Genomic DNA, 144,179 nt, shown 5'->3' with positions numbered 1-144,179 from the left:
AGGAACACAGGCAGAAGACCTCTGGCATGTTTATAGCGCTTCAACTAAGGAAGCTATGACACCCAGGGCAATACGCCACTGTAAGAGTCAGAGCAAAGTACTGCTACGACTTTCAAGCAAACAGAAGGGAGGATGGGAGGACAAGTGAGATATAAGCAAGGAAGACACACTACTACCAATATCTTAACCCAGGGATATGCTCAGCTGATCCGTATGCAAAGGAGACACTCACAGAATTTTAGAGAAGGTGGTGTATCTAGTCCAACAGTCCAGTTTATAAAAGTGGAAGCTTTTATAAATTAGGAATTAAGTGGCAGGAGCAGAACTGGGCCTACACGCCATTTCCAAAGACATGATGACCTGAAGTCACTAAGGTGATCATCTTGATCACATTATGATATGCAGATAAAAATTTTTTTTAACTTTTAATTGTTTTATATGCAGATAAAATTTTCTCTGATACTAGGTTGACTCCAGTTGTGAAATATTTGGCATCAAATGAAGAGCAGGGATATTTCAGTGAATGACGATAATTCAGTCATATTGTCATGTAGAAAGAAAGGAGTTTTAATTCAGTATTTTCTCTCATCTGTGAATGATAAGCTATTTCTGAGACTGAAAATAAAAGTCCAATATAGCAGTAAGCTAACTATAGGTGCTTTTTGGTGTCACAAAGTAGTAACTGTAGTCATATTGACAGAGAAGAGATTCCGCTGAGGGTGGAATGCAGAGTGGGGGGGGCGGGTTGGGGAAAAAGATTGAAGCTGCCCTCTCCCGATTGGCACTATCAGGCTCCAGAAATTTTCAAAAGCCCATCTAGAATGAGCGCTGCTTAAAATGGCAGGCAGGCCAAACCACACAGACCGAGGGATGAGTTGGCATGAACTTCTGGCCACGATGAAGGCCAGGTCAGGCGGCCGAGTTCAACAATCCCGCTGCCTCCATAAAGATAAAAAGAGGAATTAACAGTGAGCTTTCTCTAGAATCAGCAGCTCAGCCTAAAACACTCACTGCCCGTTATCCTGAGTCTAGAGATCTGTATAAATGACTTTTTATTTACAAAGGCAAGTATTCATTTACATGGTAGTGGATGTGAGGTGTGACTACATAGTGATTTATATTTAATGATAAAAAGTATTTTGCACTTCACATTTGAATACATTTATTAACTGTTTTCACTTTCATTTTATAAAGAGGATGCTAGAACTCAGAGATGTGAACTGGTTATGTAACACGTAAAGCCTCCGCAACAAATGAGTCTCTCTAAGGCAAGAGTCAGACATGACTGAGCGACTGAACTGAACTGAACTAAGGCATAACCAGAAACGGTGGGGTCAAAGGTTACAGTCAGGGCTGCTGCACGCAGGGGTACAAACAGGCCTTACAGCAGGTCCCCCAAGGCACAGCTTCAGACCATCAGCTGCTCTATCCTGAAGAGCCCTTTGACAACTCTAATGAAACATGTCTCAGAAACTTCCATGGAGGGACTTGCCTGGTGGTCCAGCGGCTAAGACTCTGGGCTCCCAATGTGGGGGGTCCGGGTTCCCAGAAAAGGGAATAGATCCTGCATGGTTGCAGCTAAAGATCTTACAGGTCCCAACTAAGAGTGTGCATGTTGCATGCTACAACTACGATCCAGTGTAGCCGAATAAATAAATGTATATAAATATGTGTGTATACATATATATAAAGAAAAGACACTTCCACGGGGGCTTGTGGAGACAGCAGAGCATTTGTTCATTGACCGCTGGCCCCACGGGTCAAGGGCTGCCTCGTGGAGCATTATTCTCCTTGCCCTTCATCCCCTCTGTTACTCCTCCCCACCTCCAGCCTTGCACACTGTGAGTGCCAAGAAAGCTCCTACGGACACCCCCAAGAAGAGAATCATAAAACCCCCCAAACAAGAAATGAGAGGCCAGGTTGCAAAGGAGGCAGTATCCAGGGGAGCCTGCTCAGAACTGGTCCCTGGACCTGTGGCTAGAATCAGAGGAGAGGTCAGGAGGATTTGAAGTGAAACACCTGTCCACTACCCAAGAATATTCGATCAGGGGGTGGGAGGGAAGCCCAAATCCTTACATGTAGGACCAAATAATTTGCAACAAGATTACCCAATAAGGAAAGGATAGTCTCTTCAATAACTGATGCTGGAAAACCTGGATATCCACATGCAAAATGATGATGTTGAGGGCTTCCCTACATCAAATGCAAAAATTAATTTAAAATGGATTAAAGACTTTTTTGAGAACTAAAACTATAAAAGTTGTAAAAGAAAATATAGGGGGAAAGCTTCAGGACCTTGGATTTGGCAATGATTTCTTGGGCATGACATCAAAAGCACAGGCAAGAAAAGCAAAAATAGACAAATGGGATGATATTAAACTTAAAAACTGTGCATCAAAGGAAACAGTCACTAGAATGAAAAGTCAACCTATAAAATGGGAGAAAATATTTTCAAATCATGTATCTGACATATACAAGTTGATATCCAGAAAATGTAAAAAACAACAACAAAAACAAATAGCCTAAGTAAAAAATGGGGAAAGGACTTGAATAGGCAATTTTCCAAAGAAGACAAGAGTGGTGAACAAGCATATGAAAAGATGCTCAACATCATTAGTCATAAGACAAATCCAGATAGGTAGCTGGGTATGAGTAGATAGGGCCAGTAGGAGGGCCTCTGTAAAAAGAACAGAAATAATGTGTTGATGAGGATGGAAAGAAATTGGAACCCTTGTGCACTGTTGGTAGGAATGTAAAATGGTGCAGCCATTATGAAAAATTAAAAGAGACCTACCATATGACCTAGCAATTTCACTCTTAGGCACATATCCAGAGAAAACCGTAATTCAAAAAGATACATCCCTATGTTGATGGCAGCACTATTCACAATAGTCAAGAGGTGGTAGCAACCTTAATGTCCAATAACGGATGAATGGATAAAGAAAATATGGTCTGAACATACAATGGAAGATTCAGTTCAGTTGCTCAGTCGTGTCCGACTCTTTGTGACCCCATGAATCGCAGCACGCCAGGCCTCCCTGTCCATCACCAACTCCCGGAGTTCACTCAAACTCATGTCCTTCAAGTCAGTGATGCCATCCAGCCATCTCATTCTCTGTCATCCCCTTCTTCTCCTGCCCCCAATCCCTCCCAGCATCAGGGTCTTTTCCAATGAGTCAACTCTTGGCATGAGGTGGCCAAAGCATTGGAGTTTAAGCTTTAGCATCAGTCCTTCCAAAGAACATCCAGGACTGATCTCCTTTAGGATGGACTGGTTGGATCTCCTTGCAGTCCAAGGGACTCTCAAGAGTCTTCTCCAACACCACACTTCGAAAGCATCAATTCTTCAGTGCTCAGCTTTCTTCACAGTCCAACTCTCACAACCATACACGACCACCAGAAAAACCATAGCCTTGACTAGGCAGGCCTTTGTTGGCAAAGTAATATCTCTGCTTTTTAATATGCTATCTAGGTTAGTTATAACTTTCCTTCCAAGGAGTAAACGTCTTTTAATTTCATGGCTGCAATCATCATTTGCAGTGATTTGGGAGCCCCCAAAAATAAAGTCTGACACTGTTTCCACTGTTTCCCCATCTATTTCCCATGAAGTGATGGGACCAGATGCCATGATCTTCATTTTCTGAATGTTGAGCTTTAAGCCAACTTTTTCACTCTCCTCTTTCACTTTCATCAAGAGGCTTTTTAGTTCCTCTTCACTTTCTGCCATAAGGGTGGTGTCATCTGCATATCTGAGGTTATTGATATTGTGCAGCCTTAAAAAGAGTGAGCCCCTGCTAAAGGGTCCCATGCTAAACCATGGATGAACCTTGAGACATTATGCTAAGAGAAAGAAGCCAGTCACAGGAGGGCAAATACTGTGTGTTTCCACTCACATAAGGTGTCCAAAGAAGTCAAAACTATAGAAACAAAAAGTAGAAAGGTGGTTGCCAAGGACTGAGAGGAAGGAACTGGTGTTTCCTGGGTATAGAATTTCAGTGTTGCAAGATGAAAAAGTTCTAGGAGCCGGTTGCACAACAATGTGAATATACTTAACACTACCGAGCTGTATACTCAAAAACAGGTAAGATGAAACATTGAATGTTATATGGTTTTTTTAACCACAATTTAAAAAAAAAAAAAGACCAAAAAATGAAATGAAAATAACCCCCCAACAATTAACTCAGAATTTTCAAAGAAAGAAAACAATTGGTGAGTGTTAAAGTAATGACACCCAATCCTGAGATTTTTTAAATATTTTTTTTAATATGGGCCATTTTTTTAACGGTTCATTTGTTACAATACTGCTTGTTTTAGGATTTGGTTTTTTTGCCAGGAGGCATGTGGGATCCTAGCTCCTGGAACAGAAGTCAAACCTGTAACCTGTGTGTTGGAAGGTAAAATCCCAACAACTGGACCACCAGGGAAGTCCCCTCATCCTGAGGTTTATGCACAGTTCATTCTCCATAAACATGTACAACAAATTTCAAAGGACACAGAGTCTGTTTTGATAGCCTCCTTAGCTCCTTCTTCCAAAAATTCTTAGTGAAGGGACTAGTTAGGGTTCAGTCTGGTTTCACCATATAACACACAATACGCTTATGCCACTCAGTCACTGGGATGTCTGTTTCTTGCTTTGGGATCTTTAGGAGTGATTTCTGTGAGTTAGCTTTACTTCTTGGCTTATTCACAGGAATTCTTTGGAGACTGAATTAGTGTCAGCTGGCTGTGAGGAAAAGCTTTGTCCATCCCTGGCTGTGAATCGCTGAGCTCTGACCCTTCCTCTGTGGCATCTGGAGGCACAGGGTACTTTCAGCAGAGCATCATATTGCAGCCAGGACTAAGTGGGTGGAGGGTTTCAAGCCAACTTTGGTTATTAGAATCACTTCCTACTTGAAGTGAAAGCTAGGAATAAATTCCATCTTGACTGTGTTACTACTAAAACATTTTTTTCTCCCTCTTTTTTTCTTCCCTCTGCCAACAGGTGCTAGGAGTTGGAACAAGCCTATTTCCTTATCCAATGTTGTGTGAGTCACCACAGATCTTCCAGAGTGAAGCAGACAGTCATTTCGTGGTTGTTTAGTCACTAAGTCATCAGTGGGACCAGAACTAGACTAGGTTTTTCTGACTACACATAGGACATTCAGCTATGTGCTGTGCCCTGTGTCTCAGTCGTGTCTGACTCTGCAACCCCATGGACTTCAGCCCGCCAAGCTCCTCTGTCCAAGGGAATTCTCCAGTCAAGAATACAGGAGTAGGTTGCCACGCCCTCCTCCAGGGAATTTTTCCCAACCCAGGATCAAACCCAGGTCTCCCATATCGCAGGCTGATTCTTTACCAAGTGAGCCACCAGGGAAGCCCAAGAATACTGGAGTGGGTAGCCTATCCCTTCACCAAGGGAACTTCCCCACCCAGGAATGGAACCAGCGTCTCCTGCATTGGAGGTGGATTCTTTACCAGCTAAGCTACCAGAGATGCCCCCATATTGGCTATACTTCTTAGCTGTAGTCATCGGTCATTGGTTAGTATTAATTTTAATTTTGAAGAGTTTTAAGTTTAAAAGATTATTTTCTTTAAATTATTTTTCGAACCTAGTAGTAAAAACGACAAAAAAAGGTAAACAAAATAATGACATTCATTATCACAATTTTGTAAGTGTAGGAACAGAGAGGAGAATTAACATTTATTGAGTATCTACTATTTGACAGACCTGTACCCACTTTATCTTATTTAATCCTCACCACACTGCAGGATATTTATTATTATGTAAATACTTTTCCCTTTACTTGAGGGAGCAGGAGAGTAAGGATGAAAAAGTCAAATAAAGTACATTTATTCGCACCATACCATGGCTTCCATCCCTCTGTGGTCAAAAACAGCCCATGGAGTGTCATGCTTCTAGAGCTCAGCTGTGCCTCTGTCACCAGGGAGTTCCTGGAAACCTCCCCAACAGCAAGAACAGAGAGGCCACAGGCCAGCCAGAGACTCAAAGGACAGCTGAGTCCAGGTACTGCCAGGCCACTGCACCTCTGGCTGCAGATGCCAGATGGGGCCCAAGAGGTGCCCCATATACCCACCGAGAGCAAGCATCTATCCTGACATGCCAAGCATCTTAATCAGCCCTCATTCAGCTGTCAATTTGCACTGTCACCTTCTACAGGCCTATCAACACACTGTACCCAATTGTTGCTGTTGTTCAGTTGCTAAGCCATGTCTGACTCTTTACAGCCCCATGGACTGCAGCATGCCAGGCCTCCCTGTCCCTCCCTATCTCCCAGAGTTTGCCCAAGTTCATGTCCATTAAATTGATGAAGCTATCCAACCATCTCATCCTCTGTCATCCTCTGCTCCTTTTGCCTTCAATCTTTCCCAGCATCAGGGTCTTTTGCAGTGAGTTGCCTGAACAGTATGAAAAGGCAAAATGGTACCCACTACATGGTTTAAAATGTATGAAAACAAGAAGAATCATCAAGATATTCCCACAACTCATCATTTAACTCAGTCCAAAATATTAGTGAATCTACATACAGAAAGTTTCAAAAGAGGTCCTCTGGATTTTAATTTATCCTTTTGAGCAAGAAAAAAAAAAGGAAATTGTAAAAATAAATGAGCACTTTTCAGAGTTTAAAAAAAAAACTACAAGTAATGAGAAGTCATCGAACAGCTGAATGATTGATCTTGATTTTACTTACAGAATCATGAATCTGCAGTGTCCACTAGACAGCTTGGAGGTAAAAAAAATGCCAAGCAAATATAGGGATGAAAAAATTTCAGCAGACTGGAAGAAACAACTTTCAAGAATGTGAGAAATTAAGAAACAAACATTTGAGCTTCAACATAGGCAATTAAAAGCTAAAATCATGAAGGGAAAAAAAAGCAATCTAAGCTATGAACTATAGCTATCCCATAGCATACTACTACATATTAATAGTAAGTTAATAGTATACTACCCATAGTATTAGTAGTATACTATTAGCTGCTAAGTAGAATATGATTGGACTTCCTGGGTGGCTCAGCTGGTAAAGAGTCTACCTGCGATGCAGGAGACCCCTGTTCAATTTCTGAGTGGGGAAGTTCCCCTGAAGAAGGGATAGGCTACCCACTCCAGTATTTTTGGGCTTCCCTCGGGGCTCAGTCAGTAAAGAATCTGCCTGCAATGCAGGAGACCTGGGTTCGATCCTTGCGTTGGGAAGATCCCCTGGAGGAGTGCATGGCAACCCACTCCTGTATCCTTGCCTGGAGAATCCCCATGGACAGAGGAGCCTGGTGGACTGCAGCCCATGGGGTCGCAAAGAGTTGGACATGACTGAGCAACTAAGCACAGCACAGAATATGATTACTATTAGCTATAAAGTAGATATGAAGGTCTAGAAAATAAAAGAAGGAAGTTAGAAGCTCTAGAAATTACTATAGATGCAGCTGGATCAAATTGTTAAGCAAATAAGGTTTCACATACATACATGCGCATTTCCAAGCCCTCTGGCCTTTTCAGACTAAGTCAACCAGCGCGCTTTTCATTGCAGCTTCAAGGCAGGTACTACCTGGCAAAATGAAAAGGACAATGGACTCAGGTGTCTGGCATTCCGGGACTTGGCTGGCATAGAGACAGGTGATTTGGGAGCATACGTTCTCTGAACTGGAGAGGGAGAAAGCTAAAGAGAACTGAATTTATTTAAGAGCTATTGAGAGAGAGGAATTGACAGAATTAGTCTATTAATTTAGGACTGTGGTAGAGGCAAGGGAGAAGTCAAGGATGGTTCCTGGGTTTCTCTTCTCAGTAATCAGAAGGATGGAAGTGTCGTTCACTGCAGTTTGGTCCATAGAAGGAGCTGATGAATTGGGGGGGTGGGGGGCAAAAGGAAACTGCCTGTGGCCAGGGGAGGGCAGAAGGAGTCGGCCTTCAGGCTGGGACAGGCTGAGATGGAGCCATCGGAGAGAAGCTGTTCAGTGAATGGCTTGACTTCAGATGCTCAGAAGAGGTTTCAGATAGAGATAATAATTTAGAAGAGAGTCACATAGAAGACAAGAACCTGTGTAAGCGATGAGATTGCCAGGGGAAGAGTGTGTATAATAAAAATAGAAGGTGACCCAGGACATACCCTGAAGTGAAGTGAAGTGAAGTCGCTCAGTCGTGTCCAACTCTTTGCGACCCCATGGACTGTAGCCTACCAGGCTCCTCCGTCCATGGGATTTTCCAGGCAAGAGTACTGGAGTGGGTTTCCATTACCTACCCAGGGATCAAATGCTGGTCTCCCGCATTGTAGGCAGACGCTTTTACCATCTGAGCTACAAGGGAAGCCCCATATACCCTGAAGGAACATCAATATTTAAAGGATGAAGGGACGCTCGCTTCGGCAGCACATATACTAAAATTGGAACGATACAAAGAAGATTAGCATGGCCCCTGCACAAGGATGACATGCAAATTCGTGAAGCGTTCCATATTTTTACAATTGCTAAAGGATATTCTCTAGACAGGAAACACAAAAAGGGTGTATAAACCCGAACCCAAAACAATAAAGTAAATGGCAACGGGATCATACTTATCAATAATTACCTTAAACGTAAATGGGTTGAATGCCCCCATCAAAAGACAGAGACTGGCTGAATGGATACAAAAACAAGACCCTTATATATGTTGTCTACAAGAGACGCACCTCAAAACAAGGGACACATACAGACTGAAAGTGAGGGGCTGGAAAAAGGTATTCCATGCAAATAGAGACCAAAAGAAAGCAGGAGTAGCAATACTCATATCAGATAACATAGACTTTGAAACAAAGGCTGTAACAAAGGCTGTGAAAAGAGACAAAGAAAGACACTACATAATGATCAAAGGATCAATCGAAGAAGAAGATATATCAATTATAAACATATATGCACCCAACATAGGAGCACCACAATATGTAAGACAAATGCTAACAAGTATGAAAAGGGAAATTAACAATAACACAATAATAGTGGGAGACTTTAATACCCCACTCACACCTATGGACAGATCAACTAAACAGAAAATTAACAAAGAAACACAAACTTTAAATGATACAATAGACCAGTTGGACCTAATTCATGTCTTAAAACAATGAATTTCACCTTTTTCTCAAGTGCTCAAGGAACCTTCTCCAGGATAGATCACGTCCAGGGCCATAAATCTAGCCTTGATAAATTCAAAAAAATTGAAATCATTCCAAGCATCTTTTCTGACCATAATGCATTAAGATTAGATCTCAATTACAGGAGAAAAACTATTAAAAATTCCAACATATGGAGGCTGAACAACACGCTTTTGAATAATCAACAAATCACTGAAGAAATCAAAAAAGAAATCAAAATATGCATAGAAACTAATAAAAATGAAAACACAACAACCCAAAACCTGGCGAAAGTTCATAGCAATACAGACATACCTCAAGAAACAAGAAAAAAGTCAAATAAATAACCTAACTCTACACCTAAAGCAACTAGAAAAGGAAGAAATGGGGAATCCCAGGGTTGGTAGAAGGAAAGAAATCTTAAGAATTAGGGCAGAAATAAATGCAAAAGAAACAACAGAGACCATAGCAAAAATCAACAAAACAAAAAGCTGGTTCTTTGAAAGGATAAATAAAACTGACAAACCATTAGCCAGACTCATCAAGAAACAAAGGGAGAAAAATCAAATCAATAAAATTAGAAATGAAAATGGAGAGATCACAACAGACAACACAGAAATACAAAGGATCATAAGAGACTACTGTCAGCAATTATATGCCAATAAAATGGACAACGTGGAAGAAATGGACAAATTCTTAGAAAAGTACAACTTTCCAAAACTGAACCAGGAAGAAATAGAAAATCTTAACAGACACAACACAAGCACAGAAATTGAAACTGTAATTAGAAATCTTCCAGCAAACAAAAGCCCATGTCCAGACGGCTTCACAACTGAATTCTACCAACAATTTCGAAAAGAGCTAACACCTATCCTACTCAAACTCTTCCAGAAAATTGCAGAGGAAGGTAAACTTCCAAACTCATTCTTTGAGGCCACCATCACCCTAATACCAAAACCTGACAGAGATGCCACAAATAAAGAAAACTACAGGCCAATATCACTGATGAACATAGATGCAAAAATCCTTAACAAAATTCTAGCAATCAGAATCCAACAACACATTAAAAAGATCATACACCATGACCAAGTGGGCTTTATCCCAGGGATGCAAGGATTCTTCAATATCTGCAAATCAATCAATGTAATTCACCACATTAACAAATTGAAAAATAAAAGCCATATGATTATCTCAATAGATGCAGAGAAGGCCTTTGACCAAATTCAACATCCATTTATGATAAAAACTCTCCAGAAAGCAGGAATAGAAGGAACATAGCTCAACATAATGAAAGCTATGTATGACAAACCCACAGCAAACATTATCCTCAATGGTGAAAAATTGAAAACATTTCCCCCAAAGTCAGGAACAAGACAAGGGTGTCCACTTTCACCACTACTATTCAACATAGTTTTGGAAGTTTTGGCCGCAGCAATCAGAGCAGAAAAAGAAATAAAAGGAATCCAAATTGGAAAAGAAGAAGTAAAACTCTCACTCTTTGCAGATGACATGATCCTCTACATAGAAAACCCTAAAGACTCCACCAGAAAATTACTAGAGCTAATCAATGAATATAGTAAAGTTGCAGGATATAAAATCAACACACAGAAATCCCTTGCATTCCTATACACTAATAATGAGAAAGTATAAGAAGAAATTAAGGAAACAATTCCATTCACCATTGCAATGAAAAGAATAAAATACTTGAGAATATATCTACCTAAAGAAACTAAAGACCTATATATAGAAAACTATAAAACACTGATGAAAGAAATCAAAGAGGACACTAATAGATGGAGAAATATACCATGTTCATGGATCAGAAGAATCAATATAGTGAAAATGAGTGTATGACCCAAAGCAATTTACAAATTCAATGCGATCCCTATCAAGCTACCAGCGATATTTTTCACAGAACTAGAACAAATAATTTCAAGATTTGTATGGAAATACAAAAAACCTCGAATAGCCAAAGCAATCTTGAGAAAGAAGAGTGGAACTGGAGGAATCAACTTGCCTGACTTCAGGCTCTACTACAAAGCCACAGTCATCAAGACAGTATGGTACTGGCACAAAGACAGACATATAGATCAATGGAACAAAATAGAAAGTCCAGAGATAAATCCACACACATATGGACACCTCATCTTTGACAAAGGAGACAAGAATATACAATGGAGTAAAGACAATCTCTTTAACAAGTGGTGCTAGGAAAACTGGTCAACCACTTGTAAAAGAATGAAACTAGATCACTTTCTAACACCGCACACAAAAATAAACTCAAAATGGATTAAAGATCTAAATGTACGACCAGAAACTATAAAACTCCTAGAGGAGAACATAGGCAAAACACTCTCCGACATAAATCACAGCAGGATCCTCTATGATCCACCTCCCAGAATTCTGGAAATAAAAGCAAAAATAAACAAATGGGATCTAATTAAAATTAAAAGCTTCTGCACAACAAAGGAAACTATAAGCAAGGTGAAAAGACAGCCTTCTGAATGGGAGAAAATAATAGCAAATGAAACAACTGACAAAGAACTAATCTCAAAAATATACAAGCAACTTATGCAGCTCAATTCCAGAAAAATAAACAACCCAATCAAAAAGTGGGCCAAGAACTAAATAGACATTTCTCCAAAGAAGACATATGGATGGCTAACAAACACATGAAAAGATGCTCAACATCACTCATTATCAGAGAAATGCAAATGAAGACCACAATGAGGTACCATTTCACGCCAGTCAGAATGGCTGCTATGCAAAAGTCTATAAGCAATAAATGCTGGAGAGGGTGGGGAGAAAAGGGAACCCTCTTACACTGTTGGTGGGAATGCAAACTAGTACAGCCCCTATGGAGAACAGTGTGGAGATTCCTTAAAAAACTGGAAATAGAACTGCCTTATGACCCAGCCATCCCACTACTGGGTATACGCACCAAGGAAAATAGAATCGAAAGAGACATGTGTACCCCAATGTTCATCGCAGCACTGTTTATAATAGCCAGGACATGGAAGCAACCTAGATGTCCATCAGCAGACGAATGGATAAGAAAGCTGTGGTACATATACACAATGGAGTACTACTCAGCCATTAAAAAGAATACATTTGAGTCAGTGCTAATGAGGTGGATGAAACTGGAGCCTATTATACAGCGTGAAGTAAGCCAGAAAGAAAAACACCAATATAGTATACTAACACATATATATGGAATTTAGAAAGATGGTAATGATAACCCTGTATGTGAGACAGCAAAAGAGACACAGATGTATAGAATGGACTTTTGGACTCTGTGGGAGAGGGAGAGGGTGGGATGATTTGGGAGAATGGCATTGAAACATGTATACTATCATGTAAGAAATGAATTGCTAGTCTAGGTTCGATACAGGATACAGGATGCTTGTGGCTGGTGCACTGGGATGACCCAGAGAGATGATATGGGGAGGGTAGTGGGAGGGGGGTTCAGGGTTGGGAGCTCATGTACACCTGTGGCGGATTCATGTTGATGTATGACAAAACCAATGCAGTATTGTAAAGTAAAAAAAAATAAAATAAAAAAATAAGAATGAAAATATACAAATGAGCCCTCAAAGGAGACCACAGCATATTCAGGGAAGTAGGAAGAAAACCAGAAGATGATGGTGTGATGGAAGCTATAAGAACATACTTCAAGAAGGAATTGGTCATCAGGGTCACTTGTGGCTAAGAGGTGAAAACAGAAGTTGCAAAGTGTCCACTGGACTTAGCAATACAGAGCTGCGACCTTGAGCAGAAGCACTCCGTTGCCGTAGTAGAGCAAAACCAGATTCCAGGGGCTGGAGGAGTAGCAGGCAGCAAAGCAGATGCAACTGCTGCATCCACTGGGCTTATATCCAAGGATGCTAACTACCACAGCCTGGAACGCATCCCTGGCTGCCAACACATAGAGGGAGTGAGCGACAGAGAGACAGTGGGTACCACTCATCACAGTAATTTCCATATTAACAACGTGGCTTGGTTTTTAATTGAAAAGCACTAAATACCACTCATGAAGTAAACATTGACTTGCAGTATATTAGGCAGAGCCAGAGTAAAAGCTGGCACAATAAGCTGTGATTCTATTTCTCTATTAACTGGAAATCTTACCATGGGGTCACACAGAGTCAGACACGACTGAAGCGACTTAGTAGCAGCAACCAGTTTCAATTTTGGACCTACACTACAAACAATAATAATAATAAACAATAAAGATCTCTGCCAACCCCCAAATACATCAAATTGTATATCTTAAACATCTCCAGCTTTTTGTATATCAACCACACCCCTATAAAGCATCCTTTGTTTTCTTTTTAGGATTGCTCCTAATTGTTTAAATCCTCAGGCAAAAATGTCAATACAATTGACAGGCAGTCTTAAGAAATTTTACAGTATAGACTACTTAAACTTTTGCTTTCTGAACTCATCCTAACCCTGTAGTTAGGATCAGTTCAGTTCAGTTCAGTCACTCAGTCATGTCCGACTCTTTGCAACCCCATGACCTGCAGTACGCCAGGCCTCCCTGTCCATCACCAACTCTCAGAGTCTACCCAAACCCATGTCCACTGAGTCGGTGATGCCATCCAACCATCTCATCCTCTGTCATCCCCCTCTCCTCCTGCCCTCAATCTTTCCCAGCATCAGAGTCTTTGCAAATGAGTCAGCTCTTCACATCAGGTAGCCAAAGTATCTGAGTTTCAGCTTCATCATCAGTCCTACCAATGAACACCCAGGACTGATCTCCTTTAGGATGGACTGGTTGGATCTCTTTGCAGTCCAAGGGACTTGCAAGAGCCTTCTCCAACACCACAGTTCAAAAGCATCAATTCTTCGGCGCTCAGCTTTCTTTATGGTCCAACTCTCACATCCATACATGACCGCTGGAAAAACTATAGCCTTGACTAGACAGACCTTTGTTGACAAAATAATGTCTCTGCTTTTTAATATGCTGTCTAGGTTGGTCATAACTTTCCTCCCAATAAGTAAGCGTCTTTTAATTTCATGGCTGCAATCACCATCTGCAGTGATTTTGGAGCCCAGAAAAATAAGTCTGACACTGTTTCCACTGTTTCCCCATCTACTTCCCATGAAGTGATGGGAACGGATGCCATGATCTTAGTTTTCTGAATGTTGAGCTTTAAGCCAACTTTTTCACTCTCCTCTTTCACTTTCATCAAGAGGCTTTTGAGTTCCTCTTCACTTTCTGGCATAAGGGTGGTGTCATCTGCATATCTGAGGTTATTGATATTTCTCCCAGCAGTCTTGATTCCAGCTTGTGCTTCCTCTAGCCCAGCTAGATGTACTCCGCATATAAGTTAAATAAGCAAGGTGACACTATACAGCCTTGACGTACTCCTTTTCCTATTTGGAACCAGTCTGTTGTTCTATGTCCAGTTCTAACTGTGGCTTCCTGACTCGCCTACAGGTTTCTCAAGAGGCAGGTCAGGTGGTCTGGTATTTCCATCTCTTTCAGAATTTTCCACAGTTTGCTGTGATCCACACAGTCAAAGGCTTTGGCATAGTCAATAAAGCAGAAATAGATGTTTTTCTGGAACTCTCTTGCTTTTTCAATGATCCAGCAGATGTTGGCAATTTGATCTCTGGTTCCTCTGCCTTTTCTAAAACCAGCTTGAACAACTGGAATTCACAGTTCACATACTGCTGAAGCCTGGCTTGGAGAAATTTGAGCATCACTTTACTAGCATGTGAGATGAGTGCAATTGTGCGGTAGTTTGAGCATTCTTTGGCATTGCCTTTCTTTGGGATTGGAATGAAAACTGACCTTTTCCAGTCCTGTGGCCACTGCTGAGTTTTCCAAATTTGCTGGCATATTGAGTGCAGCACTTTCACAGCATCATCCTTCAGGATTTGAAACAGCTCCACTGGAATTCCATCACCTCCATTAGCTTTGTTCATAGTGATGCTTCCTAAGGCCCACTTGACTTCACATTCCAGAATGTCTGGCTCTAGGTGAGTGATCACACCATCGTGATTATCTGGATTGTGAAGATCTTTTTTGTACAGTTCTTCTGTGTATTCTTGCCACCTCTTCTTAATATCTTCTGCTTCTGTTAGGTCCACACCATTTCTGTTCTTTGTTGAGCCCATCTTTGCACAAAATGTTCCCTTGGTTTCTCCAATTTTCTTGAAGAGATCTCTAGTCTTTCCCATTCTGTTATTTTCCTCTATTTCTTTGCACTGATCACTGAGGAAGGCTTTCTTATCTCTCCTTGTTATTCTTTGGAACTCTGCATTCAAATGGGTATATCTTTCCTTTTCTCCTTTGCTTTTCACTTCTCTTCCTTTCACAGCTATTTGTAAGGCCTCCCCAGACAGCCATTTTGCTTTTTTGCATTTCTTTTTCTTGGGGATGGTGCTGATCACTGCCTCCTATACAATGTCACAAACCTCCATCCATAGTTCATCAGGCATTCTATCAGATCTAGTCCCTTAAATCTATTTCTCACTTCCACTGTATAATCATAAGGGATTTGATTTAGGTCATACCTGAATGGTCTAGTGGTTTTCCCTACTTTCTTCAATTTCAGTCTGACTTTGGCAATAAGGAGTTCATGATCTGAGCCACAGTCAGCTCCTGGTCTTGTTTATACTGATTGTATAGAGCTTCTCCATCTTTGGCTGCAAAGAATATAATCAATCTTATTTTGGTGTTGGCCATCTGGTGATATCCATGTGTAGAGTCTTCTCTTGTATTGTTGGAAGAGGGTGTTGCTATGACCAGTGCGTTCTCTTGGCAAAACTCTTTTAGCCTTTGCCCTGCTTTATTCCATATTCCAAGGCCAAATTTGCCTGTTACTCCAGGTGTTTCTTGACTTCCTACTTTTGCATTCCAGTCCGCTATAATGAAAAGGACATCTTTTTTTGGGTGTTAGTTCTAGAAGGTCTTGTAGGTCTTCATAGAACTATTCAACTTCAGCTTCTTCAGCATTACTGGTCGGGGCATTACTGGTAGTTAGGATGGGTTAAATTAAATATTTTTGTGCTAAGAGATTAAAAAACTGGATTGTATCAATTGCTTTTACTGCAAAACAGCACCCCAAAATGTGACTTAAAACAATAAATATTTATTATTTTGCACAATACTGTTGGTTAGAAAGAATTCAACACAAGCTTGCCAGTGGGGATCTCCAAGCTGAGTCTGCCCAGCTGGGGTGTGCCAGCTTGCTCAGGCATCTAATGGGAGTTGGTGGGGCAGCTGGGGCTGTATGGCCTAGGGTGGCTTCCTTCACAGCTCCTGTGGGTGGCATATGTTAGCTGGAGTGATGTGTCCATGGCTCTGGGTCTCTCTCCATCCAGCAGGGGAGCTCAGGCTCGTCCATGTTGTTCCACGTGCAGCAGGACAGCAAGCCTAATGCACAAGCATTTTTCAAGTCTCTCCTTATAGTACATTTGTTCCTTTCCTGTTGGCCAAGCAGGTCACATGTCCAAGCCCAGATTTACTGGGTGGGGAAACAGAATTAACTTCTTGAGGGGAAGACCATAAATCCACATTGCAAAAGGGAATGCGTGTGGGGATGAAATAATTTGTGGCTATTTTTGCAATCCATCACAACTACCTTTAGCTTAATCTGCATGATACCCTAGGAACTTCCTCTAAATTCATTTAAAGAGTCATAAATACAATGAGTCATGTACATGCCATATATTCAAAAGAGGAGTATTCTGCTGCTTCTTTGTTTCAGAGGTGGTGTTAAAGCACAATGAAGGAAGGGTGTTCTGGGGCTTTGAATTCCTAAAAGGCCAGGTCCGTATCTGCCTCTATTCTGTATGCCCAACGGTATGGTAACTTCATCTGAATGAATGAACGGTTTGTTTCCTAAATCTACTAAGACCAAAACAACAAGAAGGGACTTCCTTGGTGGTCCAATGGTTAAGAATCACAGGTTCAATCCCTGGTTGGGGTACTCAGATTCCACACGGAGCACCCACGTGTCCCATTCCACAACAAAGACTCGACACCGTGCAATAACAGTCATGTCCGACTCTTTGCGACCTCATGGACTGTAGCCTACCAGGCTCCTCCATCCATGGGATTTCCATACAAGAATACTGGGGTGGGTTGCCATTTCCTTCTCCAGGAGATCTTCCCAACCCAGGGATTGAACCCAGATCTCCTGCATTGTAGGCAGACGCTTTACCGTCTGAGCCACCAGGAAAGTCTCTAAATAAATAAACACTTTTTTTAATTTTAAAAAGTTGATTCAACTAAAAACAACAACAACAAGAAAAAAAGCATAAGGACTGCTGACTCTCACAGCTCTTGGATTTCATGACTTTCTAAGAATAAAAAGGGGGGGAATCACATAAAATTAGGCTGTACAGTAATATACTGAGGCATACTTTTCAGCTTAATTTTATTGGTTTCTGGACTCTGGAGTTTTTGTGTGTATTGCTGATAAACATAACAGATAAAAGGACTAAAGGAAAAATATCTACTACATTTTCTTTCAAGATTGTGCATATTAGAAAGACATTTACTTGCCAGGCACATCATTCATTATATGCTGATTTTTGATAGCCCTTGACGGAAGGAGGTAAAGGAAATTGACCTTGGGAAAGGCAGAAACCTGACCTTTCCAGAAGGCATTCCACGCAGGGGTAGTCAGATTCTGTCCCTGAGTCAGAATCCTCTTTCATGACGGCAGTTCTTCCTTTGTATCACCTGCTGGGCACTGAGAAACAATATACTTGTAAATGATCCGTATTTATCATGTTTCTGTGGTTTAATACAATCTCTCGCGAGGGAAGGGACAAGGCAGAGAATGAAATAAACCTAACTTTGTTGAAATATTGATTTGTTTCTGGTGACTTTTGACGACTGTGTTTTATCACAAGAAACAATCCCTACGAGGGGAGAGAAGAAAAAAAAAACATTGAAAGGGAACTCTTTCCAAAGAGAAAGAAATTGTACTTCCCCAAAACATGTGGGCTGAGGTAGGTTCATGTACTCGTCAATGAGCCATAGAATTGTTCTTCTCAGGTGACAGCAATAACAGGCCTTGGGGGAAATCAGTGAACCGAGGAGACTCAAGCCCACGGGGAGTGGCTTTCAGAGGCCAGCTGTGCCCCACGTCTTCTCCCTGGTGTCTTGTTTTGACTCTAAAGTGTGGAAGGCAATGGCAGGGAAGAGGAGAATTCCTGGTAGAGTTATGAAGGATTCAGAGCACCGTGGCAGATTGTTGACTGTGTTCAGACGTGTCTCTCCATCCTGCCTGGATCACAGTCCCTTCCACGTTAGTGCATGCCCAGCTTTCCTCTGGACACCAGCAAACAGGAGAGCCCTCCATCTAAACCTTCTGGCTTCCTTTACTTCTGACGCAGGAAGCGGGACCCCTTCCAGGACCAAGGAATGGGCTCTTGCTTAACACTCGGAAGTGAATGGTCAGAGGAGACACACGGACTGACGACACAAGAGGCTCCACTGGGAAGGGACACCTGGTCAGAGGGCAGGAGGGTGAAGGGAGCCCAGGAGAAGTCTTTCGCTATGTGGCGCACAGCATCAGGCTTCCTGGTAACTGGGTAGGTCTCTGGTTGTCTATGGCCAGTCGTCGTGACTCCGGGTCCTCCCTGCTGGTGTGCGCATCTCTCAGTCAAGACGAATTCCAGCGAGGATTCTGGTGGGTTGGTAGGGCATGCGAGCTGGCATCTCCTCTCTCCTTTCAACTTTCCCCAATTTCTTCCAGTTGGTGGTCGCCTGTTAGTTCTGTGTTCCTTACCGAGACTTCGTGTTGTTAAAATAACTCATGCAAGTGGCTACTGTCTTGCCTGTTCAAGCTTTCAGTGTTTCCCCAACACCTCTTTCCCATCACCACTGGGGTCACAGCAGTTCTTTGCCTCTAATCCTGTTCAGCTTTTCCCGGCCCAGCATGGGCACCTCTAAGGGTGGCCTCCTGAGAAGCACATCCTTCCAGCTCACCCCCACAACCTCCCAGGCTGGACGTCACTGCCGACCTCTCCTCTTTTCATGGACTGGAGTGAAGATAGAAGAAGCGGCAGCAATCACAGCCTCCTGATGGAACAGGGAGGGGTGCCCTACAGAGGACACTGAGGATATGGCCTCTGGGTGGACGCTGGTGAAGACTGGGAATTCATAAGGCATGCCACAGAGCCCGACTCTTTTGCGACCCCATGGACTGTCGCCTGCCAGGCTCCTCTGTCCATGGGATTTTCCAGACAAGAGAACTGGAGTGGGTTGCCATTTCTTCCTGCAGGTCATCCTCCCATTTCAGAGACTGAACCCGCATCTCCAGTGTATCCCACATTGTAGGTTGATTCTTCCCCACTGGGGAAGCCCCATGCAACAGAGGAGGGAAGCCAAATAACGTGCCATGGTGCCTGCCTCCCTCCGAGGGTTCTGCCAGGTCTTTTTCCTTCTGCATCCCGAACATGTAATGCTTTCAGAACAACAGTGCTCATGGGCTTCCAATGCAGAACCACACAGGATCCCGCAGAAACCATGGCATATTTTTGGTATCTGGACAGTATCAACTTGGAGTCTCCCTCTTCACATGCTCATTTGGAAATTTTGATGGGAATTTAGGAGATAGATAGGGAACCAACAATGGTGTCTTGTTGGGAGGAACCAAGAACTCCGCTTCAGAAAAAGACAGATTCCTCCATTTCCCCACGGCTTCCCTGATAGTTCAGTTGGTAAAGAATCCACCTTCAATGCAGGAGACCCCCATTCGGTTCCTGGGCTGGGAAGATCCCCTGGTGAAGGGATAGGCTACCTACTCCTGTATTCTTGGGCTTCCCTTGTGGCTCAGCTAGTAAAGAATCTGCCTGCAATGCCAGAGACCTGGGCTTGATCCCTGGGTTGGGAGGATACCCTGGAAAAGGGAAAGGCTACCCACTCCAGTATTCTGGCCTGGAGAGTTCCATGGACTGTATAGACCATGGGGTCACAAAGAGTCGGACATGACTGAGCAGCTTTCACTTTCCATTTCCCCAAATCTAGCATTTGCCAAAGTCCTTATGTGACTTCCTGTTAGCCCTGAAGGTTTTCAAACTTTTTGGTGCATTTAACCACACATGGATCGCCTAGTCTTCATTTATGCATGCTGCTAGCAAATAGTTATTGAGTGTCTGTTTCATGCCAGGTGCTGTTCTGGGTGCTGGAAGAGGAACAGCAATGAACAGTAGAGACAACCCTGTCCTCGTGAACACACTGTCAACTGCCACCTCCGAACATGCCAAACTCCAGCTCCTCTTCTGGGGTCCTGGACCATCTTTCCAAGAGGAGAAACCCAGAGTGTTCTCCTGAGTCCTGGCGTGAAGGACATGGTCGCCCTCTTACCTCCCATATCACTGCTCTTCCATCTCACTGAGGTGGTTTGTTTTCCAGGATTTACACTGAAAACTCTAAACTCATGTTTTATATCAACAGGGGCAAGGACACTTATGTTTGCTCACAGAGAGTCCAGTTTATGCTGCAAGCTTGATCAAGAAAATTATTCCATTGGATTTAACATGTACGGAGAGTCCCTTGGACTGCAAGGAGATCCAACCAGTCCATCCTAAAGGAGATCAGTCCTGGGTGTTCATTGGAAGGACTGATGTCGAAGCTGAAACTCCAATACTTTGGCCACCTGATGCGAAGAGCTGACTCATTTGAAAAGACCCTGATGTTAGGAAAGATTGTGGGAAGGAGGAGAAGGGGACAACAGAGGATGAGAGGGTTCGATGGCATCACTGACTCAATGGACATGGGTTTGGGTGGACTCCGGGAGTTGGTGATGGACAGGGAGTCCTGGCGTGCTGTGGTCTATGGGGTTGCAAAGAGTTGGATGCGACTGAACTGAACTGACAACCTAAAATGAACAAAATACTGTGTTTGCTCTGGAGACATACAGGCAAAGGGTGGATTTAGCTTAACGAGAAGGAAACTGCATAGAAATCAGTGAGGAATGAGTAAATAATTCAGCACCACTTGGAAGCAAGGCCAAAGTGTGAGCATACAACCTCCTACTGCTGGCAATATGGAAGGTTCAGGAAGTATCCAGGCAGAAGATAAGCAAGCCCAGGTTAAGAGGATGGCTTTAGAGATGATGAAAGAGGGCCAGATTTGAGAATTGCCACACAGGAAAATGGAAGGGACATATGTTCCTTAGGAGGAATATTCATATCCCTTGCCTCTCAAAAGGAGATACTGGTTGAGAATTTTTGGTTTGAAGGGTTAAAGGGACCATAAACATTATAGTTTGTGAGGGCCTTATGACCAATGACATTTCTAGAAATTGAGATATTCCAGACAATCGACATTGTCTCACGCACCATATTAAAACTTCCTGGTCTCTTTTTTTAAGTGAAATAAGAAAAATTACTCTTGGTAGACAGAGTAGAACACCTAAAGCATTCCCATATCAAGCTCGAATCTGGGTAATATTTTGAAAGACAAGAGTCTTTATTCTAAAAGAAAAGGGGCTTAGGAAATGGCTGTTCTTATTTGGATAGTATAGTATTTTATATTGTTTAAGTAGCATATTTTCAAAATCTCTAATCTTACTTCTAATCTAGTTCAGTTTAGTTCAGTTCAGTCACTCATTCGTGTCCAACTCTTTGTGACCCCATGAATTGCAGCACGCCAGGCCTCCCTGTTCATCACCAACTGTCAGAGTTTACCCAAACTCATGTGCATCAAGTCAGTGATGCCATCCAGCCATCTCATCCTCTGTCGTCCCTTTCTCCTCCTGCCCCCAATCCCTCCCAACATCAGGGTATTTTCAAATGAGTCAACTCTTTGCATAAGGTGGACAAAGTATTGGAGTTTCAGCCTCAGCATCAGTCCTTCCAATGAACACCCAGGACTGGTCTCCTTTAGGATGGACTGATTGAATCTCCTTCAAGTTCGAGGGACTCTCAAGACTCTTCTCCAACACCAGTTGATGGTATTTTTACTCATCTTCATTCAGTCATTTTAAAATTTCAAAAGCTACAGTTTGCCTTAACCATTTTTAATTTTATGATTTATCATTATTAACATGTCAACGGCACAGATTTCAGAAGTCAATTTAACTTAATATTCCCCTTGAAGCCCAGGAGAGCACGGCACCCCATCTTACAAGAATACCTTAACTTTGTCCTATTGCACTTTACTATTTTTAAAATATTTATGCATTTATTTGTTTGGCTGCCCCGGTCTTAGCCGCAGCATGCAGGATCTAGTTTCCTAAGCAGGGCCACTTGCACTGGGAGCATGGACCACCAGGGAATTTCCTATGGCACTTTACTAAAATAGACACACTGTTTCCCATTTTACAGGTAAAAAAACTGAGGCTCACACAAACTAATTAAATGGTTCACAATCACAAGCCAAGTAAGAAAAAAATTCTTACTCTGAGTTGTCTAGCCGTTTGCCCTTATCACCAGCCCACTGTGTCTCCTATCTCCCTGTGCACCCAGTTTTCTGTGCATTGGCCAGAACAGGTCTGTCTTTATCAAAGAAAGAATTATCCACCATGGCTTAGACACATCCCTGTCCCTGGTGATCCCCTCACTTCACAGAAACGCCAGCCAAACTGCACCCAGATCCTGTGCAGGCAGAAAGCGTGTGGAAACAAAACAGCGACACACAGACAGTTTTTTAAAAGGCGTATTTATGAATAAACACGTCAACATCTTTTCTCCCAACAGCCCTAGACTTGCTCCCAGTGAAAACTACAGCTCTGGGAGAACTGAATTTCAGGATCATGAGGCATTGTTCCAGGGCGAATGAAAAAAATGGGGAGACACTTTGCTTTCCACACATGAAGGAGAGAAACAGATGAGAGGGCTTCGCCCGGGTGTGCGCCTCTCCATCCTGTGCTCCCTCCGCCCACCAAAGTGTCAAAGGGTGTAAATATGTTGAAGAGTCTTGATACATGTGGCAGAATCATGCTGTCGATTATACTTCACTAGGAAGCTGATTCCTGGCATAAGGCGCATAACCTCTTCTGAAGGTATCTGAAACTTTTCCACAGTAAAACATGAATATCTGAGGAAACGTAGTAACATTGTTACCCATGCCCAGCCTAAGGATTAAAATGTTAAGGGTACAAGGAGGTATAGAGGAAAGGCAATTTAGGGGGTCTGGGTGCATAGCTTACCCATCTCAGACTTCTGTGCAAAACCCCCCAAACTGAGTCTCCTTTCATAAATGCAGCCTGTATCTGGAACAGCAGCAAGAAAAGCGCTATTGGACCTACCTGGTGGTCCAGCGGTTAAGAATCCATGATACCATTGCAGGAGGCACGAGTTTGATCCCTAGTTGGAGAACTAAGATACCCCTGCTGTGCAGTGCTGCCAAAAAATAAATAAAAAAAGAAAAGAGAAAAGCACTATGTTCAGAAACAAGCCAAGTTACAGATAAAGCAAGGAGACGAAGTTCTAAAAACGGTAGAGAGGCTGAAAGAGAAGAGATTGTTAGTAACTCTAGAGAGTTCTGAAGAACTCTAGAGGAAGCAAAAGGAAGACGAAAGAGGGATAAGAAAGTGAGGAGAAGAGACAGGAGAGACTGGACTAGAGGAGAGAAATCGTGGGCAACTATGTAAAGGCACAGAGACGATAAATACTTCATGACTTACATTTTGGTGGTGACCACAACCAACGGGCACGCCAACTTAAATAAAAAGATCTCAATAACACCTCGATGTTGAAGGCTTGACTGGACATTAACCAGCAACTCTAATAGTGTCTCTGGATAATCATGGAAATTGAGAATGGGCTGTGGTTCTCAGCCTGAAGTGCCCCCTCAGAATCTACCGAACAGCTTTCATGAAATACAGATACCCAGTCTCCCTCTTAACCATTACACCCCTGGAGTAGACATGAACGTTGATAGTCTCTGACAACAAAAGTATCTTTTTTTAAAAATTATTATGGTTTGTTTGCATCAATTTTTATTTTTGGCCATGCTCCATGGCATGTGGGATCTTAATTCTCTGACCACAAATCAAATCCATGCCCCTTGCAAGGGAAGTGCACAGTCCTAACCACTGGACCTCCAGGGAAATCCCAGTATTCTTTTTTTTTCTTTTAATAGATTTTTTTAAATTTTTAAAATCTGTTTATCATTTATCTGGCTGCATGGGTCTTAGCTGCGGCGCATGGGACCTGTCCTTACTGTGCGCAGACTCCTTAGGTGTGGCCCATGGGCTTCGTTTCTCCACGGCATGTGGGATCTTAGTTCCCCAGCCAGGGATCAAACCCACGTCCCCCAAACTGCAAGGCAGTTTCTTAACCACTGAACCACCAAGGAAGGGCCCACAGTATTCTCTTTAAGATCCCCAGGTATAGCCAGGGTCGAGGACCACTGACATGTGGCAGTGATCCTTAAAGTCAATGCTGGATGACCAGTGTCACCGTTACCTGGGAACTTGTTAGAATGCAGTCTCAGGCCTCACCCCGGACTTACTGAATCAGAGATGTGGGCATGGGGTCCAGTAATCCAAGTCTTAACAAGCTTTCTAGATGACTCTGGGATATGTTAAAGTTTGAGAAAACCACTGTCTGTGGGATGTGGTGGAGGCAGGGTTCACCTGCGACTCAGAAGCTGCCACAGCTGTATCCACAAGTATCCTTCCTGGTGAGCAGAAGTTATGTTCTCATCAGCATTTAATAAGAATTCTTACTACTAAATATTTTTACATGTAATTTTTGGCAGTTTGATAGGCAAAAGAAAAATTGTCTCATGATTGAACACTGTTCCTATGTTCATGCTTAACATAAACCTTACATGTTACGGTTCAAACTGATTTCTTTGATTTTAATCTAAAATAAACATAGTGACTAGCCAGTTACTCTAGATTGAAAGCAAACACTCTGAATAGATGCAAGGAGGTAACAGCTCTATGAAGCATAAAGATGGTGTTCTAGTTACCAACTTTCAGCCCAGTAATATCATTTGTTCATCACAACATCATTTGTTCGTAGTCCCTACTTTTTTAAAAAGAGAAATGGAACCACTCAAAAAAAAAAAATTAAGGGAAAAAAAACTAAGAGGAAATTCCTCAAATTAAACAAGCTTAAATATTGGCAGTATGTGGACTAAAACACACTCAAAATGTGATATATATTTCCTGAAACTGTTAGTTAAGTGGAAAGAATCATTTTTCTGTATTTTCTTAAATAGAATTTGCCAAAGCCTGGGTGGTCCATGAGTTTAAAATAATAACAATTTGTTCTCCAGTCTGGCCTCATTTAGCTTCCTTTTTCACTTTAACATCTTGAATTTCTCCCAGTGCTTAGTTTGCAATTCACTCAACAACAACAACAACAAAAAAGGCTAAAAGCAAACATACTTAGAAAAAAAAAAAGGCAAAATAAAACAATAGCTTCGAGTTTGGGCTCAACTAACAAGTAAATTATTTATACAGAAAAAAAATATCTTCTCATTTCAACAGGTTGTTGTTATTCCTGCTCACCTAGACTCTATTTCCTTCCTTTCTATTGTACTCTGCTGTAATAATAATTTTCTTAATGCAAAACTCAGAAGCACTCAATAACCTACCCCCGACTGCCACCCCATGCGGTGCAGACAAGATGTTTAGCAGAGACAGGCCACAGGGAATCAGTTCTCAGAAAGCTACAGGAGAGAGGAATGCGTTCATCTTCAAAACTGCGAGGGATCTCTGGGGAGACCAAAGACCAGCACCAGCTGTGGGTGGAGAGGCGTGCGGAGGCAGAGGAACAGGTGAGCGAGCGCTGTCCGTTTCTGCTCAGCCTCTCCCAGATTTCGTTTGACCGTGGCTCACCCTGTTAGGACTCAGGAGGTACACAACAAGAGCCCACATGGTGGGGGAGGCTGGGCAGCTGTGAGCACCGGCTCCTCCCAGCCGCCTGACCAGCCTGCATCAGAGATGTTAGATCACATCTGAGGGACCCGTCTTCTCCCTTTAAAAATTCAAAGGAGAACCCTCACCTGCGGAGTGCTTAGTTGGAGAGAGGGGCAACAGAGGAGCGGAGGTCTGCAGTTCCAGCATCAAGGACTGTCTCCCTGGGGCTCACCTTCTAACCTCTCCTTAAAGTCAAAAGGAAGCCGTAAACCAGAGCCTGAGCCTTGGTGTCTCGTTCTGGTCTGATAAATCTGGGGGAACATGGGTTCACAACCTAAATAACCAAGGTTAAAACCACTATAAAAGGAAACCCACAAACTGTACAACATAGATTATATCAAGCAGAAATGCTAGAACAGGCAGATTAAGAATTTAAAATAAGCAACAACCAATGTTGCCAAAAAGATACTGGTAACATGCAGCAGGAAAAAAGTAAAAAAAAAAAAAAAACAAAGAGAGAGCCAAATGGAAGGATTAACTATAAAAAAAGAAATGATACTTAAAGAAAGAATAGTAGATGGGATAAATAGCAAGCTGAATGCAGGTAAACTGCAAAACCAAAAGAGCAGACTGAGGAAATCTCCTGGGAGGCAGAAAAAATAGGATAAAGAAACAAATACGGAAATAAAAAATTAAGAAGCATGGAAGATAGAAAGCAGACAGGCTGACATACTGAAAATAGGAATCCAAAGGAGAGATAACTAAAAGGAGGGGGAGGGAATATTTAAGGAAATAATAAAAATAAACAGCCCTGAAGTAAAGAAAGATGAAAGAACTCAGATGGAAGCAACTGGGTGCCAAGTAAGAGAGATTAAGAATTCAGAAACAATATTGGGAAATTTAAGCACATAAAAGATAAAGAAAATTCTAAGTGCTTCCAGAGGGAAAGAACATCTTCTATGAAGCTACAAGAATCAGATTTCTTAACAGCAATACTAGATCCAAAGATTTGGAGATTCTCCAGATATTCTGTTGTTGACTTCTAATTTAACTCCAGTGTGGTCTGAAACACACTTTATATGATCTGAATCTTTTTAAATGGGTTGAGACTTGTCTTATGGCTCAAATTGTGGTCTATCTTGAACAGACACTTTACCCAAGAAGATATATAGATGGCAGAGAAGCACACGAAAAGATGCTCAACACAATTAGTCTTTAGGGAAATGCAAAATAAAACCATAATGAATTGCCTCCACATACTAACCGTACCAAGTGTTGCCAAGCATAGAGAGAACTGGAAATCTCAGGGACTGATGGTTGGTTCAGGAACTTTAGAAAGTAGTTCAGCAGTTTCTTAAAAAGTTCAACATACATCTTCCATCTGACCCAGCCATTCCACCCCAATGTATTATCCAAAGAAAAAGAAAGTATATATCCATACAAAGACTTGTCAGGTGTTCTCAGCAAACTTATTGGTAATAGCCCAAACCACAAACAATCCAAATATCCATTAACAAGGGAGTGGATAAACAAAGTACATTTATAGAATGGAATACTACCCAGCAATACAAAAGAATAAACTATTGATACACAAAATAACATAAATAAACCTCAAAATAAATGCTAAATGAGACAAATAGAAAAAGTTCATAGTATTAGATTTATATTAAACCCTAAAAATGCAGCTAATCTACAGTGATACAAAGCAAGCAAGTGGTTGCCTGGAGACGGTGAAGAAGGGCTGGAAGAAATGACAGCAGGATTACAAAACAGCAGGAGAAAACTTTTGGGGGAGATGAATATACTCATTATTGTGATATTATCATGATTATAGTAATGATTTCAAGACTATATACATGTGCCAAAACTTATTAAAATGTACACTTTGAATACATGCAGTTTCCTGTATGTCTTTGTTGCTGTTTTTCTGTCAGTAACGCGTGTCTGATTCTTTGCAACCCCATGGACTGCAGCACACCAGGCCTCCCTGTCCCTCACTATCCCCCAGCGTTTGCCCAAGTTCATGTCCATTGAATTGGTGATGCTATCCAATCATCTCATTCTCTGTTGCCCCCTTCTCATTTTGCCTTCAATCTTTCCCAGCATCAGGGTCTTTTCCAATGAACTGGCTCTTTGCATCAGGTGGCCAAAGGATTGGAGCTTCAGCTTCAGCATCAGTCTTTCCAATGAGTATTTAAGGTTGATTTCCTTTAGGATTGACTGGTGTGGTCTCCTTGCTGCCTAAAGGACTCTAAGAGTCTTCTCCAACACCACAGTTCAAAAGCATCAATTCTTTGGTGCTCAGCCTTCTTTATGGTCCAGCTCTAATATCCATACGTGACTACTGGAAAAACCATAACTTTGACTATACATACCGTTGCTGGCAAAGTGATGTCTTTGCTTTTTCATACGCTGTCTAGTTTTAGCTTTTTCCCCAAGAAGCAATCATCTTCTAATTTCATGGCTGTAGTCACCACCTGCAGTGATTTTGGAGCCCACGTAGAGAGAATCTGTGACTGTTTCCCCATCTATTTGCCATGAAGTGATGGAACCAGATGCCATGATCTTAGATATTTGTATGTTGAGCTTTAAGCCAGCAATTTCACTCTTCTCTTTCACCTTCATCAAGAGGCTCTGTTGTTTCTCTTCGCTTTCTGCCATTAAGTGATATCATTTGCATGTCTGACGTTGTTGATATTTCTCCCATCAATCTTGATTCCAGCTTGTGACTTATCCAGCCTGGTATTTCTCATGATGTACTCTGTATGTAAGTTAAATAAAAGGGTGACAACACATAGCCTTGTTGTACTCCTTTCTGAATACTGAACCAGTCCATTGTTCAATGTCCAATCTAACTGTTGCTTCTTGACCTGCATAGAGGTTTCTCAGGAGACAGGTAAGATGGTCTGGTATTCCCATCTCTTTAGGAATGTTTCACAGTTGGTTGTGATCCACACAGTCAAAGGCTTTAGCATAGTCAATGAAACAGAAGTAGGTGTTTTTCTGGAATTCCCTTGCTCTCTCTATGATCCAAAGAATGTTGGCAATTTGATCTCTGGTTCCTCTGCCTTTTCTAAGTCCAGCTGTACATCTGGAAGTTCTCAATTCAGGAAATACTGAAGCCTAACTTAAAGGATTTTGTGCATTACCTTACTAGCATGGGAAGGGAGTGCAACTGTCCCGTAGTTTGAACATTCTTTAGCACTGTCCTTTGGAATTGGGATGAAAATTGGCCTTTTCCAGTCCTGTGGCCACTACGGAGTTTTCCAAATTTGCTGACATGTTGAGTGCAGCACTTTCACAGCATCATCTTTTAGGATTTTTAAATACCTCAGCTGGAATTCCATCACCTCCATTAGCTTTGTTGGTAGTAATGCTTCCAACTTGAAGCAACAAGGCCCGCTTGACTTTACACTCCAGGATGTCTGGCTCTGGGTGAGTGACCACACCATCATGGTTATCTGGGTCATTAAGAGCTTTTGTGTACAGTTCTCTGTGTATTCTTGCCTCCTCTTCTTAATCTCTTCTGCCTCTGTTAGGTCCTTACCGTCCTTTATCATGCCCATCCTTGTATGATGTGCTCCTTTGATATCTCCAGTTTCCTTGAAGAGATCTCTAGTCTTTCCCATCCTATTCTTTTCCTCTATTTCTTTGCATTGTTCATTGAAGAGGGCCTTCTTATCTCTCCTTGCTATTTTCTGGAACTCTGTATTCAGTTGGGAATATCTTTCCCTTTCTCCCTAGCTTTTTGCAAGGTGTCCTGTATGTCTACTATACCTCAGTTCAGCTGTTAAAATGAAAAAAAAAAAAAAAAAGTTACCAGAAGTTAAAATTTAGTCTGGAAAAAAAAGATATATGAACACAGACCCCAATTTTTTACTTTAAAAAATGAGCTAAAAGTGGGGGGAGGTGTGAACTGGAAGACTGGTACTGACCTAAATACACTACTGATACTATGCATAAAATACATAACTAATGAGAACCTCTGTGTAGCTCAGAGAACCCTACTCAGTGCTCTGTGATGACTTAAATGGAAAGGAAATCCAAAACAGAGGGATATATGTATCCGTATAGCTGATTCACTTTGCTATACAGCATAAACCAACCCAACATTGTAAAACAACTATACTCCAATAAAAATAAATAAAAATTAAAAATGAGCAAAGAAAAGAAAGTTTAAAATAAAAATACATGTTTATAGTAATCCAGAACTAAAACCCTAGATAATATCAATCCAGTGGCGGATAGGAGAAGCCAAAAGGAGATGAGTTGACATCCATCAGGTGGAGTCCAGTCAGGATGCAGAAACGCACAGCTGTTGCTAACTGAGAGCTGAACATAATCACGGAACTGGTAGCCAGGTTGTAAAGAACTGGAAAGTCAAAAAGGGAAACATTAGCACCACCCCCAAGCCTTCTTTTCCCCAGCAGTGGAGTTGTACTAGTAGCAACAGTTGACCCTGGTTTGCAGGGCTCCCAATATCCCCTGCCCCCCTCTCCCCACTCCCCCCTAACTCCAACCTCACCTTGACTTCCCAAGAGTAACACCCCCTCCTCAGAGCTCTCAGTTCCGCTCTGCAGGGCTCTGCCTCCACATTTCTAGATTTTAATAATTTACATCTCCTCAAATATTTTCAGAAATATTGGGGAAATATAAACACCACTTGTTGAAGAAATAATTAAGAAATTTTCACTGATTTTTTAAGCAAGATAACAGCAGTGAAGTTATGTTTCCCCCTCAAAACTCTTTATCTTTTAAAGATTCATACTGAAATATTTACAGTTGAAATAATATTAATATTATGTCTGTTATTTTTCTCAAAATAATCTGACAGGAGGGATTGCTAAAGGAGATGCGGCTATAGATTAAAAAAGTAATTACTAATCAGTAATTGATTATTATTACAAATGGATAATGCATAGGAGTTTGTTGACATTTGAAATCTTCCACAATGAAGAGTATTTTAAAAAGCTGAAACACAACAGTATTTATATCATGAAAACACATACAAAAAAGTATGACTATCTGGTGCATTAGCATGGGGGCCATTGCTGGGAGTGGGGATAAAAGGAAATAAAAATGAATGAATGAAGCACAGACCAATGACCAAACTGTGCCCTAAACTAAGGATTACAGTTGGCTCAACTTTAGTACAATATAGGACAAAGCAAAGTCCCAAGTCTTTAGACAGGCATTTTAGGTCTTCTAGATTTGGATTTGACCTACTTTTAAAACATTTTTTATCATTCACCTTCAAAATCTAACATTCCGTCAAAATGGAATGTTCGCTTGGATCCCGAGCAGCCAGTTCTCTTACATGGTGTAGTTCCTAAAGCTCCTACTGCCCCCGACTCTGTGTCTGCGTCCCAATCTCTGTATAGCAATTTGTCACTGGGCCTTCAAGGTCTAGCCCGTATAACAGCTCCACTGACGCCACCCCAGTGACCCTTTCTTCCAATGGAGAAAAATCTATGTATAAAACAAAACGGAAACAAAAAACATAGCACTTTATCAGAATTTTGCTTAAATAATTATCCTTTTTTAATTTGTACTAGAGGGCTTGGGTTTTTGGTTTGTGTTTTAATTTACTGTAGCTCTAAAGATCCAGTTCTTCACAGTGTAGTATCCTAGGATACGTACCGGTTGTATTCATCTCTGTATCCCATGCTTAGCACTGTGTCTCGAATATTCCAAGTGTCTCCTGAATGATCAGTGAGAGAAGAAGGCAGAAATGGTGGAAGGGAAGAAAAGAAAGGTTGAAATGAATGAATAAACTGTGTTTCAGTTCCCTGGTTCTCTCAAGGAAGAAAACTGATTTTTTAAAAAAAGAAATCCCAAACTCACTTAAAACTGTGGGAATGATTTTTTAGGAAAAGATGTCATCAGTTTTGTAACTGTTACTTCTCAGTTGTCCAGAGCTTCCTTTTTTTAAAAGCATGTGAGCACATATATCAAATGGGATAAAAGAAAGAAAGATGTAGACAAACACTGAAAAACACATTCAGACGCCGTTTTGTTAGGACACTGTCCCCGTTTTATGCCCGAAACAAGGGCAGCAACATGGAAGGCAGACTTTAACCCGTTGCATTTTGAGGAGAGGGGTGCTTCCCTGGACTTACTCTACCTCCGGAAGCTGATAGACTTAGCAAGAGGCCAAAATGGGCAGGAGGACAAAGAAAGCTCAGTCTTCTTGTGGGTGGTGGCATAGAGAGCTCGGCAAGACTGAAGGCGGGGAGAGAAGGGACGACAGAGGATGAGGTGGTTGGACAGCATCACCGACTCGATGGACATGAGTTTGAGCAAGCTCCAGGAGTTGGTGGTGGACAGGGAAGCCTGTCGTGCTGCAGTCCATGGGACTGCAAAGAGTCGGACACAACTGAACTGAACTGATAGAGAGTCTGGAGCTATCATCCCCTGCCTTATTTTTGTAGGTCCGTGACTTTGAACAAGTCATTCAACCTCCGATCTTCTGAGCTCCCTGACTCTACAATGGGGCATCAACTATTGCAGTCCCCATTGTTCTTGCTGACTGTCTTTTCTGAATTTTCTTGTAAATGACTTGATGCCTTTGGGGGGGAAAGGAGGCTGCTGCAGCGTTTCCTTGTAAAGAAGGAACCGCCTGGACATTCTAAGGAGACTAGTTTCCGGAAGGAAGGTTGGCGAAGAGGAGGGATGCAGGCCCCAGGTGGCAATGAGGTAAGGAGGCGTGGGCAGAAGCGCCCCTAAACGGCTTGGAGACCACCTGGCTTCCAGCAGAGCTGGGCGCCGGGGATGTCTCAGCCTCCGCACTGGGATCTCACCGAGATTCCGACAACCGAATGTTGCCTGCGACAGCGTCCTGGGACTTTCCTCTCTCTGCAGACCTGGGAAGGCTCTGGAGGGCGTCCCTGATGTCGGAGGATGCAGAAGGTGGGGCCCAGACAGACCTGGAGAGAGAGCTGAGTCCATCCCGGCGACAGGAGAGGGGCGGCTTCTAAGCCTGGTGTTCGGCGCCTCTTCCAGGGCTCTCGAAACACTAGTGGAAATGTGAGGGGTGGGGCAGGGGCTGAGGTCAACCAGTCGCATTCTGGGGCGAAGAATCATGACAAATTGGATATTAAAAATTAATATCACACACTACATATAAAATTAATATTACAATTAATATTCACATGCTGCTATATAAAAAATAGGTAACTAGTAAAGACCTACTGTAGAGCACAGGAGAAACTGCTTAGCACTCTGTAGACCACACACGGGAAAAGAATCTTAAAAAAGAGTGGCTGTATGTATATGTATAACTGATTCATTTTCCTGTATACATGAAACTAACACAAATTGTAATCAATTACACTCCAATACAATATTTTAATTAATGGCATTTCATTTTATATCCCAGGTGGATGAAAGCAAGACTTGCTGCCGAAGTCACCATGTACGTCATGCCATATTTTGCCAATTCTAAGATGCCATTACATTTGACCCTTGACTAAGGATGGGATTAGAGGCATTGACCCTCTTCACAGTTTCACAGTTGAGAACCCATGTATAACTTATAGTGAACTCTCCGTACTATTTAAAAGGAGTAACTTTCAATAATAAGGTGATAATTCATACTCAAAAGGTAGGGCGAGACTACGTGTGTTTTTTAGGAAAAGCTTTCTAACTGCTTTATTTGACCATTAAAAGTTGCTAAAATTTTATCTATTTAGTCTCCATGTAAATGTAGATGTACCCTAAACCAATTATTTAACTAATATTTTATTGGAAGCAAAACACTATGGGGTTATTTAAATAAGAATTAAAAATGAGATGTAGCCCAGATATTAATATTAAAACAGACTATTAATATTAAAACAGATGTATTAGGACTTCCCTGGAGACGCAGTAGACAGGAATCTGCTTGCCAATGCAAGGGACACAGGTTCGATCCCTGGTCCAGGAAGATCCCACACGCCTGAGAGCAACTAAACCCGTGCACCACAGCTGCAGGGCCCAAGCGCTGCATCCAATGAAGCCTGAGTGCCTAGAGCCTGTGCTCGGACAGAAGAGGAGCCCCATCAGTGAGAAGCTCCCACACGGCGACAGAGAGCAGCCCCTGCTTGCTGAACCTAGAGAAAGCCTGCACAAAGCAACGGAGACCCAGCATGGCCAAAAATAAATGAATAAATGAAATAATTTTTTTTCAATCATAAAGAAGATATATGAAATGGTGAGAAGATAATTGCTATCATATGTATAGAAGGAGTCAAACTTTGGTTAATTGCAGGATAGGAGGAAAAGAGAACTCTTTTCACAAAACAATTGATATTTTATAATGGCTTACTCCAGGTAATATGAAAATAATAAAATAAGAGTTCCTAAAAATTTATGATTACAGCAGATATAGAAATATTTCCTTATAGCTGCTATTTACTCTTAAAAGCTATACTCTGCGTATGTAATAAAAATAAATGCATTTCCTACTATTACAACTTCCATTGAAGGTTAATAGTTATATTATTCTAGAATCATCAGTATACAAGTTTTTCAGAATCAGTTTACAAATATCTTGTTTTAAAGATCACTATCTCATAGGGGTTTTTGTGAAACTACCTCTCATCTTAACTGTACCCTCCTCTCCTTATTCCTTGCCATAGCACTCTTTCACTGTTATGAAGGTGTTAGTCGCTCAGTTGTGTCCAACTCTTGGTGACCCCAGGGACAACAGCGCCTCTGTTTGTGGAATACTCCAGGCATGAATACTGGAGTGGGTTGCCATTCCCTCCTTCAGGGGATCTTCCCAACCCACTGATCAAACTCGAGTCCCCCGCATTGCAGGCAGGTTCTTTACTGTCTGAGCCACCAGGGAAGCCCATTAACTCATACATCTCTTAACACCACTTTCTTTCTACCCAACCTGGCTGTAAATGGAAAGAGAACTACCCTGCCTTTTGTCTACTTCTTTGTCCCAGCACCTAGCACAGTACAGGGCACCCAGTAGGCAATTAACAACTACTCATTTGATCTCTTTATATTTCCCCAATACCCTAACCGTACTCCTTTTCCTGCCTCTTTCCCTTTAAAAAAAAAAAATTTATTGAAGTACGGTTGATTTACAACATTTTGTTTCAAATGTAGAGCAAAGTGATTCAGAATATATCCTTTTTCAGATTCTTTCCATTTTCCCATATAGATTATTACCAATTATTGAGTAGAGTTCCATGTTGGTTATCTATATTACATACAGGGGTGTTACTCCCAAATTCCTACTGTATCTCTCTTTCTCTTTTTAGCACTCAACACTTCTGAGCTCCTCCATTAACCCCGGCAAAGTGTTCACCAAACTCTGGAACTAGGAGACCATCTCTGAGAAGCAGCGGTTAGAGAGCTGCCCTTAATGATGGTGCCACCATCCCAAGACAGGAGAAGGAACATAGACACTCTCTAGAAATGCTACAGAATATAGGGATGGGATGCGGAAAAAAGACCTCAGACTCCAACACCCACAGGGCCAACAGCTGACTCTGCAGGAGAGCCCTGGGGCCCTTGTCTTTGATCCCCTTTGCCCTGGGAAAGAGCAGAGGTGTCCAGAGAGCTGAAGGCAAGAAGCAAGGCGGTAAATACCTGGATTTGAATTTGAATTCTGCCGTTTACTTGATAGGTAACTTTTGAATATGCTTAAATCCTTAAAGATTGCTTTTTCCAGCTGCCATGTGGAGTTCTTATTGCTGGGCCCCACATGATGGTGGTGAGAATTAAATGAAAGGATGCTTAAGAGTTTGAACACAGTCACACGCACAAGCTATGGCCTCAATGAATGCAGTGCAGCCACCATAGTTATTGGATCCTGGCCTTGAATTAGATGAATCAGCTTCTTTCATCTTTTCCAGTCTTACAGAATGTATCACCTACCCAGTATCTTCCCAATGAGTTACTGTATCTCAAATATGCACGGCTATAGCTTTGGTGTGTTTTTTTGTTAACAATAGACGCTAATCAAAGAGACCGTGTTCTGCTCCTCCTCTACCCTATATGCAGCCAGCGTGAGTACTGAGACACTGCAAGCTTTCTCACAAGATAAAGGATGTCCATCTTACTCTCTGTGCTTGAGATTGGCTTGGGAGGCCCCTCGAAAAACCTCAAATATAGTTTTAGAAATAAATTGGTAAATAGGCCCATATCGTTTATTAATACAGGCACTCCTCTTTTTCTTACACTTTGAAGATGCTGCATTTTTCGCAGATTGAAGGTTTGTGACAACCCCACATCAAGCAAGCCTAACAGGCCATTTCTTCAGTACCATTTGCTCACTTCATGTCTCTGCATCTCATTTTTTAAAATTCTTGCGATAGCTTACACTATTTCATTGCAATTATGTTTATTATAGTGATCCATGATCAGTGATCTTTGATGTTACTACTAAAACCTGCTTAAGACTCAGATGATGGTTACCTTTTTTTAGAAATAGAGTATTTTTTAACTTAAAACTTTACATTTTTTAAGACATAGCACTGTTGCTCTTAATAGACTACAGTATAATGTAAATGTAACTTTTATATGCAGTGGGAAACCAAAATATTCCTGTGACTCACTGTGTTGATATTTGCTTTATTGTGGTGGTCTGAACCAAACCCACTTCTAACCTCTCAGAGGTCTGCCTGTAGTACCTGCAGAGAACCTTCTTCTGTAGAGAATTTTTCTGAGGCCCTTTCATATATGTTATGCTGTTTAAACCTCACAATAACTTGGTGGCTGGAACTGTTAGCATTTGCAGTTTCTTTCCTTACTTTTTTTTAAGAAAAATTGTATTGGCGGATAATTGCTTGACAGTATCGTGCTGGTCCCCACCATCCAGCAGCATGAATGGGCCACAGGTGCACGCGTGTGCCCTGCTCGGGACCCTCCCTCCCTCCCTCCCCCCCCACCCCTCCAGGCTGTCGCAGATCGCTGGGCTGAGCTCCTGCGTCACACAGCACGTTCCCACGGGCTCTCTATTTTTCGCGTGGGGATGGCTATGTGTCCACGCTCCTCGCTCAGTGGGCCCCACCCTCTCCTTCCCACACTGCGTCCACAGGTCTGTGCACTAAGCCTGCATCGCCATCCGTATCTTCCCCGAGCTCTGTCACTAGCACGCTAGTTTCTGAGAGAATGAGCTCGTGGGTGAGGAACCCAAGACGCTGCTCCAGGCTCTCACTGGTTTTCTTTTTTTTCTTTCTTTCGTCCCTTTTTCTTTCTTTTTAATTTTCATTGGAGTATAGTTGCTTTACAATGTTGTGTCAATTTCTGCTATACAGCCAAGTGAATCTCTTCCCTTTCTTCTTTCTTTAATTTTCCCCTCAATTCTTTACTTCTCTGCCTTTTCCTGATAACTCTTCATATTATCAATGGCACCCCACTCCTGTACTCTTGCCTAGAAAATCTCATGGACAGAGGAGCCTGGTGGGCTGCAGTCCATGGGGTCGCTAGGAGTCGGGCACAACTGAGCGACTTCACTTTCACTTTTCACTTTCATGCATTGGAGAAAGGAATGGCAACCCACTCCAGTGTTCTTGCCTGGAGAATCCCAGGGACGAGGGAGCGTGGTGGCTGCTGTCTCTGGGGTCGCACAGAGTCGGACACGACTGAAGCGACTTAGCAGCAGCAGCCGCAGCTTCATATTATACACTAGTTTTTATTCCCTTCCTCTGTGACTCTGGATTGCAATACTAAGGCGATTACTAAACTACAAGCCTCAGAGGAAACAAAACATGATAGTCATTGTTTTTTTGTTGTTGTTTATTTATTTCAACAGTCTTCTTTCTAAATATGGTTAAAAGAAATTCAGCTTTCATTAATCATGCAATAACATGTTACCTGAATTAATGTTAACAGACTTTAAAAAATTGAAGTAAATATTTGAGGGCTTACGTTGGCATTTCTTTTTATCTTTTAAATAAACTACCATATAATCATCTGAATATAAAACAGCCCCACGATGATATAAACTAGTCATAACTTGAAAACAACAACTCAGAAACCTCAGAACATATTACCCTAGTTAAAATGGGGTGACCTGAATCTCCTTTTTACAACTATAAAATACAAATATGGATAAAAGAGAAAGCTCTTGCTGGGGGTTCCATCTTGAAGAAGCACAGTTTGTGTTTGTTTCTTATGAGAAAAAAACCAAACAGGATTTATAAACAAACTTGGGCATAATATAATATGGATTAAATTACTTGTTGTTTACAAATTTGACATCTTCAAATGTACCAAATATCTGGAAAATGGAACTATTTGCACTTTTCCCTCCGGTTTTACAGTTTCGATGCCTCCAACACTCAGTGAAAGGCACTTTCTTTCTTGTGCTCTCAGTGCAGGCAATGCCATTAATTCAAGGCAATGCCATTAATTCTCATTTTCAATCCAAGTAAATTTTAAAAAAAAAAAACACCTTTGACCCATGTAACGTGTTGAGTCAATTTGATGAAACTCAAATCAAATATTCTTTAACATTTTGACACTATTTTGGCATACTTAAATCTCACCATAAATCTCTCATAAATATTTTAGGTTTTAGAAACTGTTTAAATACTATGCTTCTAAGATCTAGAGATTCATAACAAACTATCAAAGGTAACTAAAGCATCTGTCTTTCAATAGCAATTACAATGATTATCTCATTTTGAAGACATTTATTAAGGAAACTATATGCCCTACCTGAAGGAAAAGGGAGGGAAAAAACTCTACTTCAACTAATAGAGTTCAGCCCTAGCAGGTATGTGCACGCTAAATTGCTTCAGGCATGTCCAACTCTTTTGTGACCCCATGGACTGTAGCCCACCCCCCCCCCCCCAGGCTCTTCTGTCCATGGGATTCTCCAGGCAAAAATACTGGAGTGGGTTGCCATGGCCTCCTCCAGGGGATCTTCCTGACCCAGGGATTGAACCCACGTCTGTAACGTCTCCTACGTTGGCAGGAGGGTTCTTTACCACTAGCGCCACCCGGGAAGCCCAGGCAGGAGCAAAGGAACATTCTCTAGAGCTGGCAGCTTTTTTGGCCTACAAAATCACAGGACTGGTAGTTAAATCACTTGTAAAACTAACCACAAGAAGGTCTAGCATACATAAATCATCACAGCAACAATTACTGTTCTCTATTGCTTTCTTCAAAATGGCACCTAGAAATCATCACATCTATTCTCCTGTTTATTGTCTGCCTTCTCCCTCTAGAAGGAAAGTTCATGAGAACAGAATTGTGGTCCTTCCCATTCATCCAAAGTCTCCAGTACCGTGAACAGGACCTGCATAGAGTGAGTACTTAATAAATATTTGTTAAATGACCAAGCACACCTTTAATCCGACTGGCAGAACATTGCCTCCATGATATAACTATGTATCATCTAAACATCCAAAAGTTCTTTGCAGCCAAGATCAACATTGGTACTCACTCATTTCAGAGCTACTTTGTGGACATATTTAATTTATGTTCTTAAATATTAAAGGATATCTGTAAAAGATTTTTTAGGTATTTGTTTTGCACAGTGAAAAGAAGACAGCAACTAAATTCAACTTCAGTGGGAATCTTATCTTCAAGGACAAATTCTCACACCCGAGGTTTTAGCTCCTGCTATCACCCCTGCAATTTTTTTAAAAAACTTTTTATTTTGTATTGGAGTATAGCCAATTAACAATGCTGTGATAGTTTCAGGTGAACAGTCATACATAAACCTACATCCATTCTCCCCTCCCCAAACGCCCCTCCCATCCAGGCTGCCACATAACATTGAGCAGAGTTCCATGCGCCATACAGCTGTTCCTTGTTGCTTATCCATTTTAAATCTAGCCGTGGGGACACAGGTTTGACCCCTGGTCTGGGAGGATCCCATGTGCTGCAAATACTGAGCCCGTTGCCTAGAGCCAGTGCCCGACAACAAGAGAGGACACCCCAATGAGAAGGCACCGCAACAAGGGAATAGCCCCCACTCACCGCAACCACCGAAAGCCCACCAGCGCAGCCAGAAATAATTATTGCCACCCTTGCATTTTACTCACGACTCAGAAAACCTACTGAATTTCCCCCAACACACACATCTGCAACTGCAGGAACGTGACCCCCCCGACCTTTCCCTGTACATGAAAATGGCTCGTGAGCTCTCACACAAGTTACATTTGGTTTTCCTCGGCAGGATAAAGGGCCTGGTTTATGTGCTTGAGAGACATCTCTGGACAGAGAAATTTATTTTCTATACCATGAGTTTTAGTGAATAGTACTGAAAAGGAGTGGCTTGTTTTACACTCATGGGTTTACTTTAAGGAGTATACTTATTGAATATTTTCCTTTAAAAAGAAATCATTTCTTGAGGGTCTTCTAGCAGTTTCCATGGTACTGTTGTCTCTCATCCAGTCTTTCTCCCTGTCTTCCTCCAGCAGCACATGACTTAAACAATTCTTCAAATACGCAAAAGACCTGGACAAAGAAATTTAAATACATAGAGAAAACAGAAATGTACAAAAACTAAAGACATCAAGTTTAAGAGTTTCTTGTGTCTGGTCTTAAGCCGGTAAAGATAATTATCTGATTCTGAAAGTCTCTACCATATGAAATGAAGGCATCACTCTTGGGGCAAGAAAGGTCCTGAATGTTCTGTCAAAAGACCCAGGTTTAAGTACAAGCTCTATCATTGAACTTTTCTCCAGCTCAGTCTCCCCATCTCTAAAAGGAAGTCATATTAAAATTCTATAAGATTATATAATCTGGTGAAAAGGGGGGCTTACATACAAAGATAGCCTATGTGTGAAATCAGCTGCAGGCGGGAGGTCAGGTGAGGGTACAGTTAGGACAGTCTTTGGGGAAAGATGGGCTGAAGCTGGGCGGTCAAGCCATCATCTGACGGAGAGAGATGATGACGTCACCACCTGCCCCAGGCCGGCGGCTTCTCTACACAGAGAAGAAAGCTATTTCCTGGGCCAGCCTTCCTTTTGTATTTGTTCTTGAAAGACAATTGCTTGAGAACATTTTGGTTGTTTTTCTTCCTCTTCTTCTATTTATTTACTTTTATTTTTTCCCCTGTTGATTGGGGATATTTTGAAAAGGGAGGATAGGAGGAAGCTATCTGCTAAACTTCAAAGCTATCTTCCTATAAATTAATTTTTATTGAGTATAGTTGATTTACAATGTTGCATCCATCTCTGCTGCACCAAATATACACAGTAGATTTTTATTAGTTATCTGTTTTGTATCTGGCAGTGTGTATTCATCAAACCCAGTCCCTCCCCGCTGAACTTCAAGTCTTGAAGCACTCGGTTAGTGCAGAAACACTCAAGAATCAATGTCCACTGCCAGGTGCTGGCAGAGCTGGAGCAGTGATTAAGTGTTCCCAGCCTGACCTCATGCTAGCGGTGCCACTTTGGGGTAAGACAGATAACCAACCTCTCAGCCTCAGTTTCCTCCTGGTAAAATTGCCCAACTCCACAGGGGGTGATTTAAGAACCAAATGAGATACCAAACATATGTGAAAGCTACCCTGTCATACACAAATGTGAGTAATTAGGAGTGCTTGTTCTTAGAGCTAGTGGGGCATAGAGAGAAAATGATGACTGAGCAACTTAAATTTGTAAAACAAAGCAAGGCCATCTACTATAAGTTCTGTGAATCAGGAATCCACACAGTTAACATTCAGTAAAATGGTTGATGGGAAGCCCTGGATGCAGGTTAGGTATATGAGACACCCTCATTCCCTCACCCCCTTAACTCCCCTCTTCTTCTGTCAAAGCGCTTGGTGGGCCATAAAGGCCTACTCAGAATTTAGATATTACTGTTTACTCAGTTTTGTTTTTAGCAGTGTGAGGAATGAACTTGGCCTTTGAAGGCAAACAGGCCTTGTATCAAACCCCGGTTTTGCTGTTTCGAGGGGTGGCCTTTGAGGATGGAATAATCTGTGAGCCTCAGCCTCCTCTTCTGTGAAATGGGCTCTTAACTACAGAAGTTGTCCCCAAACTTTTTTATGACACTGAAAATTGAAACTGTTAGTCACTCAGTTGCTTCAAACTCTTTGCAACCCCATGGACTGTAGCCCACCAGGCTCCTCTGTCCAAGGAATTCTCCAGGCAAGAACACTGGAATGGATTGCCATTCCCTTCTCCCAGGTGGGGGATGGGGGGAATATTCCTGAACCAGGGATCAAACCTGGGTCTTCTGCATTGCAGACAGATTCTTTACCATCTGAGCCACCAGGGCACCTTGAAAAGGAGAATATTCTTACTGCAAACGATGCTGCCACCCACAGTGAAATGTAAACGGACCAGGAGGCTCTGGTCACCCAGATCAGGTCCTGCTTTAAATTTGTAAAACAAAGTAAGGCTGGGCGGGGCTGCCCATCCCAAGTGATGCTTCATGACAACTCATTTTGTGAACTCACTGGCCCATGCTGCCACAAGCTGTGACCTGCCCTCCTTGACGTCCTTACAACACCCCCCACCCACCACCACGGAGGCAGCTGTTGGGTGGCAAACCAATCCCCACTTTGTCCAGGCTTCTTCTTGGGGAGAAATATGGTAGAAGCAGCCCATGGAGGTTTAACTGAATCACCCTTCCCAAAAAGACCCTAGAAGAAATCACAAAACCTTAAAAATGAAAGTGTCAGAGAGGCAACTTTCAGTGGACAGTGGAGAGCTTTGAATCCCAGTGTTTACAGCCCAGTATCTGTTGGCCTTTCCAGAAAAGAAGCATCTGTGGCTTGGAAGGTGCTTTGTGAACTCTCTGGTCCTTGAATACAATAGTGCTGGTCCTCTGGAAATCCCTCCCCTGCCCTGGCTGATGCAAAAGAAATAACCATTCCAAGAGCCTCTGCCTAACTTGTGTCACACGTTTTGCATGTTATTTCCAATCTTTACAATCAGTCAGCAAACTATCGCCCAGGGTTAAAGGTGGGCAGAGCTGGAATTCCAATTCTCAAACTGAGCTTTCTTCCAGGATGCTGTCAGGCTGCAACCAGCAGGCCTACAAGTCCTGAAGGCCAACCTCAAAACTAAAGAGCCTAGAGTCAGCAATGGAGACATCAATGGTTTAATGAATGGGGGAGCTCGAACGTGGGAAGCAAGGTCCTGGAGCAACTCCCCGCCACGTGGCAATCTTTGATGGGGGTGGGGGGTGGGAGTAGGAGGGGTTTGTGTGCTGGGGCGGGCTACTGGTTATAGAGGAATTGGTGTTAGCTTGGCTCATAGATTACCAGGGAAACAAGCAGAGAGGCACACCCCTCCACTGCCCTTTTGATAAACTATCATGATGGAGATGTTCTAATCTAAAGTTAGGACAGTCACTAGCTGGGGAGGCAAGTATGTAGGAAGTCAGTCCTGTGAGTATGGTGTAGGTGGAGTAGGCGCTGGCGGAGCAGGGGGTGGACAGGAAGCAAGAGAACAGCCATCCTGGGGACATCGTCATGCTAGAAGTGTGGTTAAGACTCCACACTTCTGCTGCAAGGGGCAAGGGTTCGATTCCTGGTCACTAAGATCCCACATGCTGCACGGTGCGACCAAAAGTTTTTTTAAAAAAAGAGTATCTTGGGTGGCCAGGTCACACATGTGCCATACTTCCTGTCTAGTAGGAACAGAGCTTTTAAGGGAGCTAATGAGTTTCCATTCTTTAAAACTGAATTTTCAAGAAATCTAGACAGGGGATTAAGAACACTGCAGTTTAATGTTAATATTGGTACAGGCATATAACTCATCTCACATGAACAGAAAATAAGACGCTGTGAAGAGTAGACCAGAGTCAGAGCAGTTAGAAGCCACGAGGAAACCAGAAACAGGATAAAAGTAAGGGCCTTCCCCTCTCCCTCCTACCGTAAGTTGCATAAGCCCATTACAGACCAAGAATGTACTAGACAGTTGTACGTATTTGTGTTCATGGTAACTGCAAATAAAGATACTAACCTTTGTATATACTCAGGTTGTCTCAACTAACCATTCTGATGAACTTAGAAACCCTTACAAAGATTTAAGGAAAAGCGCCCACGCAATACTCAGGATCAATCCTGATCCACGTAGACCAAGGTTTCTCACTGCTGACATTTTGAGCTGGATGATTGTGTGGGGCTGCCCTGTGCACTTAGAGGATAAGTTGCATTTTACTTTTTAAAAAACACTTACTTATTTATTTGGCTATACCAGGTCTTCATTGCAGCATGCGAGAACTTTACTTACAGCATGTGGGATGTAAACCCCTGACCAGGGGTTGAAATTGGTCCCCCTGCATTGGGAGCATGAAGTCTTAGCCACCGGACCATCAAGAAGTCTTGGATAAGGTACATCTTAGATGAGTTGATTCTCCCCCACCAAAGGTACCTATTACGTTTTAGCCGAAGTACTACAATGAATGGCAGGGGTATTGTGTATGGAAAAATACCTTCAGGAAGAAAAATTACATTATTCCTTTTTTTTTTTTTCCTGTTAGGCATTGATCTTATCAAAGCAAAATTGCTCAATATTTAGTACAATTGCCTTTTTCTGTCTGTGTAATTATGGTTAGCACCTTTTCACACCACATCATCCACAAATGATGGGTTGCTGTGTGACAAAGGTGAATTATTTGATGTCATTTAACCTAGAATGAAGTTTGCATTTATCCGTGTGAACCAGTGTAAGTGAAATGGGAAGAAAAGGGTGTAGACTAACATTACGGATCTTTAAAAGGGTAAATACATGCTTGAAAGACCTTACACTCCTTTTGACAATGGGCCTACTTTGACCGCAACAATTATCCATTCCAGCTATTGTGAAATAGTTTATACTACATGTGACAAGCATTGCTTTTTGGCTTTGTTTTTGGCTTTGATTTAAACTCAAGGTCCCATAATTTATAACAATAGTTAGAACATTTGGAATAAAAACCACTGGTTAACGTCAACTGTCTCCAATTTCTGAAGGAAGGAAACTGATTCCGGTAAGAGATTAGCCGACTGCTCACTCCTTCCCAGCTTCCTGGATCTCTCTCATCCCCATGTTCCTCTTTCTTTCTTAGAGGCAAGGGCTCATATAGTAGAGCTCACCACTGGAGATCATTCTCAGTAAGATCTGCTCTAATGAGGGAAATACCCCAAATAAGAGTAGCCGTGCAGCAACCCTGAAGATGGGTAATAGGTAGATGACACTATGTCTCCCTACTTTTATGCTTATTTGGAAGTGTCCATCATAAAAAGCTGTGTTTCTTTAACTGCACTCCAGTGAAAGTGAGTCTGCTGAACTGAGCTACCAAGTTGCCCATCCTAATCCCTTACACCTTTCCCAGCATCTCACAAGAAGATGATACTACTTAAAAAAAAAAAAGAAAAAAATTAACTTCTTTACATGTGTTCTGGATTTCATCAAGTCATGTCTCCTGAGAGATAATTTTTTTTCTTTTTTAAAAATGTATCTACCGCACAAGGGACCTTCGTTGTCACGTGCAAGATGCACAGGTGGGACCCAGTTCCCTGACTAGGGATCCAACTCGGACCCCCCCTGCATTAGGGGCACAGAGTGTTAACCACCTGGACCAGCAGGGAAGTCCCTCTCCTGAGACATCCTGCTTCTAAAGACATCCTTTTGTAACAGGAGGGAAAGGGGCAGGGCACAACTTTTGAAAGAATGACCTAGCCCAAGGACACAACACAAACTGATCAGAATCAAATGGGACCAAGATGCAGAGAAGACTAGACCTTGATCCTCAATCAGCAAGTGAAATGACTCACCCGGAGGCGCCATGACAGTTTCAAGGCACTGTCTAAAGACCAAGGAGGGGGCGGTGGCCCAAATCCTGGAAATCTCTGCCCTCTCCCCCAAACAGTTGAAATAGTTCTCCCACTCATTAGCATATGAAATTACCCAGCCCGTAAAAACTAACCATGCCCCATTTCACAGCCACACTCACCCTCTGAAATGGCCCACACTCTGCCTGTGGAGTGTGCTTCTTATTGAATCTGAATAAACCCATTTGTTACCTATCACTTTGTCTCTCACTGAATTCTTTCTGCAATGAGACATCAAGAACCTGAGCTTCATTAGGTCCTAAAACCAGGTACCACGGGTTTTGGCTGGGTTTGAGTCCCAGCACATGGGTTCAAGTCCCAATCAGTTTCTCACGCCCACATCTTTCACCTCACCCCTGCTGACTCCTATCCACCTCCTTTACACACCCATGCTTTCCCAGCTTAATAGAGGCCTTCCCTTTACTGAGCAGATCTTTTGTAACCCTACATGAAAAAGAACATGTTCATATATATTTTTAATCCATATAAACTAGGGGCTGGCTTTTAAAAACCAAGTTAAAAGTTTTTTTTCTTAAAATAAAAGTTGTGTATCTCAGCATCCTGTGTTAGAAATACTACACAATACGAAAAGATCTGCACTTTTTTCAACTAATTTAGTACTACTGACACCTGAGCTGGTTGGAAAGGAAACCACATTTCCTCCAGATTCTCACTGAAACAGGTGAAGAATGAGAAGGGGGGTGGTCCCTGATGACAACACAGCTTTGCTTAGATCCTCTCAGGTTACCCTCTGAGCTAGGGTGAAGCCCGGTAGCTTTTTTTGGCTACTGTTCTATCTTAAGGCTTAGGAGCCTTCTTCAACATAATCAATTCAAATGCTGAAGACCGCGCGGTTGTAGGGAAAAAATCCTTTCCACATCATTTGCATCATGTACGCTGAAGTTAACAGCCACTGTGTGTTTATTTTCTACCAATAATTAAAAAGGAAGAAAATCTTAAGCCCCTCAGCGGCAGACCAGCGGTCTTTGGGGGAGAGGTGTGTCGTGGAAGGAGGCTCTCAGCTTCACGCAGGATTCGGGGTGCAGCAGGAAGTGCACAGGCTTTGAAACACTGCAGTTCAACTCTGCATAACAACGACCTGTTCACTGGATCTCTGCAGCCTCATCCAAGAACAAGGAAACAACCAGGGCTGTTCCATAGACTTCCAGATCAAAGGGCTTGGTATAAAGCAGTCATAAAAAGTAAGGTGTTGACGGCAGAGGAAGCATCACCGACTTGATGGACATGACTTGAGCAAGCTCCGGGAGTTGGTTATGCAAAGGGAGGCCTGGCATGCTGCAGTCCGTGGGGTCGCAAACAGTCCGACACGACTGAGCGACTGGACTGAGCTGAAATGACACCACCCGAGAGACCATCTAGCGGATGCTCAGGCCAAACGGAGCAGTAAGAGCTGGACAGGTCACCTGCAAACGACTTGAGGCTTAGAGACCCCTAAGTACGGCCCTCTGCTTCCCGCATGCCTCACTCAAGGCAGGCTGCAGGTTCTCCGCGGAGCTGCTGACTCAGGGGAAACCCAGAGCGATCTTGCTCCAGGGAAACACCATATATTTTTCCTCTTTGCCCGGAGGCCGGAAAACCGAAGAGACTGCAAGGGTAGCGGCTAAACCCGCGGCCGCCGCCGCCTCAGGGGCAGGAGCGGCGGAGCGCACTCCGACCCCGCGCAGGCTCTCCCAGGTTGACCCCGGGGACCGAGCCGGCACGAAGTGCTGAGTCATGGGGAGGCGGTGCCGCGCTCGGGGGCGGGGCGCGGTCACGTGACGGGGGCCGGACCACAACAACGGCGCGGCGTGCAGCGCCCGCGCCGCCTCCCCGCGCCACCCGCTGGCCCTCGGAGCCTGCGCAGAGCGCCACCAGGCCGCGCCCCGCTCCGGCGCCCGGGTTTTCCGCGCGGCCCTGGGGGCGCGGCTTGCCGCTGGCCCCAGCGCCCGCAGGGCCGGATGCGGTGTTCGTAGAGTCACCGGGTTCTGGCCCAGTGGGTCTTTCTCTCTTCTGCAGAACTGACCCGGAATCCGCTTTTGGTGAAGGCTGATTGTGCAGGCTACAAGCGCCTTCTTTTCGTCCTAGCCATCGTTAAAGCACTGAACGTTCTGTGTGGGGCTGTCCGCTGAGAACCCACTCCCAGAAGTCGAAACCCAACCGTGGTGCGATCTTCGGAACAAACTCGAGGAGTAAACCAAAAAATGCAAAGCACTAATAGAGGAGAATGAGTGTTGTTAAATATGGCTTCCCTTGGCCCTTGCAAGGCATCCTGGAGGTCAAATAATATAACATATTGAAAATATTACTGTTGCAACATGAAATCAAAATAAAATCACTAATGAGATATTTACGTTCTTTGTGTGTGTCACCTTGAATCTGGTATGTGTCTTACCCTCACAATGCATCTCCAGTCCACTAAATTTTCTTTGGAAATATTTGCTCTGTATTTAGAGTTTACAAAATTAACAGATGAAAAAGTGGATTTCATACTCCCAATCTGTTCCAAATTTACTTAGAAGTTTTCCAGTAGCCACATGGAACATCAATTTAAAATTTTCTACTTTTAGTGAATTAAAATCAAAGTAAAATTCAGTTTCTCCAATTAGCCACATTTCAAGTGCTCAGCCACATGTGGCTAATGGCTATTGTACTGAACAATGCCAGGGGATGCATATGTGAGATGAGATTTCAAGAATTACAAAACGATCCTTTGGATGCCTGGCTTGGGTGTGAAACAGTGACCAATACTATCCCTTCCTCCCCACTCCCACACCACCTTCCTTGCATTTACACCAAGCACTTTTTTTAGAGCTAAAGATACAAGAGGCCTGAGTCAACTCTATCCCAGAGGAAGTCACTATCTAGCGTGGAAATATTTTTTAAGCGATTCTATCATGATGTAGAAACAGTGATATGTACAAATGCAACCAAAATACAGAGAAGAGTAACTGGGACCCAACGAATGTATAGGATTGTGTCAAATGCAGAATTCCAACCAGAGAAAAACAGCAGAAAGTCAGAATCACACAGGTCTTGTGATTGGTGGGGAGGGTACAAAGAAGATTGGGCTATGGACAAAGTAGAATGAGGCTTGATTTTTATCCCAGCTGTTGAAACAGATGATTGAAACATTATCTTGTGAGCTTCAAATACCCTCACATCCCCACTCACACTACACACATCTACACACACACACACACACACACACACACACACACACACACACACCTGTGGACATTACAGCCAGACCTTGGATTTCCATGTCCCCAGACCCTGAGATGGGCAAGTCCAGTATGAAGGATGGGGAGAAGAGACCCCTATGATCATTTATCCATTTGACAATCAGTAAGTGTTCAGCTGCTCAGTCGTGTCTGACTGTGACCCCATGGACTGCAGCATGCCAGGCCTCCCTGCCATCACCAACTCCCAGAGCTTACTCAAACTCATGTCCATTGAGTCTGTGATGTCATCCAACTATCTCATCCTCTGTCGTCCCCTTCTCCTCCCACCTTCAGTCTTTCACAGCCTCAGGGTCTTTTCAAATGAGTAAGTTCTTCGCATCAAGTGACCAAAGTATTGGAGTTTCAGCTTCAGCATCAGTCCTTTCAATGTATATTCAGGACTGATCTCCTTTAGGATGGAGTGGTTGGATCTCCTTGCAGTCTAAGGGACTCTCAAGAGTCTTCTCCAACACCACACTTCAAAAGCATCAGTTCTTCAGCGCTCAGCTTTCTTTGTAGTCCAACTCTTAGATCCATACATGCCTACTGGGAAAACCTTAGCTTTGACCTTTGTTCACAAAGTAATGTCTCTGCTTTTTAACATGCTGGCTAGGTTGGTCATACCTTTTCTTCCAAGGAGCAAGCATCTTTTAATTTCATGGCTGCAGTCACCATCTGCAGTGATTTTGGAGCCCCCAAAAATAGTCTCTGTTTCCATTATTTCCCCATCTATTTCCCATGAAGTGATGGGACCAGATGCCATGATCTTAGTTTTCTGAATGTTGAGTTTTAAGCCAACTTTTTCACTCTCTTGCAGTTTCATCAAGAGGCTCTAGTTCTTCTCTTTCTGCTATAAGGGTGGTGTCATCTGCCTATCTGTGGTTATTGATATTTCTCCCAGCAATCTTGATTCCAGCTAGTGCTTCATCGAGTCCAACATTTCTCATGATGTACTCAGCATATAAGTTAAATAAGCAGGGTGACAATATACAGCCTTGATGTACCCCCTTCGGGATTTGGAACCAGTCTGTTGTTTCATGTCCAGTTCTAACTGTTGCTTCTTGACCTGCATACAGGTTTCTCAGGAGGCAGGTCAGGTGGTCTGGTATTCTCATGTCTTGAGGACTTTTCCACAGTTTGTTGTGATCCACACAGTGCTCACTAAACGTTAGCTGTAAGGGAAGCTGGCACAGTAAGTACACACTTTCTGGTCTCAATACGTGTATGATCTAGCTGCTGTCACTGTCAGCCTCATCTGTCATCTCATCGCTCTGTTAACACTTTATTTTAACAGTTATTTGGGGGCGAGGTACCCTGTCCCTTCCCTTTGCCGCCAAGAGAGGGCCAACTCAAGAAGTTTCTAATATCCTCCACCTCCAACGTAAGCTCACAGGAGCGTCATTTTAATCGCTTGATGGGTGAATTGCAACCCTTTGGTTGCAATGAATGGTTCCTGTGCCATCTAAAGAACCTATGTCACCAAATAGTTAGAGACTACACAAATACTTAATATGTTCACGTCTTAAAACCTATAGACAAATTTTCTTGCCACACCATACTGCTCTCACCTGTTTTTATAAGTGTGAGGCCTTTCTCACCTAAAAAAATAATCTGGTGGATTCTTCATTAGCTCGAATAATCAACTTTCTTCCCCAACTCGGTTTCTCTTTTCGGATTACAAAAAAAGGAATTTCACAGAGATCATTTGTCTAAAGCCAGGCGGACTGCGGCCTCCGCGGATGCTCCCCCTGGACTCCGCCTTAACCACGCCTCCGCACGCCTACCCCGGGCCCCCGAGTCTCCGCGGGCGCTCGGCCCCACCCCTCACCGGACCCGCCCCTTTCCCCGCCCCTTCAGCAGCCTATAAAATCCGGAGCGGCCTCTCGCGCCCGGGAGTGGCCGGCGGGCAGACGGGAGTACTGGGCATGCTCAGCGGCGCAGGTTTTGGTCACAAGTAGGAAGGAGCTAGTGCACGACACCGGCAAAGAGAAGCGCCAGCCGCCGCCGCCTCGGAGCAGGAGCGGTGCGGGAGCCAGAGCGGGCGAGGAGTCGGGCGGAGGGCCAGCCAGCCAGCCAGCCCGGCCTCGGGGCCGCCGCCGCCGTCCGCGCGGTGCGCCCGATCCCTACCTAGGTCCCCGGGGCGGCGAGGACCCCGCGCTTGGGAGCCGGAGGGGACTGGACCCTCCCTCCGCCGGCTGGGGCCCGAGGGCGCCTCCCCCCCGCCACACCCCACCCCGGGGTTGAGCCGCCGCCGCCTTCTGCGGGCAGCTGAGCGTCTGACCCGCGCCGCGCACCCCGAGCCCGGAGCGGCCGCCGCCGGCCCCGAGGGCGGAGAGAGGGGGCGGCCATGGGGCTGCTGTCCCAGGGCTCGCCGCTGAGCTGGGAGGAGACCAAGCGCCACGCCGACCACGTGCGGCGGCACGGGATCCTCCAGTTCCTGCACATCTACCACGCAGTCAAGGACCGGCACAAGGACGTGCTCAAGTGGGGTGATGAGGTGAGCGCCCGGCCCCCCGCGCCCCTTTGTTCGGCGAGTCCCCGGCCCCCTCGGTCCGCGCCCTTCGCCGCGCTGCCCCGAGGGTCGGGCGCCCGGCGCTGTCCAAGGCCCTGGCTGCTTAGAGCCTCTGGCCAGACGTCTCTCTCCCATTCATTCATTTGGGGTTCCTCTCCATTCAGCAAACGCGGAGCAGGCGCTGGGAAGGCGTGAGCGTGCCAGAGTGTGACACCGGGTGCCTGGAGGAGTTTTCAGGCTGGGGTGTCTGCCGCCGCCGCCTATTGATCCACTGTCCCCGTCCCGTCTCAAAATGCCACTGAAGTGAAAGGGACTAGGTTGGTTTCCGAAGGCCGGTTGCTTTTCGGGATTAGGTCTAAAGGATTTCACTTCCGCCCCACCTCATCCAGTTACCTTTTAAGCCTCCAGCTTCTCATCAACCACCTCTCGACCACAACTTTATAGGTGTAAATTAAAACAAATTATGGGAACTCGGAGAGCTTCAAAATTAGGATTTGTTAGTGTCTTTCCATGGCCCAGATTTAGCCTGTAAACTTTCCGAATCCGTGCTTCCCCATGTGTGCGCTTCCAGGTGAAATGCCTCTAGAGTCTCAGTGTTGAACCATTATTTATTGGAAGGATCTGGAAAGCACTGCCTGCTGTTAAGAGTCTTCTCTGCCAAAGCTTTCTGTTTCTTCCTTGGCTTCCTGTTTTTAAGAATCACTTGTATATACAGTTCGAATCGAGTGACTTCTCAAAAGGTCCATCTGTTTTTCGTGTTTTACGGCCCATGGCTTGCTCAGGTGTAGATTATTTATCTTCTCGGCAGTGTTATCACTCCTGACCTAAGTGTCAGGGTGCTGCTACACCAGTGCCCGATCTGTCTCCTTGCAAAAAGTTTGTTTTTCTATGATGGGAAAATGCCTCTGCCTCTCATAGTAGTTGAAGGAATTGTGCTCTTGTAAGCTAGAAAAGTAACTTGACTTGTAACGCATATTGCTACTATATGGTTCGCCATACTTTATTGGACAGAAGAGGGGTACAGTATGTGTTCAGTGATAACTCTTCAGTTTTAGTCTAATCCTTGGTTTTGTTTTCAACAGCATCCGACATTTTATGTACTTGTATTTATGATCTATTCTTGTGTTCCCTCTAGATTTTTTTCTGTCCCACATCTCCCTTTTTTTCCCCACTAACAAACCAGTGTCCTTAGCAATGAGGACTGTTTAACAGAAACCACGAATTAGAAAAGTTATCTTAGATTTAAGAACTACCCACTGACCATGTATTATTACTCTAAATCATGCTCCAGTCATGTCTGGGTAGTGTAGGATTTTCACAGAGAAATTCCTGCCTGCCAGTACTGACAGTCCAGTTGGGAAATGGGCAGCCTGACCCAAGGGGAAGACTTGAGATTGTGTAGACTTCTCAGCTGATGAAAAGAAAAGCCACACTCTTCCTCCTCCTGGAATGGCACTTGACTGACACGTTAGTCTGCCCCAGGTTGTTCCTCTCTTCTCTCCTTGACCTGGGGCATTCAGATGCTGGTTCTCCACTGTGGTACTCTGCATTTCTGGGCAGAGAGATGTGACTTGAGGGTTGCCGGGTGCGGGGCGGTGGTGGGTGGTGCGGGATCTCATGCCTAAGTATTTGCTGGTGTTTGTACCTCTGGCATTATGTAAAGGTAATCACTGTTGTGTTACCAAAAATTACTTTTCAAACTGGAGATCATGATCCATTAGTAGGTTGAGAAATAAATTTAGACGATTTTAGGAATCTGATTTTTTTATAACGGATTTTTTTGTCCAAAAGGATACATGACCCGACTCGAGAGTGGTTGAATCCACAGATGCTGAATGGGAGGCTAACTACGGGCCTTGAGCATCTGTGGATTGTGGTGTCTGGTGGGTCCTGGAACCAGCCCCTCATGGATACTGAGGGATGACTGTGTATTCATTTATGTATTATGTGTATTTTATGGTCTTTCCTCCTCTGCTAGATTTTTGTCTCTCCAAGACTGTAAACAATGAAGAGTAGGATGAAGAGTATTGGTTTATCATACATAGCAAAGATATTATGTCAAACCTGAATAATTTGAATGTGTGGGGGGTGGTATGTTGGGTGCCTGTGTTGCAGTAAATTACTATGGTTGCAGCTAAGGAGTTTGGAAGTCAGGGTCCCACACTGATCGTGTGAGGTGGGGTACTGAGAGCAGGACAGACGTTAACACTGTTAGCACTGATCCTTGCACTTGGTGGGAGCTCCCTGTCACAACTACCGAGTAACGTCTGCAGGCAGGGTTAGCCCACAAGTGAGCTTGTCTGTATTCAGAAGCCTAGGCGACAACCAAGAATCAGGCCAGGCAGATAAAAGTGGGGAAGGGTGTGGTGGGGGCTGTGGCCCCGGAGATGCAGGTTGGCCCCACCAGACAGAAAGGGGTGTTTGGGACATGATACGTTGGGCTGCGTTGGTGTGATACCAAATTCTGCTCTTTCTGGAGGTTTTGGTGTTGTGCTTACAGGACCGTGGTCTTGGATTTAAAAAAAGATGAACGGAGTCTAAACCCGTGGTTGGAAGGCGAGCCTGCCGTCTTGGAAATGCCTGGCGCTAGGGCAGTGTTTGATGGTGTTCATCGGGAAGAATTTGCTCTTGGAGCTGCCCTTGTGTTGTATTCCAAGGCCTGCCAATGGCCTGTGTGGTTGTGAGCCTCAGTTTCTCCTTTGGAACAGAGTTGCTCCTCTTTGAAATCCCCCTGGGCATAGCTCGTCTTTAAACTGCTGACTGAGAGAGAGAAGGCTGGCACCAGCCGCGGGCCACAGGGGTTGCATCGCGCATATGTGTGTGCTGGCTTTTTGGAGCTCAGAAGTGTTTTCCTGTGAGAACCTTACAAACAGGCAGACTCCCAGGTCAGCTTACAGGTGCAGGTCTCGCCTTGAACGTGGAAGATCCCAACCCCAGCCACCAGGGATCCCGCTGCTTCGGGAGGGAATTGAAGTTTTAACTCCCAGGTATAGCGAAGATGCTTCGTGGAGGCCCAGGATGGGGGTCTGGGGAAGTTGAGATGGCTGTTCCTGGGGGCCCTGATGTCCGTTAAGCCTTCTTTTATGCAAAAAAAAAAAAAAAAATAAGCGCTTCTCTCTCCACAGCCCGCACACAACGTTTAGGTACAGATTTTGTTTATAACTTGGAGTATGCACCTAGGAAGTTTATAAAAGCTGCACATGTTGCAGTAAACACGACTCCAATATCCCTCTAGCGTCAGCTGCCTGCCAGCCCTTTCAGATACTTAGTGGCACAGGCGTTATCAGAATTGAAATCTGTCTGACTCCAGGGACCTTTCTTAAATACATTATACCAGGTTTTGGATTATTTACAGTGTATGAGATTTCATCAAATTTCTTCAAAGTCTCCTGGTTAGAGAGGTATCAGAAAAACATTTTAAAGGGAACATACATTTTCCTGAGTTGTTTTTTTTTTTTGACCCAATATTATAGTGGCTTTCAAAGGAAAGAAGGTCAGTTGTCCTCTAATTAGCAGATATAAGTACCTGTGAACTTTTAAGAGGAAAATACATCTTTAATATTTATGAGTGCATTGGTATCATGCCTAAAACCATGAGAAGGATTCATAAAAGGCTGGCATGTCACTCACTGAACTTCAAATTACTGTGTAGGTTGAGGATGCTTGCATGACTAATTAGAAAATGCATAGCTTGTTAATAAGCTTATGATTTTATAGCAAAAATAACATCCTGAACTATAAATCTAGAAAGGACAAAGGCATAGTCATCTGAGTCTAATCGAAGGTTCTGTGTAGCTTTGGACAAGTTGCTTAACCTGTCTTAACCTCAGTTTTGTTATCTGTAAAATGGAGAAAGTAATTGCTTCCTTATAGAGTTAGTAAGATTAAATGAGATAATATTGGTGAAATGGCTTACAGTCAGTGCCTTGCCTTTTAAGTAAGACTCATAAATGGTAGCTTAAGATATGTGCTTGGAAATGTTTAAATATCCAAGATATCATTCATTTAAATTGTCTCATTTAAATAGCCGTGGTCTTTGGGGAATGAGGCATTCCATTTTTGTGGGTTTTTAACTGAAATTTGCCGTTCACGTATAATGGTGTTCCATTAGCTTAGTCAGTCATGGTTTATTGTATTTCTGAAATGCATTTCAGAATTTAAATTGTATTCTTTTCTTTATTTGTTAAAAATCTGTTTTATTTATTTATTTACTTTACAATATTATATTGGTTTTGGCATACATTGACTTGACTCTGCCATAGGTGTACACGTGTTTCCCATCCTGAACCCCTCTCCCACCTCCCTCCCATCCCATCCCTCTGGGTCATCCCAGTGCACCAGCCCCAAACACCCTGTCTCATGCATCGAACCTGGACTGGCGATTCGTTTCACATGTGGTAATTTACATGTTTCAATGCCATTCTCCCAAATCATCCCACCCTCTCCCTCTCCCACAGAGTCCAAAAGACTGTTCTATGCATCTGTGTCCCTTTTGCTGTCTCACATACAGGGTTATCGTTACCTTCTTTCTAAGTTCCATATATATGCGATAGTATACTGTATTGGTGTTTTTCTTTCTGGCTGACACATTTGAGTCAGTTCTAATGAGGTGGATGACACTGGAGCCTGTTATACAGAGTGAAGTAAATTTTTTTTTAATGCATTATCTGACACTGACTTCTTAGAATATGGTTTTGAGCACAGATTCCTGAGAGTCGTGCAGAGTCCATCGGTCGTCGTGTGCTCTCTGCACGTGAAACACAGTCGCTGCATCTTTCCCTCTCTCCCCGTCATCATGGGCATTAACAGCCTCTACTGACATTCTAAAGCCCTGCGATGAGAGCCAGGGGAACGAGCGGACCATGATTGGCACCTTCTGGTGATTCCCGCCCCCCCCCCCCATAATTACCTTTCTCAACCAAGAGGTTCATTTTTGAACATGAGAGAACCAGATCACTGACCCTGTCTGTACAGTTGGGGTTTTGAGCTGGATTTGAGCTGCACTGGTCCACTTTATACATGGATTTTTTTTTTTTTCAATAAATACATACTACGTGATCCGGACTATGAAGTTAACATGCAGATGTCAGGCTATGGGGAGAGTCGGCATCGCTGACCCCCTCCTGGTTCGAGGGTCAATTTCGTTTATGTTAGGAGCTGAGTTTGGGTGCCTCCTCTGGTGTTCATCTCACTTTGGGAATTTCTTTCCCCTTGTTCATTTTGTGTTGTATAGTTTTATGTGGACTTTCTTTTTAAACCAGTTTCATTGAATTGTAATTTACATAAAATAATACACCCCCATTTTAAATGTAGAGCTCAGTGACTTTTAAGAAGTGTATACAGCCAGATACCTGCTACGGCAGTCAAAACTTTAAAATATGAAACGTATATATTGTATATAAAACTTTCATGCCCTCCAGAAGTTCCCCTTGTGCCCTTTGCAGACATGTGAGACTCATACCCCCTCAGGTGATTCTGGTGCTTCAGCGTGTCATTGGGAAGCTGCCCTAGAGAATCCGCGCCTTATCTAGATAAAGAAAAGGGAAGTCATTCCAGGCGAGTGAGCAGTGTAATAAAGGTGAGACGGTGAGCGGCTCTGTGCCTGGCGGTGGTGTTGGCGCAGTGAGCGGGCAGGATGAGCATGCAGAGGGCTTTGGATGCCTGGAAGCTTTGCTGAACCTTAAAGGCACGAGGAAAACAGTGCAAGGAAAGAGGCATTCCTTCCGCACACCTGGCTCCCCTCGAGGATGTTTCCAGACCTCTGAATGAGTTACTAACGCCCCATCGTAGCCTTGTTGAGTTCCTCTCCAGGAAGAGGAATGTCCAGGATACCGTTTCTAGTGGTACCACTTTCAGAAATGTCTAGAAGTGGTGTTAGCAAATGTACTTAACAAGAACTCTGGGTACCTTCATTTTGAAGGAGAAACCTCAGTAAAGTTCAGTGTAAGACCCCGTATCTTAAGATGGCAGAATATTATTTGAGCCTCTCACACAGAATTTGTGTTTCTGAATGTTTGTTTCGACGCCCATTTGAGTATGTTATACGGGGCATTACTGCTGTTGCGTTAACTGGATAGGCCATATCCTAATGAGCTTGCTTATTCATATCCTCTGTTTATACGTTTGACCAAGTTAGGTGTATTTTAACAGCACTTTTTAGATATAGTGGACATAAGCTGCACATATTTAGACTGTACAATTTACTAAGTCTTGACATAGATATAATGTGTACATATATACACATGCACCTGTGAAACCGTCACCACCGTCAGCATGATGAAGATGCATCGTCTCCAGAAATGTCCTTGTGTCCCTTCATAACTCGCTTTCCGTCCCTTGCATCTGTAGGCAACCGCTGACCTGCTTTCTGTCACCGTAGCTCAATTTGCATTTCCTAGTTTCATATTTAGGAAATCACACAGCATGTGCTCTTTGGTCTGGCTTTTGTCCTGAGACTCATTTGTGGTGTTGGATGTATCAGCGGTTCACTCCTTTTCATTCCTGAGTAGTGTTCCACTCTATGTATACACGACAGTTTGTTTATCTTTTCACCGTTTGAATTGTATCCAATGTTTAGCTGTTACAAACAAAGCTATGGAAGTAAACGTTCAAGTCTTTCTATGGACTTAGGCCTTCGTCTATCTTGTTTATTATGTAGGAGTGATGTACGTTAACTCTTGAAGGAAACTACCAAACTTTTCCAGAGTGATTGTACCATTTTGCGTACCCATCATCAGAATATGCTGGTTCCAGTTCAGCCATATTCTTGTCACCACTTAATATTCAGTTCAGTTCAGTTCAGTTGCTCAGTCGTGTCCGACTCTTTGCAACCCCATGAATCGCAGCATGCCAGGCCTCCCTGGAGTTCACTCAGACTCATGTCCATTGAGTCAGTGATGCCATCCAGCCATCTCATCCTCTGTCGTCCCCTTCTTCTCCTGCCCCCAATCCCTCCCAGCATCAGAGTCTTTTCCAATGAGTCAACTCTTCGCATGAGGTGGCCAAAGTACTTGGAGTTTCAACTTTAGCATCATTCCTTCCAAAGAAATCCCAGGGCTGATCTCCTCCAGAATGGACTGGTTGGATCTCCTTGCAGTCCAAGGGACTCTCAAGAGTCTTCTCCAACACCACAGTTCAAAAGCATCAATTCTTCAGCGCTCAGCTTTCTTCACAGTCCAAGTCTCACATCCATACGTGACCACTGGAAATACCATAGCCTTGACTAGACGGACCTTAGTCGGCAAAGTAATGTCTCTGCTTTTCAATATGCTATCTAGGTTGGTCATAACTGTAAACATCTTTTAATTTCATAGCTGCAGTCACCATCTGCAGTGATTTTGGAGCCCCCCAAAATAAAGTCTGACAATATTAGTGTCTTTAATTTTAGCCATTCTAATTGACTTGTGGTGGTATTTTATTGTATTTTTTATTTGCATTTCTCTAAGACCGCTGATTTTAAGTACCTTTCCATGTGCCTATTTGCCATCTGTATTTTTTCTCGTTTTTGGTGAAGTGTGTTGAAATAATTTGTCTATTTGAGTTGTTTTCTTATTACTGCGTTTTGAGAGTTCTTTGTATTCTGGATGCAGGTCTTATATCAGATACATGCTTTGCACATTTGTGTTCCCAGTCTATTTTCATTCTCTTAATTGTGTCTTTTAAGGAGCAGAAGTTGTTGGTTTTGATGAAATCTAATATGTCCCTTTTTTTTTTTTTTTTTAAGGATCATGTTTTTGGTAAGGAACTCTTTCCTTAGTTTTACATTTAGGCCTATGACCCCTTTGGAGTGAATTTTTGTATATGATGCTGGGTATGGATTTTGTGGTTTGGTTGCTTTTGCACAGTGCTCTGGCACGGCTTGTTGAAGAATCCTTTCTCTGTTGCTGAAGCCCTTTGCACATTCTTACACTGTCCGTTGCCTCTGCGGGTGCGGTTTCATTTCTGGACTCCACACTGTTCGTTGATCTCTTGATCTTTATGCCAATCCCACACTCTCTTTTATTGCTATAATTTATAATTATAAAGTTTTGATCCCAAGTAGTGTTAACTCTCCAACTTTGCTCTTTTTCAACTTGTTTTGATTTTTTTAGGTTCTTTGAATTTCCACATGAATTTTAGCACAGCTTGGCAGTTCCTACCCAAAGTGAACCCTGCTGGGATCTTTGTCTGTGGTTGCATCAGATTTATAGATCATTTGGGGAGAGCTGACATCTTAACAATGATGCTTCCAACCCAGGAGCATCTCTCCACTTCTTTGTTTTTCTCTCAGCGGTGTTTTGTAGTTTTTGGTGGCCATCTCTCATGTCCTTTGTTAGATTTATCACTGTTTCATATTTTTTATTGTAAATTGTGTTACTCTTTAAGTTACAATTTCTGATTGATTGTTGCTAATACATTAAAATGGATTTTATGTATTTATATTGTATCCTGCAACCTTGTTAAAACTGTGTTTTGAACATACGGCGTACAGTTCCAGTAACTGTTTTAATGTTTTTGCTAATTCTATCTTTGTCATTTAAGGTAAGATTCAATTGATTTTTTTTTTTCCTCTTTATTTTCAGTAGGTTCCTCTGCTTTGCATGACTGATAATCTTTGGATGCCAGATGTCATGAGTTTTACCTTCTTGGGTGCTTGATATTTGTATTTTCCTAAAAGCTTTGTTCTGAAAGATCACTATTTGGGGATGGTTTGATAGCTCAACCAGTAAAGAATCCACATGCAATGCAGGAGATGAGAGTTCAGTCCCTGGGTCAGGAAGATCCCCTGGAGAAGGAAATGGCAACCCAGTCCAGTATTCTTGCCTGAAAAATCCAATAGACGGAGGAGCCCGACGGGCCACAGTCCAAAGAGATGCAAAGAGTCGGACACAACTGAGTGACTAAGCACGTTTGATCCTTTCAGGTCTTTCTTTTACAATTTGTTGGATTGAGAAGTCTCAGCTTAGGGCTAGTTACGCCCTTGTGCTGAGGCAAGGCCTTCAGGAGGACTTGCCGCAGTGCCCTGAACTAGGAGTCACTCCGTTCTGGCTTGTGGGAAGGCACCCTGTCCCAGCTTTGGGTCCTTGCCTCTCAGGTGTGGTTCAGGTCAGTGCCAAGTCCTCAATACGGACCCTCTACAGATCTACGGGGTTGTTGGTGCAGCTCTCTTCGGTCCTGTGACCTCTAGTTGACTTGGTTCCTTCAGACCTTCAGCTCTCTGTCTTCAATTCAAGGAGCCCCCTTCCCCGACAGGCTCTGCTTCACCTCCCTGCCCAGGGTCTAGTGCCTCTCTGCAGGCAGGAACCTAGAGCATATGTCGGTCTCACTCACTCAAACATTTTCCTTGTATCACAGGTATACAATGGGAGGGTAAAACTGATCGCTATCACTCCATCTTGATCAGAGGTGGAAGTCTTTGCTGCACCTTTTTTGTTTTTCCTTCAGCTTTTCTCTCCTTTGTCTATAAACTTTGTCCAAAAGCTAGCCCTCGTGCTTACATCTCCAGCAACCTAGATTTAGCCAAATGTTTAAAGTCAGGATTTTCTTTGCCTTTATGCTGTAATGTTCATTACTTTGTGTCACTGTTTGTCTTTGGTTAAAACACAATTATTTTGAAGTTTGCATACATGTGTAAAAATGGGCTGACTTGAAGGTGGGAGCACAGCTCAGGTCTTCTTCCAAACAGTTGTGTGATCTTCGGTACAGAACTTCTGGACGACAATTTCCTCATCTGTAAGACTAATCAGAAAATTCTGTCATTTGGTTTTGAATTGTGTGCTTACTTGTGTATATATATGTGTGTGTCAGTTCAGTTCAGTCGCTCAGTCGTGTCCTACTCTTTGCAACCCCATGAATTGCAGCTCACCAGGCCTCCCTGTCCATCACCAGCTCCCGGAGTTCACTCAAACTCATGTGCATTGAGTCGGTGATGCCATCCAGCCATCTCATCCTCTGTCATGCCCTTCTCCTCCTGTCCCCAATCCCTCCCAGCATCAGGGTCTTTTCCAATGGGTCAACTCTTCGCGTGAGGTGGCCAAAGTATTGGAGTTTCAGCCTCAGCATCAGTCCTTCCAATGAACACCCAGGACTGGTCCCCTTTAGGATGGACTGGTTGGATCTCCTTGCAGTCCAAGGAACTCTCAAGAGTCTTCTCCAACACCACAGTTCAAAAGCATCAATTCTTCAGCACTCAGCCTTCTTCACAGTCTAAGTCTCCCATCCATACATGACCACTGGAAAAACCATAGCCTTAACTAGATGGACCTTTGTTGGCAAAGTAATATCTCTGCTTTTGAATATGCTGTCTAGGTTGGTCATAACTTTTCTTCCAAGGAGTAAGCGTGTTTTAATTTCATGGCTGCGGTCACCATCTGCAGTGATTTTGGAGACCCCCCCAAAATAAAGTCTGACACTGTTTCCACTGTTTCCCCATCTATTTCCCATGAAGTGATGGGACCGGATGCCATGATCTTCGTTTTCTGAATGTTGAGCTTTAAGCCAACTTTTTCACTCTCCTTTTTCACTTTCATCAAGAGGCTTTTGAGTTCCTCTTCACTTTCTGCCATAAGGGTGGTGTCATCTGCATATCTGAGGTTATTGATATTTCTCCCGGCAATCTTGATTCCAGCTTGTGCTTCTTACAGCCCAACGTTTCTCATGATGTACTCTGCATAGAAGTTAAATAAGCAGGGTGACAATCCTTTCCTATTTGGAACCAGTCTGTTGTTCCACGTCCAGTTCTAACTGTTGCTTCCTGACCTGTGTGTATATAGATACAATTTAAAGGAGGAGGGCATGGCAACCCACTTTAGTATCCTTGCTTGGAGAATTCCATGGACAGAGGAGCCTGGCAGGCTATGGTCCATAAGGTCACAAAGAGTCGGACATGGCTAAAGCAACTGATCACAGCACGTACAATTTAAAAAAAAAAACCTTTTTGATCTCACTGCATACTTTGTGGGTTCTTAGTTCCCTGACCGGGGATTGAACCTGTGTCCCCACATTGGAAGCAGGGGTCTTAACCACTGGGCCTCCAGAGAAGCCCCTACAATTTTTTTTTTTTAATAATTTATTGGGCTTCCCTGGTGGCTCAGTGGTAAAGAATCCGCCTGCCAGTGCAAGAGACACGAGGTCGTTCCCTGGTCTGGGACGACCCCGCATGTCTCGGAGCAGCTAAGCCCGTGAGCTACAACTCCTAAGGCTATGCTCCGGAGCACGCGCCACAGTTGCTGAAGCTGGCGGGCCAGGGAGCCTGTGCTCCGCAGCAAGAGGAGCCCCCGCAATGGCCTGTGCACCACAGCTAGCAAGGAGTCCCCGCTCTCCAAAACTGGAGCGAGGCCTCAGGCAGCTGGGCTCCTCTAGTTGACCACCACTGTGGAGGCGTCTCTTGTCGCAGAGCATGAACTCCAGGGCACAAGGGCTTGAGTAGCTGCCGCACGTGGGCCTGGTCCTTGCGGCTCCTGGGTTCCAGAGCACAGGCTCAGTAGTTGTGGTGCAGGCTTAGTTGCTCTGTGGCGTCTCCCCAGCCCAGGGATCTAACGCGTGTACCACTGAGCCACCAGGAAGCCCTACAATTTCAACTGTATCTTTTAAGCTATTTGTTTCAGAAAACAATTCCACATAACTTACGAAAATCAGGAAATGTGTGCAAGAGATGGTAGAATCCATTTCATTTCCTTATCCTGTTACCTTTTTGGGTTTTAGCATTTTTCAAAGAGAACATATTTTACTGGCTCCTGGAAAAAGTAGTCTAATTACAAACCCATTGATATTAGGTTTTAATTTCCTACATAAACCTCTGAGCCTCACAATGGTTCTATTTAAAAAGGCAAGATGATATTGCAGAATGTTTCTTTCAGAAAAGCTAAGACTTCAGCCTCCCTTAACGTGTGGCAAAACACTAATGACTTTATTTCTGTGATGGATGACTTTTATGTATTTGTCAAGTGACTGCTGTTTATTACGGACATCCCATGGTCGGTCATGGGCTTGAAGAGAGAAACTGAGGAAAGGGAGGCGTTCTCTGCCCTGGAAGAGCGCCAGTGGCATGCCGGCGGGGGGGGGGGGGTGGCGGGGGCGGTGGGGGCACAGGGAGGAGGGAGAAGTTTGCTCTCTACCTGCAAATCCTGGGAGCCTTAGAGATGGTGGCGGGATGGGGGACTTCTGGGAGGATCTCGGATGGAGGTGGCAAGGGCGCCAGGGAGGGGCGTGTCCAGACGTGCAACCGTGAAGTTCCTGAAACTGAGGGTCTCTGCCATGGCGTGGGACCAGAGCAGGGCATGGGGTGAGGGTAGAGGCCAAGGCTGTAGAAGGGCCTCTGTGATGGGCTGTGCATTGCGCCAGGGTCTGACGATAGGAGTGTCAGTCTAGGAATGGTGGTACAGAATCCTGGGTCCCTTCAGAAGTGAACTGAAAGTCGCTCAGTCCTGTTCAACTCTTTGTGACCCCATGGACTATATAGTCCATGGAATTCTCCAGGCCAGAACACTGGAGTGGGTAGCCATTCCCTTCTCCAGGGGATCTTCCCAACCCAGGGATTGAACCCAGGTCTCCCGCACTGCAGGCGGATTCTTTACCAGCTGAGTCACCAGGGAAGCCCAGGTCCCTTCGGAGAGGGTGGGAAAATTGCCTGGGAAGGTAACTGGAGGCTAGGAGCTCCTGCAGAGGATGCCTCGTTGCTGGGGAAGGGGAGAGAGTGTTGCCTGGAGTGGGGGCCAGGGGGCTGGTTCCTGCGAAACTGCTTGGGCCTTCTGGGTTGGGACCCTCCAGGTGAAGGAGCCCCGTGCTAGTGCAGCAGAGATACTGGGCAGAGGAAGCCGGAGCAACGTCTGGGCAGGCTGTGTTTGTGGTGGGACGGCCGCAGGCCTGCAGACAGGGCTAAAACTGAGGAGGGCGAGGTGCCTGACCCAGAGAGGAAGCCTGACCAGCGCCCCTGAACCCCGCTGACCCCCACGAGGGACCCAGGCATGTGTGGGACCCCAAGAAGGACCTCAGGGGCGGTGGGTCACCCTGGGGGCAGGGAGGGCGGCAGGCTTTCAAGGGATTATGGGGACGGGAACGGAAGTGAGCCCAAATTGGCCGGTTAGGCAGGGACTGGAGGCTTTGGCAGAGACCAATCCCGAACATATTAAGAACTTGGGAAAAGAGCAAGAATTGGCTTCCTGCCAAGATAAATGGCGCAAAGCCCATGCGTGTTTTCACAGCTTGTAGGGTCCTTGAAATCTTGATTATGAGTCTCAGAGAGAAACAGAATTGAGCTCGGAAAGCATACACATTTTGGTCACTGAACTTAGTAGCCAAGGGGACTGTATACTGAAACTGATCATAAAGGATTGAGTAGTTCAGAACGATGACCCTGAATCGCCACCTCTTAAAGGCTGAGTTTCTCAGATCTTGTTTGAGAAATTAAGGAATCATAAGCGTTAGACATCCAGCCAAAAGAACACATCTTCTGCATCCAGAAAGCTTGGTTACCTCTGTCGGTGTATTTTTGGAGAGTCCTACGGCCACGGCTCCACTGTTTGGAGAGCTCTCAGTGTTTTTAGATGTTTGTGTCTGCTATGGTCAGGATTTAGTAATTGAACTTATTTCCACAACAAGATTACAAAAGAACCCCCAAACCAGATGTTCGTAATTAACGTAGATTTTCACACAAACCCACTGTCCTGTCTCCCATGCCCCAGGCCTGTTTCTCAGTCCTGTGGATTCAGTTAACCTCTTTCTGAACTGTGTGCTGAAGAAGCAGGGTTTTAAAACAAACCCAGAGGCCAGAGCCTCTGCGAACGTTTACATTTTTTTTAATTTAAAAAAGATTTTTTGTTTGAAAGAATATGCTGAGCCCTGGAAGCCTCAGAGCAACCTAGAAAGGTTATTTGGGAGCACTCCCCTCATTTCCCGCTCAAGTGTTCACGTGTTTACACAAGTTGGGCGCTTGGAAGGCACAGCAGCCCAGCCTGCGGTGCTGCCTCGGCCCAGGGCCGCTCTGGCTGGGTGAGAGGGACCCAGGGGTCAGAAATTGCTGGCCTCAGAACGCAAACAGCCGCAACTAGGAAGCAAGTATGTAGCACAGAGGGCATACACTTTATTCCTGGAAGCCTGTCCCAAGCCCTCACCCAGAGATCACCCACTTCATACGCTGTTCCTGCACGCCGGTCATCTCTTTCCTCTGCTCAGGGTGAACTACATAGTGAGAAACCAGTGCCAGGAGCAGCTTGGAGAAGCAGATCTAGGTGCGGTAGCTGGTGGCTGCCTCCCAGGTCCTTGCTCTGTTACGACTCTCCTTACAGAAATGAAATTGCCCGGAGTCTGAAGCCTTCGTAAATGGAAGTGTGTTTAGTGTCTTCCTGTTGTAGCGCCAGAGGACGTAATCAGCTTTAGGAAGATTTCCACTGATGTATGCATACAGTTTAAGAGATCTTGTGGTAGAAGGGGTGAGCCTTGGGCAGCAAGACAATGGATTTGGAAAGAAACTCCCTTCCTGGCAATACAGAGTATGCAATGTCTTGCATTTGAGAGGGAACGAAAAAGAGATGGTCCTATACTGTGAGAATTTCTGGAAGAGTGTAACTACAGAAACAGTAGTTAAGAGTTGGAAGGGACACGGTGGTTCTTTTCCGTATTTTCCAGAGATTAAAACATGTCCCTAATGTCCATGATTATAATATTTGTGAGGAGAGAGGGGAAATTGCGACTGCTCTGGCCAGGGTAACCACCTTCCACAACTTCACCAGGCCCAAGTGTGGGTGGAGCCCTTGGACGTGGGGCCAAGAGGGGTCCTGGTGTTGGAAGTCAGCCAGGGGTCCTCTGAAGAGTAGGCGCTTGACCAGAGCGCCTCCGGAGCCAGCTTCCCGAAGGCCTGCGGCCAGAGCTTGCCAAGCAGATAGCAGAGGTGCCGTGCAGGCCCAGAGAAGCATCAAGGCCCGCGGTCACCTTGGTGCGGCCTGGGGGCAGGACTGGAGAGGAGGGGCTGGGCTGGAGCAGCCGGGCGGCCGCGTGGCATGGGCGCTGCCTTCCTCTGAGTTTCAGACCTTGGCAGTGGTCGGGAGGGGAGTGACTTGATCCGTGCCTGCTTTCGCAGTGCTAATGGGTGTTGTGCCAGAAGGCTTTCCTTTTACTGAGACCCCGAGTACCGGAAATAAATGCCATGAGAAGCAGCGTTAGGGTGAAATATTCATGATATTCTGCTCTATCTCAAGTCTTTTGGGTAATGTTGATTACAGGCCATCATGCCCCGCTAAGAACACTTGCAAGACACCATTCTGCCTCAATATGTGTGCCCCTGCGCTGAGACCTTAGAAGGTAATCCCCAGTAACACCAGAGGATACGTGGACTCGCTTCCGCTTTAGGCACTTGACAGGCATGATTCTTTGTAATCACTAGTGACCCCCTGAGGTAGGCCTTATCCTCTTTTTATACAAGAAAAAAATACACAGCCCTTCAGTTCAGTCGCTCAGTCTTGTCCGACTCTGTGACCCCATGAATCACAGCACGCCAGGCCTCCCTGTCCATCACCATCTCCCGGAGTTCACTCAAATTCCGTCCATCGAGTCGGTGATGCCATCCAGCCCTCTCATCCTCTGTCGTCCCCTTCTCCTCCTGCCCCCAATCCCTCCCAGCATCAGAGTCTTTTCCAATGAGTCAGCTCTTCGCATGAGGTAGCCAAAGTACTGGAGTTTCAGCTTCAGCATCATTCCTTCCAGAGAACACCCAGGACTGGTTGGATCTTCTTGCAGTCCAAGGGACTCTCAAGAGTCTGTCCAATACCACAGTTCAAAAGCATCAATTCTTTGGCGCTCAGCTTTCTTCACAGTCCAACTCTCACATCCATACATGACCACAGCAAAAACCATAGCCTTGACTAGACGGACCTTTGTTGGCAAAGTAACTTAGGTTTAAATGAGGCTCCAAGCCGAGAGGAGGCTGGAGGTAGAAAGGAAAGGAGTGTGTGTGTGTGGGGGGGCGGTGACGGGGGATTGGGCTGCTGTGATGGTCTCGAGCCACTGTGCAAGGCCAGTGTGCTTTCAGGTCTGAAATATGGAGAATGTGCAGTCACTTTCTCTGTCCGCAGGGCAGATGTTAACAGGTTTAGTGATGTGACTGCTGCCTTCTCAGCTAATCTGCTGGCAGCCCAGCCCTGGGAAAAGCGCAGACACAGATGAGCCTCTCTGGGGATCAGGCTAACCTCACCTGATAGTTGTGCCAAGGAGCGGACCTTGGACCCAGGCTGCAGGCCAGCATCAGCGCCCCAAGTCAGGAGCTCTGATTTATCTGAGATTGTAGCCTTTCCCCGTGAATTCCAGGCTTGGTGGGAAGGGGCTTGGGTTGGCGCATCTCCGTCCCCCAGACCCCGTCTTCAGCAGGTCAGAGCTGCTGGTGGGGCCTGCCGCAGCGTCCAGGGCCTCTGTGAGACGCGGTTATGAGAGACCCTCCCTGAGATGGAAGGACATTCGACTGGGCTGTGGAATCCTGAGGGCTTGGGGGGCCCTCTGAACATAGCAGTGGCTTGGGAGCTGGACATCCTGTTTTAGCACCAGCTCTCAGTCTCCTTAGAGAGCATCACCCCTTCCTTTGTCGGGTGGGTTGACCTACCACCAGTTCCTGAGAATGAAACCCCTGAATTTCTCCTATCTCCACAGTGGTCCCTGAACTGGGGCCAAGTTCTTTGCTAAGCACACTCACAGGGGCCAAGCTTGCTTTGTTCCTCTCTCACCTGGAGCCCAGAGCCCACCCTCCTGAAGCTCAGTTCTCCTGCACCTCGTGGGAGTCCTCCAGGGGTCCTCACTCCTTAAATCCAAGAAGTCACATGTGCCTACTGTCTACAGTAAGGGAGAGGGTGGTGTTTTTTTCCCCCTTGACTGCAAGGTATCATCCCCTTTAAGAGATTCATCCATTTTCCCTCCCTGCCCTCTCCCCAGCTGTGCACTGCAGAGCCGTTGGTCCATGGCACCCTCTCTTGTCAGCCACTTGGTGACCAGGACCCTGTTCTCAGGAAAGAGCCAAGGAACTTACTTATCCTCAGAATCTGGAAGGTTCTAATCTGCAGATGTTTTGAGATAAATAAGAACTACTGTGTGCTTCCCGGTGGCTCAGACCATAATCAATATGCCTGCAATGCAGGAGACCTGGGTTTGATCCCTGGGTTGGGACAGTCCCCTGAAGGAGGGCATGGCAACCCACTCTAGTATTCTTGCCTGGAGAATCCCATAGACAGAGGAGCCTGGCGGGCTGCTGTTCGTGGGGGAGTCGGACACAACTGAGCGACGAAGTCCAGCACACAATGAAGTCCAGCACACAAGAACTATTTATATTTACAATATTGTTTCTTTAGGAGGAAGTGTCTTCTGACTTAGGTTTCTGAGTTGCAGAGTACCCCTGTTGATGGCCACAGCAAACATCCCCTTTGATAACTTCACATAATCTGCTGTCTTTTCTGAGTTTAATTTGTAAGAGCAGGCCAGTTGGGTTCTGCTAGTTTGATTCAGAAATAGGGTAGGAGTACTTTAGTCTGGCCTTTATTTCTTGTTCAGTCGCTCAGTCATGTCTGACTCTTTGCAGCCCCATGGACTTGCAGCACGCCAGGCTTCCCTGTCCTTCACCATCTCCCAGAGTTTGCTCAAACTCACGTCCATTGAATCAGTGATGCCATCCAAACATCAGAAAATTAAAACCATATGCCTGACATGTAGTGGCATGGTTAAAAAAAAAAAATCGGCCAGTGTCAGTTCAGAGGCCCAGAAGGTGGAGGTCTCACAGCATTTGTAGGACGAGAAAGAGCCAGTCTGCATGCAGGGTTCCCTTTGAACCAGCAGCAGTGCCTCAGTAAGTGTGTCCAGATACAATTCCAGGAGGAGAGTTCTCCCAGTGCTGTGCAGTACCACTTGCTGCAGTAATCGAATTGTTTGCAATTCCCAGTTAGGACTTGGGAACTGAAACTTTTATTTAATTTTAAATCCAGGAAGTCACACCTGCCTAGTGTCTCCAGTAAAGGCGAGGATTCCCCCCCCCCACCCCCCCCACCCCCATTTACTGAAAAGTCTCGTCCCCTCTCTGAGATCCATCAGTTTTCCCTGCTCTCTCCTGAATCTTAAAAGTTTTTCACCAAGGCCTCTTATCTTAATCTTGGCCTGGGAAGAATTGGTTTTGGTAGTGATTCAAGGAAGTCACTTTACTTAATCATGTAAGAAATTCGTCATTTTACGCAGTGTTATCTTTGAGATTAATGTATTATAAATAAAGAGCCTCTTGCTTTGTTAGCTGAAGTCCAGGTCTAGGACACGCCAGCGGAAGACCAGGCCAAGGTCACTTTATTTTGTGTAAACTTCCCTGATGTGCACCCTGTGTCATCCCGTGGTATGAAACAGTATTTCATAGTAGGGGAAAAGTCAAAATATAACAGATATTCTAAGAGCTTGATGTAAAATTATTTATTTTTGGCCCGTGTGTTTCTTTTTTGTTTTTTTCTATTGAAGTATAGTTGATTTACAATGTCGTGTGTTGGGTGTGCACCAGAGTGGTTCCGTTATATGTACACATATATATGCACATATATGTATAGACATAAACACATACCTGCATGTATGTGTTTTTTCAGATTCTTTTCCCTTAGAGGTTATCACAAAATACTGAGTATAGTTCCCTGATGTAACTTTAGAGTGAGCTGCTGCTGCTGCTGCTAAGTTGCTTCAGTCGCGTCCGACTCTGTGCGACCCCATAGACTGCAGCCCACCAGGCTCCCCCGTCCCTGGGATTCTCCAGGCAAGAACACTGGAGTGGGTTGCCATTTCCTTCTCCAATGCATGAAAGTGAAAAGTGGAAGTGAAGTCGCTCAGTCGTGTCCGACTCTTTGCGACCCCATGGACTGCAGCCCACCAGGCTCCTCCGCCCATGGGATTTTCCAGGCAAGAGCACTGGAGTGGGGTGCCATTGCCTTCTCCGAGACTGAGCTACTAAAATGTTTCCTTTTGGGGAAAACAGGGCAGTTTTTAAAAGAACGTCTCTACAGTTACAGTCTAAAATATCACCATGTACAGGTGGTTGCTGGACTTGTGGCGGTCAGCTCAAGTCCATCCACCGTTTCAAGCGCAGCTGTTCAGATCTTGCCGCGCAGGTCTTCGCTGTTTCACTGCAGGTAATTCTGAAACCAAGTAGCATCACCGTGGTGGGCACGTCCTTGGGTGTTCCAGGCTTGGGTGTCACGCTCAGTATGGAAATGGGTGCCATCCAGCTGGATGGTCGAAAGTGCTCAAAGACACTGGTCATTAATATTTGCTGTGTGAGGGCACCGTCTTCCGGGCAGAGGACAGGGCCTCTCACTTTAAAGCAGTTTATGATCTTGAGGCGGGGCTATGTGACACGGTCCCCTGGGGGTGCGGGCTCAGTTTATCTGTATCTCTGGGCAGCCAGCCAGGTGATTACACTGCAGTCAGGGTAGTTGTCAGGTGGAGGGCTGTATTAATGAGGGCCCCCCTCCTTTGCCTGGCCAACCCCTTGCCCCAGGAAGCTTTCTGATCCCCCAGGTGGAACCAGACCCTCCTGTTAAAACAGGCCCAGCTCTGATGGTCATCCTGAGCTGCCGCCCAAACCGTTTGGCTCCCTTGGGTTATTGACTGTCATTCCAGGCCCTGCGTGAGCTTGAGAGCAGGAGTCATCTGCCTGGCTCTGCACCTGCATTGCTCCCAGCACTTGCCAAAGATAGGACCTGAGTCAAAGGACTTGGGGCAGGGGGTGCTGCAGGACGCTGCGTTTCGGCGCTCTTGGGTCATCAGCCACTTAGAGCCTGATCGCAGGACGGCTTTGGGCTTGTTCAGGAGATCAGTGTAAGGAGAAAACCAGGTTTCTTAGAAACAACATGTGGTTCCAGTAGGAATCAAGAGTACTCCCAGCCTGGGCAGGTGAACGGGAGGAGCTGGCCCTAAGTCCTGAATTGCGAATGTCAGCAATGTGGCTGCAGCCCACTCCTCCAGGGCCAAGTGCCCCCACCCTGCCCTCCTAGGCCTGACCTCCTGGGCACAGGTATATAGCGGTGGAGTCCTTCTCCCAGTGCCTGGGAAGCACTTAGGACCTCATTGTCCCCAAGGATGTGGTGATAGGTTCCCCTCTCTTGAGAGGTCAGATACACATGATCGGCTAGATACTTAGAGAGGTGGCCCAGGGACCTTTGTATAACTTTGTTTCAAAGAGATTTGAACATCCCTTTTTTCTAATGTACACAGAAATTGACAGAGGGACTTTCTCAAAGTACTGTCTCCCTAAATAGGGAAATGCCTGTGGCTGATTCTGAGTCTTAATAGATCTAGATTCCGAATCAAGCGCTGTTTTCATCTCTGGGAAGCTGAAATTTAAAACTTAATATTTTATAAAATGTCTCGGCTTTCCTCAAATTCTGAGCTTTCTGAAACCCTTACCTTCATGGTAGAGTATCAAAATGCCTTTTTAAAAAAAAAAAGGAAGAATATTTAAATTTTAAAGTAATTAGTGCTATTTAATGACTTGAATTCTAAAAATGTCAGCATTTTAATATTACGTGAACAGTACTGTTAACTTGAGCTTTAATGCCACAAGTGTCTCACTGTCTGTGTTCAGCATTGACTTACATCACCCTCCATTAAAGTTCTTTACTTTTATTGGCCTAATTGCGGGTGAACACACAGCCCCTCCTGCTTGTGCAGACCTGCGTTGGATGGCCGGAAGGCTACCGTGTCCAGGCCCTTCCTAGCAACCCTCTATCATTAGTAAACCACGTAGTAGTCTTTTGAATGTGCCTTTGTCTTTGATTCAGCAGCTCAGAAATATTAGTGACTTTTATCCTAGTGGGATGGCCTTTAGTCTTTGAGCAATAGAAAGTTAAAGGATTTTAACTTTATTTGTAGAAAAAGTAGTGCACATGTTAAGTAGAGTGTCTCAAAAACTAATTGGGCGATTCCGTTGGGCCTCTTCTCCTTGCGTTTAAAGAGACGGAGGATGGGCACCAAGTAGTAGTGTCTTAAATTATTTGCAGGGAGTTGTAATCTGTTCGGAGAACAGATGGCTGTTTTTGCTCCTTGCAAATGATATGCTAATCGTGCAGATTTGAATTAGTCACTCTGTACCCATTTATAATGCTCCTTGGGTGTCTGCCTTTAGAGCCGCGTTGTGTGCCGTGCACGTAGAGAGACACTGCACCACGCCAGCATAGATGGTATTTGAAGTTAGCAGGCAGAGGCCAGTCCTTAGAATCATGTTGTGTGCAGAAGGGCCTCGATGTCCTGTTTTGTTTTCCCTTTGCTTTTGTCTTTTCCTCTCATCCTTTGTATGTAAATAGGAAGTTTAGGATGGGGACAAAAATCCAGAAATAATTCCCTGTGGCTTTAGGTATTTTATATTGGCAACGCATTCTTCCAATGTGTCACTTTTTGTAACTGAACCAAACTTCCTTACCGTTCTAGATTGGCACCTAAAGAATGAGTTGTTTCTTTGAGGGCTTGTATGAACTAGAATTGGAGATAAACATAAATATATTGGGATGGAGGAAGGGGTAAATAAGTTAACAAAAAGCTGAGAGGCTAAAGAAGCCTTTTGAGCCCTAATGCAGAAAAATTGAGGAGGTTGTAGGGGATAATTCAGAAAGCCTTAAATTTGAGTTTATAAAATGTTCAGGGAATTCTAGGCCTTCTAAACTTAGATTTTATCCCCAAGATAAGTAAATTTTATCCAAAAGTTTCTCTTCCTCTTGTAAATATTCTGTTTTTCTGTTTCACTTGCTTAATGAGATCATGGGTGATTATTTTTTAATTAAGGAGGGTTTGGTTTGTTAGCATCTTAAATGTCACCCATTTGGCTGATATTTAAAGCTCAAACTCAGTTTGAGCTTTCTGTTCTATTGCCCTACCCAAGCTTTAAACTTCTGGGCCAAGTGTGATTCTGAAAACAGGATTTCAGTTATTTCAAAACCAGGAAACTAACAAAAATAATTGCAATATAGGTTGTATAAATTCGTGCCAACGTTCTTGCTCATTTTGATAAATAGACAGCCAGTGGGAACCCAGTCAGCAGGGGAGTATCTCTTCATCTCTGTTTCCGGAAGAAGCATGTTATCTTGTTAAGAAGATAACTTCACCCCAACAGATGGTGCAGGGCAGATGTGTTGGAACCAGTGATCGAAGGAGGAGGGCTCCTTCTACCTGGGGCGGGGCAAGGACGGTGTGGGGCTCAGAATGCAGCACAGAGCAATGACCATCTGAGCTGGGCCTAAAGAGGCAAGCCAACCCATCAGTTTAGATCTCCACCTGGAACTGTGTGAGCTCCGCTTCTATGATGGAACATCAGGCCTGCTTCATAAAGTGGAGGTATAATCCAGGCTGAGAGATTTGCAGCCAGTATTAGAACCGTTCCCTGCCTCACAGCTTACAACAGTTCTTTTAGAAAGCTTATTCCTATCCTTATCCAAGATTGAAATCCTCTGTGGTCCTAGCAACAAGTTGTGCTGGGCCTTGAGACCAGGCAGGCCAGGGTTCAGATCGCTGCTGACACTCGCTGCCCGGGGCGGTCCACTCAGCCTCTTTGTCCATCTGCAAAGTGGGTGATCGTGCCTACGGTGCGTGGTGGGTAAGACGAGGATCCAGAGGTTCCTAGCAGACCACTGCTCATTATGCTTGTTTAAAGGTAAAGTTGTTTCTCATACTTAGGATATTTTCATATATCCTCCGAGACCTAACAAAGTTTCCTGTTCGATCAGGTTTTAGCTTTTCAGGAGCCCTGAATCTGTAGGTGTTACCTGAAAACTTGTAAACGTTGGGAGCAATTCCAGATTCTGCAGCCTGCAGCTTCCTGGCATTTGAACACTGAGTGATTGTACAGGTGCACATCTCACGTTTCTGGTTCATGTACGTAAATCAAGCCATCTCACTCATTTTTTTTTTGAACTTAAAAAATTCGTAATAGAGAAGCAAGAGTAGGGACTTGAACTCAGCAGTAAGACAGCTGTCTCGACCTGCTCAGGCTGCTGGGACAGATACCGCAGACTGGGTGGCTTAAGCAGCAGACATTTATTTCCCACAGTTCTGGAGGTCAGACAGTCCGGAGTCAAAAATGCTGATAGTTTTGGTTCTGGGTGAGGGCCCTCTTCTGGCTTATAGTTGGACGCCTTCTCGCTTTGTCCTCGCCTGGGGGAGAGAACTCATCTTCCTCATCTCTTCTTGAGGGTCACAAGTCCCATCAAAGGGCCCCACTTTCCTGACCTAGGTACACTCCCACCCCCACAAGGCCTCCCTTCGAAATGCAGTCACATTGGGGTGAAGGGCTTCAACATATGGTTGGAGGTGCGGGACACCAACATTCAGTCCATACAGCAACTAATAAAAGTTTATTTTTTGTTCTCAGTTAAGCCTGTTGTCAAGCTGTTTCCCTATGGTTACTAACATTTTTTCCCTTTTGTATTTTTTAGCTGAAGGGCCAGACAGTCTCTTGGAAGTCTCTGATAGGGATGTCTGACTCAAGCACCTTGCAAGGCTGGGGAGGCGGGTCCATGTGAGTTAGGCTCAGGCCAGAGCCCCCCTCCAGGGGGAGCAGCCCACCCCCACCTCCCCCAACCCCCGCCCCAGGCCTGCTGCTGGGCTTCCTGGCTTTGGTTTGTTTTTAAGGCTGGATCTGGATTTACATGCAGAATGTCAGGTGGATAAGGCAGATAATGGGTGCATCGTTGCTTGCCTCTTTTATGGTAATTCTGGAGAGCTGGCTGCCTTGTGGCACAGGTCTGGGGCCTTGCGCAAAGGGTGCTCTCACATGTTTCCCTGAACGATCCAGCTCCGATCTTTTCACTTACATATGGATGCTGTGTGTCTTATTTTAACCGTAAATAGTGGTTCACAACCTTCAGGATTAATCCCAGCTCTCATGACTTAAAGCACACAATTTCGGGGAAAACAAAAGCAGGTTCCATTTATACTCAGCCCAGAAAAGTCTTACTTTGGTATTTCACTCTTGATTTTTATCAGAATTCCACCAGGTATTGTTATAAATGCGCTAGCGCACCTTGAATTGTAAATTCTGTGTCAGTTCAGAGTGGGGAAGTGGCCTGAAGTTACTCTTGAGAAACCAAGACAAAATTGCCAAGCGTCTTCCCTGGTGGACCAGTGGCAAAGAGTCCGTGCTCGCAAGCAGGGGGGCTAGGGTTCGATCCCTGGTCAGGGAGCTAGATCCCACATGTCCCAACTAAAGATTCCGCCTGCCACAACTAACACCCGGTGCAGCCAAATAACTAATAAAAAAAATTAAAGTAATGAAGAAACGTATACTTTTTAAAAAAGAAATTGCCACAACTCTGATGTTAACACTTCCATATCGATGTGTTTGATTATGATTTAACGGTCCACTAGCAGGGCTTATAGTGGGATGATTAAGTAACCTACCAGTGAGGAAGGGTCATCTACCTTGATGAGTACGCCCAGGTAACCCCTTTCGTAAATTTATAGTAAGCCCACTGAGGGAATACATTGTAAAACGCGACTGCTTCTTGGAGCCGCAATTTACAGAATCTTAGTTTCAAAACTTCTCTCTAGAAGTACCGTTTGTCAGAGTAGGCGTGTTGACCTTTCTAGAAGGGACTACGTAAAACAGGAGAAGACAGACGTGAGTGAGAGCTCTGGTCCTCCTGCCAGACCACTGTTGGCCGCTCTCTCCGGGTTTCGCGTCATACAAGCGCTGTCGTGTGAGCCAGGGTGACTCCTCAGCTCCCTGTGACCTTTCCCAACCTCCCTGCTTCTCTCTCTCTCCTGAAGGTCGCATCAAGCTCGAGTCTGGATGGAGGAATGTTCATCTTTCTCTCCTTTATTCTCAATAGGTGGAGTACATGTTGGTGTCTTTTGATCATGAGAAAAAAAAAGCCCAGCTGGTCCTGTCTGGAGAGGAACTTCTTGAAACTCTGCAAGAAAAGGGGGAAAGGACGAACCCAAAGTAAGCTGATGGACTGGGGCCTTGTTTTCGAGTTTCTGAAACTGTTAGGACCACCGGCGTGACATCTTTCCTCCCACGTACAGGAGACCAGGGAGCCCAGCAGTTTAGGGCTCAGGCTCTGGTTCCCAGTTGCCTGGGTTCAAATCCCGCTCCCTCTACTCAATAGCTGGGCACCCTTAGGTGAGGGGTTTCGCTTCTCTGTGCCTCAGTTTCCTCTTCTGTAAATCAGGGGTGCCTCTTAGGGTGCTCACACTCTAAATACATTAGTGAGAGCTTGGAAGAGTAAATGCCACATAAAGTCTGTTTACTATTTAAATATTTAAAAAAAAAAAAATTGGCAACGTGTTCCCAAGATCACAAACCATGGTGCCAGAGAAAACGTGCAGATGGATTTTGTTTGGCTGGAAAGATGTTCTTTTAAAAATATTTCTTTATTTCAGTAGACAGAGGTGAAGAGGGCATGTTCACTTTTCTGCCCACTAAATTTTGGGAGGCTGGGTTTGCATTTGGAGCCCAGCGTTAAACTGAAGGAGCCTTCAGCCCTCACACCCTTCCCCGCAGAGTGGACGGGCTTGTTTGTCTTGGACAGCGCGTGCCCTGCGTGCGGCTCAGTTATTTATAAATATTTTGGACCCAGCACTTGTAACCCTTACACAGGTAAAGAGCTATGGAAGATTAACAGGCTCTGGGAACCGTAAAGCATTCTTGGCTTCTTGTATACCCAGTGGTTTCTAAATTTTTGGAAGCCGCTTTTTCAAAACTGAAAAGGGAGCAGCCTGCAGCAGAAGAGTAAGAGGGACCCGAAACCTTTTCTCCTCTGTAGCCATCCGACCCTTTGGAGACCAGAATACGGGAGCTACATGATCGAGGGGACACCCGGGCAGCCGTATGGTGGGACCATGTCTGAATTCAACACGGTTGAGGACAACATGAGGAAACGGCGCAAAGAGGCCACATCTCTCCTGGGGGAAAACCAGGCCCTCTGCACCATCACGTCCTTTCCCAGGTTAGTCCCTGTGTCAACATGCGCAGCTGGCGCTCCAGAGCATCCGGTGTCCAGAGAGCAGATCACAACCTAACGCTTGACCCTGCAGCTCTCATACTGTGGATGGTTTATCCTCGTCATGCAGCATCTGACCGAATCTGTAATGTCAGAGCTGCAGGCCAAGTCACATGCTGGCCTCCGGTGGTGGTGGGGGCAGCGGTGGGGGACTGGGGGAGGACCTGAGGGCCACACACTCCCCAGGCCGAGGGGAAGGAGCGTTCTATAAGGAAGGGCACGCGTTGCCCGCAGATCAGATCAGCAGGTTGGCTTCAGTGCTCCTGGGACGGGTGGTGCACACAAAGAACACGGGAGCCGTCGGGTCATGTTCAGATCACGCTGAAACAAGTTAGGATTTCTCGTCAAATCAGCTTATGGCTACAAGTTCACAAGAGTGAATATGAAGTCAGTGGGATTCTGCCCTTGGCTTAGAATGAGGTGCATAAATATCACACGGTTTTATGTAGGACCTGTACGCAAGAATGCAGTTCTACCGAATCGTAAATCTGGTTATCTTTGCGAGAGATCTCTCAGGTCGTGGCAAAGTATGCTTACCTCCCCAAAGTTCAGAAGCTCTTTGAGGGTTGGTATCCAAAGCCTGGAACACGCTGAACTATTTTTATACCTTCTTTTCTTTTCCTGATAAATGTCCTCTGGGAACACAGGCATTCAGAAGTCATACCACCAGTCTTAGGACACTTAAAGGGAATTTTCTTTTTTAAAATCACCATGGTCACATCGAAATAATCGAGGCCTTCTTGAAGCACCTCATCAAATGTTTTAGAGAAGTATCTTTTTCTCACATCATGAAGGAAGGAAGGTTGAGCGAGGAATACGTTTTATTCTAAAAATCTAATTTTTTTTAAGTTTATCTTTTATGATGGGAGGGTATTTTTGGATTTGTAAGCAAAACAAGAGTAATAATTATTGGTTTGTAAAAGCCTAATCTTAAATGCACAGTTAAGTGATAAGGAAAGTTTTATTGGGGGATCAAGAGGGAGAAGACTGGGCTTTTTTCAGTGTAAACGGGGATTCTCTGTTCATAAACGGGTGCAACTGCAGGGTGGCCCTGTGACCCCGTGCTCACGTGACTGTTGACACGTCAATTACTCAGGCTGACGCAAACGGAAGTGCAGTTCCTCGGTCCCTGTGGCCTTGTTCGCCTGCCAGTGCTGGCCCGGCAGGGCAGGTGGAGGGTGTCCCCACCCCTGGAGGCGCCGTCGGATGGTCGGATGGGTCGTCTAGAGGGAAGGCCCTGCTGGGCGTGCAGGTCTGAGTCCCAGCCGCCCACTTCCTGCCCAGCGCGCTGGCGCTCACCTCCCCACTCCAGCCTGACCCTGGACAGCAGAGAGTCCCCGGGCCTCAGTCTGTCACTCTCTGCGAGGGCTTCGCCTAAGGCTTCCGGCTCGGGGTGGATAACGCAGGCTGCTGCAGGAACGCTCCCGAGACCCCGTCACATCTGGGACTGTTCCAGATGTGATGGGCAGGTTCACTGTTCTTCACAAGGTGGTTGCGGGCAACCGGTTTTATTAAAGGTGAGGCTGAAAATAAAGAAGGCACCAGCTAGTTTTGGCTCTGAGGCCAGAAATTCCCCACCCTGGAGCTGCACCCCCGCCCCTCCAGCAGCCACTCTTTCTCTGCTGGCGCTGCTCTGTGAGTCCCATGCCCACCCCCAGCACACTCAGCAGTGACCTTAAACTTGGGAGAGCTGGTGGCGTCACTGCCCGTGATGTGGAATTTGAGCTTTACGTTTACGGATGAAAGCGGAGCTTTGTTTCTGTGTTGGAATTAAAGTGCTTCTTAAGTCTAATGAGATAATAGGGTTGGATTTCAGCCTCCGGGGGAAACCTGGAGGCGAACGGGGTCACCTGTGGGGGACCTGCCTGATCCGGAGGGATTCGGGAGGTGCTGGGCAGAGGCAGGAAACAGGAGACCCTTCCCAGGGCACCCACACTGCCGGGAAGTGAGGGTGTGCAGGGCTGACAGCCGGTACAGGAGCATGCCTCAGACAGAAGCTCCAGGGGGAAACAGCTGAGGCGGCTGTGACATGTGCCCTGCAGACCCTGGGTGGACAGAGGCTTTTGATAAACTAGCCCAAGGCTGCAATCACAGGAGAAGAGCTTGGTGAGCAAGACGGGTTGCAGCGGGCTGGTTGCAAGGGGCCCGGGGTTGGCAGAACACCTGGGCCCCCCTGAACAAGGCAGTGTTGCACTTGCGAGTTTTTAATCCTGGAGGCACATTCTGTCTCTTTAGTTCTTCCATTTCTTGTAGATTAGGCTGCCCTGGGTTCACGCTGCCTGAGTTCCAACCCAGCCCGGTGGAAGGAGGAGCTTCCAAGTCCCTCTTCTTTCCCGATGAAGCCATCAACAAGCACCCGCGCTTCAGGTGAGTGCTGTGACTCAGCGCCCGGCCCCTGCCTTGGGGGTGGTGTCGTCCCCGCCCCGCCGGGACCCTCCTGTGCACTGCACGGCCCTTGCCGCTTGTTTCCAGGCTGGATCTGCCTGTTTTCCGAGTCATCCTAAAGTTGTTCATTAGCTGCAAAGTCATTTCAATCCCAGGTCATTTCAGTCCCTGTTTGGAGAAGCTTTCTTGTCGTTACTTTACTCTTTCACCTCCAGTGCCTCTGATCTCCTCACCCTGCTCGTGTACCTTGACTATAGGGCGACGTGTCCAGTGCCTGTGTGTGTAATAGGCACGCGCTACCCTCTGCTCTGTAGTTTTGATTCCAGGGTTTCAGGTTGCTCGAGGACCCACACCGGTCTGACCTCAGCTTTGTACCTTTGGGTCTCCCCTGTCATCCTGAACCCGGGCTCCTGACCTAGAGTTAGGGACCTGTGGCAGCTCAGTGTTCATCCCTGTAACACGTCTTCACACCCGCTGCACATGGAATCTTTGGGGAAGAGGAAGACGCAGAAGCTTAGTTTCCAACATTAGGGTTAGAGTGTGCCAAAGAGGAAAAGGTCAGCTGTAAGAAAAGGTAGGTTATGTCCAAAGATGGCAACACCCGACAGAGGAAGGTGCTTCTGACGGCGGCGGTGGGGGGGTGGGGGTGGGGTCAAAGGCAGGCCTCCCGAGAGCGCTGGCATTATGCCAGGCGGGCAGCAGCCCTGCCTGGTAAAACCATAATGCGAGCCACACGTGTCATTTTAATAGTAATTTAGTAGCCACGTTAAAAGAGTTAAAAAAAAAAATAGTGAATTACATTTATAGCTGTATCCAACTTCCCTGGTGGCTCAGCCGGTAAGGACTCTGCCTGTACAGCAGGAGACTCAGGCTTGACTCTGGGTCTGGAAGGTCCCCTGGAGGAAGGCATGGCAGCCCACTCCAGCATTCTTGCCTGGAGAATCCCATGGACAGAGGAGCCTGGTGGGCTACAGTCCATGGGGTCGCAAGAGTTGGACACGATTGAGTGACTAATGACACACACACATCCAACTTGCAATCAGTATTTTTAAATTACTAGTAAGTTTTACTTTATTTCTAAACCAAGTCTTAAAAATCTGCTGTGTGTTTGCTCTCAGAGGATGTCTTTTTTAGGACTGGCCACATGTTTGGTGCTCACAGCATGCCTGGGGGCTTCTGGATCAGGTGGTGGGCCGTGAGATGGTGTTAAGCTGGGGATTGGATGGGGGCAGTGATGAGGTACTGGGGTCCCGTGAGGCACAGGGAACGTGATGACCTCAACTTGGCTCAGGTTTTGGATTTAACATGGAAAATGTTAGAAGCATAGCGTGAGGCCAGACCACGGCAGACCTTAAACACTTGAGCTTGGTTTGGGGAGTCACCCGGAGCCGGGAAGGGGGCTTGGACAGGAGAGAGGGCGACGTCCTCAGGCAGGAGCCCGCGGGCGAGGCTGCAGGAAACCCCTCGTGATTTTTCTGTAGGGCTTCCTTAGGGGACTTGTCTGAGGGAGGAGCCGTCCCGCGTAGCGCTGTATTATCAAATTCGTCTTCCGTCTGAGGGTTTCTGGGCAGCCCGCTCAGGACGTTTGTCGTCTGTTTCAGCACACTCACCAGGAACATCCGGCACCGGAGGGGCGAGAAAGTGGTCATCAACGTGCCCAGTGAGTCCGGGGGCGGGGGGGGCAGCCCCTGCCCCGCTGTTGAGGCTGACTCTCTCTCACTCCCTGCTCTCTCCTCTCTCTCTCTCTGGTTTTATTACTGCAGTCTTTAAGGACAAGAACACCCCAGTTCCATTTATAGAGACTTTCCCTGAGGACGAGGAGGCCGCGAAGGCCTCTAAGCCCGACCACATCTACATGGACGCCATGGGCTTCGGGATGGGCAACTGCTGCCTGCAGGTACCGTGCAAAGACCCCGAGAGGTGCTTCCGCCTCCACTTCTCTTGATTACCTTCTTTTCTTGAGGTGCGCGAGTTTCGTTTTTAAAATTTTCATCAGGTTGAAATATTACTGTAACTAGTAACATCTTTCTGAAAACCACTGAAGTTATATTAGTAAATTCATTGGAAGGTACCACTGAACAGAATTCGCAAAATCTTCAGTTCACTGCAAAGACATAGGTGCTCGTGAACTTAAAGTGTGGAATGTTCCAGGGCCACTGTCTCAGTTCTTTCTGTGCCTAATTTCTGCTGCCATCTAGTGATGGTTTAGCTTTGAGACTGTAAACTGCTCAAGTCTGTTTCTGAAAATGAACCCTGGATGCACCCCAGTGAGTTTGTGGTCCAAGGGAAGGATTGTTTGGACTTTAAACAATCTATCTTCCTGTAAGGCTGTATAGTGGTATAAAAAGAATAAATATTTAACAGCCCCGGTTTGCCTTGCCCCTGGCTGTTTCACAGGGCATAGAATAGCCTCTCTTTTAAGGACATGATTAAACTGCTCCCCCCGCACCCCGCGTCTAATCTGATTGCTGGTGCCTACGGCAGCGATGCGTCCCCATCCCATAGGCGATCTGTGGGGGGACCCCTCAGGCTGCCCGCCAGCCTGCATCCAGGCTTCAGCTGTCATCTCTCGGGTACTTGGCTAACTCCTTCCCCTTCTGGCCTCAGTTTTCTCAGCAGTTGAAAGAAGAGTTTATATTAAGGCCCTTTCTAAGTCTGACTCAGCTCATACTCTTTTGTTGTTTGTATTAACAGCAATACTGGTTTCAATCTTCAGTTTGTTTAAAATCATGTTGGGACCTTCCTGGTGGTCCAGGAAAAGACCACCTTAAGGTTAAAGACCAGGGTAAGAATTCGCCTGCCAGTGCAGGGGGACGCAGGTTCGATCCTAGCCCGGGAAGATTCCGCATGCCTCAGGGCAGCCGAGCCTGTGCGCCTCGAGCCTGTGTTCCACACAAGAAGCCGCTGCCGTGAAAAGCCCGCGCACAGCAGCGAAGGCCCCGTGCAGCCAAAACTAAGTAAATACAAATTTTAAAAAATAAAACGTTAGAAGTAGGAGTGGCTCAAAACTAGATGTTTCAAAATCTCCAATAAAAAGGAGGGCCTCGTTATTACTTAAGGAGATTTTTTTCTAGTTCCAATTACTTGGCTGGTTGGAGCACCGTGAGGCCTGGCCCCACGTGGGGTGGCTCTGCTCTGCACACACGGCTGGTGACTCTGTGTCCCACCATCTCAGGCAGCTTTGCATAGAGGCACGCCTTCCTGCACTTGGATCTCGGATGTGTTCATTTTTCCAGCTATGTGTAATCAGAATTGAATGTCAGACTCAGATGTATCCATGCTAAGTGTGTTTAACCGTGGCCGAGGATCCCATTCCCCCCGCTTTCCCCGACTTACTGATATAAGTGGTATAAAGCGTGTCTGCCAAACAAACCTAGGCCATGAGTTTCCTTCCAGCTGGGTACACTCCATAAAAAAGGAGACCTTTTGACTTCTAACTGCATATCTACTTAACTATCTTAATTACAAATATTTCTGAAGAGAGCCATTAAACTCTAGAACTTAACAGCGCACGGCTTTAAAATTGCAGCAGTGCTGCCGGAATGCCAGTTGCCTTTTTTCATCGGTTTACTATTAAACCAAGGTGTTTTGCCGAAGACTGCACTATCGCCCCCTTCCAAAGGGATCATTCTTTCCCTTGATACAGTGTTTATACAAACAAATGTGTCCTAATGGCAGGTAGTTGGCATTTTTATTGCTTGTAGATACAGTTTTCCATCCAGTTTAAGCTTTGTGTCATGGGTTTAACATTGTTTTTTTTTCTAAATGGCGTGTCCAGCCACCCCACTTTCAATACTACTCTTAAAAGTCTTTAGCCCAGCTACTGTGAGTAAGTGGAAAATGAGACAGATTCCACCAATCTCCACAGAATTCTCTCTGTTATCTTTTAAGTGGAACTCTAGAAACTACCCATTACAAGAAAGCAGGACAAAATGATTTCAAAGTATTGTTTTAAGGCTTTTGAGCAACTCACTATACAGAACAAAAAGTATTCTAACCATATTCAAATTTTTGACTCTTGGGGGACTTTTCAGGAATCATTTAATAAGTTCATGCCTGTTATGATAGGCTGCCTTCCTACCCCCCACCCCAAGAAAATTCTGTGATTTCAACACTGGGTACTGGATACATTTTAGGTACTTGGTTTGCTAAAATCAATGTTTCTTCTTTTTTCCCCCCTCCTCATTTTCCTGAGGGGAAATTGCTTCTCTTCTTTATATGATACTTTGAAAGGATACCAGAAGCCAAAACCATTCATATATTCATAGCTTTTTAAGGTGTTAAGAATACTTTTTTCCTTTCCCATCATTAATGGCAGTGATGTCCTGTTTGGTTTGTTTGGCTGTGCCTCTCCCGTTCTTGGGGTAAGGAAGCTAGCTCTTAAATGTACTTAAAATAACTAAGCTGTAAGCTGTATCACTGTTGTAACTTGGGTATTAAATTCCAGCCGCCAGTTTTCTCAAGCACATTTTTCTAGGGTTGACTTTTCCAGAATTTGCCTGTAAATGTAGTGTGTACGAGACCGTCTGAGAGACACCAATCAAAAACCTGAGAAGAAAGCGCGCTTACAGGGTCTCTTGGTCTCTTCCGTGGCTCAGTAAGCCCGTCGTGTCCTGGTGGTGCAGCTCCCTACCTGCCCAAGGACCCCCCCGGCCGAGACCCAGGTCTGCTCTCTCTGGTCTGTGCCCACCAGTCTCCGGGCCCGCTGTGGCTCTTCTGTTCCTCCTCCACCAGCCTGCAGTTCTTCCTGGACAATCAAAGTGTTTAAACTGCCCTCTCTTCCTGCCTTCTCTACAGTCCTGCGCCCTTCCAAGCTGTTACCCATTGTGTCACAGTGGGAAGCTTTGACGCCCATTATTCGCATCTCCAGATTCTCCTTTTGTACCAAAATGTATACAAGCCCGCAGCCAGTGGCACAGGGATGGCCAGCCATGGAGAAGTGCCTGGCTGAGCTTCACTGTCAGTACAGGCCCTGGTTTCTTTCCTGACTTCTTCATCTTACTTGACATCAGAACATGGTTATTTATATCCCATGCAAATGTGGATAAAGCCATATTCTAGACAAGTTCCTCTGAGACAGCTTTTAAAACTGGCTTCAGTGATGCGATCAGTGGGATAACCCCACATGCCATGAGCAATGACCTTCCTTCTCAGACTGGCTCCTTGGGGAGGATGGTGATGATTTTATATTATTCTCTAATAATCTGTGATTCTTAAACAGGTAACGTTCCAAGCCTGCAGCATATCTGAGGCCAGATACCTTTATGATCAGTTGGCTACCATCTGCCCAATTGTCGTAAGTAGAAATCACACCTAATTTTGACTACTCTTTTGTATCAGATAAAGACTGCATGTGCAAAATTTGCTGACCATGTGCTATTTAAGTCCAGTTAAGACTTCACTTAGAACTGAACTAACACAACTAGAATGCAGACGGAGAGCTCCTGGATAAGCGTCTAAGCTGAAGAGTTTAGCAGTGCTTTAGCTAGCGAGGCATTTATGTGTTAAACGCCAAGTTCAAGCGTAGCTGTTTTCCTTCTCATCCCGCCTGTCCTCACCGTCTAGAGAGGATGATTCAAGGAAGCAGAGGCCAGGGCTGGAGTCACTCCCGCCGTCCTTCCCCAGGAGCAGGCAGGCACAGTGCCTGTGGTAGAGCCCGCAGGGGTGGCGTAAGCTGGTGCTTCTAGACCGGGGATAACCGCATGCAGCCTTCTTCAGCGCGTTGGAGACACTGTGACCTTGCAGGTGCTGACTTCTGTTTGTTCCTAGATGGCTTTGAGTGCTGCGTCGCCTTTTTACCGAGGCTATGTGTCAGACATTGACTGTCGCTGGGGCGTGATTTCTGCGTCTGTAGATGATAGAACTCGGGAGGAGAGAGGACTGGAGGTGGGCACGCTTTTCCTTTCCAGCCTTTTGAATCTGCAGGTGAAGAGGGGGGCTTGTCGCCACTCACAGTGCTGAAGTCTCCCTTACACCGTTTCCATCCTGAGTGGGTTAGTCACACCCGGGAAGAAGCTGGCAGCTCATCAGCCTGTCTGGCTCTATGGTGTGTTTGGGGGGAGAATGTGGGAAATGTGATTTGGTTGTGGGGGGAGGGCCCGTGCCAAGTCAATTTCCATCATTTGTTGTGATCTGTGTTTGGTTTGCCCTCTAAGATTAATAGAACAGGTTTTCTTTGTTTGGGAGTCAGTGCTGATGGCTGTTTTTACCAGAAAGCTTTTGGCGCTACATGAGTGCTTTGCCTATGGTGCTTTCTCTGCTGGGGAAAGCACAATCCGTTGTCAGATTCCTTGGCCCCTTATGAAGGGTGAGTTTTGCCTAAGAAGTGCAGGTCTGTGCCTCTTGCTTGCATGTTGAACTCTGACCCTGCACCTCTCCAACCAAGAGTGTGCACCAGAACCGCCCATAGCGCTCTTTAAAAATAGTTACCCAGCCCTGCCCACCCCCAGACCCAGCGAGCAAAGCAAGTCCAGAACTGAGAAGCAGGCGTGCGTGCTAGTGAAGGAGGAGTTCCTCACAGGTGATGCTCATGTTCTTGACCAGGGCTGCGCTACTGCTGCTCTGGTCGTTATATGATTGTGCATAAATTGTTGACCGTGCTAAGTACAAATAAGCTTTAAAGTAGACATTTTAATGGTTTTTTAATGGCTTAAGCCAGATTTTTTGGTTTGCATTATGAAAGTGAAAGTTTCAGTGGCTTAGTCATGTCCAGCTCTTTGCAACCCCATGGACTATATATAAGCCCACTAGGCTCCTCTGTGCCTGGGATTTTCCAGTAAGAATACATGGTGGGTTTATATTTTTGCTCCCAACATGGGCATTTTCTAGTCTTAATAATAATGATGAACCACTTGTACCAAAAAAAAAAAAAAAGAAAAGAAAAGAAATATGTATGTACATTTAACTGAGATCTGAGAACAGATTAAATTGTCTCCAATTTTTTTTTTTTTTTAATTCTAATACTTTTCAGGGTTCATAGCTATTTTTCAGGATCTCATGTTCAGGTTGGACAGTTTTATGTAATTATTTATAAAGCATGTAACCTTTTAATATAACTACTTGGGGCATTCGTCTATTTCCACATCACTGTATATGGCATTCGTTTGCATTCTTTCAATTTTAGCCACTGAAGAACAGCCACTATAGGATCAGTAAGTCCCGATACGACTCGATCGACAGTTACTTATCTGAGTGCGGTGAGAAATACAATGACATTGACCTGACGAAAGACAAGGAAATCTACGAACAGCTGTTGCAGGAAGGTAAGCCTCCATTCCCCTCGTCTAGATTTGACTGTAAGCCTTTAGTTCTTCAAAACTCTGTTAAACTCCTCTGCTGACTCCCATCTGGCTTCTATTTTTAATGTGAGGTCTCGTCACTTTTCTTCCGAGGCTGTTTGCCCTAAAGTTTCAAGTCCCAGATGCTTGTGAGAGCTTAACTTTTAGCGAAAAGAGCCGACTTTGGAGGTGTGTCCCTCAGATCCCCACGGGCGTCGTTTAAGGGGTGAACACAACTCCGACACGCCCCTCGGGTCTGCAGGATAAACTCGGGGCGGCACAAGAATCCTGCACAACCCAGCGTCTCCTAAGCTCCTAGCTGCCTTTCTTCAACACCCCCCCGCCCCGCCCTCCCCCCCCCCGAGCTGTCTGCCGTCCCCGGGGCATGGAGAGCAGCTCTGGAGCAAGCCTGGTGTGACCTCTCCGCAGGCCTCGACCACCTGCTGGCCCAGCATGTGGCGCATCTCTTCATCAGAGACCCGCTGACTCTGTTTGAAGAAAAAATCCACCTGGATGATGCCAACGAGTCCGACCACTTTGAGGTATCTGCAACAAATGTTTTAAAAAATAGAGAGCATGACTGCTACTTTCAGAGTTGCTGAAATGTCACCTCACTTCTGTAAAATTCTCGCTGTTCAGTTTTCTTTGTACGTCGAAGGGTATAGACAGTAAATAGTCTGCTTCACATGTTAAATATGAAATCATCTTAAGTATCTTCTGGATATGTGGAAAACTGGTTTTATTCTCTCCTGTTTGATTACAGAATATTCAGTCCACAAATTGGCAGACAATGCGATTCAAGCCTCCACCTCCAAACTCTGACATTGGGTGGAGAGTGGAATTCCGGCCCATGGAGGTATGCAGCCTGCGGGCCGGAACCAACTCTGTCGAACCTATTCCCACCTGACCGCCACCCACCCACCTATACCCTCCCTGGAGGCTCGGATAACACAGACAGCACCACAGATCGTGTGTGTCTGTGTGTGTCTGTGTGTCTGTGTCTGTGTGTCTGTGTGTGTGACGTGCAAGCCCAGTGGCTCAGGAGGACTGCTTTCCGGGAGTAGGCAGTGGGCAGAGGCTTCCGGCCCCAGGTGGGGGCTCAGGAGGTGCGTGGGAATGCTGTGACCCGCGGGGCCCCTCGGGGAGGCACAGTGGGTCCCTGACATCTTGGCCCCACGTCCAGGTTCAGCTGACGGACTTCGAGAACTCTGCGTATGTGGTATTCGTGGTGCTGCTCACCAGGGTGATCCTGTCCTACAAACTGGACTTTCTCATCCCGCTGTCCAAGGTAAGGACGGTGTTCAGCGTAGGGCTGGCTGTGGGTATCAGGATTATCATCTGATGCTCCTTTCTGTATAATACTTGTTTCAACTCTGACCTCACTTAGACCTGTTCCTCCTTAGAAAGTGTTCCCCTTCCACCCTGTTTTTTTCCTTTCAAACCAAAGCTTATTCTATAGATCTGGGGACCATTTTGGTGGAGACTCCTGGAAACAGAGTGCTGATGGTAGCTCCTTACTCGGCCCATTTGAAGGACATTCAGAGTTTCATTTGAATAGCCGCCAATTTCTAGACTTTTGATTTAAGATGGTGGTGGGAGGGGGTGTCCCCCAGTGTGTTTCATCCTGTCAGCTCCCAGGCCGGTCACAACCTCAGACTCGGGAGGAAGGGACGCGTGACTACTCAGTGCAGGGAGGGGGCGCTTCAGAGGCGCTGAGCTGGGGAGGTTTCTGGAGAATGCAGATGGCAGGGCACCATCGGAAAAGCAGATCTGAATCCGCCCCAGCCCAACTAAAACCAAGGTGGAGCTTTCTGGAAGCCGTTCAGGGCCTTGAACTAGCTCCAGGCTGTGAGGCTGCAATGCTGCAGACGCTGGGGGCATAGCCAACCGAGCATGGAGGCCTTGGGCTCCCGGCTGGAGGGTCTCGGCACAGAGTGGGGCTGGGAGAGGCTGCCGGGCAGAGTGGGGGTCTGCGGGGCTCAGGGCCAAAGCAGAGACAGCGGGACACGCTGCTTGTCCCGGCGAGCGTGGGAGGAGGACCAGAGCCACCGGGCCAGTGCCTGCCCCCGATGCCCCCTTCCTCTGTGGGCCACTCCCGCCGGCGTGCATACATGCACCCTGAAGAAGTCTGGCAGTCAGGCAGACCCTGCCTGCCCACTGCGCCTAGGCCCAAGGTGACCTGCAGGACTCTGCGGGCCCCTGTTAGCCTTGCGGAGCACCCCCTGGGGAGATCTGCCCATGTCATGGGTCCCCGAGAGCTGCCATTCTAAGCCTTTGCTTATGAATGTAAATACACTTGACCCTTGGACAACACAGGCCTTAGGGACTCTGACCCTCACACAGTCAGAAAACTACATGCAACTTACAGTCGGTTCCTCCGTATCCGAGAATTCGACCAGCAGCAGATCATGGAGTACTGTGATGTTCACTGCTGGAGAGCATCTTCATCTAGGGGGACACGCGTTGTTCCAGGGCCTGGTATAGATATCTGAAAGGCAGGAGACACTTGAAAACTTTTAATAGCCTTAAAGAGAAGAGCCCATGGGCCCCCAGAGTGTGTTATCCTGAGTAGAACACGGTTAATTTGGAAACTGGAAAGAATATTTTAAGAAATTCTCACTAATGCCCTTGAAGAAATTCTAGAGAAGAGTTGCGTCTTAAATAAACAAGCCCTGTGGATCAAAGAACATTTGGAGAGCAGAGGAGTTCTCAGAAACAATGTGGTAGCCACACTTTTAAAACTCGGTATACTCCCCAGTAAGCAGATGTGGTTGAAGGTCAAAGTCACTGATTTCGGGAACCAAGCTGAGTTCGTCCCTGTAGGACGGCAGAGAAACAGAACTCATGGGAAAAGCAAGAGAGAAATTATTTGAAAAGTTCAGTGTTTGTCTAATAATTAGAAGAAGAGAGTAGTCTACACAAAAGAGATGTGAGATACAATAAAGAAAATAAATGAATATAATTTTCCCTGAGTAAGAGTCCATTAAGGATGAGACAGAAATAGGTAAAGAAGAACTGAAATCTGGGAAGAATCTCAAAGAAAAGATCAGTTGTCCAGAAAGGAGAGGAAATTAGGCTACTTAGCTTTCTGCCAAAAAGAAGAAAAATCAGTTGGTCTCATTTCTCATCTGCAATATTAAATGCTGGAAGAGATGGAGAGAAGTCTCCAGAATCCTGAAGGTTAAAGAATCAGAACCATGGATGTCTCTGGCAGCCAAGCTAGTGTTTAAATTCCAAGTGATTCTAACAAAAAAGATGAAGTTAGGGCTCAAAGTCAGACAGAAATCTTATCTAGCAAAGGGTCAGTGGAAGGAGGGGAGTATTAGATGCTTCTTAATGGCTGACATCTGGAGAAAGAGTTTCAAGACTACTTGTCTGTCTAGTCAAGGCTATGGTTTTTCCAGTGGTCACATATGGATGTGAGGGTTGGACTGTGAAGAAAACTGAGCGCAGAAGAATTGATGCTTTTCAAATGTGGTGTGGAGAAGACTCTTGAGAGTCCCTTGGACTGCAAGGAGATCAGTCCTGGGTGTTCGTTGGAAGGACTGATGCTGAAGCTGAAACTCCAATACTTTGGCCACCTTGTGCAAAGAGCTGACTCATTGGAAAAGACCCTGATGCTGGGAAAGATTGAGGGTGGAAGGAGAAGGGGACGACAGAGTATGAGATGGTCAGATGGCATCACCGACTCGATGGACATGAGTTTGAGTAATCTCCAGGAGTTGGTGATGGACAGGGAAGCCTGGCGTGCTGTGGTTCATGGGGCTGCAAAAAGTCGGACACGACTGAGCAACTGAACTGAACTGAATTGTCTCACACTTAATGCTTAGAAATAGGATTTGTCGCCTCTAATCTCCTAGCTAAAGGGGGTGGGGAAAGAACAAAGGAAACTTTGGAGCCACAGCAGTGGGTCTCGGGCCATAAGCATGGGAAGAGTGTGCCCAGGAGAACACACAGTGGGGAACGTAAGATGAAGACAAATTTGAATAGACTGTGTCCTCCTATTCAAATGCTGAAAGCGGTGATCTAAAATGGCAGTGTGATTTGCATAAGCTACACCTAAAACATGGACAGATGTTGACAGTAAAGAGCTCCATAATGACCTTTTAAAAAGAACACAGGAATGGCCAAGTTGTAGCAGAGAAATGTGAGACAGTCTTCAATGAGATGCAGAAAGCAAGTTTATCCGCTTGCTCATCCAAGATCATTGAGAGACATGATTCTTTCTTTTTTTTTTTTTATCATCCAGAAAGCATAGCTTCTCAAGAGCATAAACGAATTTAAGGGCACTGTAGTGCAGTGGGTAAGATACTGGTCTGGGTGAACACTCAGTTGGCTTGCACCACCTACCAGCCTTTTCACCTGGACGGCTGGTGTCCTCTTGGCACCCCGGTGTGCAGGTGTAGAGTGGGGCCGGGCGGGCTGTCCTGAGGCCGCGCCGGGATGGTGGAGGAGACCACTAAACAACAGCGCCTTGCTCAGTAACTGACAGGCCACACAGTCAGAGGAAGAGAAAAGCCTCAGCGGAGGTGAACAGCATGGCTAACAAGCCCGGCTGTGTCGTTTGTATCACAGATCTCATACCACACGTGCCTTTTGAATGCCCCGAGGAAGAATATCAAAAACTAACCGAGGGAAATTTTCACTTCTCAGAACTAGACAGCATACAGTAAGTCACATTTCCACCAAAACTCATCAAGAAAATGTTCAGGAAAAATTTTTTGGAAATTTTAAATTGTTTTCCTAATAGATTCTAGATTAAATCAAAATTAGAACTGTAGATTGTATAGGAAAATGAGGCAGGCAAAGCTGGTCTCAAGGGAAAACCATAGCTTTAAATGCTTTAACAGAAAGATTAAAAATAAACCTAGGTAGTCAAATTCAGAATCTAACGAGCAGGAGTGAAAACAGACTGAAAAAGGAATTTATGAAAGCAGAAGTTACAACTGTTGATCTTTGTGACTTTTTGTCAAGACTAAGAAAAATGCAAGTGTTGATTAGGATTGAAGCCAGACATATGAGGATTATTATTTGAACATGTTCCTAGAACTGTCTACATTAATCCGAAGGTCATCTGTACCTTTAAAAACAAATAAATACCTGTAGGAATTAATGGGTGTGAAGGGCAAAGCTGATCCAGGACTTTGTCTCAGCCGTCCCTTCCAGTGTGACCTCTGACTTATGTCCATTTTGTATATTGGAGTGTCCCCTAAGATTTCTTATGTTGATCGAAATAAATGAATTCACGAAGAGGGAGCTGGGGGCTCCTGAGGGAGTGGGCAGAGCCCCAGGCGGGCAGGCAGTGTTGGCGACCTGCCCACTGCCAGGTGGTTGGGTGAGGCAGCAAAGCCCTGGGCAGGGAGGACTGAGGATCCCCCACCCGCCAAGGCAGCAGGGACTCAGCATTTCCCTCCATGCCTCCGGCTGTGAGCTGGGACAGCTCCCTGCCTCCCCAGCACCATACGTTCCCCCCAGTTTTCCCAGGCAGCCTCCATGCGTGTAAGTTTCACATGGATTTCTAAGGTGCATGTCTCTTCAAGTTGCGCCGTTATTGAAAAGCACATCCCAGGCTGGGGCTGAGAGACACCACTCCACGTGAGCGTGCAGCCTCTCTGGCCGCAGCCAGCGCTGGGGGTGGGAGGGTTCCTCACAGGTGGGTCCCCACCGCAGAGGGCAGCGGCCCCACCCACGTGGGAGCACGAGTGTCCCCGACTTTGGGAACATTCTGATGTGGCCATGATGGTTTTCCTCCTTAGGTTGATGAGAACATGAAGGTCGCCCAGAAGCGAGATGCCGTCCTGCAGGAACTGTTTTATTTCAGGAAAGACATTTGCAAAGGTACCACCTTTTCTTGCATTTCTGGGGTCCCCGGAGGCCGCACCAGTTGCTAACGCACCCCGCACCCCTCCAGCAGGTGGCAACGCCGTGGTGGACGGCTGCGGCAAGGCTGCGGGCAGGGCGGAGCCAGCGGCCGAGGAGTACGCGCTCATGTCCATCGACACCATCATCAACGGCAAGGTAGGGCCTACCTTGGCCTGCTCCCCACCTGCCTGCCCAGAGCCCCCCCAGGGCGCCCCTGCCTGACCGCGCACTGCTCCTCGCAGGAAGGCGTGTTCCCCGGGCTGATCCCCGTCCTGAACTCCTACCTGGAGAGCATGGAGGTGGACGTGGACACCAGGTGCAGCATCCTGAACTACCTGAGGCTCATCAAGAAGAGGGCATCCGGTACGGCAGCCTCCGCTTTCCTTTGTGCTTTAAAAAAGAATCTCTTAGCATAGGCAGAACCTCACAGTCTTAAAATACTCAGTTTTTAAAGTGGTTTTTTATTAAAGTATACAGCATCCTGATCACTGCACTTGTCCGGGTAGTAGCATCTCTGCAGTTACATACACCTTGTTGTCTTTCAGAGTCTGCTGTGAAAAGAGAATCAGCAGCGCTTTTTCTCTTACTGGTTCATAAACCAGTGTTGAATCTTTAACCCGATGGCATTTCAGGCGATGAAATACCGTACGTGGATAGTTTGACATTATTGCCCAACTGTGTGTGCTCTGCAGCACCCCGGGCTCTATATGAGCTGGTTCCAGGGTCAACCAACTAAGCACACAGCTCGGACTCGGGCCCACTAGCCTGGCTCCCTGCAGGGGCGCCCGGGGAACCCCTGCTTTCCCGCTTTGAGATCCCGGTGGCCCGGGAGCTGTCAGCTGTGACTAAGAGGACATCGACTCGTGTGTTTCGCTTGAGGCCTCTGTAAGGTTTCCAGAGCCAAGAGGGTGACCCCCCAAGTGCTGTCTCTGCGGGTTTCTCTCTGAGTGCATCTACGCACTATTCTGTGTCCCTCTTGGATCGGGTCTCTCTGGGGAGCCCAGAGCCCCCCGTCCAGGGCAGTCTCTGACACCGATACGGGCAGGTCTGGCTGGACGGGAGGACACGGACTAGTCAGCATGCGCTGGCTCCTGTGTCTTAGGGCGGGCGGCGTCCCCGTATGGCTGGCACCCAGCAGGCCTCACAGCAGCAGGCATGTGTGTTCTTGCCCCTGCCGGCAGCATGAAACCTTTCCCAGAAGGAGTTCTCCAGACAAGGTGGAAACCGTCTTGTTCCCAGCCCCTGCCCTGTGGCTCGACCCAAACGCCTCTTGACTCTTCTTCAGGGTTGTGTGGTCCAGGCGCTAAATGTCGCCTTTCTAAAGATAAAACGCAAACCCAACAAATAAAAAAATGCTACTAAGTTGTCATTAAAAAAAATTATTTTCCCCCCGCCAGGAGAATTAATGACAGTTGCCAAATGGATGAGGGAGTTCATCGCAAAGCATCCCGACTACAAGCAGGACAGTGTAATAACTGACCAGATGAACTATAGCCTTCTTCTAAAGTGTGATCAAATCGCAAATGGATCATGTGAGTGCCCAGAGTTACTCGGACCAGCGTTTAGGAAAGCAAGGCACAGTGGAAGTAAAAGCGACTCTTCCACCTAGACGCCCCGCAGGACGAGAAGCCCTTCCCCGCGTTCCCGAAGAACTGGCGGCTGGACCAGCTGTGTGCATTGTGTGAGGAGCAGGTGGAAATAGTGCGCTGCGCTGGCAGAAGTGGGATTCAGCAGACCTAGAGTTTATACAGTGTACATGTACATAGTAAAGTATTTTTATGATTAACAATGTATTTTAATAACATTGTATCTAAGGTTCTCATGAGCTGGCTTGTACATTTCTCAATTCTGACTCTGGAGCAACTACTGTCTGAAGCAGTTTTGTAAATGTAACTTACCGGTAACTGTACTATATCTGCATTCCAGAGTTTAAAATGTTTACTGTAAATGTTGGCTTTTTTTTTTTTTTTTTTTTAAAGGCTTTAACCTGGTACCTGATTCACTGAAAATTTTGTCACTTTACCTTGAAAACAGATTGTCCTGCTCATTTTCTTTGCATCATCTCCTTTGGCATATATGTAAAATCACTTTTGAATCCACCAAAGTGCTTCAAGGGAAAGCTTGGGGTTCTGACGCCTTATCTGTGACAATTCTCTCATAATTTGAATAGCTAATCCCTTGGTAACCCTGTCCCAGGTTTTCCCTACTAAAACAAAACCCACTGAACTGATGGTACTTCTTACCCACATTTGCTAGTTTTGGTGTTAAGTTTGAAGACAACTCTGGAAGAAGAAAGACTCTTGATTTCACACGTAGTGATTATTGGGGGTGTTTTGGTTTTTTTTTTTTTAAGGACAAAAATGGGGAGAATTGTTTTTTTCCTTGTACATAACAAAACTAATATCAAAATGCCACCAGCTCGTCTCTTGTGGCCCGTTTTTTCTGATTGCTGCTGTCTACTTAAATTTTCAAATCAAATGCAGTTGCTGAAGTTTTTGTTTTGTTACTTTTCCTCTAGTTTCCAATAAGCATATTACAGACATTCTTCTAAAAGCCATTTATTCTAGATTTTACCCAAGGAATATTCTGCGTACTACTTAGCTTCTCTGCAAAAATCATGATATGCACTAAGTTTTGTGAATCAGGGCCCTAAATGTTTAATTGTAAATAATTTAAGTTGCACACAATTGTTAGAGCTTTTTGTTGAAGTTTTTCTCCGATTAATGTCTTAACTGCTTCTGAAATAACTATGTATAGTAGATTATGCAAACCTTTACAGGCATAAATATTTAAACTGTCATGCTCATTTTAAGAAATTTGCCATAAAGCTTCAGCTAAGCCTGTTCATTTGTGCTATATTTCTTACATGTATTTTGGAGGATAAAAGAATGCCTATTTTCCCTTTGCAATTTGCTTATGTAAATTCAGGTTGTAAAAAGGCAGTAAAATGTTTGTGGTATGAGGAAATAAAGAATGGAATTAGCATTGTGAAAACTCTTGAAAGTGAGTTCTGCAACTAATCGGATGGTGGTGAATTTTTTTTAATTAGCCCAAGTATGCCAGAAAATGATTTCTTCATCATGCTCCATCCTCAGCTCTTTCTAGAAAGAAGCACAGTGATGAGAACAGATAGATGCCTGACCTCCCCAGGAGTCCTCAGCCCTGTGGGGAGGGGAGCAGTGGCCGCTGGACATGAATTTTCCTTTTATTCCAAACCGTCACCGTGCTGAGTCAGCGATCATGTGGTGAATTACATGCAAGTAACTCAGGTGCTCTGTGCACCGTGGAGAATCCGCTCAGACTGGATCAGCAGGCCCAGCAGACAGCCACTGCCTACCTATGTCTTCAGACACGCATCTCTCACCTACCCCCGACCCCTAGTTCATCTGGTCCGTCCACTTTTCTCAGCGTCACCTGCTGGTCTGCTTTTATCTATCTGAATGATCCCAGGGCAGGGTCACTGCCAAACAGATCTGCATACGCGTCTTTGAAGTGCAGCTCTGGCTCAGTGGGCCTGGGGTGCTGCTGGTCTGTGGACCATGTTGAGTAACAGGGACTTAGATCACTCTTGTACCTCAGACACACATCCGTTCTAAGTCAGCTGATACTGATCTTTCATGTGTATATGAAAATTCAAATGGCAGCTCTGTGTCTCTATCCAGGACAAAGCATCACCTTTTCCTCCTGAACACAGCTGAGGGTTCAGGCTTTGGGGGGAAAACAGTGAGATAAGCGAAGAGTGCCTTGTCGCACTCACTTAGAACACAACTGGCCTTTTCTTGACCCATCAAGTCTCCTGGATTTACAAGAGGTTTCCAAACAAACAAAACCTGTGAAGGAGGCTTCCCTGGTGGCTCAGTGGCGACGAATCCGCCTGCCAGTGCAAGAGACGCGGGTTTTTCGATCCCTGATCAAGGAAGATCCTGCATGCCACAGGACAGCTAAGCCCGAGAGCCGCACAGCCCTCGGGCCATGGCTGAACCCACCACCCTGGAGCCCATGCTCTGCAGCAAAAGACTCCACCACAGTGGGAAGCCTGCGCCACGATTAGGGAGTAGCCCCGCTTGCCACAACCAGGGGAAAGCTTGTGCAGTGCTGGAGACCCAGCACTGGAAGAAACAGAAAAGTTTACAGACAGACCCCTGGCGGTCTTGTGTTGTTAAAACTCCAAGCTGCTGAGGCAGGGGGCTTAAGTTCGATCCCTGGTCAGGGAATTGAATCCGTGTGCCTCATGGCTTGGCCCGGCCCCAGGATTCTTCTGTCTGCTGCCCAGCCTGGCCCCAGGATGCTTCTGTCTGCCGCCCAGCCTGGCCCCAGGATGCTTCTGTCTGCCGCCCAGCCTGGCCCCAGGATGCTTCTGTCTGCCGCCCAGCCTGGCCCCAGGATGCTTCTGTCTGCTGCCCAGCCTGGCCCCAGGATGCTTCTGTCTGCCGCCTGGCCCCTAGCTATTGGTGAGCCTTTCTGTCTCAGTGGAGGGCACTGGCCTGGGCCCCCTTCCTTCTGAACTAGCACCTACACAAAGAGTGCAAAGTGTGGAAACCCAGGATGAGGCCACATCTCAGGAGGTTCCTTGGGGACCCTGCAGAGAGAAAATGTAACAGCATCCTTCAAGCACTGGTGGTGTCAGATGTGGGGGAAGAGACCTGGGCTATGAGCCTGGGATTCCGGGGCATCAAGGTTCTCTGCTGGGGAAGGGGCCCTTCTGAGAACTGGACATGGGCTGTTTAACAGCAGGGTTCTTACGGGTGCTGCTAACAAACTTTCCATTTAGATTAAGGCTCCCTGCTCCTACGTTCCATGAAGATAAGCCACTGAGATCTCCCAGCTGCTCTCTCCTCTTGATGCTTTTGTGTAAATATTTTAACATTCCCTGTAAATGCTTCTGAACATGTAGGCCAAGTGATATTTACAGAAGTGTAAATTAGGAGGGAACCAATGTCTGGACAGGATGCGAGGAGGCCTTAGCAGGTGACCTTGGCTGGGAAAGATGCACTCCTCAGACTACAGTAAGTCTACACACAAGCAAGTTCTGTTCATGTTCTGACCATGTTCAGAAGTCCAACAAAGTTAGCCTAGATGCCCGACTAACACAATCGGCTATATAGGACTGTACTGTAATAGGTTTATAGCACTTATCACACAAATAATACATGAACAAACAAACAAAAGATAAAACATTTTTAATCTTACAGTTCTTTGAAAAGTACAGCAGTACAGGACAACAGCTGGCATACATACAGGGGCTGGCATCAAGTGAGCAGGCAGGAAGAGTTACCGACGAGGAGGGAGAGAAGGTGGGAGACGGCAGAGCTGAAGGGTCAACAATAGGAGACAGGACCAGCTGCAGTTTCACTAAAGCCTGACTGTGAGGGAAGGCAGATTTGCATCTTTGAAAATTCAAAACAAGGTTTGTACTTAGGAGACTTGCTGTATTTGCATTATGATATCAATAACCTCAGATATGCAGAGGACACCACCCTTATGGCAGAAAGTGAAGAGGAACTCAAAAGCCTCCTGAGGAGAGTGAAAAAGTTGGCTTAAAGCTCAACATTCAGAAAACGAAGATCATGGCATCTGGTCCCATCACTTCATGGGAAATAGATGGGGAAACAGTGGAAACAGTGTCAGACTTTATTTTTGGGGGGCTCAAAAATCACTGCAGATGGTGACTGCAGCCATGAAATTAAAAGAGGCTTACTCCTTGGAAGAAAAGTTATGACCAACCTAGATAGCATATTCAAAAGCAGAGACATTACTTTCTTGACTAAGGTCCATCTAGTCAAGGCTATGGTTTTTCCAGGGGTCATGTATGGAGTGAGAGTTGGACTGTGAAGAAAGCTGAGCGCCGAAGAATGGATGCTTTTGAACTGTGGTGTCGGAGAAGACTCTTGAGAGTCCCTTGGACTGCAAGGAGATCCAACCAGTCCATTCTGAAGATCAGCCCTGGGATTTCTTTGGAAAGAATGATGCTAAAGCTGAAACTCCAGTACTTTGGCCATCTCATGCAAAGAGTTGACTCATTGGAAAAGACTCTGATGCTGGGAGGGATTGGGGGCAGGAGAAGAAGGGGACAACAGAGGATGAGATGGCTGGATGGCATCACCAACTCGATGGATATGAGTCTGAGTGAACTCCGGGAGTTGGTGATGGACAGGGAGGCCTGGCGTGCTGCGATTCATGGGGTCGCAAAGAGTCGGACACGACTGATCTGAATCTGATTATTGGTATTTACGGTAAATGGAGGCTGAAATTGGCTGGATAGTCCCTAAAGCCCCTTTCATTCTTAACATTTAGTGAAATGAAACATCACAAAGTATGTGCGTGCATGCTAAGTTGCTTCAGTCATGTCTGACACTGTGCAACCCTGTGAACTGTAGCCTTCCAGACTCTTCTGTCCGTGGGATTCTCGAGGCAAGAATACTGGAGTGGGTTGCCATGCTCTCCTCTAAGAGATCTTCCCCACCCAGGGATCGGACTTGTGCCTCTTACATCTCCCGCATTGCAGAGGGGTTCTTTACCACTAGCACCACCTGGGAAGCTCATGAAGTCTGGAAGATGCAGTAAGAGCAATAGACTCTATAGACTCCAGACTTTATTTCAAACAGCATTACAAAGCTGTGGTGATCAGCGTGGAATTCATATAAAAACTGACCAATGGAACACAATAGAGAGCCCAGAAATAAATTCACATATATTTGGTCAGTTCAGTTAGGTTCAGTTGCTCAGTTGTGTCTGACTCTGCAACCCCATAGACTGCAGCACACCAGGCTTCCCTGTCCATCACCAACTCCCAGAGCTTGCTCAAACTCATATCCATCGAGTTGGTGATGCCATCCAACCATCTCATCCTCTGTCATCCCCTTCTTCTCCCACCCTCAATCTTTCCCAGCATCAGAGTCATTTCCAGTGAGTCAGTTCTTCACATCAGGTGGCCAAAGTATTGGAGCTTCAGCATCAGTCTTCCAGTGAATATTCAGAACTGATCTCCTTTAGAATTGACTGGTTGGATCTCCTTGCAGTCCAAGGGACTCTCAAGAGTCTTCTCCGACACCACAGTTCAAAAGCATCAATTCTTCAACACTCGGCTTTTTTTATGGTCCAACTCTCATATCCATATATGACTACTGGAAAAAACATAGCTGTGACTATACGGACCTTTGTTGGCAAAATAATGTCTCTGCTTTTTAATATGCTGTCTAGGTTGGTCATCGCTTTTCTTCCAAGGAGCAAGCGTCTTTTAATTTCATGGCTGCAGTCATTTAGTTTAAAACAAAAGAGCCAATACACGATGGGGAAAGGACAATCTCTTCAGTAAATGGTGTAAGGAGAACTGGACAGCCACATGCAAAAGAATGAAATTAGACAACTATCAATAATAACACCATACACAAAAATTAACTCAAAATGGGTTGAAGATTTGAATGCAAGACCTGAAACCAGAGACTTCTAAAAGTCAACGTAGGTGTTAAGCTTCTTGATATAGGTCTTGATGATTTTTTAAAATTTGACCCCAAAAGCAATAAAAATAAACAAGTAGAACTACATCAAAGTAAAAAATTCTTGCAAAGCAAAGGAAACCTACCAAAAATGCAACCTACCGAATGGGAGAAAATACTTGCAAATCTTGTATCTGATAAAGGGGTTAATATCCAAAATATATTTAAAAATCCATACAACTCAATTTGTGTGTGTGTGTGTGTGTGTGTGCGCACGCGTGTGTTAGTCGCTCAGTCGTGTCCGACTCTGCGACCCGATGGACTGGAGCCCACCAGGCTCCTTTGTCCGTGGGATTCTCCAGGCAAGAATACTGGAGTGGGCTGCCATTTCCTTCTCCAAAAAGGCTGATGAAAGAATGTAAAATCAAGATGATAACTGTACTCAGCAGCACAGTCGCAATAAAGCGTCACTGAGATCTGAGGAAGTATTATACAACTCAATAGGAAAAAAAGAAATCTCATTAAAAATGGGCAGCGGACATTTTCCACGGTGCACATTTACCCAGTGCTGCCCTGAAAGATGCCCTGGGTACCCCATCTCACCAGCACCTCCCTCCTAGGACCCAGGGCATTCGGCCTGACAGAGCGAGCTGGGAAGCGTGACCATCTGCAACTTCATCTTCTAAAAAGTTAAAGTTCCATGACCCCCTCCGCACACCCCGGCCCCGCCAGCCTCCGAGCTCCCAAGAACCAGAGGGCGCCTACCCTGCTCCTGGGCTCCCCGGGACCAGAGGGAGGGCGCGGTCGGGGGCTGCGTCTCTCCGGTTAGTGCTCCGGCTTTCCGCTCGCACCACCTCGCCAGCGGCAGCTCCGGGGTCTCTCCTTCGCGCTCTGAAGCCCCTTCGCGCCGTCGCCGCTTCGCTCCCCTCTGTCCGCGGCGGGCGAGGCTCCGCAAGCTTCTCCAGCCGGTGTCCGGTTCTGGGCCCGGCGGCCAGCAGGGGGCGCGCGACACTGTTATTGGCGCAAAAAAAAGGTTTTGTTGTTGCTGTTGTTTGTTGGGTTTTTGTTTGTTTTTTTGTCCCCAGATTATCTTTAAGCATCTTCCCTGTGGTCCAGTGGCTAAGATTCCAAGCTCCCAATGCAAGGGGCCTGGGTTCCATCCCTGGTCAGGGAACTGGATTCACACGCCACAGCTAATGCCTGGCACAACCAAATAAATAAATAAAAACGAATAGTTTTTAAAAGTTCCTCCTGGAGCTGGTGATGGACAGGGAGGCCTGGCGTGCTGCAATTCATAGGGTCGCAAAGAGTCGGTCACGACTGAGCGACTGAACTGAACTGAATGAAGGACATCGCTAAAACCTCAGTGGAAAGCATCCTACTAAGCCTGCTGACGGCTGACGCAGCCTGTAAATGACACAGTCTTCCGTGGAGGATATGCATCTTCCTTGGTAAGAAGAAATGGGCCCTTTTGATCCATTCCCTGTTATTAATATTTTTCCTTAAATAAAGGAACCACTGACCTGCTTCTCACTTTTGTTTCCAGCTTAGTGCTGATAGCTTCTGAAAACTACAGAGAATATATTAAACTGCTTGGACAAGAGAGAGACATTCTACATGCTAACGAGCCTGCGAAAATGAAGAACCCATTTTTCCCAGATGTATTGCAACTTTCCAGGCTTTCTACAAATGAGTCCTATTCTGCGACAGTCTGTGGGGCTCAAAGCATCCTGTAATGATACAAACTTCCACCTGCTTGTTGGTCAGTGAAGGTCTGTGCATGTGATCTCACTTGTTTGTTCCCGAGTGTTGATTTATTGCCCAAAGAAGCAAGCATATGGCCTCATGCATCGAGAGCAGAGACTAGAACTTCTACACTGAATCTACACTTTATTCCAGAAACCAAATTAACTGCATTTTCCTCAGGAGATAAGCTCTTACTTGAGACTTCTCTTACACAGTCGGAGCTGAGCAGGATTGCTTCTCCTGTTTTCAGTGAAGAAATTCAGCCTCAAGATCACCTTAGGGATGATGATGTGGTGACGGTTACTGCATTGTTTTACCTGAATTGTCCTTATGTTTAATTAGTATTGAAGAAAAGTTGAGATTTATAACATTTAAAGCAGTACATCTTGGTTACTCATAAATGTATACATCCCATCCTTTTTGAAAAGAACTTTGTATGATTTTATAAACTCTATGTCAGATTTATATGAATGAGTTTTGGTAGTGCCCTCTTTCATGGGGCTTTGGTATGTTTGCGATATTGAATTACTTTTCCTCGGCATTCCTTTTATCCTGTCGTCTCGGGTGAGCCTTTGCTAGGCTTTCCACACTGTCACAAGTGGTGAATTCTGAGTAAAGTATGATTTTCTGTTTGTCAAATTAAACGTGAGCGTTTCCTGGGGCAACTGCACAGCTGCTGGTAGTACTGAATTATCACCGGGGTCCTGGGGACACAGATGCTCCTCAAGTCCAGGGACAATAGTAACTGCTCCTCAAGCTCTCCTTGTCCAAGCAAATTTTGAACTCTCCACAGGCAAAGAAACCTTTTTTCCCAAAGTAAGTGAGGCACCATTTGATTCTCTTTTGCAGTGTTCAAACTTGCACTACATTATGCTGAAAAATCTGGAATAATAAGTGAGACCAATGCACTGGATTTAGGACTGTTAAGGTCATTTTCATCTTCAATAAGGAGATTTGGACAAGAGCTCTAGTGTCATGACAAAAGATCCGTGCCAAAGCTCATCATTTCCAGAGGAAAGCAACAGTGAAGATGAGGGGAAACTTTTGGAGGAACTAGATTTGCAAGACTGCAACTGCCTCAGTTTATATAAAATGCTGTCATTCACAAAAATGGGCCTCTCATGGATTCACATTTCCATTGAGATGTAGTGAAAACATTTTTTTAATCTAAGGACCCTGTTCTCTTCAGAAACTGAATGTAGATTGTTATGAAGTAATAGCTGATCTTGTGGGGTTTGGAATCACACTTAACTTGGTTGAGTGTGGAGAGTATCACTCATCAGATTTGCATCCTGGCAAAAGTTGTTCTTCTCCACCCTTTTATTCTGTCCGTCTTCTGGTAATTCAATCACTGAGATGATGTGAGAATTCAATAAAACGATGATACAGAAAGCCAGCTCAAAAATTGCTCAATAAATTTTAGCCATTTAAAAAAATATATTTATTTATTTGGCTGCATTGGGTCTCAGTTGTGGCAAGCAGGAAGTTTAGTTATGGCGTGCGACTTCTTAGTTGCGGCATGTGGGATCTAGCTCCCTCAACAGGGATCAAATCTGAGCCCCCTGCATTGGGAGCATGGAGTCTTAGCCACTGGACCACCAAGAAAGTACCAGTTCTAGTCATTTTTATGGCAGCATGGTGAGTTTCCTGTCACTAGATACATTAAAGCATGTAAAGATGGACTGTTTATCAGAATTGTGGTAGAAAAAGAATTATGCAGAACTTTAGATGACAGCTTTCCTTTAAAGTCCATTCTGAATCACAGATAATGCATATGTTAATATAAGATGTAATCATTAATCTAAAAGTAGAATGATATATTTAAATCATGGTTGCATCAAAAGAGGTAATTCATAGTTTTTTTCACAGGGTTCTGTTTACTGAACACTCTACACTGTGTTCTGAGCAACATCTGCTTGTGTCTTTCCTTCGGGTAAATCAAGAGAAGGGGACATGTGCCCAGTAGAGAGAGGAGTCAAAAATGGGAACCAGGAGGAAGGGATTAATCACTTTTTCACATAAAATACTGATTATTCTAAAGCAGAGTTGCTGATTTGAGACCTATCTCTGAGCCCCTGCAGGATGGGATTAGGACATGGACCCTATTACACCGTTAGTTACACACTCTGCAAAGGTACCTTCAAGACACTCCGTTGCCCACAGATCACTCTCTGTTAGCGGCTTTCTCTTACGTGTATTCTGGAGGTCCACTAAAGGTAGAGGCAGCGTTGGGAGATGATCCTGAAAAACTTAGGTGACCATCACTGACCAGCAGAGCTGGCTCACGATAGAGCCCCAATTAAAATGCTACAACTACAAAACGGATCAAACTTTTAAAGCACAAAATTAAAACAATCCTTTTAAGGATTCAAAAGAGGAACTGCATACTGAATATCTGACCAGCAACTGATGATGTTATCCGCGGATGAATCTGATTGGCTCTCCCAAACAGCCGACCCAATCCAGAAACAGAGCAATGAGTTCCTAGGTTGGTAATATTTGAGATGTGGGTGGAGGGGGGATCTTAGTCCTCACCGAGATTTTTCTGCTCCCCTGCACTTTGCCTTCTTCTGTTCTCCTGCATGGTGTGCCTTTGGTACCCCCCAGGCTCCTGGACAGTAATTCTGCCAGTGATACTGATGGTGCTGAGCCCTCTCCTGGCTTGGGCTGGAAACACCCGAAGTAAGTGCACACCTTGGATGGTGAGCTGCTGTGGAGGGAGGAGGAGGAAGGGAGTTAGCTTTACCTCTCTGTCCAGGCCACATTCCTCAAAAATCAGCATCTTCTCCAGTGACTACTTATCTTTATCATGAGTGCTTGCATGCAGGCTCAGCCACTTCAGTCGTGTCCAACTCTTTGCAACCCCATGGACTGTAGCCCGCCACGCTCCTCTATCCTTGGGATTTTCCAAGCAGGAGTACTGGAGTGGGTTGTCATGCCCTCCTCCAGGGGATCTTCCCAACCCAGGGATGGAACTCAAGTCTCCTGCATCACACGCGGATTCTTTATCCACTGAGCCACCTGGGAAGCCCTATCTTTATCATATGAATCCTCCATTCCTTCCACAAACAAAAGGCGCCTGGATACTTGCCCTCTTTAGGAGACCTGCCCAAGGAGCCTTCATATATATGCATATAGCCTATTTCTTCTCAACTCTCTTCTAATAAAACCTCTCCAGTCTCACATCCCATTCCCTCAGGGTTTTTAGAGGATTTAGAAATGATTTCCAAAATAATTCAAAATGAAAACATTAAGGGGATTCAAAAGGAAGTAGAAAGACCTCTCCTGGAAGACCCTTCTTGTGTCCTCCAAGGGATCTGTGACACTGCTTCCTCTCCCTAGTATGTGAGGATGTTCCAAGTGGCCTCCCCACTGTCTCCTCCTTTTTTCAATTAAAGTATCGTTGATTTACAATATTGGGTCAGCTTCTGGTGTACAGCACAGCAACTCAGTTATACATACATACACATGATATGTATGTGCTGGCCTCTCCTGGCGGCTCAGATGGTAAAGAATCAGCCGGCAGTGCAGGAGATCTTGCTTCGATCCCTGGGTCAGGAAGATCCCCTGGAGAAGGGAATAGCAACCCACTCCAGTATTCCTGCTTAGAGAATTTCATGGACAGAGAAGCCTGGCAGGCTTCAGTCTGTGGGGTTTCAAAGAGTCGGACACAACTGAGCAACTAACACTTTCACTTTTTCATAGTTGATTTATAATATCGAGTTGGTTTCAGGTATACAGCACAGCCACTCAGTTACATATATATGTAGTATATATATTCTTTTATATATATAGTATATATATTCTTATAGTATAATATATATATTCTTTTTCAGATTCTTTTCCCCTTTAGGTTATTACAAATTATTAAGTAGCATCCCTTGTGCTATGCATTAGGTCCTTATTGGTTATCTGCTGTCTCCTTTTCTTTCTCCCTAAACCCCACGGTTTATAAGGCCTGTGTTCCTGGACTGGAGATTCTCTGGCACAAGTTGGGGTTAGTTTTCTCTCGTTTCTCCTGTGGCGTAACGCACTCCGGAACTAAAGTGGGGATCCTCAGTACTCGGAATAACCTGTAGTTAAGGAGCATCTAAGGGGCATTCTGTGATGCCTTAAAGAACTCAAGAAGAACTGAAAACCTGGCACAGGCCAGTGCTCCTTGTGACTATTTTGAACCTTTCTATCCTCTCAGTTTCTGCTACATCGCCTCTTGATCTGGCCTGAACCTTCAAGAAGAGATTCAACTAATATAGAATGCGTGTGTGTGTCTTCAGTTGCTCAGTAGTGTCTGACTCTATGAGATCCTATAGATCATAGCCCACTAGGCTCCTCTGTCCAAGGGATTCTCTAGGCGAGAATACTGGAGTGGATTGCCATGCCCTTTTCCAGATCTTCCCAACCTAGGGGTCAAACCTGCATCTCATGTGTCCTTCACTGGCAGGTGGGTTCTTTACCACTAGTGCCGCCTGGGAATCCCGGTATAGAATAGACCATATTAAATTATATTTTTATAAACCCAAAATAGTCACACATCAGCCATTTCATATGGTTCAAACCATGTACCCTGAGCAGGATACTGAGAGTGTCAAGGCTGTTTCCATCCCACGGGGCTGAAAGCCAATAAGGAAGTCAAGGGACCTCATTACCTCTTGGAGTCTTGAGCCCAGTTTTCATATGTTCATTCATCATGCCGACAGTTTTCCATAATCAGCCATCTTTGGCTACCTCTCCCTCCATTTTTCTGTATTCTTTCCCCAACCATGTCATCACCATCACTGAAAATTCCCAAAGTTTGCACAAACCTGCAGCACTATAACAGACCCATTGGATGAGATGGAACTTCATAAAATGTTGCTTGTCTCTTAAAATCACCTGTGAATGTTACAGTAGAAAGAAGAGAAAGAGGAACTTAGTCCGAATTTCTCACAGGATATATAAGAGACATAAGGTATAGAGTCTTCCCCAGTGGTCCAGTGGTTAAAACTCCACCTCCAACTGCAGAGGGCACAGGTTCAACCCTGGCCGGGGAATTAAGTTGTTATGATTACAAAACTGTGTTGGAGTGGGAGCCTCTTCCTGCTTTCCAGAAGCCCCACAAAGATTAATTCCCCAAACCATAAATGACAAATACTTTCTTGAGCAACTATTATGTACTAGGCTCAGTGAATTCTATTTGAATAATACAGAGAAGTCCATTATGATCATGGAAATTACCTAATGACAAGAAAGACAACAACCCAATAAACACTGAACCAAGAAAAACATTTGAAACAGTAGTAAATGCTGTTTATATGTGTATATTATATGTGATGAGTGAGTGTTAGCGTGTCTGACTCTTTGTTACACTATGGATTGTAGCCCACCAGGCTCCTCTGTCCATGGAATTCTCCAGGCAAGAATACTGGAGTGGGTTGCCATTCCCCTCTCCAGGGGATCTTCCAGACCCTGGAGGGATCAAACACAGGTCTGCTGCATTGCAGGCAGGTTCTTTACTGTCTGAGCCACATATTATATATATATAGATAGATAGATATAGATATATAGCATTCACCTGACTTCAGTGCAAGTGTCTAGGGGGCTTTTCCTGAGAAAGTGACATCCAATAAATGATGAGAAGAAAACAATCATGAGAAAGATCTAAGGGACAAATACTCCAGGGAAGGGAAAGGTAGAAATGTGGGAAGATGTTTGCTGTGTTTAAGGGACAGAAAGAAGGTTCGAGCAGCTGAAACAAATAAAGCAGGTGGAGGAGTGGGATAAGGTGAGGTTGGAGAGAAAGTCAAGAGCCAAATCATGTTAGGCCCAAATGGCCATGATGAGAAATTTGACTTTTATTTACAGAGATACGTAAAGCTACTAAGGGAAGTTACAGAGTCCACTTGTATATTTTTAAAAATATTTATTTATTTATTTGGCTGCACTGGATCTTAGTTGTGGCACGCGGGATCTTCGATCTTTGTTGCGGCATGCAGATCTGTAGTTGCAGCGTACACGATCTTTTTTTTTCTGGTGGCAGCATGTGGGATTTTAGCTGCGGCACGTGGGGTCTAGTTCTCTAACCAAGGAGTGAACACTGGCCTTGTACATGGGAAGCTCAGAGTCTTAGCCACTGAACTACTGCCCTATATTTATTTTTTTTAAATAATTCTAGCTACCACATGGTGATTAGATTGCAGGGGTTCATGCATCCCAATGTTGCATCCCAGTGTTCATTCACTGCAGCATTTTTTACAATACCCAAAATGTGAAAGCAACTTAAGTGTCCATTGACAGATGAATGGATAAAAATGTGGTACATATACAATGGAATATTAGTCATAAAAAAGAATGAAATTCTGCCATTTGCAACAATATGGATGGACCTAGAGAGTATTAAGATTAGTGGAATAAGTCAGACAGAAAAAATTGAATACTCTGTTATCACTTATAAGTGGAGTCTAAAACATAAAGCAAACAAATGTGTATGGCAAAACAGAAACAGACTCACAAAGTGTGAACTAGTGGCTACCAGTGGGGAACCGGAAGGCAGGAAGAATGAGACAACGGTATGGTATTAAGAGATGCTAAGTACTACGTATAAAATAAATAAGCAGCAAAGACATATAGTACAGCTCAGGGAAATATAGCCATTATTTTGTAATAACTTTAAATGGAGTATAATCTATAAAAGTATTGAATCACTGTGTTGTACACCTGGAACTAATATAATATTGTAAATCAACGATACTGCAATTTAAGAAAAGACCCAAAAATTTACAAAGACATACACTCATATGGTATGTGTGTGTATATTTGTATCTCTGTATCTTTACACACAATGAAGCTACAGAACCATGTGCAACCAATAAGAGCGCTGAGACCCAGCTGAGCCTTTCCGTCAGCAGGTCAGAACTGCCAAATTTTAGAAAATCTGGCTTTCTGAGCTGTCCAGACTTGGAAAAGGAATGGTGGACCTGGGCTTACGGTTTTAATCTCCTACAACCCATCAATAGTTTTCATTACATTTAGCATAAAGTCAAAATCCTAAGATTACCTACAAGTGCCTGGTTCCATGTAATTTCTCCAGTCTCATCTTTCAGCCTCCTTTCTCTCACTTTTTTGTGGTTCAGTGAACTGTCTTCTTGAGGAAGTTCATCAGTTAATTCTTCCAGCTTTTCCACACGTCTACTTCTTTTCCACATTTCTACTTAAAATGTGTCTCTCTTTTTCCCCTAAACACACACGCTCTTCCTCGAGCTCTCAGCCACTTCCCCTTACACCTCATACTTTCAGTGTCTTCAGAGACCGTGCCTCTGACGCCCTAACCTAGCCTAGGTCCTCCCATCGTTCACAGATCCCCACCCTGTTATCCTGACATTTCTCATTCCTGTATAAATTGCTGTGCATTTGGCTTCCGTCCATCACTTTCACTAAATGTCAAGCTCCACGAATAGAGGGACGGTGCACGCTTTCCCCTTCCTGGAATCTCAGGGGCAGCGAGGGTTTGGCAGGCGGGCAGTCCTGACCAAGCACGCGCAGGAGGAAGGGGGCGGCCGTGTTGCGGCAGAGGTCGTGGGGAGACTCAGCGCTGGTGTCCGCGGTGGAGGGTCCCAGGAGGAGGCGGTGGTGGGGACCCCGACCAGGCCACACTTGGCGACGCCAGGCGAGCCTGGTGGCCAAGAGGAGCCCGATCGGCTCAGGGGCAGAGCTCGTCTTCCCTGCGCGGCTGGCGGGGGAGGACGGACCGGGGCTCCGAGGGCCCGGGGGAGCCCTTGGGAGTTCCCGTTGCCCCGCGGCGCCGGGCACCAGGTAACCAGGGCACTCCCGTCCCCACAGCACTCTTCATGGTGCAGGGCAAGTCCGAGTGTCACTTCTCCAACGGCACGCAGCAGGTGCGCTTCCTGGACAGGTACATCTACAACCGCGAGGAGCTGGTGCGCTTCGACAGCCTCGTGGGCGAGTACCGGGCGCGGACCGAGATGGGGCGGCCGGCGGCCGAGCGCTGGAACCGCTGGCCCGACGCCCCGCAGCGGGCGCGCGCCGCCGGGCACGACTTCTGCGCCAGCAACTACGAGTTCTTTGCAAGCCGCACGGTGCAGAGGAGAGGTGAGCCGGGATGGGGGTGAGAGGTGGGTGCAGGGGAGGGGAGTGTGAGAGCGACCGAGACAGAGATGGAGAGACAGAGAGAGACGGAGAGACAGAGAGAGACGGAGATAGAGAGAGACGGAGATAGAGAGACAGAGACACAGAGACACAGAGAGACGGAGATAGAGAGACAGAGACACAGAGAGAGAGACGGAGAGACAGAGAGAGACGGAGATAGAAAGACAGAGACACAGAGAGAGACACAGAGAGACAGAGAGAGATGGAGAGACAGAGAGAGACGGAGATAGAGAGACAGAGACACAGAGAGAGAGACGGAGAGACAGAGAGAGACGGAGATAGAAAGACAGAGACACAGAGAGAGACACAGAGAGACAGAGAGAGACGGAGAGACAGAGAGAGACGGAGATAGAGAGACAGAGACACAGAGAGAGAGACGGAGAGAGAGACGGAGAGACAGAGAGAGACGGAGACAGAGAGACAGAGACACAGAGAGAGAGACGGAGAGACAGAGAGAGACGGAGATAGAAAGACAGAGACACAGAGGGAGACACAGAGAGACAGAGAGAGACGGAGATAGAGAGACAGAGACACAGAGACACAGAGAGACGGAGATAGAGAGACAGAGACACAGAGAGACAGAGAGAGAGACGGAGAGACAGAGAGAGACGGAGATAGAGAGACAGAGACACAGAGACAGAGACAGAGACACAGAGAGACAGAGAGAGACAGAGACACAGAGAGACAGAGAGAGACAGAGACACAGAGAGAGATGGAGAGAGAGACGGAGAGACAGAGATGGAGATTTCAGAGGTGGAGATAGAGACAGAGACACAGAGACAGAGACACAGACAGAGACAGAGACAGAGAGACAGAGACAGAGATGGAGAGACAGAGACAGACAGGCAAAGACAGAGACACAGACCGAGAGACAGAGAGAGAGACAGAGCTAGACTGAGTCCAGTGAGTCGGATGGGGGAGGGCAGGGCAGGCTACGGGGGTCCCCGTGAAAGCCTGCTGTCAGAAAGCTAGTGTGCGATTTTGTCAGTGTGCGGTGGGCGGAGGGAGGGTGGTGTGGTGGGGGAGTGGACCGGGGTCTGAGAGGGGGAGAGAGGGGCGAGGTGGGAAGACCGATGCGGGGGAGGGGCGGGCGTCTGGGCCTCCTGCCGCCCAGGGAGGGCTGGGGGGCGGGTGGAGGGGAAGGCTGGCTGAAGTGGGGGCAGAGATTCGGGAAGGGGCCTCGAGGTGTCCGTGGTTTGGGAGGTTTGGGGGGAGCTGAGGAATGTGAAAGGACTGGGAGACTGTGAGAGGAGCTCCAGTCTGCTCTGGGCACACCCCTCACTGCTGAACCCTCCCCGGTAAGTGCGCTGGGGTCTGTGTGCAGGAGTGTTGCGCTGAGAATAAATTAGAGGGGGCACTAATTTCTAGGGGTGCAGTAGAGGGGAACCTCCCACACCCTTCTGACCTTTCTGAAGCTGCTTTTAGTTCTAAATTTCCGACTACTTTTTTGCTTTCTTGGTATGTACATGTTTACATATTTGAAATGATTATGAAGCCAACTTCCGGATATAATTTTGTTACTTAATATTAACATACTAATATTACCATGTTTATAATGTAATAGTACTTAGGTAGTTACATATTAACCCTTTGTATGGTTGTAAACAATTTACCTGGCACTCCCCATTGTAAATTTTATTTTCCATATTGTCACTTAGTTGGACATTTATATCTTATTGTTTTTAACTTATATTTCTTTTATTTCTAAAGTTCTCTTTTATCATTTTTTTTTTTTTTTGCCAGTTGTAATGACTGCTCCCAGAGAAGGCAATGGCACCCCACTCCAGTACTCTTGCCTGGAGAATCCCCTGGATGGAGGAGCCTGGTGGGCTGCAGTCCATGGGAACGCTGAGGGTCGGACCCGACTGAGCGACTTAGCTTTCACTTTTCACTTTCAAGCATTGGAGAAGGAAACGGCAACCCACTCCAGTGTTCTTGCCTGGAGAATCCCAGGGACGGGGGAGCTGGTGGGCTGCCGTCTATGGGGTCGCACAGAGTCGGACATGACTGAAGTGACTAAGCAGCAGCAATGACTGCTCTAAACACTATTAATCTGTTATTGCTGGGGTCCATGTGTTTTTCTCAGTAATTTTATGACTTCTCTGTGCAGTAAGATTATTAACATTTTGAGTCAACATTTTCTCCAGTTTGCGGTTTCTATTAGATTCTGTTTAATATTTTCCATGTTAAGTGTTTAACAGTTTTTATTTACTGAAATAGAAACAGCAAAATTGTGACTAATGGTTTACCATCGATCTTAAATCTACTATTTTATGGTTCTGTACAAATGCATCCCCTGCTTCTTTCTTTTAAAATAATTGTATTTACCTAGGGCCTGACAGTGTTAGAGAAGGAAATGGCAACCCACTCCAGTACTCTTGCCTGGAAAATTCCATGGACTGAAGAGCCTGGTGGGCTACAGTTCACGGGGTCGCAAAGAGTCAGACACGACTGAGTGACTTCACTTTCACTTTGATAGTGTTAGAGGTTGTTTCAGATGTTGAGTCCCAGGCCATACTCTGATCACAAATGTCAGTTTAGAAGGAGAGATAATTCTAAAATGATAACAATTCCAAACATTGTTGTTCAATCACTCAGTCACGTCCAACTCTTTGTGACCCTATGGACTGCTGCACACCAGGCTTCTCTGTCCTTCAGTGTCTCCCAGAGTTTGCTCAGACTCATGTCCATTGAGTCAATGATGCTGTCCAACCATCTCATCCTCTGCCACCCCCTTCTCCTGCCTTCAGTCTTTCCCAGCATCAGCATCTTTTCCAACAAGCCAGCTGTTCACATCAGGTGGCCAAAGTATTGGAGCTTCAGCTTTGGCATCAGTCCTTCCAATGAGAATTTAGGGTTGATTTCTTTTAGGATGAACTGGTTTGATCTTCTTGCTCTCCAAAGGACTGTCAAGAGTCTTTTTTAGCACCACAGTTCGGAGCTGTTTCTCTGCTCTTCCTCAGTAGCATAGTGGACACCTTCTGACCTGGGGGGCTCATCTTTCAGGGTCATTCTTTCTGCCTTTTCATACTGTTCATGGGGTTCTCAAGGCAAGAATGCTGAAGTGGTTCGCCATTCCCTTCTCCAGTGGACCATGTTTTGTCAGGACTCCACCATGGCCCGTCTGTCTTGGGTGGCCTTGCACGGCATGGCTCACAGTTTCATTGGCTTACACAGGCTGAGAGCCATGTGATCATTTTGGTTAGTTTTCTGTGTTTATAGTTTTCATTCTGTCTGAGCTCTGATGCATGGCAATAAGAGGCTTGTGCAAGCTCCCTGATGGGAGAGACTGGCTGTGGGGAAAACTGGGTCTTGCTCTGAGGGTAGGGTCATGCTCAGTAAGTCTTTAATCCAGTTTTCTGCTGATGGCTGGGGCTGTGCTCTCTCCCTGAGGCAGCCCAGTCCTGGATTCTGCAGTCTCTGAGCTAGGGCTATCGGCTCTAAAGATAGGGCTAATGGACGTAAGCCTCCTCCAAGTGGACGTAAGCCACACACCACGCCTCCCAGGACTGCCGCTGCCAGAGCCCCTGTCCCTGTGGGAGGCCACTACTGACCTGTGCCTCTGCAGGAGACCCTCAAACACTCACAGGCAGGGCTGGATCAGTCTCTTGTGGGGTCACTGCTCCTTTCACTGGGTCCTGGTGTGGGCAAGTTTTGTTTGTACTCTCCAAGAGCCTCTGATTGAGCCCCTCCTACCATCTCGTTGTGGCTTCTCCTTTGTCCCTGGATGTGGGGTATCTTTTCTTTGGTGGGTTCCAACATCCTGCTGTCAATAGTTGTTCAGCCGCTAGTTGCAATTTTGGTGTTCTTGCAGGAAAAGATGAGCTCACGTCCTTCTACTCTGCCATTTGTATAATGTCAGACAGCTATAATCAGATCCGACTACTATAACAAACTACCATGAACTGCTTTATGTTAAAAATGACATAAATGTATTTCTCACAGCTTTAGAGAAGAATAAGTCCAAAATCAAGGCACAGGCAGACTCAGTGTCTGGTGAGATCCCACTGGGACTTTCTTTGGAAAAAAGGGAGACAAAGGGAGAGATTCATCAGCTGAGTATAAAGCTATAACAACTTTTAAAATGATGAACTCTCCTTGCTGCTTTTCCTGTGCAGGACTTATGGTTTCCTTGAGACACCCCTCGTGGAGAATGACCTCTGAGGCCCGTCTCTGCTGCTCAGGGGAAGAGCAGTTTCCATGCAGCTCTACAACTCTGCCAACCCCACTGCTGTTCTCTCATTTTTCCTTAAGCTTTGAATCGTATTTTCTTTCATAGTAAAAAAAAAAAAGAAATTCAACGAGTAACTAACGTATATTGAGCACTAAGTTCCAGCCACTCCACACAACCTGTGGGACTTTAGTTCCTCGATCAGGGGTTGAACCAGGCCCTTGGCAGTGAGAGTGCAGAGTCCTAACCATTGGACCACCAGGGAATTCCCCCAGCTGTTTCTTAACATAGTTTAAGTCTATCAAGTCTTTTTAAAAATATGATGGTCAATATTTTTTCTTGAAGTAGAGTTGATTTACCATGTTGTGTTAATCTCTGCTGTACAGCAAAGTGATTCCGTTACATACATTCTTCTTTTAATACTCTTTTCTTTTCCATTATGGTTTATCATAGGGATACTGAATATAGTTCTCTGTGCTATACAGTGGGACCATGTTGTTTATCTGTTCTGTATATAATAACTTTCATCTACCAACCCCAGATTCCCACTCCATTCCTCCCCCAAGCCCGTACCCCTTGACAACTACAGGTCTATTCTCTGTGTCCATGTGTCTGTTTCGTAAATGAGTTCATTGTGTCATATTTTAGATTCCACATATAAGTGATAGCATGTGGTATCTGTCCTTCTCTATCTGACTGGCTTTACTTAGTATGATCATCTCTAGGGGCATCCATGTTGTTGTAAATGGCATTATTTTGTTCTTTTTTATGGCTGAGTAGTAGTCCATCTTGGAGAAGGCAATGGCACCCCACTCCAGTACTCTTTGCCTGGAGAATCCCATGGACAGAGGAGCCTGGTGGGCTGCTGTCTATGGGGTCACACAGAGTCGGACATGACTGAGATGACTTAGCAGCAGTAGTCCATCTTTATATATATATAAATTTATTTACTTTAATTGGAGGCTAATTACTTTGCAATGTTGTATTGGTATTGCCATACATTGACATGAATCCACCATGGTTGTACGTGTGTTCCCCATCCTGAACTCCCCTCCCACCTCCTTCCCCATCCCATCCCTCTGGGTCATCCCAGTGCATCAGCCCTGAGCATCCTGTATCATGCATCAAACCTGGACTGGTGATTCGTTTCACGTATGATAATATACATGTTTCAGTGCCATTTTCCCTAGTCATCCCACCCTTTCCCTCTCCCACAGAGTCCAAAAGACTGTTCAATACATCTGTGTCTCTTTTGCTATCTCGCATACAGGGTTATCATTACCATCTTCTAAATTCCATATATATGCATTAGTATACTGTATTGGTATTTTTCTTTCTGGCTGGCTTACTTCACTCTGTATAATGGGCTCCAGTTTCATCCACCTCATTAGAACTGATTCAAATGTATTCTTTTTAATGTCTGAGTAATACTCCATTGTGTATATGTACCACAGCTTTCTTATCCATTCGTCTGCTGATGGACATCTAGATTGCTTCCATGTCCTGGCTATTATAAACAGTGCTGTGATGAACATTGGGGTACACGTGTCTCTTTCAATTCTGGTTTCCTTAGTGTGTATGCCCAGAAGTGGGATTGCTGGGTCATAAGGCAGTTCTATTTCCAGTTTTAAAAGGAATCTCCACACTGTTCTCCATAGTGGCTGTACTAGTTTGCATTCACACCAACAGTGTAAGAGGGTTCCTTTTTCTCCACACCCTCTCCAGCATTTATTGCTTGTAGACTTTTGGATTGCAGCCATTCTGACTGGTGTGAAATGGTACCTCATTGTGGTTTTGATTTGCATTTCTCTGATAATGAGTGATGTTGAGCATCTTTTCATGTGTTTGTTAGCCATCTGTTTGTCTTCTTTGGAGAAATGTCTATTTAGTTCTTTGGCCCAGTTTTTGATTGGGTCGTTTATTTTTCTGGAATTGAGCTGCAGGAGTTGCTTGCATATTTTTGAGATTAGTTCTTTGTCCGTTGCTTCATTTGCTATTATTTTCTCCCATTCTGAAGGCTGTCTTTTCACCTTGCTTATAGTTTCCTTAGTTGTGCAGAAGCTTTTAATTTTAATTAGGTCCCATTGCTTATTTTTGCTTTTATTTCCAATATTCTAGGATGTGGGTCATAGAGGATCCTGCTGTGATTTATGTCGGAGAGTGTTTTGCCTATGTTCTCCTCTAGGAGTTTTATAGTTTCTGGTCTTACATTTAGATCCTTAATCCTTTTTGAGTTTATTTTTGTGAATGGTGTTAGAAAGTGTTCTAGGTTCATTCTTTTGCAAGTGGTTGACCAGTTTTCCCAGCACCACTTGTTAAAGAGATTGTCTTTTCTCCATTGTATATTCTGGCCTCCTTTGTCAAAGATAAGGTGTCTATAGGTGTGTGGATTTATCTCTGGGCTTTCTATTTTGTTCCATTGATCTATATTTCTGTCTTTGTGCCAGTACCATACTGTCTTGATGACTGTGACTTTGTAGTAGAGCCTGAAGTCAGGCAAGTTGATTCCTCCAGTTCCATTCTTCTTTCTCAAGATTGCTTTGGCTATTTGAGGTTTTATGTATTTCCATACAAATTGTGAAATTATTTGTTCTAGCTCTGTGAAAAATACCGTTGGTAGCTTGATAGGGATTGCATTGAATCTATAGATTGCTTTGTGTAGTATACTCATTTTCACTATATTGATTCTTCTGATCCATGAACATGGTATATTTCTCCATCTATTAGTGTCCTCTTTGATTTCTTTCACCAGTGTTTTATAGTTTTCTATATATAGTAGTCCATCTTATATATGACTCATCTAACTCAAAGAGGTAAGTTTGCTTCATTATCTTCCTTAGAAATAAGAAAGTTGAGGCACAAAGTAATTTAAAAACTCTTCCAGAATTAACCAGATAGAAGCAGAGCCTGGATTTGAACCCAAGGAGCCTAGTTACAGAAATCACACTTTTAATGAATATACCCTGTGTCCTGTAAAAAGTGCAAATACTGCAGTTCAACAATAAGTAACTCCTTAAAGTTATGAGAAAGAAACCCCACAATTTTCCTCAACATCTCTCAACTCTAATAGGGGTTGGAGGTTTTGGGGTTAAATTCAAGCAAGGTTCATGGCACCACATCCTCTGAAGCCACATGGGAAGCCTGGCCTGTCGGAGGCTGCAGTCTGGTCAGGAGACTTAGTCTGTCTCCCACAATAACCCCTGCTGTGTTTTCTCTCCTAGTTGAGCCTACGGTGACTGTGTATCCTGTAAAGAGTCGGCCTCTATGGCACCACAACCTCCTGGTCTGCTCTGTGAATGGTTTCTACCCTGGCCACATTGAAGTCAAGTGGTTCCAGAATGGCCAGGAAGAGGAGGCCGGGGTGGTCTCCACAGGCCTGATCCCTAATGGAGACTGGACTTTCCAGATCATGGTGATGCTTGAAATAGTTCCTCAGGGTGGAGAGGTCTACACCTGCCACGTGGAGCACCCCAGCCGGATGAGCCCTGTAACAGCAGAATGGAGTGAGGAGCTCTCTGATCTCATAAGTTTCTCAGCCACCACAGAGGGGGCCCACTTACCCCCAAGTGTCAGGTTTCTCCTCTCCCCGCACAAGTGTCCATGGGCTCCATGTTCTCGTCTCATTCAGCTGAGGTTGTTGGGGTTGCCCTGTGACGTCCTGTGATGGAGATCCTCCATTAGTTTGCAGATATCCCTGATGACTTCTGTAAATGCCTGGGCCCCCTGGGGAGCCAGTTCTGCCCAGCAAGCAGAGCCTCCTGTGACCTCCTGGGCACCAGTCCTCTGTGTCAAGTTGGGCTTGTGCTTTGGACACTCTTGCCCTGAGTGATTGTTCATTGTGATCTGAGAAGGGGCACACCCCCTCCAAAGACCTTCCTGACCTGAGGGAAGTTCAGTCCCAGCTCTGCCTTTTATTAGCTCTGTCAGCCAAGACAGACTTCCCCACCTCATCCAGTCCCAGGCTCCTCATCCGTCAGATGTTGAAGATGTGTGGCCTTCTATCAGGGCTGGGATATTTAAATGATTCACTGCCTGAACCTTGTAGTAACTCAGCTTGAATTTTCATCTCTTTTCTAGGAATGGCCAATTATTTCAGTTTTTTCAGAGCAGGCTTCTTCCCCCCAATTTCAATTACAGAAGTTGGATTTGGGATAAAAATCACTCAGAAACTGGCTTCTTTTCTCAGGGGCACAGGACGAATCTTCAAAAGAAAAGATGCTGAGTGGAATCGGGGCCTGTGTTCTGGGTCTGCTCTTCCTTGGGATGGGGCTGCTCTTCTACATCAGGAGGTAAGGGACCTGTTGGCAGCTGAGAAGCCCCGCAGATTGTTTGGAGGAAGAAATATGGCTTTACTCAATGAAGTTCTCTGAATACAACCTTTGTCTAGTTGATCTTAACTTTCCTAGAAATCCAGAAAGCACCTATGGGTGAAATATAAGAGGTGATGGCCTGTAGAGATAAGAGAAGGGTTAGCATAGCATGCATGGAGATCTCAGATGGAAATCCTTGGGCAAATGCAAGAAGAGACACTAAGGCTGATGAAATGGTGCTGGATTTGTGTGATGGAAGCTTCCTAGGTCATATGCATTCCAGGGTCTGCTCCCCTGTCCACCCTGGTATTCAGTGATGCAAGCTGTGGTGTTGAGAAATCTCAGGGGGTGGTCAGGGGCTGAGACACTGTATCCTGAGAATGTGCCTCCTCCCTCTCCTTTCCTAGGGGACACTGGGCTTCAGCCAAGGTAATGCCCTTTCATCCCCTTTTAGAGAGAGATTTGGTCTCCTAGGAACAGTTGTGGAGATAACAAATGAGGCAACAGACAAAATGAGAAAGACTGAATTCTGATTAGGCAGTTTGCAGTAAAGCTTTGCACAGTTAATAAGAGAACAGACTTGTGTTTGCCAAGGGGGAGGAGGTGGAGAAGAGAGAGATTGGGAGTCTGGGATTGGCAGATGGATATTATATACAGGATGGATAAATACCAAGGTGCTACTGTATAGCACAGGAAACTCTATATCCTGAGATAAATCATAATGGAAAAGAACTGTTTAAAAATGTATGTATGTGGGGTTTTCCCTGGTGCTCCAGTGGTTAAGAAGCCCTCTCCTGATGCAGGGGACACAGGTTCAATCCAGGGTTGGGGAACTAAGATCCCACATGCCACAGGGCTAATAAGCCTGCATGCCACAGCTACTGTGTCCATGCACCCTAGAGCCTGCACTCTGCAACAGGAGAAGCCACCACAGTGAGAAGCCCACCAGCCACAACTAGAGAAAGCCCGTGCCCCACAACAAAGATCCAGTGCAACCGTAAATAAATGAAAAGTAAAATTTAAATGTAAATATGTGTCTAACTGGGTCACTTTGCTGTACAGCAGACATGAAAACAGCACTGTAAAATCAACTATATTTCAATAAAATTAACAAATAAAGACTGCCAGCCCAGCAGCCATCAAAGGGGCATCTCTTCAATTGAAACTCTAAAAATAATAAAATAAGAGGCCCATGGCCTGAGGTTACTGTGGTTCAGGGAGGCTTAAGACTGATTTCCGCCTTCTTACTGCAGAGCTCTCAGGGGAGGCCCCCAGGAAGTGGGGAAGAAGCAGCAAGAAGCGGTGGTATGGAAACAGCCCTCTCCTCTGTCCCCTGCAGGTCTCCTGAGCTGGAGCAGAGACCATGACACTCAGACAAGAACCTTCAGTCCCAGCTTTTTTGCAGCTTGAAAAGGTTTCCTACTTCAGACCGTGGGCCTCTTATTGTATTACTTTCAGAGTTTTTAATAGAAGAGTTGCCCCTCTGGTGGCTGCTGGCCTGGCAGTCTTTATTTGTTAATTTTATTGAAATATGATTGATTTGCAGTGTTGTTTTCATTTCTGCTGTACAGCGTTCACTCCTCACGACAAGAGTACTTTCTCAGGGTCTAATTTGCTCTGGGTTGAATGACCCTGCAGAAAAAGTCCTGGGTGGCTTCTTCGGCCCCTACCCTGCACCCAGAAGTCCCCAGGATTGATTCCAGTACCTTATCTTCATTCTTTCCTGGTCCTCTTTGTTCTCTACCCTTGCTGCCTCCCTCCATACACATTTCTTTATATGTATTTTTTGAAATACAAGAGAGTGGAATCTTTGTACAGGTTAGACAAGGCATGGTGTGTATTCATGAGAGCATAAGTCGGAAGTCAGTTTCAACTGCTCAGTGATCTCATTCCTCTAACTAAGTTCCTTTAAGGTTAGAGAGGAACAGAAATGGGCAAACAGGGAATGAGCCAAAGGGCTACTTTCCAAAAGCAACAAATTTGAGTCAGGTGATACATAGAAGCAGAAAATTGCAACTGTGTAATCAGAACAGAGTTTTTAACATTTTCTCATAGCATAAAGATTAAAGAGGGGAAAGGCAGAAAAATAGCTATAGCTACTTCAACTTGGGAACAAACACAACACAAAACGGGCTCTTTTGAGACAACAAAAAATACAAACAGGGAAGGGAAAAAGTACAGAAGCCGAATAGGTAAATGAAGATAAAATGCTATCAGCAGGAAAAAAGACTATTTTATCTACGATACGTTTTTTTAATATAAATTTATTTATTTTAATTGGAGGCTAATTACTTAACAATATTGTATTGGTTTTGCCATACATCAACATGAATCCGCCACAGGTATACACGTGTTCCCCATCCTGAACCCCCCTCCCCCCTCCCTCCCCGTACCATCCCTCTGGGTCATCTCAGTGCACCAGCCCCAAGCATCCAGTATCATGCATCGAACCTGGACTACGATATGTTTCATATGAACTTCATGATGGCCACAAAACATAAATCTAGAGCAGAGATATGAAACATTTTAAAAAAAGGGAAATGAAGAAGACATACTACAAAGCCACCAAGTTAAAATGGCAGATAGAAACACAAGGAAAAAGGAAGCAATAGAGATCCAAAAACAACCAGAAAACAAAAGAGAAAATAACAGTACTGTGTCCTCATCGATCAGTAATCACCCTAAATGTAAATAAGTTGAATCAGCCAATCAAAACACACCACTGGTAACCACTTCTCTGTTCATTGTATCTAAGCATTTATTTTTGTTTGGTATGTTTTATTTATTTTGTTTTGCTTGTTTTTGCATTCCACATATTATGAGTAAATCTTTCTCTATCTGACTTATTTTACTTGGCATCATACCCTCGAGGTCCATCCATGTGGTTGCAAATGGCAAGACTTCACCTTTTTTATGGCTGATAGCACTCCATTGTATAAATACGTATATATATATATACCACATACCACGTCTTGTTTTAATCCATTCATCTGTTGGTGGGCACTTAGGTTGTTTCCATAGTTCGGCTATTGCGAATATTACTGTGATAAACATGTGGATGCATATGTATCTTTTTGAGTTAGTGTTTCCATAGTCTTTGGATAAGTACCCAGAAGTGGGAGGAGGGTGAAATGGATGAAGGGCATCAACTGTATGAAGGTGAATGGAAACTAAATTTCTGGCATGCTCTAGTGTACACAAAAGTAGAAATAAAATATTTTAATGCAAAACTTATATAGTGTTATAAATTAATGTTCATTTCAGTTCAGTTGCTCAGTCATGTCCGACTCTTTGTGACTCTATGGACTGCAGCATGCCAGGCTTCCCTGTCCATCACCAACTCCCGGAGCTTACTCAAACTCATGTCCATACAGTCAGTGATGTCATCCAACCATCCCATCCTCTGTTAGCCCCTTCTTCTCCTAAATCAATGTTACCTCAATAAAAAATAAATTTAAAACAAGAAAAAAATCTATAATTTACTAAAACATTAAATTTTACATGTAGAAAGAATGAACCTCAGGAGATTTGTAAAGCTCAGGAAAACTTTGTAACACATAAGGCTGACAATTGGATTAACTTTCTTATCATCCAGAATTGCCAACAAATCTATAAATAAATAAACAAAAATAAACAACAGAAAATTGGTCGAAGATCTAGACTATTTACAGATGATAATATACCAACAGCCATTAAGCATAAAATATTTACTGAAGCACACCAATAATCAAAAACATACAAATTCAGATAGCAATATGATGAAATATTTCTCCCCCAAATTGGCAAATGTAGTAGTCTGGTTTTGTAAATAAAGGATTTAGAAGATTCTGTGAGAATGGATTCTCTCATATATTATTAGTAACATCATGAACTTGATTGTATCTATGGTTCAGATGGTAAAGAAGATGCCTGCAATGCAGGAGTCCTGGGTTCAATCTCTGGGTCAGGAAGATACCCTGGAGACGGGAATGGCAACCCACTCCAGAAATCTTGCCTGGAAAATCCCATGGACAGAGGGATTTGGCAGCCTACAGTCCATGGAGTCGCAAAAAGTCCGACACAGCTGAGCAGTTAACACAGTGATTAAAATTAAGAGTGCAGATGTTGCATGATTGACAACAATAAAATCCGCATCTATGTATCTGCTATGTTCTGAATGTTTGTGCCTCTACAACATGTGGCTGTTGAAACCTGATCCTTAATGTGATGGTATTAGGAAGTGGAGCCTTTGGGGGTGATTAGGTCTTGAAAGTTGAGCCCCTATCAGTTCAGTTCAGGCGCTTAGTCATGTCCAACCCTTTCTACCCCGTGAATTGCATCACTCCAGGCCTCCCTGTCCATCATCAACTCCCGGAGTTCACTCAAACTCATGTCCTTCAAGTCGGTGATGCCATCCAGCCATCTCATCCTCTGTCATCCCCTTCTCCTCCTGCCCCCAACCCCTCCCAGCATCAGTCTTTTCCAGTGAGTCAACTCTTCGCATGAGGTGGCCAAAGTACTGGAGTTTCAGCTTCAGCATCATTCCTTCCAATGAACACCCAGGACTGGTTTCCTTTAGAATGGACTGGTTCAATCTCCTTGCAGTCCAAGGGACTCTCAAGAGTCCTCTCCAACACCACAGTTCAAAAGCATTAATTCTTTGGCGCTCAGCTTTTTTCACAGTCCAACTCTCACATCCATACATGACTATTGGGAAAACCATAGCCTTGACTAGACGGACTTTTGTTGGCAAGGTAATATCTCTGCTTTTGAATATGCTATCTAGGTTGGTTATAACTTTCCTTCCAAGGAGTAAGCGTCTTTTAATTTCATGGCTGCAATCACCATTACAGTTATTTTGGAGCCCCCCCCCAAAAAAGTGTGACACTGTTTCCACTATTTCCCCATCTATCTGCCATGAAGTGATGGGACCAGATGCCAGGATCTTCGTTTTCTAAATGTTGAGCTTTAAGCCAACTTTTTCACTCTCCTCTTTCACTTTCATCAAGAGGCTCTTTAGTTCCTCTTCACGTTCTGCCATAAGGGTGGTGTCATCTGCATATCTGAGGTTATTGATATTTCTCCCAGAATCTTGATTCCAGTTTGTGCTTCTTCCAGCCCAGCATTTCTCATGATGTACTCTGCATATAAGTTAAATAAGCAGGGTGACAATATACAGCCTTGACGTACTCCTTTTCCTATTTGGAACCAGTCTGTTGTTCCATCTCCAGTTCTAACTGTTGCTTCCTAATCTGCATATAGGTTTCTCAAGAGGCAGGTCAGGTGGTCTGGTATTCCCATCTCTTTCAGAATTTTCCAGTTTATTATGATCCACACAGTCAAAGGCTTTAGCATAGTCAATAGGGCAGAAATAGATGTTTTTCTGGAACTCTCTTGCTTTTCCCATGATCCAGTGGATGTTGGCAATTTGATCTCTGGTTCTTCTGTCTATGACGTTAATGCCCTTATAAAGGACCAAAGAGACCAGTGTCTTCCCTTCCCACCATATGAGGCTACAAGTGAGATGTTGGCAGTTTACAAACCCAGAAGAGGTTTCTCACCAGCACTTGACCTTGCTGGCACCCTGAACTCAGATTTCCCAGCCTCCAGAACTGTGAGATATAAAATTCTGTTATTTATAAGCTACCCCACTTATAGTATTTGGTTCTGGGGGCCTGAAGGAACTAAGACAATATCTGTCTTAAAGGAACAATCCTACATGAGCCTAAAGAAACCTCTACTCGAATGTTTGTTGCACCAGGGTTTGGAGCAATTCTAAGAGAGAAACTTATAAACTTATCTTGATTATAAATATTCTGTATGTTAAAAAATTATATGTTAAATACTGGTGTATCCCTCTTTGGGTAGTCAGATAATCCCAGATTTCCATCTTAGTTAAAAGCATTCTAAATAAATTCTCACATATGTGCCCAAGATGACATATTAAAAATGTCATTGAAGAGAAAAGAAACAGTCTAATTTTCAGAGAAAGAACAGATGAATTATGGTATAGCCATGCAAAGGGATAAAATGCCAAGTGTTACATGAGAAGGTAGGACTAGCCAGCCTGGGTAGCAGAAAGAAAAAAAATCATAAAGTACAAAAGACCCAGAATACCCAAAGCAACCCTGAGAAAGAACAAAGCCAGAGGTATCACACTTCCTGATTTGAAACTTTAGTAAAAAGTTATAGTAATAAAAACAATATAGCCTGATGTTAAAATGGACACACAGACCATTGAAATAGAATAGAGAGCCCAGAATTAAACCCTTGGATGTACAGTCAACTAATATTTGGCAAGGGAGCCAAAAATATCCAATGGGGAAAGAATAGTGTCTTTAAGAAAATATGCTGTGTAAACTGGAGTAACACACACCAAGAAAAGTAGAAGGAGGGATATGACGACAGTGAGAGAGGGAATAAACAGAATGAAAATAGATGTATAGAGACTTCCCTGGTGGTCCAGTGGCTAAGACTCCAAGCTTCCAGTGCAGGGGCACAGGTTCAGTCCCAGGTCATGGAACTAAGATTCTACATGCCATCTGGTGCAGCAAAAAAAAAAAAAAAAAATTGATTCTTATTTGATAGCAATAAAGGATTTGCAGTTAATTTTAAAAGAAAATAGATGTATAATAAAGAAAATCACAAAGCTAGAGTTTTCTTTCTTTCTCCAACTTGCAAATTATTAACATCTATAATGAAAAGATGTCATTCCTACAGATTCTACAAACATTAAAAAGATGCTAATAGAATATAAAGAATTTTGTGCCAGTAGATTGGACGTTTTAGATGAAATTCTTTGAAAACCACAATATTTCATGACCTGCTGCTGCTGCTGCTAAGTCGCTTCAGTCGTGTCCAACTCTGTGCGACCCCATAGACGGCAGCCCACCAGCCTCGCCCGTCCCTGGGATTCTCCAGGCAAGAACACTGGAGTGGGTTGCCATTTCCTTCTCCAATGCATCAAAGTGAAAAGTGAAAGTGAAGTCACTCAGTCATGTCAGACTCTTAGAGACCCCATGGACTGCAGCCTACCAGGCACCTCTGTCTATAAGATTTTCCAGGCAAGAGTGCTGGAGTGGGGTGCCAATGCCTTCTCCCATTTCATGACCTATACTTCTGTGTAGAAGTCATTGCACTACTCCTCCATTTTCAGTTACGTTCGAAAATTTCCATAATAAAAAAAATTTTAATAAATAAAAATAAAATTTCCACAGCCACTTCCAAAAATATTACTCCAAAACTTCTACAGCCATTTGGACTTCCCTGATGGTATAGTGAATAAGAATCTGCCTGCCAATGGCAGGGGCCATGGCTTCAATCCATGCTCCGGAAAGATTTCACGTGCCTCAGAGCAACCACGCCCTGCTGCCACAAGTACTGAGCCGGCGCTCTAGAGACCGAGCTTCACAAAAAGAGAAGCCGGGATAATGAGAAGCCTGCGCACACAGCTAGAGAGTGGCCCCAGCTCCATGCAGCGGGAGAAGGCCCACACACAGTGACAAAGACCCAGGCAACCAAAAAGTAATTAATTAGTTATTTTTAAACTACAGCCATGTAGTGATTTTTTTTACAGTCCTGAGAGTTGACTGAACATAGTAGGTGGTTCTCACGGAAGGTCCCTCATACGGCTGCAGTGATGGCAGCTGGGGCGGGGGTCTCATGAGGCTCCCTTGGGATGTGGAGACAGCCTCTCTCTCAGCAGATCCAGCGCCTCTAACGTGGCCCATGTGGTCCCACCAGCAATGAAGACAAGTTATCATCTGGTGGCTCAGCACTTCCAAGAGGAAAGTAAATGCCTCAAGACTTCTTGAGATGTAGTCTCAGAAGATGTGTGGTGTCCTCTCCACCACATTCTCACGGTCTGAGCTCGGCGCTGGTCCAGATGTAAGGGGAGGTGGCCGTTTCCCTTTGTTTCTGCGTGTTCTCACTTCTCTGATTATTCATATTCTTTGGCTAAAGTTTTTCCACAGACAGATGGCAGGCTGAGGACATAGGGAGGAGGGGACAAGGACCATCCTCCATTTCAAAAACCTACCAAATGTTTCAACCTGTCTGGAACTTATTTTATTAATGGTTAGAGTGTGCATGTGAGTGTTAAGTCACTTTGGTCATGTCTGACTCTTGGTGAGCCTATGCACTGTAGCCCACCAGGGCTCCTCTGTCCGTGGACTTCTCCAGGCAAGAAACGTGGAATGGTTTGCCATTTCCTTCTCCAGGGGATCTTCCCTTCCCAGGAATCGAACCCACATCTCTTGCATCTCCTGCATTGGTAGGTGGATTCTTTACCACTAGCACCATGCAGGAAGCCCAATGATTAGAGTAAGTGCCATGGTAAATTTTCTCAAAGAGACATTCAGATGACCTAGTCATGTTTATTGAAAAGACCATCTTCCTCCCATTGCTCTGCAGTGCCACCATAGACAAGAGCATTTTATTTGAGAGAGGATCTGGTTCTAGAATTTCTATTTTATTCTGTTTTCCTATTCATCTTCACCCAAGCAAACATCACACTATGTTGATTAATATACCGCAGTGTGTCAATTAGCATAGCCAATACAACACAGCATAATCTAACAAGCCTTTTGTTATGTTGTACTAATTTCCTCCCAGGTTTGTTCTTACTTTTGAACATTTCCTAGGTGATTCTAGGCTATAAGATTTATGTTCAAATTTTAAATTTAGTTTTACCGTCTTCACACATACACATCCAGTCCCATCACTTCATGGCAAATAGATGAGGAAACAATGACAGACTTTATTGTCTTGGGCTCCAAAATCACTGCAGATGGTGACTGCAGCCATGAAATTAAAATCGACTTGCTCCTTGGAAGAAAAGGTATGACAAACCTAGACAGCGTATTAAAAAGCAGAGACATTACTTTGCCAACAAAAGTCTGCATAGTCAAAGCTATGGTTTTTCCAGTAGTCATGAACAGACGTGAGAGTTGGTCCATAAAGAAGGCTGAGTGCTGAAGAACTGATGCTTTTGAACTGGGGTGTTGGAGAAGACTCTTGCAAGTCTGTTGAACTGCAAGGAGATGAAACCAGTCAATCCTAAAGGAAATCAAGCCTGAATATTCATTGGAAGGGCTGATGCTGAAGTTGAAGCTCCAATACTTTGGCCACCTGATGTGAAGAGCTGATTCATTAGAAAAGATATTGATGCTGGGAAAGATTGAAGGCAGGAGGAGAAGGGGACAACAGAGGATGAGATGGTTGGATGGCATCACCGACTCGATGGACATGAGTTTGAGCAAGCTCCAGGATGTGGTGAAGGACAGGGAAGCCTGGCGTGCTGCAGTCCATGGGGCCGCAAAGAGTCGGACACAACTGAGAGACTGAACGACTGAACAACAGCACATAAACACACCTTCACACACAGAGAGACCAAAGAGAAAGCAGAAGGAACAAGCAAGCAAACAAAAATCCTTATCTTGATTTTCAATGAAAATTTAATTGAATATAGATTAATTTAGAGGTAACTAGCATTTAAAATACTTACCCTTACCGTCTCTGATCTTTGTTGTCATCAGTTACATGGATTCACTGACTTCTCCCAATGATGTTTTGTAGTTTTCAGTACAGAAGTCTTACTCATATCTTGTTAGGTTTATTCCTAGATATTTGATATTTGGGATTGCTACTCTGAATGATATTATTTTCTCAGTTTTGATATTTCTTCATTTCTTGTAGAACATAATAGAGTTGGTTTTCTGTATATTGGCCTTTTATCCAACAAGGCTATTAAATCTGTTAGTCTGTCTATTATTTCTATTTTCAAAGTGTAGGATTAAATTAAGAGTAAATAATGACAATTTTACCTCTATTGCAACCCTGATAGCTTTATTTTTCTCTCCATTTTTCATTGTCTACTATCTCCAGTACTCCAGATATCAAGAAGATTTTAAATATTTTGCTACTGAGTCTGACATGTGCAGCAGAGTAGTCTTCTTAGACTGAGAAAATTTCTCTTGCATACTCATTGTTTAATAAGAGGTTTAAATTTTTAAAAAATGAAGAACAGAGATTGAATTCTGTTTTATAATTCTATCTCTAAAAACTATTTTATAATTCTATCCACATGGTCATATGCCTTTCTCCTTCTTTAGTTAACACATTAATGGAAGTCCTAGTCAGTGTAATAAAACAAGAAAAAGAAATCAGTGGTGTGCTATATTGTGAGATCTATAATTTGAATTGCAGCCAAGACCTCTTCAGGCCTCAAAGGGCCCCAGATTGTGAGTTCCTTTTCTACTTTCTCTACCCAGCTACTTCCCGTCAACCTGAACAGCTGAACTGCCCTTGATTCTCAGTCTAAGGTTTCATATCCCGATGAGCTAATGAAACTATTCTGACAACCAAAAACGTCCTTCCATAAAATCCAGGGGGACCCCATTATCTTGTTACTACGAAGATTGTCTTCCATAGCCCCTACTTATTCACTGTGTTCCTGAGTGCAGCCTCCATGTGCCCCTATGGAGGGAGTTGTATCCTCAGGCTGTGAGTCTACATAATAAACTGCTATCAATTCATCTGTCCTTTTGGATGTTGTTTGTTCAGCCATCTCATACTATTAAAGGTAGGGGACCCTCCTTTATCTACAGAATGAAGAGGAAGTCGTCAGAACACAAAAATATCAGAAATAAATTGTGTGTGTGTGTGTGTGTGTGTGTGTGTCTGTGCGTGTGTCTGTGCATGTTAGTCACTCAATTGTGTCCAACTCTTTGCAACCCTGTGGACTGTAGCTTTCCAGGCTTTTCTGTCCATGAGAAATCTACAGGCAGGAATACTGGAGTGGATTGCTGTGCCCTTCTCCAGGGGATCTTCCCGACCCAGAGATCAAACCCATGTCTCCTGCACTCCAGGCAAATTCTTTACTGTCTGAGCAACCAGGGAAACCCCTAAATAAAATTATACCTATTCTCATTTGATATAATGGTCCACACAAAAATTTCCAAGGAATGCCCTCCCCTTCATAAAAAATTCTATAACCAATGGTATTTTTCACAGAGCTAGAACAAATAATTTCACAATTTGTATGGAAATACAAAAAAACCTCAAATAGCCAAAGCAATCTTGAGAAAGAAGAATGGAACTGGAGGAATCAACCTGCCCGACTCCAGGCTCTACTACAAAGTCACAGTCATCAAGACAGTAACTGGCACAAAGACAGAAATATAGATCAAAGGAACAAAATAGAAAGCCCAGAGGTAAATCCACGCACCTATGGACACCTTATCTTTGACAAAGGAGGCCAGAATATACAGAACCTAGAACACTTTCTAACACCATTCACAAAAATAAACTCAAAATGGATTAAAGATCTAAATGTAAGACCAGAAACTATAAAACTCCTAGAGGAGAACATAGGCAAAACACTCTCTGACACAAATCACAGCAGGATCCTCTATGACCCACATCCCAGAATATTGGAAATAAAAGCAAAAATAAACAAATGGGACCTAATTATAATTAAAAGCTTCTGCACAACAAAGGAAACTATAAGCAAGGTGAAAAGACAGCCTTCAGAATGGGAGAAAATAATAGCAAATGAAGCAACTGACAAAGAACTAATCTCAAAAATATACATGCAACTCCTGCAGCTCAATTCCAGAAAAATAAACGACCCAATCAAAAAATGGGCCAAAGAACTAAATAGACATTTCTCCAAAAAACACATACAGATGGCTAACAAACACATGAAAAGATGCTCAACATCACTCATTATCAGAGAAATCCAAATCAAAACCACAATGAGGTACCATTTCATGCCAGGCAGAATGGCTGCGATCCAAAAGTCTACAAGCAATAAATGCTGGAGAGGGTGTGGAGAAAAGGGAACACTCTTACACTGTTGGTGGGAATGCAAACTAGTACAGCCACTATGGAGAACAGTGTGGAGATTCCTTAAAAAACTGGAAATAGAACTGCCTTATGACCCAGCAATCCCACTTCTGGGCATACACACCAAGGAAACCAGAGTTGAAAGAGACATGCATACCCCAATGTTCATCGCAGCACTGTTTATAATAGCCAGGACATGGAAGCAACCTAGATGTCCATCAGCAGATGAATGGATAAGAAAGCTGTGGTACATATACACAATGGAGTATTACTCAGCCATTAAAAAGAATACATTTGAATCAGTTCCAATGAGGTGGATGAAACTGGAGCCCATTATACAGAGTGAAGTAAGCCAGAAAGAAAAACACCAATACAGTATACTAACACATATATATGGAATTTATAAAGATGGTAACAATAACCCTGTATGTGAGACAGCAAAAGAGACACAGATGTATAGAACAGTATTTTGGACTCTGTGGGAGAGGGAAAGGGTGGGATGATTTGGGAGAATGGCATTGAAACATGTATAATATCATGTAAGAAACAAATCACCAGTCCAGTTTCGATGCATGATACTAGATGCTTGTGGCTGGTGCACTGGGATGACCCAGAGGGATGGTATGGGGAGGGAAGAGGGAGGGGGCTTCAGGATGGGGAACATGTCTATACCTGTGGCAGATTCATGTTGATGTATGGCAAAACCAATACAATATTGTAAAGTAATTAACCTCCAATTAAAATAAATAAATTTATATTTTAAAAAATTCTGGATTTTATCAAAAGTGCAGATTTCAAAATCAATTTTAAAAATCAACATGTGTATCTATATATGGCAATGAAGACATAAAACAAAAGTTAAAAATATAATATTTACAATAAGACCAGAAATAGAGACTTAAGTATAACTAACAGAACATGTTGCAGAAGGCGATGGCACCCCACTCCAGTGCTCTTGCCTGGAAAATCCCATGGACGGAGGAGCCTGGTGGGCTGCAGTCCATGGGGTCGCCAAGAGTCAGACATGACTGAGTGACTTCACTTTCACTTTTCACTTTCATGCATTGGAGAAGGAAATGGCAACCCACTCCAGTGTTCTTGCCTGGACAATCCCAGGGATGGGGGAGCCTGGTGGGGTGCCGTCTATGGGGTCGCACAGAGTCGGACACGACTGAAGTGAATTAGCAGCAACAGGACACGTAAAGAATTTGTACACTAAAAGGCTGATGAAAGAAGTCAAAGATATAAATAAATGGAAAGTGTAACTATATCTATCAGCTGAAAACCTGAACATAGGAAAGATGTCAATTCTTTCTCAAGCTGACATCCTGGTTTAATGTAATTTTAGTCCAAGTCCCAGCAAAATCTTTAATAGTTATAGAAACTTATTCTGAAACATTTATGAAAAAGCATATGAATGAGGATAGATAAAACAAATTGAATGAAGAAAAAAAAACGTGGGACATTTATTTCCAAATATAAATTATGTTTAACCAAATTAAAACTATTTTATAGCTAGAGTGATCAAAACTAAGGGCTATTTTGAAAGGATGGATACTTAGATCAATGAAACAATATAAAAAAATCCAAAAATAGGTCTACAGCAGCTCACTTCTAACAAAGGAGGTGAAAATTTTCTGAAAACTATAAGAGGTTCAGTAAATAAATGAAAAGATATACCAAACTGATGAAATTAGAAGAATTAATAGTGTTTAAATGTCCATAGTACTAGAGCAATCAACAGATTCAATGAAATCCCTATCAAAATTCCAATGGCATTTTTCACAGAACTAGAACAAATATTCCTTGAATTTGTAAGGACGTACAGAAGATGCTGATTAGCTAAAGCAGACTTGAGAAACAACAACAAAGCTAGAGGCATCATGCACCCTAATTTCAAACTATATTGCAAAGCTATAGTAATCCAAACAGTATGCTATTGGCATAAAAATAGACATATGGAACAATGAGACAGAAATTAAACCCACACATATATAATCAATGAATTTATTTTTTTAAGTCAAGAGTATACAATGGGGAAAGGACAGACTCTAATAAATTATTGGGATATTGGGGAAATTGGAAAGTTGCATGCAAAGCAATAAAAGTTGATCACTAACTTAGACCATACACAAAAATTAACTCAAAATGGGCTAAATACTTGATTAAAGATCTGAAGTCATAAAATTCCTAGTTGTTGTTCAGTCGCTAAGTCTTATCCAGCTCTTTGTGACCCCATGGACTGCAGCACACCAGGATCCTCTGTCCTTCACTATTTCCTGGAATTTGCTCAAATTCATGTCTATTGAGTTGGTGATGCTATCTAACCATCTCATTCTCTGCTGCCCTCTTCTCCTTTTGCCTTCAATCTTTCCCAGAATCAGGGTATTTTTTTTCTCCAATGAGTCAGTTCTTCTCATCAGGTGGCCAAAGTATTGGAGCTTCAGCTTCAGGGTCAGCCCTTCTAATGAATATTCAGGGTTGATTATCTTTATGAGTGACTGGATTGATCTCCTTGCAGTCCAAGGGAATCTCAGGAGTCTTCTCCAGTACCACAGTTTGAAAACATCAACTCTTAGGCTCTCAGCCTTCTTTGTGGTCCAACTCTCACATCCATACTGGATGTGACTACTGGAAAAACCATAGCTTTGACTATACAGACCTTTGTTGGCAAAATGATGTCTCTGCTTTTTAAAACACTGTCTATGTTTGTCATAGCCTTTCTTTCAAGTAGCAAGTATGTTTTCATTTCATGACTGTGGTCATTTTGGAGAGACTTTGAAGCCACAGTGATTTTGGAGTCCAAGAAAAAAAAATCATCTATTTTTCTTCTTCTGTTTGCCATGAAGTGATGGGACCAGATGCCATGATCTTAGTTGTTTTGAAAGTTGAGTTTCAAGTCAGCTTTCCCCTCTCCTCTTTCACCCTCATCAAGAGGCTCTTTAGTTCTTCTTCACTTTCTGCCATTAAAGTGGCATCATCTGCATATCTGAGGCTGTTGATATTTCTCCCAGCAATCTTGATTCCAGTTTGTGATTTATCCAGTACAGCATTTCACATTATGTACTCTGCACAGAAGTTAAATGAGTGGATTGACAATATACAACCTTGTTTTCCTTTCCCGGTTTTGAACCAGTGGCATTGTTCCATGTCTGGTTCTAACTGTTGTTTCTTGACCTGCATTCAGGTTTCTCAGAAGACATGTTAAGTGTTCTGGTATTCCCATCTCTTTAAGAATTTTCCACAGTTCGTTGTGATCCACACAATCAAAGGCTTTAGCATAGTCAATGAAGCAGAAGTAGATGTTTTTCTGGAGTTCCCTTGCTTTTTCCAAGATCCAATGAACTGGCAATTTGATCTCTGGTTCCTCTGCCTTTCCTAAATCCTGCTTGTACCTCTGGAAGTTCTTGATTCATGTACTGCTGAAGACTAGCTTGAAGGATTTTGAGCATAACCTTGTGAAATGAGTGCAATTATGATAGTTTGAACATTCTGTCATTGCTCTTACTTGGGTTTGTAGTGAAAACTGACCTTCTCCAGTCCTGTGGCCACTGCTGAGTCTTCCAAATTTTCTGACATATTGAATGCAGTACTTTAACAGCATCACCATTTAGGATTTTAAAGAGCTCGGCTGGAATTCCATCACCTCCACTAGCTTTGTTCATAGTAGTGCTTCCAAAGCCCCACTTGACTTCATACTGCAAGATGTCTGGTTCGAGGTGAGTGACCACACCATCACGGTTATGCAGGTCATTAACCCTTTTTTTGTATAGTTCTTCCATGTACACTTGCTGGTTCTTCTTCATCTTTTCTGCTTCTTTTAGGTCCTTACCATTTCTGTCCTCATACTATCCTTGCATGAAATAATCCCTTGATACCTCCAATTTTCTTGAAGAGATCCCTAGTCTTTCCCATTCTATTGTTTTCCTCTATTTCTTTGCTTTGTTCACTTAAGAAGACCTTCTTAACAATTTGATGTATGGCAGAAACCAACACAATGTTGTAAAGCAATTATCCTTCAATTAAATATAAATTTAAAAAAATTTTAAAGGCCTATCTCTCCTTGCTATTCTCTGGAACTCTGAATTCAGTTGGATGTATCTTTCCCTTCCTCCCTTGCCTTTCACTTCTCTTCTTTCCTCAGCTATTTATAAAGCCTCCTCAGACAACCTCTTTGCCTTCTTGCATTTCTTTTTCTTTGGGATGATTTTGGTTACTGCCTCCTATACAATGCTATGAACTTCCATCCATAGTTCTTCAGGCACTTTGTCTGCTAAATCTAATCCCTTGAATCTAATTATCACCTCTACTGCACAATCACAAGGGATTTGATTTAGGTCATACACAAATGGCCTAGTGGTTTTCCCTACTTTCTTCAATTTAAGCCTGAATTTTGCAATAAGGAGCTCATGATCTGAGCCACAGTCAGCTCCTGGTCTTATTTTTGCTGACTGTATAGAGCTTCTCCATCTTCAGCTGCAAAAAACAAAATCAATCTGATTTCAGTATAAAATTCCTGGAAGATAACTAAAGGGAATGCAATTGATACCTGTCTTGGTGATGATTTTTAAGATTTGAACCAAAAGCAATGGCAAAAAATCTAAAAATAAACAAGTAGAACTATTTCAAACTAAAAATTCTCTGCACAGCTAAGGAAATCATCAACAAAAGGAAACACAACCTCCTGAATAGAGGAAAATATTTGCAAATGATATGTCTGATGAGAGGTTAATATCCAAAGTATATAAAGAGACTTTATAGCTTAATTTTTAAATTTTCATTAAAAATGGGTCTGAGGATCTGAATAAATATTTTTACAGAGAAGACGTACAGATAACCAACAGGTACATGAAAAGGTACTCAACATCACTAATTATCAAAGGAATTGAAATCAAGCCACAATATGATATCATATCACCTCAGGCAATGGCAACCCACTTCAGTACTCTTGCCTGGAAAGTCCCATGGGCGGAGGAGCCTGATGGGCTGCAGTCCATGGGGTCGTGGAGAGTCAGACACGACTGAGCAACTTCACTTTCACTTTTTACTTTCATGCATTGGAGAAGGAAATGGCAACCCACTCCGTGTTCTTGCCTGGAGAATCCCAGGGACGGGGAGCCTGGTGGGCTGCTGTCTATGGGGTCGCACAGAGTTGGGCACAACAGAAGTGACTTAGCAGCAGCAGCAGCAGCAGCAGCAGCAGCAGCAGCAGCAACAGCAGCACCAGCACACCTATTAGAATGGCTTTTATCAAAAAGACAACGAGTAACAATGGTTGGCAAGAATGTGGAGAAAAGGGAACACTTGTGCACTGTTGGTAGGAGTGTAAATTTGTGCAACCACTATGAAAAACACTATGGAATGTGCTGAAAAAATTAAAAAGAGAACTACCTTATGACCCTGCAATTCCAGTTCTTGGTATTTGTCTAAAGAAAATGAAAAAACTAAATTAAAAAGATATATGCACCCCCATGTTCATTGCAGTACTATTTATAACAACCAAGATATGGAAGCAACCTAAGGGCCTATCAATGGATGAATGGATAAAGAAAATGTAATATAGAAACATCTACTTCTGCTTTATTGACTACACCAAAGCCTTTCACTGTGTGGATCACAACAAACTGTGGAAAATTCTTAAAGAGATGGGATTACCAGACCACCTAACCTGCCTCCTGAGAAACGTGTATGCTGGTCAAGAAGCAACAATTAGAAATGGACATAGAACATCAGACTGGTTCCAAATAAGTAGAGGAGTACGTCAAGGCTGTATATTGTCATTGTGCTTATTTAACTTATATGCAGAGTACATCATGCAAAATGCTGGGCTGGATGAATCACAATCTGGAATCAAGATTGCCAGGAGAAATATCAATAACCTCAGATATGCAGATGACACCACCCTTATGGCAGAAAGTGAAGAGGAACTAAAGAGCCTCTTGATGAAAGTGAAGGAGGAGAGTGAAAAGGTTGGCTTAAAAGTCAACATTCAGAAAACGAAGATCATGACATCCAATCCCATCACTTCATGGGAAATAGATGGAGAAACAATGGAAACAGTGACAGACTATTTGGGTGGGGGCTCCAAAATCACTGCAGATGGTGATTGCAGCCATGAAATTAAAAGATGCTTACTCCTTGGAAGAAGAGCTATGACCAACCTAGACAGCATATTAAAAAGCAGACACATTACTTTGCCAAAAAAGGTCCATATCATCAAAGCTAAGGTTTTTCTGGTAGTCATGTATGGCTGTGAGAGTTAGACCATAAAGAAAGCTGAGTGCTGAAGAATTGATGCTCTTGAACTATGGTGCTGGAGAAGACTTTTGAGAGTCCCTTGGACTGCAAGGAGATCCAACCAGTCCAACCTAAAGGAAATCAGTCCTGAATATTCATTGGAAGGACTGATGCTGAAGCTGAAACTCCAATACTTTGGCCACCTGATGAGAAGAACTGACTTCTTGGAAAAGACCCTGATGCTGGGAAAGATTGAAGGTGGGAGGAGAAGGGGACAACAGAGGATGAGATGGTTGGATGGCATCACCAACTCGATGGACATGAGTTTGAGTAAGCTCCGGGAGTTGGTGATGGACAGGGAAGCCTGGCGTGCTGCAGTCCTTGGGGTTGCAAAGAGCTGGACGTGACTGAGTGACTGATATGAACTGAATATAGAAAGATAAGACAGAGATAGATACACATACAAGAAAATATTACTCAGTCACCGAAAGAGAAAAAAGAAAAAAAACTTGCCATTTGAGACAAGAATGGTCCTTGAAAATATTATGCTAAAAAAAAAAAAGAAAATATTATGCTAAGTAAAACAGGTCAAATAAAGAAAAACAAATGTTGTATGATTTCACTTATATGTGGAATCTAGAAAAACAAACAAAAATGAGTTCATAGATACAAAGAACACATTTCTTGTTGCCAAAGACAACAAGATGTGGTGGGCAAATAGGAGCAGAGGGTCAAAAGATACAAACCTTCAGCTATAAAGCTAAAAAGCCATGGAGATGTAATGTATAGCATGGTGACTATAGTTAATAATTCTGTATTGTTTATCAGAAAATTGCTGAGAGAGTAGGTCTTACCAGTTCTGATCACAAGGGAAGCAGTGTTGTGATCATGTATGGTGAGGGAACTTAACGGCTCATTTTGGTGATCATTTTACAACATATGCAGATATTGAATCCTTACTCTGTACACTTGAAATTAACAAATTTTAAAAACTAGACAGTATCCTTTGAGAAAAAAAATTCATTTTAGTCAGTGTCCAAATGAAAAACTGCCATCCCAGGCACAAAAACATCTAGGAAGTGGTTAACTGTGTGATGGATGGATGAGACAGAGGGGCAGGCAGAAAGTCATAGTAACAGATCTTCCTACAACCTTCCCTGACAACTGTACACACACACACACACACACACACACACACACACACGCACGCATGCACGCACCCCTATTGTCTATTAGCTTGTAGCAGGACTTTGCCTGGGTTTCCCAGGCTGTTTCTGCGGTCTCTTACTGTTTGATGGTGTTCTGATCTTCTGTATAAAAAATTCAGCCTCTTAAGTGAATGAAAAAAATTAAAAATGAAAATAACATCAGGTGAAATCTAGTATTACTGAAAACAACAGTATTCTGTCTGCTGCTAGCATCTCAAGAGACTTCTGCAAAATAGAAAGTAGGTTAGAATGATATGATAAAAAGCCGGTTTTCTTACACAGAAAGTGGGAGGCTTCCTGGTAAAAGGAGTAGATTCTGAGTGGACCCAGAAATATCTTGTAGTCCATAAAGGCACATGTTAAATGAGACAGTGGAGTGTGAGACCACTGGTAGCTTCAAATATACACACCACCAATTCTAGAGTTGACTCTGCACAGATGTGGAACCCCGCGTTGGACCTCAGAGCCTGTAACTAATGGGGACAATTCTCTTTGACGTGCACCTTGTTCACAAATTTCAGTTTTAAACAAATCATAAAATGCACACCAAGCAGAAAAATATCAGGGTCGAAAAAAATAAAAGACGTTTATTGACTCGTACTAGTAGAGATCTTTTTGAGGACAAGTTTAATCCAAAGTATAGGAGGTAAGCTCCATGAAACTGGAATTTTCTGTCAGAGTGTATCTCCTTTCATTTATACAATGGAAGTTCCTTCTGCTCCCTTTTGAATCTATGCTCTGTGTGAAAGTTGCTCAGTCGTGTTCAACTCTGCGACCCCATGGACTGTACGTCCATGGAATTCTCCAGGTCAGAAGACTGGAGTGGGTAGCCTTTCCCTTCTCCAGCGGATCTGCCCAACACACGGATCGAACCCAGGTCTCCCGCCTTGCAGGCAGATTCTTTACCAGCTGAGCCCCAAGGGAAGCCACAAGCTTCTTTCTTTAGGATTCAAAACCGTTCAAATTTTCTTGCGACAAGCTTTACTCTTTGATGATTGCTCCTATGTATGATATTCTTCTGCTCCCGTTTGAATCTATGCCCTTAGATAATTCAAAACAAGGGAGTTTTCCAGGCTTCTTACAGTCTCTTCCTAAAAATGCTTCAGCTGGCAACTGAGGTGTCAGCTCAGGGAATTTCTCTGATGGGCTGAAACACGGTAGAGCAGGGTGAGGCGTGGGCTGCTCCAACATGATTTCTCCAGCAGTTCTCTTTAGACCACCTTCCTGGTGAGGCACCACTTGGAACAGCCACTCCTGAGGAAACCCTTGGAGGAGAAGGAGGATGAAGAAAGCTCTGATTCTGAGGGCTCTCGCTCTGGCCGCCATGATGAGCCCCTGTGGAGGTGAAGACATCGTGGGTGAGTGTACAGTTGAGGGGTGTGGGTTTACAATTGTGAAGAATTTCTTAATTTTTATTTTATATTGGAGTATGGTGGCTCAGGTGGTAAAGAATCAGATTTGATCCCTGGATTGGGAAGATCCCCTGGAGAAGGGAATGGCTACCCACTTCAGTATTCTTGCCTGAAGAATTCCATGGGCAGAGGAGCCTGGCAGGCTGCAGTCCATGAGGTCACAAAAAGTCTGACATGACTGAGCAACTAAACAACTATATATACATACACACATCTTCTTTATCCATTCATCTGTCAGTAGACATTTAGGTTGTTTCCATGTCTTGGCTCTTATAAGTAGCACTGCTGTGAAATAAAGGTGCATTTATCTTTTTGCATTATAGTTCTTTCCGGATATATGCCCAGGAGTGGGATTGCTGGACCATATGGCAACTCTATTTTCAGATGTGCATTCTAAATAACAAAGAGTTGTGTGTGTGTGTATGTGTGTGAAAGTCGCTCAGTTGAGTCCAACTCTTTGAGACCCCATGGACTAAAAAGCAACGTAATGCCAAAGTATAGCATGATTTATTATAACTTCACATTTGATTGTTTGTTTCGGAAATTTAGGTAATGTTGGTGGAAAACCTGGGAACTTAAAATAGGTTAGTCTCAGCTTGTCAACCCAAACTACCAGTCCTGTCACCTCCAGCCAGCAAAGCTCTAAAAAGAGGATAAAAGCAGATTAATTTTGGTTAATCAGCCCCCTTAGCTCCTCCATTCTGTATTCACAACACCTTCTTGAAGGTGGCTTATTCCACTAAATTTCAGTGTCCTGTCCAAAACTTTGTCCTACTGTGTCATGGGCATTGACAATAGTTATTGAAACCCAAAGGCAGGGTGCGGGAGTGGGAAGTCAAGGAAAAGAGAAGAGGAATGGAATGGAATCTTCAAAACATTTTCTAATTGTGATTCATTAAGTGAACAAATATTTAGTGAGGTGTCAAGCACTCCTCTGGGCATAAAGCAAGATTTCTGGGAATGCCCTGGTGGTCCAGGGGTCAGGACTCCATGCTTCTACTGCCGGAGGACAAGGATTCAATCCCTGGTCAGGGAACTAAGATCCCTCATGCTATGTGGCACAAACAACAACAACAGGTCAAGATTCCTATCCATGGGAAACTCATGTTCTTACAATCAGACAGATAACTTTAAAAAAAAACACATTTCATAAGTAAATAAATTCCATAGTGTGTTAAGAATGAGATAGGTGCTATGAGAAGTAAGAGATTAGGTGATTAGAAATAAACTTAAGAATTAAAATTATGTAATCATTACCTAGGGCTTCCCCAGCAGCTCAGGGGTAAAGAATCCAACAGCAATGGAGGAAACACAGGTTTGATCCCTGGGTCAGGAAGGTCCCCTGGAGGAGAGCATGGTAACCCACTCTGGTATTCTTGCCAGGAGAATCCCAGGGACAGAGGAGCCCGTTGGGCTACAGTCCAGAGGGTCGCAAACAATAGGCCATGACTGGCCACCTCATGCAAACAATTGACTCATTGGAAAAGACTCTGATGCTGGGAGGGATTGGGGGGCAGGAGGAGAAGGGGACGACAGAGGATGAGATGGCTGGATGGCATCACTGACTCGATGGACGTGAGTCTGAGTGAACTCTGGGAGCTGGCGATGGACAGGGAGGCCTGGCGTGCTGCGATTCATGGGGTCGCAAAGAGTCGGACACGACTGAGCGACTGAACTGAACCGAGCTGAACTGAAGAGACTAGCACACACACAAGCATTCATCATTAACTCATTTAACTGAAACCTTGCTATGTGCCATGAACCCCTCAAGTTACTGGGGTACAGAGTGAATAAGACAGCATCTCAGCACCTCTTGGCGTGTACATAACCCTCCCTAAGCCTAGGATAGAAAAGACAGAAATAGGAAGTGGTGTCGGACCAGGCCAAATATGAACCCACACTCCTACACAGACCACTTCTCATCTGTTTTTATTTAATCCAATTCTTTCCCCTCCCCTGTATCCTGCCTCCTTGTTCTTACCTTCCTGCTTTGGCATGGCCACGCACCAGCGGACCATGTGGGCACTTATGGCACAAATGTCTACCAGACGTACGGCGCCTCTGGCCAGTTCACGTTTGAATTTGATGGAGACGAGCTCTTCTACGTGGACCTGAGGAAAAAAGAGACTGTCTGGAGGCTGCCCGAGTTTAACAATATCACCATGTTTGAAATTCAAAGTGCCCTGAGAAACATTGTTATGTCAAAAAGAAATTTGGACATCTTGATGAAAAATTCCAACTTTACACCTGCCACCAACGGTAAGTGTGGCCTCTCTTCACGGTATCTACCTCCTGTTCCTGGTCTCTTTTTCCTCCCCCGGGTAGCTAGTCTTCCCCCCAACACTCTAAATTGCTCCCCCTTTCTATTTCATTTCCTGGCAAATACCCAGTCCTCAGCTACAGATTTAATCTTGAAATATCCCTCCCCTAAGTTCCAAGAACCACTCCTTGAAGTTCTAAAAGAGGATATTCCCAAGCTCTTGGCCTAAGTAGCCAAGTAGTACCTCAGCCCTTGTCTCCTTTGAAGAAAGAATTCAGCAAAGAGACCAAGCTTGTGAAATCAAGACAGTGTTTATTAAAAACAGAGTACGTGTGGAAGAGCTCATAAAAGAACTCAGAGTTTGGATTTTTTTTTTTTAACGTTTTTTAATGGGTCTCAAAATCCTGGACAGATTTTTTATCAAGCTATTTCCATTAGAAAGTACTGATTTTAAAAACTAATAACTGAAAACTTCCACACACAAAACAAATGGTCCATAAAAGATTCTCCTTTCCTTCTGAAGTTTTTACAATGCATTGCTATTATTAACCAGTCTTTTACTATTAAACGTAAATGGCGACTCACTCCAAATGGACTGAGCTGCACACAGTAGGGACGATTTAGCTTGCTTATATGGGGGCAGTTTTCTGGGCTGTCTCGGGCCAGTCATCTCGCTTGTGCCCAGTTTTCACCTGACTCAGGATTCTTCCTGATGGGCATGCATCTCTCAGCCAAGGTGGATTCTGGCGCAAAGGTTTCTAGGGGGCTGGCAGGACATCTTCTGGGCTGGTGTCTCCTTCCTCCTTTGTCCTCCTAGACTGAAGACCTCTTCTGCACATGCCTCAGGCTGGGAAATCCCCTTGACCACAAGAACGAGGAAGCTGTGGTCGCTTTGTCTTTCACCTCATCAGGGCCCGTGCTCCTGCTGGTATCGTGTCCTAAAGCGTCAGCAGGAGAACAGTTGCAGCTGCTCAGCCCGTGGCCCATCTATCTCCTAGCTCTCACACACTGACCCACTCTGCCCTGTGGATTCCCAGCGAGAAGAACGTGTTCTAAGCTTCATAGTGACCCTAAAGAAGAGGACAGTTCAGAAGAGAATTCACAGCACAGTTCAGAGGACAGTTCAGCATCTAGATAAAGATGTCAGCCCCAGTTCTGAAGTCACCACAGATGGCACTAATCTTCCTCATTCCAAAGATGGAAGAGCCAAGGTCGAAGTTTTGGACGGTCCTGCCAGTAAAATAATAATAATGATCAATATATAATCTAAGAAACAGGTGAAAATAAAGGGAGGTTATGGCTGACTGCAAAGTGAGTCTGAAAGGACATAGGAAATAATACACTAAGAGCTGGGGAGATTGTGCATGGGGTGGGGGAGCCTCCCCTAAACTGAGTAAGGAGCATAAGGCACGGTTGTCAGAAATTCCAATCCATCTTTGGTCTTCATTGTAGACATCCCTGAAGTGGCTGTGTTTCCCAAATCCTCTGTGGCCCTGGGGATTCCCAACACCCTCATCTGTCAAGTGGACAACATCTTTCCTCCTGTGATCAACATCACTTGGTTTTACAATGGACAATTTGTTGCAGAAGGTGTCGCTGAGACCACCTTCTACCCCAAGAGTGACCACTCCTTCCTCAAGTTCAGTTACCTCACCTTTCTTCCCGCCAGTGAAGACTTCTATGACTGCAGAGTGGAGCACTGGGGCCTGGAAGAGCCCCTCGTCAAGCACTGGGGTACGTGCACTCCAAAACACACGCCCTTCTCCACATCCAATCCACCTGCATTCCTTCTGAATCCGGCCTCTGGACTCTGAGACTGAATCAAATCTTGGAGACAAGGTTTTGGGTGAAGTAGAAAGAACAGCTTTATTTCTTTGCCAGGCAAAGGGGGGCCCACCTGGAGGGGGTAGCGAGGAGTTTTATAGTAATGGTGTGGTCAAAGAGAGTGTGATCAGCTCCTGAACATTCTTCTAATTGGCTGATGGTGAGCCAAGAGAGAGTCAGCATCATTAACCTTCTGTTGACAGCCAGTCTGGGGTCAGTGTGTCGTGGGCAGCATACAGTTAATTTCGCCACTGGTTGGAGATTTCAACAACTGCCAAACAGCTCAAAGAGTGTTGTGTGTATCCGTTGACGGGGAGCCAGGACCCTGCCCCAAGGCTGCACTGCTGTTTCTTAACTGCTCCTCCCTTGTCTCCACATCCCCTCCCTTCCCTGAATAACATCTGTTTGAGCCTGCCTCTTGAACTCAGAGAGGCCATGGAGGCTGAAGGAAGCCTGTTTCCTGCAAACAAGAAACAGGGAGACACAGAAAGGCTTTTGTGCACAGGAGCATCACAGGACCCTGCTCGGTATCACTTTGACCCTATAAGTCTTTTTGTTCTCAGAGCCCAAGATTCCAACCCCTACATCAGAGCTGACAGAGACTGTGGTCTGTGCCCTGGGGTTGCCCATGGGCCTCATGGGCATCGTGGCGGGCACTGTCCTCATCCTCCGAGTCCGGTGCTCAGGTGCTGCCTCCAGACGTCGAAGGGCCATGAGTCATGGCCTGAAAGATGGGAAGGTAAGGATCAGATCTAGAAAGATGGCACTTCAGGCAGGG

At 44.6% G+C, this 144,179-nt stretch overlaps 3 protein-coding genes across 6 annotated transcripts in view; all 3 read left to right on the top strand.

Moving 5' to 3' along the window:
- GCLC (glutamate-cysteine ligase catalytic subunit) lies at positions 50,724-95,836 on the top strand. 2 transcript variants are annotated; one of them, XM_005696442.3, is made up of 16 exons: positions 50,724-51,323; positions 76,133-76,245; positions 77,069-77,251; positions 79,559-79,672; positions 81,292-81,350; positions 81,454-81,587; positions 84,912-84,986; positions 85,460-85,576; positions 86,814-86,952; positions 87,397-87,509; positions 87,731-87,823; positions 88,151-88,255; positions 92,724-92,805; positions 92,882-92,985; positions 93,072-93,192; positions 94,227-95,836. In XM_005696442.3, the coding sequence occupies exons 1-16, from the start codon at positions 51,174-51,176 to the stop codon at positions 94,436-94,438; spliced, it is 1,914 nt and encodes a 637-aa protein (XP_005696499.3). In that variant the 5' UTR covers positions 50,724-51,173; the 3' UTR covers positions 94,439-95,836. The 2 variants fall into 2 exon arrangements, with proteins under 2 accessions (XP_005696499.3, XP_013829315.2); XM_013973861.2 differs by having other exon boundaries at positions 92,879-92,985.
- Positions 104,552-120,403, top strand: LOC102186442 (DLA class II histocompatibility antigen, DR-1 beta chain). Of its 2 annotated transcripts, none has more exons than XM_018039320.1 (5): positions 104,552-104,693; positions 109,827-110,096; positions 117,546-117,827; positions 118,511-118,613; positions 119,888-120,403. In XM_018039320.1, the coding sequence occupies exons 1-5, from the start codon at positions 104,594-104,596 to the stop codon at positions 120,042-120,044; spliced, it is 912 nt and encodes a 303-aa protein (XP_017894809.1). In that variant the 5' UTR covers positions 104,552-104,593; the 3' UTR covers positions 120,045-120,403. The 2 variants fall into 2 exon arrangements, with proteins under 2 accessions (XP_017894809.1, XP_017894808.1); XM_018039319.1 differs by having other exon boundaries at positions 104,556-104,693; positions 119,974-120,403.
- The window catches only part of LOC102186727 (HLA class II histocompatibility antigen, DQ alpha 2 chain), a 6,556-nt gene continuing 1,457 nt past the window's right edge, over positions 139,081-144,179 (top strand). The window contains exons 1-4 of one of the 2 annotated variants that reach the window (XM_005696205.2): positions 139,081-139,263; positions 141,328-141,576; positions 143,030-143,311; positions 143,965-144,140. In XM_005696205.2, coding sequence (XP_005696262.2) covers positions 139,188-139,263; positions 141,328-141,576; positions 143,030-143,311; positions 143,965-144,140 — 783 coding nt within the window. In that variant the 5' untranslated portion in view covers positions 139,081-139,187. The remainder of the gene's footprint in view (positions 139,264-141,327; positions 141,577-143,029; positions 143,312-143,964; positions 144,141-144,179) is intronic. The other variant, XM_005696204.3, reaches the window with a different exon arrangement.

Source organism: Capra hircus, chromosome 23 (genome assembly GCF_001704415.2).
Source record: "Capra hircus breed San Clemente chromosome 23, ASM170441v1, whole genome shotgun sequence".
In the NCBI taxonomy this organism is placed as follows: domain Eukaryota; kingdom Metazoa; phylum Chordata; class Mammalia; order Artiodactyla; family Bovidae; genus Capra; species Capra hircus.
This window is presented reverse-complemented; position numbering and strand designations above follow the sequence as displayed.

Excerpts from the sequence above, each read along its gene's own strand:
- GCLC (XM_013973861.2), top strand. The coding sequence starts at position 51,174 with ATGGGGCTGCTGTCCCAGGGCTCGCCGCTGAGCTGGGAGGAGACCAAG. Across the intron at positions 51,324-76,132 it reads TGCTCAAGTGGGGTGATGAG|GTGGAGTACATGTTGGTGTC; the intron begins GTGAGCGCCCGG and ends TATTCTCAATAG. Across the intron at positions 88,256-92,723 it reads TTCTCATCCCGCTGTCCAAG|GTTGATGAGAACATGAAGGT; the intron begins GTAAGGACGGTG and ends TTTCCTCCTTAG.
- LOC102186442 (XM_018039320.1), top strand. The coding sequence starts at position 104,594 with ATGGTGTGCCTTTGGTACCCCCCAGGCTCCTGGACAGTAATTCTGCCA. Across the intron at positions 104,694-109,826 it reads TTGGGCTGGAAACACCCGAA|CACTCTTCATGGTGCAGGGC; the intron begins GTAAGTGCACAC and ends CCGTCCCCACAG. Across the intron at positions 118,614-119,887 it reads CTGCTCTTCTACATCAGGAG|AGCTCTCAGGGGAGGCCCCC; the intron begins GTAAGGGACCTG and ends TTCTTACTGCAG.